The sequence below is a fragment of the Pelodiscus sinensis genome, chromosome 1, assembly GCF_052426305.1.
Source record: "Pelodiscus sinensis isolate ZL-2025 chromosome 1, ASM5242630v1, whole genome shotgun sequence".
NCBI lineage: Eukaryota > Metazoa > Chordata > Testudines > Trionychidae > Pelodiscus > Pelodiscus sinensis.
Genome location: NC_143052.1, coordinates 10659223 through 10803401, shown reverse-complemented (window position 1 = coordinate 10803401; position 144179 = coordinate 10659223). Strand labels below are relative to the sequence as shown.

General features: G+C 46.6%; 1 protein-coding gene across 2 annotated transcripts; it reads left to right on the top strand.

Annotated features, from left to right (window-relative positions):
* Window positions 1-33773: 33773 nt before the first annotated feature.
* Window positions 33774-126998, top strand: PRKCQ (protein kinase C theta). 2 transcript variants are annotated; one of them, XM_089778216.1, is made up of 21 exons: window positions 33774-33937; window positions 58474-58635; window positions 58740-58895; window positions 63432-63557; window positions 78584-78783; window positions 80410-80470; window positions 82051-82213; window positions 83634-83665; window positions 83757-83842; window positions 85370-85499; window positions 85754-85863; window positions 87069-87192; window positions 91903-92063; window positions 96066-96239; window positions 105894-105985; window positions 109702-109764; window positions 112981-113119; window positions 116813-117001; window positions 120783-120911; window positions 123340-125260; window positions 125684-126994. In XM_089778216.1, the coding sequence occupies exons 4-20, from the start codon at window positions 63440-63442 to the stop codon at window positions 123493-123495; spliced, it is 2127 nt and encodes a 708-aa protein (XP_089634342.1). In that variant the 5' UTR covers window positions 33774-33937; window positions 58474-58635; window positions 58740-58895; window positions 63432-63439; the 3' UTR covers window positions 123496-125260; window positions 125684-126994. The 2 variants fall into 2 exon arrangements, with proteins under 2 accessions (XP_089634342.1, XP_089634343.1); XM_089778217.1 differs by lacking the exons at window positions 33774-33937; window positions 58474-58635; window positions 58740-58895; window positions 63432-63557 and having other exon boundaries at window positions 78645-78783; window positions 80414-80470; window positions 125684-126998.
* Window positions 126999-144179: the final 17181 nt, after the last annotated feature.

Below are 144179 nucleotides of genomic sequence, written 5' to 3'. Positions count from 1 at the left end.
AGCCTGCCCTTTCTGGCAGTACAGAGCCAGGCCTCCCTGCCTGGCCCAGGGGCCTGTCAAATTTGTCCTCCTGCCCCGTGCTTAGGTTGTGAGCCCATGGGGATGGGAACTGTCTTTTCGTTCTGTATTTGTACAGCACCTAGCATCTAGTGCTGGTCTATTATGGGGTCTCCTAGTAGCTACAGTAATATGAATAACAACACACACACACACCGGATCAGGGTACAGCATAACGTACAATCAGGGAGCTCCATCCTGCTCCTGTTGAAACCAGTTGTATCTCGTTATCTCCAGCAGAAAGAGGCGCAGGGCTATGGTTCATTCGTGTCAAGAGCTACGCCTGCTATTTAATGTGACGGTGATGAACTTCCGTTAACAGAGCGCTAAAGATTTTAGCTGGTTGCGTTAGACTAAAAGGGCAATGCCACAATAAATGTATTTCTGTGAAACTTGTGGGTTCTGGGAATGCAGACACACCAGCAGCGGGCCTTAAATGTCATTAATCAGCTGCAGAGACCCAATTTGGGGGCCTTCCAGGATCAGGCTTTCCTGCAGGACTGAGAGAAGGGAGCTCAGGAGTAAACAGTGTGCCCTTGTAGCCAAGAAGGCTAACAGCATATTGGGGTGCATTAGGAGGCACATTGCCTGTGGATCTAGGGAAGTGATTATTCCCCCTTTATTCTGCACTGGTGAGGCCACAGCTGGAGTACTGCATCCAGTTCTGGGGGCCCCATTACAGAAAGGATCTGGGTGCACTGGAGAAAGTCCAGCAGAGGGCAACAGACATTATTAGGGGGCTGGAGCACTTACGAGGAATGGCTGAGGGATTTGGGCTTGTTTAGTCTACAGAAGAGCAGAGTGAGGGGGGATTTGATAGCAGCCTGCAACTACCTGAAGGGGGGTTCCAAAGAGGATGGAGAGAGGCTGTTCTCATGGTGGCAGATGGCAGAGCAAGGAGCAATGGTCTTAAGTTACAGTGGGGGAGTTCTAGGTTGGATCTTAGGAAAAACTATTTCTCTAGGAGGGTGGGGAAGCACTGGAATGGGTTGCCTAGGGAGGGGGTGGAATATCCATCCCTAGAGGTTATTAAGTCCTGGCTTGACAAAGTCCTGGATGGGATATTTGTGTGGGATTGGTCCTGCTTTTACCAGGGGGTCAGACTCGATGACCTCGTGAGGCCTCTTCCGATGCTATGACTCTGTGATTCTATGCCAGGCTTGCTGGCGAGCAAGGAGAAAGCTTTGGAGGACCTAGATCTACTTGAATACAGCCAAGGCCCTTGGCCTCCCATGTTTATGTCGCTCTTGGGCTTGGCAGGATTCAATTGAAATCAGTCATCTGTAAACGTCAGTTTCACTCGACACACAGTCAGTGCTGTCTCCCTTGCACCACCCTCCCTTCCCTTTTTCCAGAAACAGCTGTCATGGCGCTGTTCACTCTGTCATCAGCCAGGCGTACAGAAATCATCCCAGGGATTTCTCCTCCTCTTGGGAGTCCTGGCTGGGGGTCACCGTTCTGCCCCTCCAGGACCACCAACAGCCTTCCCTGCCCCTTGATCTTGAAGTGATCCAGCAGGATCACTGCATAATTCCTGACGGATGCCCTCTCCCCTTTATTTCCTGAAGCTGTGCTTATTTAAACAGATACAAATAAAAAACGAAGTTAAAACCCTTCATTTCGCACACCCGCGAGCATTCAAATCAATAACACCTACAAACCTGCTGAAAAATAAAAACCACAGTTAACCATCAAACTAACAGCCAAATAAAAATTCCATCCTGCCGAGCTTAGTCATACACCTAGACCCCACAGCTGTGCAAGGACAAGCATCTGGAATCTGGTGGGTTAACCGGGATGGATATTGAGGAAACAACTTGCTTGGCGACAGCCTTCTGCATTTCCCCTCCACTTTTGAAACAGCTCCTGGGGAGCTAGGTGATTTATTCCACCTCACAAGCTTAGCAGAACTCAGAGAGTGGGGTGTTTTATTTTTAATTTGAACCAGAGAGAAAAAGAATCTGGGCTAGCAACCAGCATTAAACCTTTCCCAACACATCACGGCCTAATTTTAGCTCGTTAATTGGAAGCTGATACCCAACCCTGATGCTTAGGGTAGTTTTACTCATATTACAAGCAGCAGATGTCCAGGGCCTCTCCCTGTATCCAGAACAGCAATCAGAGCATGTAGACAAGCCAGCAAGTTCTGAAACACCCAGGGTTGTATTTACCACTAGCCAGGAGGACCCAGTCCTTCTATCGTCCAACATGATTTTCTCAATCAAAACAAAATGCCTAAACTGCAGTGACTGAATGATTTATGAAAGCTACCTAGGAGCAAACTCTACCCAAATCCTGTACGTTATGACTGAGGCCACAAGCCCTGAATAGGGGGCATTGGGGGGACAACATCACCACAGAGAAACACTGAACCTACCTGATGCATAATCTCCTCTTGCTCTGGGGAGGAGCACATTTCATATCAGCCTTTAGGCAGCCACAGAAGAGTCCCCGTCCCATAGGCTAAAGAAGGCTATGACCCCGCCTACTCCCCACCCCCTTTTCACTGTCCTGCCTCCCGGATGCTCCTCATAGAGCCTGCTACTGTGGGGAGCGCCCATGCAAAACGGATCGCCTTGTACGCCCCCACCTCCTCAGCTGCACTCGCTGGGGATTTTCCAACGTGCAAAAGGACTCACTGCTGCAGGAGTGGTCATGAGCACCACTGGATTTTCCCCTGTGCAGGCTGGTTGGCAGGGAGAGAACATCGTCAGCTGCAATAACAGTCTCTTGATTTCCTCCCTAGGGGGTTCATATTTTACAGCCAATTCCTAGGAGACCAGTGAATCTTTCGCAACACAAAGTGCCTCCTTCTCATTCATAAAGCCAGGCAGGGTTGAGAATCATGAGGCATGTGAAAGACAAAGGGAGGTGCCTGTAGGGAATCCTATATGTTTATGTTGCATTAAAATTCACTGGGTTATCTGCCCGGGTCCGCTGCTGCCGGGTCTACAGTTATATGCTGCACAGAACTTACAGCAGCGCAGGTAAGCAATGTGTCCTGCGTGTTGTCAAGGCAGGACACTTAGACACAGCTTTGTAATCTGGGGGTTATACAATAGTGCGCAAACCCAAACCAGATGGAGGATATAATAGGCTAAATCAAGGATGCATTATTCAGATCCAGATCTGGAGGCGCGACAACTAGTGCTTGGGGCTGAGGTTTCAGGCTGACATCCGGGGTTCAGACAGAAAGGTGTCAAAATCTTTTCTTGTGTCAGAAAAAATGACTTGGTGAATTCCTTGGGCACCAAGCTACGTAATTAGCTAGCCTGAGAAATTAGGGGCCTATTGAAACAGGAGTGGGGTAAGGGTTCGAATATGAGCATCTATGAACCTGTAGGGGGAAACAGTTGGGTTCGCATCCCAGGCTCACAGTTCACCTGTGTGTTTTTAGTCCCATGTCATGGATTATTCCTTTGTTGTGGAATTCACCGTGAATTCTGTTCCTTGCTGCAAAACTGGGCTCCATGTTTGCTAAGGCCTGCCTGAAATGTTGATCAACCAAGCTCAGGCCAGCCTGAAATGTTGGTCAACCAAGCTACGCCACTGAGAGTTGTGAAAAATGTCATACTCTGTGCAAGCAGGTTGATGAACCTAACTCCCGCTCTAGATACAGCTAGGTTGACCTAGCTCTCAGGGTATGTCTACACTAGAAAGTTAGTTCGAACTAACGGACGTTAGTTCGAACTAACTTTCCTATGCGCTACACTAGCGCTCCGCTAGTTCGAATTTGAATCGAACTAGCGGAGCGCTTAGTTCGAACTAGGTAAACCTCATTTTACGAGGACTAACACCTAGTTCGAACTAGCTAGTTCGAACTAAGGGCAGTGTAGCCCTTTAGTTCGAACTAGTGGGAGGCTAGCCCTCCCCAGCCACTCTGGCCAACACCAGGGAAACTCTATGCCCCCTCCCGGCCCCGGACTCCTTAAAGGGGCACGGGCTGGCTACGGTGCCCGTGCCAGGTGCAAGCCTGCCAGCACCCAGCTAGCAGACCCTGCACCTGGCACGGCACAGAGCCACCCACCCGATGCCCCCCAGCCCACCCCCTCTTGCCGGGACCAGGCTGGCGGCTCCCGGGAGCTTGCCCTGGACCGCAAGAGGCGGGCACCTTCCTGGGCTAGTGCGGACATCGTGGACCTCGTCCACGATCTCCGCACTAGGCACAGGAAAGTGGCCGTCTAGGGCAGGAGAGCTGCCAGCCTGGCCACCCAGGACCAGGTGTGCATGAAAATCAAGGGGGTCCACTGAGACCCCCGACACTGAGCCCTGAGCTTACAATGGCCGTCCTGGGTCAGACCAAAGGTCCATCTAGCCCAGTAGCCTGTCTGCCCACAGCGGCCAACCCTAGGGACCCTGGAGGGGATGGACCGAAGACAATGACCAAGCCATTTGTCTCGTGCCATCCCTCTCCAGCCTTCCACAAACTTTGGGCAGGGACACCACTCCTACCCTCTGGCTAATAGGACTCCATGGACCCAACGTCCATGACTTGATCTCACTTCCCTTTCAACTCTGTTCTAGTTGTAGCCTTCACAGCCTCCTGCAGCAAGGAGTTCCACAGGTTAACTATTTGCTTTGTCAAGAACAACTTTCTCTTACTAGTTTCAAGCCTGCTACCCATTCCTTTCCTTTGGTGTCCTCTAGTCCTTCTTTATGGGAACTCATGAAGAACTTTTCTGAATGCACCCTCTCCACCCAACCCCTGCTTTTACAGACCTCTATCCTGTCCCCCCTCCGTCTCCTCTTTTCTAAGCTGAACAGTCCCAGTCTCTGTAGCCTCTCTTCATCTGGGACCTGTTCCCAACCCCTGATCATGTTAGTTGCCCTCCCCTCTCCCAGCCTTTCTCTTCCCCTCTCCCACCTCCTTTTCCCAGTCTCCCCCAGTTTTTTTCAATAAAGACAGAGTCAATGTTGGAAGAAACGTTATCTTTATTTTGTACATCAAGAAGAAGGGGGGCTAGGGAAGGGCAAGTGGAAGGAGGTGAGGGAGGAATGGGGTACGAGCCCCCGATGGGGAGGACTGGGCTGGCTCTGCGGGCTTCTGGGGGTGGAAGCTCTCCTGCAGCCCCCCAATTACTCCCTCTCCCATTACCTGGCAGCCTGCGGCAAGTGCAGCCGGGCTGATGGCCGAGTGGTGTGATGTGCCCAGTGTGGGCACTCAGGGCACTCCAAGCCAGAACTTCTTTGCAAGCGGGGCACCCCTTAGAACTGTGTGTCCGGGGTGGGGGTCGGGACCCTTTAAGCGCAGCCCTCGGCTAGCCTGAGACAGTATCTCCATGCTCTAAGTCCTCCTTTTATGCCCTGCCGGCACTGCTTCCGGCCATCCTTAAGCCCTGTTCAGAGTCCACTCAATGTGGACTTACTAGTTCCAACTAGCAAAACGCTAGTTCGAACTAGTTTTTAGTTCTAGATGCGTTAGTTCGAACTAGCTTAGTTCGAATTAACTAATTCGAACTAAGTTAGTTCGAACTAGCGCTGTAGTGTAGACGTACCCTCAGAGAGGTGGATTTACTGCAGTGATGGAAAAACTCCTTCTGTTGCTATAGAGCAGGGGTGGGGAACCTAAGGGCCAGAGGGTAGATGCAGCCCCCGGCTTGCCTGGATCTGGCCCCCGAGGCTCAGGCCCCCTCCCCCTCAGCATTGGGGAGATTGCTCTGGCACTCCAGCCCCCCTGCCACTCCTCCATATGGCTGGAGCACACCATCTTCTGGCTACCCCACCCCGCACCAGGCTCTGGTGTATGAAGGGTGTGGGGAGTGTCTTTCTGTTTCTCAGTCAGGGGCCATGTCAGTGAAGGTTTGTTTTCTTTGTTTGTTTTGCTTCTCACTTGAGTGCAGCCCCTGACTGATTTTTCTGTGGGTCAGCAGCCTCTGACCCAAAAAAGGTTCCCCACCTCTGCTGTAGGGTGCGGCTGCAGCACTGTACCTGTGGGGATTGTAGTGTAGATAAACCCTAAGACTCTTCTCAAGGATAGAGCATTGAGCAGGGAGTCAGGCGACCTGAGAGGAGGGAGGGAGCCTGTTCTTGGCTCTGCCACTGACTGACTATGTAGCCTCTGGCAAATCATTGAACTCTGTTTCCCTCTCGTATTTTGTTTTCCTTGTTTGTCTGGAAGCTCTTCAGGGCTTGGATGGTCTTCCTATGCATTTGTACAACACCTAGCACAATAGTGGTTCCTGTCCCTAACGAGGCATTGAGGCCCCACTCTGGTAGCACAGATTGAAACTCTCTAATCTAGAACTCTCTCGTCCAGAAACATCCGTCGTCTGGCATGATTTTAGTTAGCCAGATATCCACTTTTCATGGGTGTGGCCTAGTTTCCCATGGTCCCATAAAGTTTGTTTACAGAAACCAGTCCTGGCTCGCAGTGTTCTGTGCTGTGATTTAGCTCTAATTTACCCCTAAATAACTTGTAAGAGCCCAGTAAGAACTGGAAGTGCTGCTAATGCTGCTAGACAATATTGGCCTCTTGTGGTCCAGAAAATTCTCCCATTAGGAACTGATCAGGTCCCAAGGGTGCCGGACTACAGAGGTTCAACCTGTAATAATACCTCTTAAAGCAAATCAGAGTAGCTCCATTCTCTCTAATGTAGCTATGTTGATCCATACCAGTGGAAGGTTTGTCCTATAAGGGATATTTACACAACAGGCAAAATCTGTGCTAGTGCATCTCAAACCCCAGGTCAGCTGACTCTGGGCTTGAGACAGAAGTTTGACTATAGCAGTGTAGATTTTTGGGCTGGAATGGAGCTTGCACTCTGAAGTCCAGCAAATAGGGAATGTCTTGTTGGCGCTGCTATTTTTAGCCCCACACTGCAAACAGGACAAGCTTGAATCAGCTGACCAGGACTTTGAAAGTCCCTTCTATCTGTTTTTGGTTTTTTCGGGGTTTTGGGGGGTGTTTTTTGGTTTTGGTTGGTTGGTTTGGTTTGGTTTTTTTGCTGTGCGGCTGTATCCATAGACATGTGCAAAACTGATTCAGGATTTATACAGACTATTACTAAACTTCCATCCATGCTATCTAATTATTACTAGCATAAAAGATAATGATTAGGATGAACAATTTTTACTAATTTTTGCATATATGAACGTCTCCAGTTATTAAGAAGTCCCTTGGTACTAAAATAACTATGCAGGAAAAATAGCTGACATTAATTGTCCATCATCAGTGTTCATACTAGATGGACTACTAAAACAAAATTAATTAAATTTCAAATTAAATACCTTTCATTTCTGTATTTACCTTTGGTACCTTCGTCTGCTCCATTAGTAGGGTTTCATGGGAACATTAATTTAGTGTAAAAATAAGTAATGAAGGATTCAGATTGAATCCAGTGTGGTCATGCGCATTAACACCGTGGCTTCATGGTCTCTTACTACTACTTGATCATGGAATTCTTCTGGAAAATTGACTGTTACATGACTGTAATAGAACAGATTGGATATATGCTCTCTAATTAGTTCCCCCTATTCTACTCAGGTGCTTATCCTGAGCCCATCACTGTGGTATCTGACTGCCTTATGATAGTACATTAAGTGATGTGACTGCTCTCTGTCGTGTGATTGAAAATAATCCATGCTCCGCCATAATTGGCGTATATTGGCAGCCTTTTATTAATTGCAGGTTGAACCTCTCTTGTCTGGGACTCTCTGGTCTGCCAGACCACAGATATTTCTGGGCCAGAGAACCAGGCGGTCATGGAGCTGGCTGCTGTAGCCCAGGGACAGCAGAGTTCCGGTGGTCTTGGGACAATGGAGCCATGGCAGCCCCAGTATCCCAGGAAGCAGAACCGAGCAGCCCCGAGGGCCCTGGGGCAGCAAAGCAGTGGTGGCCAAGATTAGCTGACAGAGCCAGGATTAGCTGACAGTGCTGGGTCTGCTGACGGACCCTAGGAGAGCCTGGAGCCATAAGAACATAAGAACGGCCATACTGGGTCAGACCAAAGGTCCATCTAGCCCAATAGCCTGTCTGCCAACAGTGGCCAATGCCAGATGCCCCAGAGGAAGGGAACACAACAGGGAATCATTATGTGATCCTTCTCCTGTCATCCATTTCCAGACTAACAGAGGCTAGGGACACCATTTCTACCCATCCTGGCTAATAGCCATTGATGGACCTAACCTCCATGAATATATTTCTCTTTTTTGAACCCTGTTAAAGTCCTAGTCTTTACCACATCCTCTGGCAAGGAGTTCCACAGGTTGACTGTGCTGCATGAAGAAAAACTTCCTTCTGTTTGTTTTAAACCTGCTGCCTATTAATTTTATTTGGTGACCCCTAGTTCTTATATTGTGGGAATAAGTAAATAACTTTTCCAAACCAGTCGTGATTTTATAGACCTCTATCATTTCTCCCCCCAGTCTTCTCTTTTCTAAGTTGAAAAGTCCAAATCTTTTTAATCTCTCTTCATATGGGACTCGTTCCCAAACCCCTAATCATTTTTGTTGCCCTTTTCTGACGCCAATATATCTTTTTTGAGATGAGGCGAACACATCTGTACACAGTATTCAGGATGTGGGTATGCCATGGATTCATACAGAGGCAATAAGATATTCCCTGACTTTTCCTCTATCCCTTTTTTAATGATTCCTAATATTCAATTTGCTTTTTTGACTGCCACTGCACACTGAGGGGATGTTTTCAGATAATTATCCACAATGACTCCAAGATCTCTTTCTTGAGTATTTGTAGCTAAATCAGCCCCCAACATATTGTATATATAGTTGGGATTATTTTTTCCAATGTGCATTACTTTACATTTATCAACATTAAATTTCATTTGCCATTTTGTTGCCCCATCACTTAATTTGGTGAGATCTTTTTGAAGCTCTTCACGGTCTACTTTGGTCTTAACTATCTTGAGCTGTTTAGTATCATCTGCAAATTATGCCACCTTACTATTTACCCCTTTCTCCAGATCGTTTATAAATAAGTTGAATAGGATGGGTCCCAGTACAGACCCTTGGGGGATCCCACTATCAATCTATGAGTCCATCAGAAAAAGGTTTGAATTGATCTGCCTTGGTCCAACAAACTCCCTCATTCGGGACCTTAGTCGTGTGCAAGGTACAATCACCTCAGCATTTCAGCTGAAAGACAGAGAGCTCGTCATATGTTATTTTCCTAGGGTGCGTCTACACTGCACTGTTATTTCGAGATAACTAGCATCATTTAAAAATAACAATGCGATTGTTATTTTGAAATACACAGCCATTCCATTATTCTGAAATAATTTCAAAATTACGGACAGCTTATTCCGAACTCTGTAAACTTCATTCTACGAGGAATAACGTCTATTCCGAAATAGCTATTTCGAAATAAGATACCTGTCGACGCTCCACTGATGCTATTACGAAATAGCCCCTCACCAGGGCCATTCTAAATTATTCCTTCCCAGTGCTATAAATCAAGATAGCATGTCCACATTAGAGAAGCCTGCTTTAGCTGATTTTGAGGCTTCCCTGCAGTGCAGACGTGCTATTTCAAAATAAGCTATTTCAGAATAACTATTCTGTGAGGGTACGTCTACACTTTCTCCCTAGTTCGAGCTAGGGATGCAAATGTAGGTGACTGAAATTGCTAATGAAGCGGGGATTTAAATATCCCACGCTTCATTAGCATAATCTCGCCCGCGCATTACTCTGCTGAACAGCTGATTCAAACCAGGAAGTGCGCTCCGGGATGCGTTAGTTTGAACCAAACTCCTTGGTTCGAACTAATGTTACACCTCATTTTTTGAACTAACACATCCTGGAACACACTTCCCGGTTCTAATCAGCTGTTCAGTGGACTAATGCGCAGGCGAGATTATGCTAATGAAGCGTGGGATATTTAAATCCCCACTTCATTAGCAATTTTGGTCGCCTACATTTGCATCCCTAGCTCGAACCAGGGAACAAGTGTAGACATACCCTTAGGGTGCATCTACACAGCACCCTAAACTTGAAATAAGATACGCAATTTGCACTATGCAAATTGCATATCTTATTTCGAAACTGTTTCGAAGTAACTTATTTTGAAATTTGGCACATCTACACAGCTCCCAATTTCAAAATAATGCGCTATTGGGAGCCATCCTTTATCCCTCCTGCAACGAGGTTTACCAGGACGGCGAAATAGCGCACCTGTTATTTCGAAAAGTATTTTGAAATAACAGGCAGCTTCTGTAGACACAGGGTATCTATTTTGGGATATCTCCAGTATCCCAAAATAGCCGTGCAGTGTAGATGTACCCATGGGCTACGTCAAGACTGGCATGATTTTCCGCAAATGCTTTTAACGGAAAAGTTTTCCGTTAAAAGCATTTGTGGAAAAGAGCATCTAGATTGGCATGGATGCTTTTCCGCAAAAGCACTTTTTGCGGAAAAGCGTCTGTGCCAATCTAGACGCGCTTTTGTGCAAAAAAGCCCCGATCGCCATTTTCGCAATCGGGGCTTTTTTGCGCAAAACAAATCTGAGCTGTCTACACTGGCCCTTTTACTCAAAAGCTTTTGCGCAAAAGGGCTTTGCCCGAACAGGAGCAGCATAGTATTTCTGCAAGAAGCACTGATTTCTTACATGAGATCGTCAGTGTTCTTGCGGAAATTCAAGCGGCCAGTGTATACAGCTGGCAAGTTTTTCCGCAAAAGCAGCTGCTTTTGTAGACACAGCCTTAGTGTCCACATTTCACATGCGTATAGCGAGATGTTGAAGACAAGAGACTGAAGCAATTTCATTTACAGTACATAGTAATACCTCCAGATGTGGCTGAGTGTTGCAAGTCCAAATCAGAATCTCTAAGGGCTATTATAGCCACAGTGGGATGGGGACAAGCTCCCTTCTCCTATGAAAAGGCCCCAAGAAGCAAGTGCTTCTGATAGTCAGTCATGTTCCCCGTTGCTTGCCTTTATGTGGCAGGAGTGTTCTGCCGAATGTGGAGGTGTAAAAGGCAAGTGTCTGATAGAACCTGCACGGGAGCTGGTAACCCATGAGTCCAACACGGTCTGCTGCCATAATAGCAGCTGTTGTACTTTGGTGTTTTTGTGCCTCGGTACCTTTGGTGGTCTGGACTGTCAGTGTCAGCGTCGTCTGGTCAGGGTCATCCTGGCATGCTCCTGACAGAACCTCTACTCCATTGGTGGTGATAAACTTTCGGCTGCGTGCGTAGCAATCGGTACTCCCTTTATCTAGAACATTAGACCCCGTGCACTTGGGTCAACACAAGAGATCTCTGAGAGGCCCCGGAAACGACAGATGCAGGCAAGGTTTGAAATCAATCGAGCAGGTTTATTGTCAAATGCGAAGCTCTACCAGTTGGTAACAGAGATCAGTACAATGTTACACCACTGGGCACTATGGCCCGCGTTGACAAGGTGCCAACACCGGGCAGGCCTATTGCCATATATCAGATATTAACAGCAGTTAGTCCAAGTTAAGCTACTGTGCATTCTGTAAGTTCAGGCAATGACACCTGCCGTTCAGGCACCTAGTGCGCCCCCCACAAGGTCGGCAGGAGAGCACCCTCTGCGGTGTCCTTTTATAGACAGGTATAAACAACTTACATCATTTCTTTACGTACCAGGTTACCACCCTCTGTTGCCTAGTTACCACCCCTCACCTTATGGAAGGGGGGCTTACTTACTATCCTTCATGCTGTCAATTCCGACCTGGTCCTGAACCTAGGTCGGTATGTGCATTAGTTTTTAGGGAGTCTTTGTACCAAGACATTTCTTATTAAGATGTTCCATTACTCCTCTTTGGCTTACAGTCTGTACCCAGTGCCTCCCTGTGTCCTGCCATGCTCGACCTAACTTACACAATTACACAGTTATCAGTAGGGCCTTTTTCTTGGCTCCTGTGTTACTGAACCAAAGTCTTGTTCACTAGATTGCAGGCCTGTTGCTGTTTTCTATTTAGGCCTGCTGATTCCATGTTACTGACCCTCAACTTACTACAGTAGCAACAGGTAAAATATACTTTCTTGCAGGCAGGATTGGGTGAGCTCAAAAACCGGACTGAAGTAAAGTGTGGAAAACCACTAAATCTCTCATCAGTCTGTGACACATGACATTTCAGCCATGAAAAGCAAGTTTAAAAAAAACCCTAAAGGTTTTAATACTTAAATCTTGTGTCAAACAAATACATATATTAGTCATCAAATCTCTTTCTGTCCCTTGTTTAAATTTGTTTCATTCTTTTAGTGGTAAAAATATGTTTAAATTCCATAGATTAGATTAGATTAGATTAGATTAGATTAGATTAGATTAGATTAGATAGACTATAGTGACTGTCAAGAACTGTCTAGTTATATTATTGACTAATGAGATATAAGTAAATACATACAAATACAATAAATATTTACCTTTAATATTGCAGGTTTGCATATCAAAACTCTAACCGATCCAGCATGGCTTTGTTAGCTATTTATAAGGAATAGCTCTAATTACCATTAATATTAAGGTCCCAGCAGGGTAGCGAGGTTAGTCTATAAAAAGGGTGCATCTAGACTCTAGACAGCACCCTTATCTCTAAATAAGCTATGCAATTTGCTCTACGCTTGTGCTAATCGCGTAGGTTATTTCTAGTGTATTTCAAAATAGCTTATTTCGAAATTTGGCACTGTCTACACAGCGCCAAATTTCAAAATAACTCACTATTTCAAGATGTCCTTTAACCTTCATGGAATGAGGGTTACAGGAATGCTGAAATAGCGCACCCGTTATTTTGAAATCCATTTCGAAATAACAAGCGCATGTAAAAGACGCAGAATAGAGGTACCCTAACTGAAAAAAACTTAAAAAAAAACAAAAGATATCCTGCAGCACCTTAGAGACTAACAAAAAATGGAGATAGTATCATGAGCTTTTGTGGGCACAACCCACTTCATCTTTTCACCTGAAGAAGAGGGTTATGCCCACAAAAGTTCATGATACTATTTATATATTTTTGTTAGTCTGTAAGGGGGCGTCTACACTGCATGTTTAGCTTGAAAGAAGATACACAATTTGCGCTACGCCAATCACGTATCTTATTTCAATTCTTTTTTTAAATAGACTATTTTGAAATTTGGCGCATCTACACAGCACCAAATTTTGAAATAACACACTATTTCGAGACATCCCTTATCCCTCATGGAACGAGGTTTATAAGAATGCCGAAATAGCGGGTCTGCTATATTTCGCAATAGTGGATGTGTTCAAAAGACTTGGGGTTGCTATTTTGGGATACCTCTGGTATCCCGAAATAACCTTGCGGTGTAGATGTATCATAAGATGCTACTGGACCATTAAGGGTTTTTTTTTTAACCATTTATATACTTTTTTAGGTTGAATTTGGGTCATTTTGCCTGTTGATTGCTTACCCTTTCTGGCACAGTGTCACAACAGCATATACAGTATTATCTAGTGACTTTTACAATTATTTAACCGTCGTATAGCAATTGCATCTTGATGGCACCTCAGCTGGAGCCACATTTTGCAGGGTGCTGTGTAAATCTACAGAAAATGAGAGCTCCTGCCCCTAAAAGTATATGCTCTCTCTCATGGAAATGGGAAGGAGGCCAGTTAATATAAGGAAATTTCAAAATCAGCTACCAGTCTTCCTCAGTAATAAGTGTATTGACATTATAAAAATCTGTGCACTGTGCCTTGTGCAAGCCGCCAGTTGCCATGTGGAGCGTGCACATAGCATGACTATAGAAATAACATACAGCGAGAGTTTGTGCATTGACTTTTAAGGAAAATACACACTGACGATCACCTACACCCCTCGTGTTCCTAGGGCTCCACTATAGGCAGTGACCTTTTACAGTCTTTTTTTGCACTCCATGCTTCCTGGGTTATTTTAGCTCCCCTCTCTCTGAGACTTCCTGGGAACTTAAGACTTTTCATTCCAATTCGTTGGCTGATGACAAAGGGTGCCCCAGGGTTCTCTCCTGGTCTGGAAAGGGACTGGGACTACAGTGCAGGGAACTGTGTTCAGCCATTGTAAAGGGACAATTGTCAGTGTATCTGCTGTAGGCCTGGATTCAAACAGTGTTTTTCAAACTAAGGGTGGCAACCCAGGACTGGGTCGTGGAATGTCAGGCACTGAGTTGCCTGGCTGTAGGGTGACCAGGTGACTAACAAGAGTGCTACCGCAGGCTTCCTCCCTGTCCTGGCACTGCAGAACCTACTATGACCCAGAAGCAGCTGGCAGCTGGTCCAGCTCCTAGGCGGGGCTGGATGGGGCTCCTTGCACTGCTTCCATCCTGGGCATCAGGTCTGGGAACCGGTGTCTATGGGTGAAAGCAGCACGCAAAGCCACTTGTATACCTCTGCCTATGAACCAGACCTGCTGCTGGCCACTTCCTGGGCACAGTGCAGTCGCCAGTGCCAGGACCAGCAGGAAGCTGCCTCAGCACCCCTGCCTCACTGCTAACTGGGAGCTGCAGAGGAAAGTCCAGGCCCAAACCCTGTGCACCAACCCCGAGCTTCTCCAAATCCCAAACCCCCTCTTACACTCCAAACACCTCATCTCCATCCCACCCCAGGGCCTGCACCACCCTGAAACCCACCCCCACCACAGCCCAGAGCTTCCTCTCACACCCCAAACCCCTCTGCCCTGCCCCGCCAGCCTGGAACCCCTTATTATACTCCAAAACCCTCATCCTATCCCACCCATGTCTTGGTGGCTTAAACAATCCTGCACATCCTTATTTAAAAAAAAACATGAGGTCTTGTCATTACTTAAGCCTTCAAAAGAGTAGGAGTAAAATGTGAGCTAGCCCTGCTGTACAGAGATCTATTACAATGTGTTGATTTATTTTCAGATTATGGTCAGGCATTTTTTGTATAACCTAAGGAAACTTCCAGTTTGGACCAGGCCACAGGCAACTGATTTCTAGTGTGTCCTTTGGACGAGAAGACAATACCGAACAGGCTTCTGGTAAATCTGGCCCTTTACAAACATTTTCTGTCAGAACCTGTAGCCTACTAACCAATATCTGCTTTCTCTTGGCCTACTAAAATGGTATTTGCTTTGTTTTTGCTAACTGAAAGCTGTTTTATTTGATTTTGTTTTTCCTTTATATAGATTTGAATAGGCTGGTAACGCAAGGTGCCTGCAGAATTAATTTTCTGTGAGATGGCTTATAGCAGTAGGTGGTTAGTTAATACTTGTTTTTCTTTGTGATTTTCCACAAAAGGGGCAAAGCAAGAGTTTGTGGTTGGCGCAAGAGTCTATTTTTTAAATTCTGCCCGGAATTTGCACAGAAAATCTGCTAACAGGGTGATAATTGCCATTTCAAATCTCCTGCGCAATCAGTCCAGATATTAAGTTCTAAAACCGCAATCTCCCGCGTTGTCCAAGTGATTTTGGGAGGTCATCCAAGAAAACATCAGTCAATCTTTTGTCCAATGAGAGAAGGCACCCTCAGAAATCTTAGGGTGCTAGACCCAACTATGGACAAAGGGTTGAACTTCTGGAATATTTTGGTGCCAAAAGGGGTATTTAGGCCTAAGAATTGGGAGATCAGGGCTGTTGTCCCAGTTGTTGCTGACACAGTCCACTCCGGAGAGTTTGATCCTTTCAGGTCAGAAACTAAATATTTATCTCTCTTATTTCTACACTGCTTTCTTGCTTCCTTAATTTTGCTTGAGTTTGTTTTTAGGAATCTCAATACCACTTGCTCCCAGGTCTTCCAGGAGAAGGGAAACCACTCCTCTCCGCCTAACATTGGGGTCCTTGTGTGTATTAATACTCTTTGTATACTTAAGTTTTAATTTGATTGTGTTGACGACATCTTGGGAAAAATGTCAAGTGATTTGTGTTCTTGCCGCTTTTTTTGACTGTGGTGGTTATCATAGTCATCCCTTTAGCAATAAAATTGTTTTCTATTTCATTTCCTGAGTTAAAGCGTGGTTTCTGTCAGTCACCTGCTGGCCCTCAAGAGGGGGAATTTTATGGTTCCACTGAACGGTAACCTGGGATAGAGGATGAACCTAGACTTTCTGGTCAGATCGGCAAGCCTAACCCATCCAAATTTTACAAAAAAACCTCCTTCCAAGGCTACAAATTGAACCCGAGAAAGGACTTGTGTGTTTAGCACCATCTGAGAAGCAGAATGCTCAAACCACTGACAGGCAACAGGTTTAAAACAAACAAAAGGAAGTTTGTCTTCATGCAGCACACAGCCAACCTGTGGAACTCCTTGCCAGAGGAATTGTGAAAGCCAAACACTTTCACAGAGTCCAAAAAAGAACTAGATACATTCATGGAGGATAGGTCCATCCATGACTGTTAGCCTGTTTGCCAGAAGCTGGGAATGGACAATGGGGTGGCACCTGGTATAGGCTACTGCCAGAAGACAGGATACTGGGCTAGATGGACCTTTGGTCTGACCCAATATGGCCGTTCTTATGTTCACTAACACCAGACTCAAGAGCCTGAATTTCAGTGACCATTTATTACTAAGTGAGAATTCAGCATGGCTTTGGTGAAGGCACCAGAGTTGAGGTCCATGCTGTGCAGAAAACACAGAACTCACCATTTAGGGGCAAAGGGGAGCTGTGGTGGCTTTAAGACACTTTTTCACTCTTCCAGTTCTGGACTCCTCTGTGTTTAAGTCAGGGCCGGACTAAGGAATGGGTGAGCCGGGCAGCTGCCCGGGGCGCCAACTGATGGGGGGCGCCTGATGGCAGCTGTAAGGGGTGCACGGTGCCCCTTATAGCTGCCATAAGGTGCCACGCACCCAGCTCCCAGCAGGCTGTAGTGGATGCCCGGGGCGGGGGCTGTGTTAACCCCCACAGTGCCCTTCCCTCCACAGCTGTGGGGCCCTGCAGGATCAGGCGTGGCCCCCCCGGGCAGCCCTGGGCTGCATGCCAGCGGAGGTGGCCAGGCAGCGCATGCGGCGGGGGCGGGCTCACTCATGTGCCATGCACCTGCCCGCACACTCCGGGGGCAGGCTCGCGCATGCGCCGTGCTCTGAGGCAGGTCTCGGGGCAGGCTCTCGCATGCGTTGTGCACTCTAGGGGCGGGCCGACGCACTCTAGGGGCGGGCCCACGCATGCACCATGCGCCCGGGACGGCACCACCCAGGGCTCTGGGTGCCAAAATGGCTCAGGCCGGCCCTGGTTTAAGTTACAGCATCTGCCCCAGTCTGTCCTATGGACTGCTGCGCTGCCCACCATCTCTGGAGGCTGCATCCTACCTCCAGCAGGTCCCTCCCATATCTGTTGAGGAGGAAGATTGGAAGGCAGCCCACAGCTGTGTTCCCTGCTTCCTTTTCCCCCGATGACTCGAGCCCCTTTGCCCTGCCCCCGCTCAGTGCAGGGTAAGACTCTCGTCCAGTGTTATTATTAACCTCGCAAGCATTCATCTCAGACGGAGTCTGCTCAGCCTTCTGGAAACACCTTGGTCACACTAAGCAATCGCTGTGGCTTACCAGAGTCATTAGCTTAATTTCTGCTGCAAAGCTACCTGTATCATCTTCTTGGCTTATTCACTCCCTTCCAGGCAACTAGGACAGTCATTGTCATACATGGTCTCGGAGTTTGAGTGTCAAAACGTTGACCTGGAGACCTCTCCTCACCTCGTGAATATGAGAAAAGGCAACATCAGGAGAGTCCTCATCTCGAGACAGTTGTGGCTGTTGTGGAAAGGACGTGACATCTGTTCTCTTTACCACAGCTTGACATGTTTCCATCGGTTAGAAGTGACGGTAAACACACAGAGAGAAATGCACTCTTCACAAACAACTGCAGAGCATCGAAAAAAGCCTTTGACCTTGCACCTGTCCTCCAAAAGAAATTAAGCCGGCAAGCCTGCCTCTTGTCCCCTCATCAATCAAGACGGTCAGGTCTCAAACCGCCGCACCCAGGCACCCTGTTATTCTCCCAGGGGCTGCCATGGATTGCAATTAAACAACAACGTCGAGGTGGCAAAGTCCATGAACTTTGCTGCGGCACACGCCACATTCTGCTCACAGTCATCCAAGTACTCCGCAGATCTCAGCACGCCGGCCGTTTTCATCCGGTGAGAGAATACCAACTCCTGCCACTCTGGGTTCCCTGCAATCAAGCCACCAGTGGAAGGGAAAATTTCAGGACGTATTACACGATTCTACGCCACCCGTAAACCTATCACCCTGCCAGGCTCATCCATAGTCAGGAAGAAGTTACCGTGTTAACGCAGAGAGTTAAACCGATGGGAAGAGACATTCAAGCAAGCATTGTCTTGTTGGCCCAGACGGGCTTAGTTGTGCCTTTGCCACAGGGACAGCGAAAGGGGGATCAATATGACCTAGCACCAGAAGACACCAGCTGCGCCTCTACTGCAAGACAGAGCAGCCTGAGCCTGTATATCAATCCTAGGCGCTGACAGACTTGCCGGGCCCCTGAGCAATGACAAGGGGGAAGCTGGCTCCCAGAAGGGGTGGGGCCTTAGGTGGAAGGGGCGGGGCGGGGCAGCTGACCCTCAGCACCACCCAGGATGCACCGTTCCCTCACCCCCAACAAACCCTGAGAGCCATCCTGTAGTGAACCGCCTGATGCTCTAGCGGCGATTTAAAGGACCCACGGCTCTGGCCACTGCTGCAATTGCCAGACAGTCGCCCCCTTTAGACATGCACCCCTGTCAGTGGGCCTGATATCAATCACCTGAGAAATGGGAGATTCTTGTTCAAATGCTTGCTGTCCCCTCCAGTGGGTGGGGGGGGGGGGAAGGGAAGGGGGAGCAATTGAATCTGGGTTACCTGCATCCTAGGTGTGTGCACAAACCACTGGTCTAGAGGGTATAGAGTAGGCCCCATTGCCTCCTCTGGCTGGATTTTGCATGGGACCACGCCCAGCAAGCGTGCTCAGAGGCTGCCTGCTGCCGAGGCTGTGAACCTGCCCCACCAGCTGCAGCTCCAGTTCAGAGCTGTGTCCGTGGAGGTGGAAGAGTGAGCCCAGCTGATGGCTGCTTGGGGGTTGCTTTGGGGGATCCCAGCCCTGGCCATAGGGGAGAAGCTGCCCCCATCCCCTGGTCTGGAGGTCCGTCATCCGCTGTGGGCCCCAGCTGTGAGACAGGCAGCCAAATGGCCTGTCTTCCCCAGTTTGTGCATCACTCTGGGGCTCAGGCGGACGATGGACCTCCAGACACCCAGAGGGAAGCAGCACTGCACATGCGCAGCACCTGAAACATAGACGCCTAGGAAACGTACACCCTAATGGAGGTGTGGCCAACCTGAGCCTGAGAAGGAGCCACAGTTTACCAGTGTCCATTGCCAAAGAGCTACAGTAATTTGTGAGCAGTCCCCACGAGGTGCCTACTTTCCCGTCTCCAGTATCTTTTGCTCATTAGCAGCCCCACCAATCAGTGCCTCCTCTTCCTTCCCTGCGCCTCTTGCCCTCTGCTATCAGCTGTTTCCTGGCACTCAGGAGGCTCTGAGGGGGAGGAAAGGAGAGAGGGTGCAATACGCTTGGAGGAGGAGGTGGAGCCAGGAGTTGAGCACTGGAAACTTGGCACCTGTCACTGCGGCCCCAGAGTCAGCACCTGAGCAAGGAGCCACATATTAACTTCAGAAGAGCCACAAGTGGTTCTAGAGCCACAGGTTGGCCACACCTGCCCTACCACATAGACACCTAGGAAACTTGCACCCCAGCCTCGTGGACTTGCCTGGATCTGGCCCCCAAGCCTCTGGGCTCTCCCCCAGCCTTGGGGAGCCCGTGCTGGTGTTCCAGTCCCCCCACCCCATCATCTCTCCCCAGCGCTGGAGCACACAAAGTCAACTAACCTGGGCAACCAGGTGTGCGAGGGGAATGTGAGAGTTGGGTTTTTTTTCTTGCTTCTCACTTGTGTGCGGCCCCCGACTGATTTTTCTGTGGGTCAGTGGCTCCCAGCCCAAAAAAGGTTCCCCACCCCTGCCCTAAAAGCTTAGGCACTGAGTGTCTGCATCTAGACTGGCATGATTTCGCGCAAATACTTTTAACGGAAAAGTTTTTCTGTTAAAAGTATTTGCGCAAGAGAGTGTCTACACTGGCATGGATGCTTTTGCGCGAAAGACATCTTTTGCGCAAAAGCACCCATGCCAGTGTAGACGCTCTCTTGCACAAGAAAGGTCCGATGGCCATTTTAGCCATCAGGCTTTCTTGTGCAATAAATTAACTTGCCTGTCTACACTGGCCCTCTTGCACCAGAATACTTGCGCAAGAGGGCTTATCCCTGAACGGGAGCGTCAAAGTATTTGCGCAAGAACCGCTGATTTTGTACAGTACAAAGTCAGTGTTCTTGCACAAATACTCGTGGCCAGTGTAGACAGGCGGCAAGATCTTGCCAGTCTAGACACACCCAGTGAGTTTAGGAGCCCATAGGGTTTGGCACCAGTTTTGTGGATCTCGGTTGCAGGTCTGCACTGCAAAAAACAAAAAAACCCCCGAAAAAGCCAGCCCTGGAGCAGTGAATCTCAGAGCCTGGGTCAGCTGCCTAGGGCTGGTGGGGCTCATTCTATGGGAGTAGATACCCCCCTCCATGCCAGATTTGAGAGCCCACGATGGACCACCTAACTTGCCATTTTAATCACCCTGGCACAAGCCCTCCAAGCCCAAATCAATGGACAGTTCTCTGCCATGGGGGGTTATTAGCAGTGTAGCTGTACCGTAGAGGCCAACATCTGGGGTTTAGCAACCAAAAGTACCTTCGCGGATCTACGCCTCTGGCTGTTTCCCAAAGGGAAGATTAGCACTGTCCAGCCTCCTCGGGGTGTGTGAAGCTACATATGCTAAAGAGTGGGTTACTACATATGCTGCAGAGTAGGAAGCTACTCAGCTGCTATGCTAATGATCTTCCCAAGAGAGGCTGTCTCAGCTCTAGATAACTGAACCAGCTGTCTGGTCACTGTTTAACCAGTCAGGGATCCAGGAAGGGCGTGATTAAGGAGAAGAGTCCCTGATGATCCAATCGGGTTGTAGCTACTGAGCTAATTAGCCCATTCACAAGGTGACTCGATAAAAGAACACAGGAAAGAAATGCAACAGAAAGGGGCGGAAGAGAGAGAATGGCCAGTCAGGCCTGACAAAAGGGAGCTGTCAGGGAAGAGACTTTTTTTTCCTCAACCTTTGGTGAAGGGGTAGCAAAACTTGAGGACACGGTAAAAGCAGGGACCACATTACTATGGAGAAGGCGGTGGAATTAAGCACTGTAATTTGCACCATGAGAATGACACAAGACGAGGTCTCTGAGCAGTCTGTGCAAAGCAAAGTGTGACAGTCTGTCTTATTCACCACTTTCACAGCATTATGATGTCTTTGGGGTATAATTTGAAAACTCATAATCTGCTGAAGGTTATTGTCCTGGTACAGCGTGTGTAAAACACTGTATGTAAAGTTATAAGATTTTACTGTACAATATTGTGGTAACATTTTCCCAAGTTAGAAAAGCAGACAAAGTAGTTTTTCACATTGGCACCCTGGGCATGTATCAACAAAGTTAAGTGAGCTATCACACTGTTAAGTGACCATTCTCTGGCAGGAGGAAGGCATGAGCAAGAAATTTGCATTTCACATCTCACATCTGAAAGTGACTGTCATCAAGACTCAGCAAGGATGTTTCTAGCACAAGAAATGGAAATATAAAGAGGTGAGAAAAACACTTGACTTCACTTTCCTCCTTCATCTCTGGCCATGCCATGAACGATGCTTAAAGATGAAATTTGGGGATGGGGAGAGAGTCCTGATTGGGAGATTGTTCAGTACAGATTGCTGTAAGCTAATGGTGAGAAAAACATTTTGCTTTTAAGTTCGCTTAGCTTGTTAAATGAGGCATTTAGCTTTTCATTTTATTTATTTTTATTTCTTTTATAACCAATACTGACGTCTATGCCTCATTCCCTGTAGTCATGTAAAATCTTTCTTTGCTTTCTGTAGTTAATAAACTTGTTTCCTTGCTTTATCCAATCAGTGTTTGGATGGAAGTATGTGAGGAAACTTGATTGGGGATAATAAGGTGGGTGCATATAATCTTCCACAGGTGAAAGGATGGACTTTGTTTTAGCCAGTAGTGGGTGGGGCATACATTTCTGAGGAAAAGTCTGTGACTAAAGAATGTGTTGGTGTTCTTCTGCAGCATAATTCATGAGGGGCTAGCTTGTAGTAGCTCTAGAGTACAGCAGCTGAGAGCAGTTTACATCCTGAAAGCTGTGTTCTCTGGCCAGGAGAGGCTATTCACAAGGAAAGCAGCATAAAAGGCAGCCTATACTGAAGAAAGTGATCAGGAATAGTCAACATGGATTCACTAAGGGCAAGTCATGCCTGACCAATCTGATTAGCTTTATGATGAGGTAACTGGCTCTGTGGACATGGGGAAGTCACTGGATGTAATATACCTTGACTTTAGCAAAGCTTTTGATACGCTCTCCCACAATATTCTTGCCAGCAAGTTAAGAAAGTATGGATTGGGTAAATGGACTGTAAGGTGGATAGAAAGCTGGCTAGATTGTTGGGCCCAATGGTTAGTGATCAATGGCTTGACGTCTGGTTGGCAGTCGGTTTCTAGCGGAGTGCCTCAAGGATCGGTTCTAGGGCCAGTTTTGTTCAACATCTTTATTAATGACCTGGATGAGGGGAAGTCTGCAGATGACACTAAGTCAGGGGGAGAGGTAGATACATTGGAGGGTAGGGATAGGGTCCAGAGTGACCTAGACAAATTGGAGGATTGGGCCAAAAGAAAACTGATGAGGTTCAACAACAACAAGTGTAGAGTCCTGCCCTTGGGACGGAAGAATCCCAAGCATTGCTACAGGCTGGGGACCGACTGGCTAAGTAGCAGTTCAGCAGAAAAGGACCTGGGAATTCCAGTGGATGAGAAGCTGGATATGAGTCTACAGTGTGCCCTTGTAGCCAAGAAGTCTGATGGCATATTGGGAGGCATTAGGAGGAGCATTGCCAGCAGATCTAGAGAAGTTATTATTCCCCTTTATTCAGCACTGGGAAGGCCACATCTGGAGTATTGCATCCAGTTCTGGGGCCCCCCACTACAAAAAGAATGTGGATGCATTGGAGAGGGTCCAGCAGAAGGCAACCAAACTGATTAGGGGTCTGGAGCACATGACCTATGAGGAGAAGCTGAGTGATTTGGGCTTATTTAGTTTGCAGAAGAGAAGAGTGAGGGGGGATTTGATAGCAGCCTTCAACTTCCTGAAGGGAGGTTCCAAAGAGGATGGAGAGAGGCTGTTCTCAGTTGTGACGGATGACAGAACAAGAAGCAGTGGTCTCAAGCAGCAGTGGGTGAGGTCTAGGTTGGATATTGGGAAAAACTATTTCACTAGGAAGTGGGGAAGCCCTGGGATGGGTTCCCTAGGAAGGGGGTGGAATCTCCATCCCTAGATGTTTTTAAGTCCTGGCTTGACAAAGCCCTGGCTGGGTTGATTTAGTTGGGGTTGGTCCTGCGTTGGGCAGGGGGCTGGACTTGATGACCTCCTGAGGTCTCTTCCAGCCCTGGGATTCTATGATTCTAAGAACTGAGGAGACATCTCTTCAGCGGTCTGGAATGTACCCTGGGGAATGACACACAAAGAGGACGAGAGCAGGTGGCGTCCTGCCAGGGTGGGCTTGGTTCACACCTCACACACTGAGGCCATCTTGGTGGGGACCCCTCTGCACTATTGTAGTACAAGTGGCAAAGCCATGTTAAGTCACTTTGGGATTAAAACTGACCTGAGATTGGAGCCCAGACCCAAATGTCTCCCACTGATGGATAGCTGCTGAAATGAGTCCACAGTCCCTGCCCAGATTCCAAGAGACAGCACAAAACCCCAGCCACATTTGGCCTTACACAGCATCATTGTGTGCAGCCTTAATGAGTACAAAGGACAAGTTAGCCTCTCCCACCTAGAGGCAGCTCTTTCAGGGTAAGCCCCTCAACTCTTCTTTACCACAAAGACAACACTTGTTTGGGACACAAATTTGCCTTTCCCGTGGTGTTTTCTTACTACTTTTTCTTGTCCATTGTTTTAGTTTGAAAGTATTAAATCTAGCACATGAGGCTATAGGAATTGCAAAGGTGATGCAACTCTCCTGGCTGAGCTGCTGGGAACAGAGATCTAACCCAGAAGAAACCTGAGGTCTCTGTATTGAAAACCATGAGTCGCTTCTGCAGGAGCTAAAAGACTCTTACAGGTCTTTCTTTTAAAGCTGTAGAGCTCTACAACTCCATGTGAGCTAGCCACTAGAAGGGGACAAAGCGCGACATGGTATAAGTCGGAGTTTGACACTTCCCCTGCAAGGGAAGGTCATTCCAATCTTCTGAGTTCTGAGTTCAAATCCTGGTACACGCCATTACTTTCATAACACAATACTTGTAGGTGGGTTGTCAGCAGTAGAGCTCAAACCTATGCCTTCTGAATCTACAATCTAATAACCTTTATCCATTCATCAAATAAAACAGCTCCATTAGCACAAAGGCAATAGCAAACTCATAAACATTTATGCAGTCCTGTCACTAGGAGGAGACAGAGAGACATGTTATACAAGCCTGGGTTATAAAAAAAAGAAAAACAAATGAACATTAAAAACCCAATAATTTCTGGTGGCAGTGAGTTCCACAGGCTAATTTTGTGGTTCATTAGAAATGTATACTAAACCTTATTGAATTGGGTCAATGATAGATATGGACTTAACATAACATAAAAGAACGCAATATTATTTGTGTTTTGTTGTTGCATACTTCCCTTGGGGCATACGTCATATATGTAAAAGGGACTGAGGCATGCTGGCAGGGTAGCATGTGTATGCCGTTCTATGTATTAACTGTAGGTGTTATTCTCTTGTACTTTAGGATCTTCCATTAGCACTACATTCATTTTCCAACACTTTCAACTATATATTTAAAAACACACCAGCCCAGCCAGATTAAGCATGCTCTAAATTTCTCATTTTTTTAATGGATTGAATGGGTTTTTCTAAGCACAATTGGCCTGTGGAACTCATTGCCACAATGCATCCCTGAGGCCAAGAGCTTAGCCAGATTTGTAAAAAGTACAGAACACTTAATGAAAATTATTTGTTAAGCTCTCTAGGGCAGGAACAAATTTTTGCTTTGTTTTTAGGATACTGATTCATGATGGGAGCTCTTAGTTGTTATTGTAATAATTAATAATGATAGTAACCACATCTATACTTCTAGAATTTCTGTTGTTATTGTAATAATTAACAATGATAGTAACCACATCTATACTTCTAGAATTTCTGTTGTTATTGTAATAATTAACAATGATAGTAACCACATCTATACTTCTAGAATTTCTGTTTAAAGTTTGGAGGAGATATAAATCCACATGTTTCAAGTTATAATCCATCCTGTAATTTATGGAGGACAGGAAGGAACTTTCTTTGTGGCGTGGTTATTCCATAATTGCCCACTATGGGGTTTTTCCCCAATTCATTGTTGCATCTGTTACTGGACATTGTTACAGCTAGAAGGGCAAATGGTACAGGCTAGTATTGCATCTCTGATGTTCCTGCTATAAGCACTGAAAAGTACATAAGAACAGCCATACTGGGTCAGACCAAAGGTCCATCCAGCCCAGTATCCTGTCTGCCGACAGTGGCCAATACCAGATGCCCCAGAGGGAACACAATCTTCACCCACCTCCAGATGTACCCACAGTAATGACTTGTATTTCACTTGTATTTTTTTTTATGGCAAGTGCTTTGACTACTTATTGCTTAACTGCAACTCACTTAAAGCAGAAAGGGAGAGCATTTTTTAGCTTTCTTCCATGGCATCTACTGGATTTGGGTCTTCTGGCCATTTTATATCCCCTTCTGGATATTTACAGTCACTTATTAGCCTGTTATTAAAAGAGAAAAACAACACTGACAAATATTTTGAGGAGAGAGACTGCAAAAAAGCCGCTCGCCTGGGCAAAAATGCTTCATCAGTTGCATTTTTAACTAAAAAATGTGGGTGGTTTTCAAATACAGGAAAGAAAACACAACGGCTTGTGGTGATATTTTCCATTAGAAAGATGCAGCTTTCAGGGCTTTTGGTTTCCAAATGCCTACACCCACTTTGAAGGGCCTCATGTGCTGTAGAAGGCAATGTCCAATGAGCTGTGCAGGTAGAATGAAATGGAAGTAATAAGACACATCAGTCACGTGTTGCAATGGAAGCTTTCTGTCAGCTGGCTGATTAGAGTGGCAGCTGCCACTGAAGCCTCAGCATCATGCAGCCCAATATGATCTGCACTGATGGGAAACATTGCAAGGTGCGTTCTTCCTCCACTTCACAGACACAGAACCCACAAGTTCTTTCTGTCTAACACCCACCCTGATCTTGGTCAGGGACTGAGCCTGGACCCTCTCTAGCTAAAAACAGGAGTAGCTACCAAGTGGGCTGGAGAAGGACAGTCTGCACCTGGAAGCAGGAGTAGACTCACAGCCTTAGTGAGTTAGGCACAAAGAGGGATTTGTCACAGGGCAAATACTCATTAGCGCGGCGCCTCCTGCTGGCCACTCTTGGAATTAGCTCAATTCAACCCTGGAGCACCCTCTTCCGGCTGGTGTCGCACCTGCTGTTACCTGTTTATGGGTTGGTGGCTCTGCCACCTTGTATAGGACCTGCATCCCTCTCAGGCAGCAATACCCTCCCCTGTGGGTACTGCCCTGCCTCAGTACCTCCACGTTCTAGGTTTCCTCCTATCCACCTTCCCTCAGAAGCTCTACTGCCAGTCATCATCTAGTCCCAGGCTCAGGGCAGACTGCAGCTGGAAATAGCCACTCATCATTGGCAAGGGGAGTGGACCTGCTCCCTTCTGTGCCCTGGCTGCCTCCCTGCAGCCCTGGTACCCTCAGGCCTTGCCTCAGGTCCTGCAGCCTGGGAGTTTGCCTGGCCAGAGCTCCCCAGCACCGCTCTGTCTCAGGAAGCCTCTAGCTTCCCTGGTAACCAAGTTCCCTCCTGCTCCCCAGCTGAAGAAAGAGTATCTGTTCTCCTTCCTGCCAGGAGCCTTTATTTATACAGCTATATATGGGCCCTAGTTGGCTGTATCTGCCTCAGCTGTGGGCTCCACCATCTCAGCCCTCAACCAGGGCTCGATTTTAACCCTTACACAGCCAGTGTGGAGTACACCCCCCCTCACAGGACCCACCACACACACTGACAAGTAAGACTTGTGCATCGATATATCCCATTGACCCCATTGTGAGTTTTGCCCTGACCTCAAATGTAACTATAGGCCTGAGGAACTTTGTGGCCGGCCCTCACCTCCACACCAGCACCTGCTGGTTTAAGGTGAGTTAGGGTCTTTCCTTAAGGCGCCACGATACTTTCCAGTCTCAGATCAGACATGATCTGCAGGTTTATAAGGCTGCGCCTCCTGGATTATCCTGTGTGTGGTGCCAGGGCCGATCAGTGACCGTGTGGGTGCTATTAACAAGAAAAAATAAAATGCTAGTAACAATATCAACTGCTGCTTAGAGTGGAAACTCTTCAGGGCAGGGACTTGTTACCCACACAAATTTCCTTATCCCTTCCTCACTTTAGGGACACCCACCTTTACTCAATTCCTAGGCTCTGGGCGTAACTTCCTGTGGGTCTGCAGGATCTTTTGCCACTGAAAGAGCCTTACACAGTAATATTTTTATTTTCTACTTATTGACAATTCCCAAGCAATCAGAATATACATGCTAAGAATATGGTGTCATGCTCACCAATCCTGAAAAAGCAGGCAAACTTCCTGTTGGCCAGGCAAGGTAAGTCTCTCTGGATCCTAGCTGCTGCAAGTCACAGTCCTGCAAGGAGACCTGGCAGCTCTGGTCTTACGCTGTGTCATGGAAATGAGTTTTTCTTCCAGGTCGTCCCTCCTTTTCCTTCTTGCTGTTCCTTTCTTCCTTCTTTATTTCCTTTTTTCTCTCCTGGTCTCCTTCTTGGGCCCCAGTTTATATAGTGAAACTTGAATCCTGCCTAGCTATACTTTAACCAATTATTTTAGCATCATTTCACAAACCAATCATAACACACTGTAACAGAATTACCTAACCAGTCATACCCCACCACTTAGTTGATTTACACCTAGCAAAATTAACTATACGGCCGACAGAAACAATTAAAAACCAGGCAGAGAACACACAGGCTATGTCTACACTACAGAGTTTTTCTGAAAAAAACTCGTGAAGCGTCCACACCTCAAGCGCGTTTTTGCGCAAAAAAAAGAAAGAACAGACAGGTTTTTCCAGCATAGGTATTCCTCATTCTCAGGGCTTGACAAACCCCGGCGAGAGCTACTCACCAACCCCGCACCGCACATGCACTGGTGAATGAGGCACACGGAGCGACCGGCTGAAATCTACTCACCATGAGCGAGTAGATTCAGCGGTTTGTCTAGCCCTCCTCATTCTAGAGGAAAAACGCCTTTTTGCAAAAGAGCTCTTTCACAAAATGGTGTGTATGGACGGGGAAGAGGGGTTTTTTGCACAAAAAGAGTAAAGAGGAAAAAGCACAGGTGCCCTGGTGGCCATTCTGTGCATAGCAATCAGAGCTTACTTTCAAGAGAGCGTCCCTGCAGTCTGGACGCTCTCTTTCGCAAAAGTGCATCACTTTTTTGATGCGCTTTTGCAGTGTGGATGCGCTCTTGTGCAAGAAGTTTTTGCAGAAGATTTTTCCGATAAAAGCTTCTTACGCAAGAAGCCTGCAGTCTAGACTTAGCCACAAACAATAGGAAAGTGGGGATAATAATCAGAGAATAAGGATTCCACAACCTCAACTATTGATAAACAGTTTCTTGCCAGATGAAATACTGTTAAGCTAAGTTTTCCCTACCCATCTTGAGATCTATTTCTTTATCTGGTGACAGTGGGTGCCATTAGGACAGGGTCTCCTTCTTAACAGCCTGGTGTGACACTGTTTTCATGCAATTTAGATTGAATATTGGTATATGACTTCAAGCTTTATTGGTATATGACTTCAGTCTGTCTGCAGAGGAAGGCTTTAGGCCTTCCATTATGGTTACATGTCTTCCAATATGGATATAGAAAAACCATATTGTTACAGACTGTGTAAGAAGTCACAGGCACCTGTCCAGTGCTATATAAAACACATGATTTAGTTTTTGACAGCTCTCCTTTTGTTTGGGATGCCAAGGAAGCCTTTGGGTGCTGACTTGCTTAGGACACGACAAGCAAATATAACACACACTGATGTTAACAAGATGAGTTATATAATTTACTGAGTCATGAGTAAAGCTAAAATGCGAGATTGTCTGTCTCGTGAAATGCTCGTTGCTGTCCCAGAGTTGCTCTCTGTTCCAATAGTAAGGAAATGCATTGTACTCATTAAAATTAGTCTAGTGAGAACTGGAGTACAGTCAATAGGTTGTTCATTTACTCCCCTTTTTCCAAAAGCCACATCATTTTTTTTCTTTTCCTTGAGATCCCTCTTGTGCTTGCAGCAATATTTTCGGAAACACCCATTAGGGCGATACCAGAGCCTTCTGCTTTGCTGCAGCAGCATTCAACCCATCATCCTGGGGTGCTGTAAGCTTAGCACTAAAGCTGCTAAGTGATTCATTTTGAAAATGCTGAAGAGCACTTTGCCCCTTCTAAGGCCGGAATTGGGAGATCTGACAGACAGAAAGCTCCGCTGGTCACATGTCAGCGATTCGCCCCAGCCACCGTGCAAAGGGCTAGATCCCCAGTGGGATTTAGACCTTGCAACACTTCATCCTTAGACACCTGGTCAGCTAGTAGAATCCTCAGGCCCAAAGTCGGTTCCTAGACTCCCAGTATCAGAAGAGATAGATGCCTTAGGAAGGTGTTCTCAGAAGCCACTAAACTAGGGCTTGGCAACCTTTTCAAACCAAAGAGCCAAACTACATCAGAATTCAGAACAAACCATCAACAAAGAGTCGTATAAGAATGCCCATTTGCATGACTGAAAATATACAACTTAATATTATTGATAATTGACATGATTAATAATAGCATAAATGAACCATTGTCTTCACAGACTTTATTTAATGGGACTTCTGCTGCTGCAACTTTTTGCACACTTTTTGAAGTTGACATCATAGCTGGTCAAATTCAGGTTCATGCATGCATTCAAGCTACCTGAGTAATTATACATTTTTAAATTTGTTAATTAATTTTCCATTTTAATTTTAAAAGTTGCGTTTTTGAGAATGACAAAAGAGCCATATTTGGTTCCATACTGAGCCATAGGTTGTAGACCCCTGCACTATACTGAGTGAAGAACAGCCCAAACTACCCCACATCTTACCAAGCCGCCCGTTATTTCAAAATCTTTTTTGAAATAACAGGTGTGCTATTTTGCCATCCCAGTAAACTTTGTTGCATAAGGGATAAGGGATGGCTCGAAATAGTGCATTATTTGGAAATTTGGCACTGTGTAGACACGCAAATGGTGTATCTTATTTCAAGCTTAGGGTGCTGTGTAGACACACCTTGACACGCAGAGAAAAGGGGCAGGATCTAACCTCCCCCCCCCCCCCGACAATGATAGGCACCCAACTCCCATTAATCTAGGGCTCCAAGCATCTGATGGATGGGCTAGAGGGATGCACCTCCATGTGTTTGGGATTCTCAGCTGTGAGGCTTTTCCAGGAGTTAGGCACTTAAGCAGGTCAGCCACTTTGGTAGTCCATGCTCTAGCAGCTGCACCCAAACCTTTGTGGCAAAAAAATATAGAACCAAAAAGAAGCCTTAAAAATCAGTAAAAAAGGTTCCATTTTACTGGCATTACTCTCCCTCTCCCACTTATCAGCTCCAGGTGTGCCAGCCACTGATCCCTTACCTTCCCGTCACTGAATTCTGACTTATGGCTTGGACAGAACATGCATGTTAGTTTCACACTTGTCCCCAGAGGCAGATCGTGCTCAGAAATCATCTCTGATCCACAGAAGATTCTACTCCTTGGCAGATGAGCTCACTGGGAGAAATGTTCCTGGCATTTCCTGTGAAGCTTCCTCAAAGCTCTCTCAGGCTCTGTCCTGTGGAATCTCTTCCTTAAGCATTGCGCTTCAATTCCCAGCTGATCCTTCTGACTTGCTCCTCTCTTCATTAGCTCTGACAGCTTTCCTGGGGTTTGTGTCTGTTTGTTAATGTCCAAAAAGCATTCTCGGTTCCAAGAAAACTCCTCCCGTCCAGACTGCACCTTCAGAGCCTCACTGCTCAATGCTTCTTGTGCAGCCTGAGCACATAGGTGACTACATATCTATCATGTGTGGTTTGTTCGCTCATCCATACACACACACTCACACAAGGGAGAACCATGCACAGCATCCTGTTTCGGTGGTGGTGTTTTTGTGTTGTTTTGTTTATGTTTTATTTAGTACACCTGTTGTGCTGTGTTCATATTAGAAAAGACAAGGTAGAGGGAATGCACTTTGCTCCTAGAATGGAAAGTAGCAAGGTGAGAAATAGTCCTTTGTTTCGGAGGAAGCTCATTCCACAAGGTCAGACCAACCACAGAGAGAATTCTGTCTCCTGCACACAGGAACTTCAGTCTCAGTGTGAAGAGCTCCACTGGGCCAGAGGCCATGATGTTGACTTCAATCTTTGTCCCAGACTTTTACATGGTCTTTTAGGTATCTGGGGCCCAGATCATGGAGCACTTAGAAGAAAAAGACTAAGATGAGGACCTCACTGGACTGTTAATGCTGGTTTTCAATAAGTCTTGGAATATAGGGGAAGTTCCAGAAAACAGAAAGAATATTAATAATATGGTAGTAATATTAATAGGACAACAGGATGACCCAGGTAGTTATAGGCCTGTGAGTCTGACATCAGACAAGATAGTGGAGCAGCTGGTAAGGGACAATAAAGAATTGTGGAAAGATAATATAATGAATGTCAATCAACATGGGCCTATGAAAATAGATCTTGGCAAACTAATTTGATAATTTTATGAGATTATACATTTAGTTGTCTAAGTAATAGTGTTGATGTAATATACTTAGACTTCTGTAAGGCATTTGACTCGGCACTGCATGACATTTTGATTAGTAAACCAGAAAGATATAAAATTAGCATGGCATACACTAAATGGATTAACAGCTGGCTAATTGATTGGCCTCAACATATATTTGGAAACGGAATAACCATCAAATGATTGTGTTATTATAAGGAGTGAGAAAAAATATTCTCCTTAACCTCTGAAGACAGGACAAGAAGCAATGGGCTTAAATTGCAGCAAAGAAGGTTTAGGTTGGACATTAGGAAAAACTTCCTGTTAGGGTGGTTAAGAACTGGAATAAATTGCGTAAGGATGTTGTGGAATCTCTTTATTTATTTTGTTTAATGATCTGGAAGGAAACCTAAAATCATTTCTCATAAAGTTTGCAGATGACACAAACATTCTGGGAATGGCGATTAATGAGGAGGAGTGCTCCTTCAAATTGAGGGTTATGGATCACTTGGTAAACTGGGTGCAAGCAAATCATATGCTATTTCATACAGTTAATGTAAATGTATTCACACAAAAATACAGGTCAGACAAGATGCAGGACTTTATCTTTGGAAGCAACAACTGAAAAAGATTTAGGGATGGGAGTGGATAATTGGCTGAAAGTGAGCACCCAAATACAATGCTGTATCCAAAGGGTAAATGTGATCCTGGATGCATAAACAGGGGAATCTCCAGTAGAAATGAAGAGGTCATTTTACCTGAGTCTTTAGGACGGTTGTGAACACTGTGCAGTTCAGGTCCTCAATTCAAGGACGATGTTGATAGATGTTGATAAATTTGAGCGGGCTCAGAGAAGTCATGAGACTGATTAAAAGATTTTTAAAAATGCCCCATAGTGAAGAAGCCAAGAAGCTTGATCTATTTAAATGAACCTAGGGACAGTAATGGGATGACTTGATTAAAATCTGTAAATATCTGCCTAGGGAAGGAATATTTAATCATTGGCTCTTCAGTCCAGCCCAGAAAGGGAGATCATAGCATCAGAAAATACTAGAACAGGAAGGGACCTCCAGGGGTCATCAAATCCGTTCTTCCAACCACCGTCATGATCCAAGTATCAGAGGTAGAGATGCAGCCCTGTTAGTCTGGTGTAGCTGAAACAAAAGACAGAACTATGTAGCACTTTAAAGACTAACAAGATGGTTTATTACGAAAGCTCACCACCTAATAAACCACCTTGTTAGTCTTTAAAGTGCTACATAGTTCTGTCTTTTGTTCCAAGTATCACAGGGGTAGCCCTGTTAGTCTGAATCTGCAAAAGCAGCCAGGAGACCTGTGGCACCTTATGCCCCAACACTTCGGTTAGTCTATAAGGTGCCACAGGACTCCTCGCCATCATGATCCAGAGGCTGGAAGCTGAAGCCAAGTTCAGACGGATGCTAAAGCGTACATTTGTGAAGGGTGAGGGTAGTGAAGCACAGGGACAATTTGCCCAGCCGGATGGAGTCCGGCGAGGTCCTCATCTTAGTCTTTTTCTTCTAAGCACTTGATGCTTTTTAACCGAGGGCGGGCTGGAAGATCCGCTAGAAAAGCTGTTCTAGGAACTCCCGCGGGGAAGTTGTCTGACCTGTGTGACACGCGGTCAGACGAGACCATCGCAGCCGCCCCTGTAGCCGGGGGAGCAGTGACTCTCTAGTCACACCCTTGGCGCATGATGCTGCCCAGGCGCAGGAACTCCCCAGGAGGCGGCGTAGAAGGGCTCTGTCCCGGCGCTGGGAGACTATGGAGGGGTAGGGGTGGGGCGGGGGATGCCTGGCCCGGGGGGGGAGGGGTCTTGGAGCGGGGCGTGGAGGCGAAGGGAGCCCCGGAGTGGCAGCCAGCCAGGCTGAGCGCCCCACTCACTTCCCCTCGGCAGCGGAGGCGGCGGGTGGATGCAGCAGCCGGCGCTGCGCGGAGCAGCAGGCGCACGGAGCAGAGCTCGGACAGGGCAGCCGCTGGAGCGCTCAGCCGGCCGGCCGGGAGCAGGTGGGGGCCGCGGGGTCCCGGCCGGGGGTCGGGTGCGCAGCGCGGAGACAGATGCGGGGTTGGGGCTAGCGCTGAGCGGGCTCCGGGTGTGTATGGTGAGACACACGCAGGGAGGGGTGTGTGTGATTGTGTGACACACACACAAGGGGTGTGTAATGGTGAGTTTACAAACGTGTGTCTGTGTAGTGGTGAGAGACGGGCAGAGAACTCTGCGCGCATGATGGTGAAACAGACACATGGAGGGTGAATCATTGTGAGTTTACACACGTATGTCTGTGTAGTAGTGAGAGAGGCGCAGAGAATTGTGTGTGATGGTGAGAGAGACCCACAAGGGGTGTGTAATTGTGAGTTTACACACGTGTCAACAAGAGACAGCACACAGTGTGTAATTGTGAGTTACAAATGTGTTCATGTGCAACCGTGGGAGACAGCAGAGAGGTGTGTGTGATAGTGAGAGACATATGGGGCTGTAACTATGATAAACATGGAGATGTGTAATTGTGAGTTACACATGTGTCTGCAATGGTCAGAAATACACATGGGCACACAAGGTGTGACTAGAAGACACACAGGGGTGTGTATACCTAATATTCAGAGAGATATATGGGCAGGGTGCCTGTTTGAGAGGGATACACACAGGTGTGAGTAATTGTGAGAGACACATACAGTTGTGTGTGTGTGTAATGGTGAGAGCTTTGGAGGGGAGTGCATGAGAGAGACTCACAGGGGGATGTGTGTGTGTATGGTCAAAGATATACATGAGGGTTTTGTGTGTGTTATGGTGAGAGATCCACCCACACAAAGTTGGAGAGTGTGTAGACGTGGGTGAGTAATTGTGTGTGGGGGGGTCTCAGTGTGTTATTGTGAGAGAGGCACAAAGGTGTGTGGTGAAAGAAAGAAAAAGAAAGAGGATGTGTGTGATTGTGAAAGATGGCTGAAGGTGTGAGTGCGACGTAAGAGGTGGGTCTGACAGGAAGACATGGATGTGTAAAAGCGTGAGGGATTGTATCCACAAGTAATGTTATGTTGGAGGGAGAATATGTCAGAGAACACATTTGTGTTTGAGGGAGCGTCATGTATGTGTGCAACTGAGAGCTCAGCATTTGAGAATGGATATCCATGTACGTGTTGGCATGTTGAAGGGTGATGGTGTGTTCGGATGTGCAAGTGTGCAGATGTGTGTTTAAGTGCCAGAGAGTGTGTGTGTGCAATAGTGTATAGGTTTGTAAAATGTGCATGAGGTTCCAAGAAATGTAGGTCTAACATTCCAGGAAATTTAAGGTTTGAATAAGCAGGAACTAAAAACCAGAAAGTGTTGTGAATGTCTGGATATTTCTGTTGTCATTTTGTTAAACATGGGTGACATTAAGCATGCCGTTTCTACTTTAATTTCTCATGCATTTTGTTCTCACTTTAAAGCGCCCTCCTCAAGCTGAAACCTAGTCATTTTTAAGAGTTTAAATTAGTTTCAGGTCCTACATCTGAGGCTCCCCACAAGTTTCTGTGGTTTCACAATCACATTTTCCTGTCTTTAAAAATTGTTTTTCTCTCCCCTGTTGCTGTATGCAATACATATACTGGGGGGAAATGACTGACGGTGTAGAGAAAATGGCTGTAAACACAGTGCTATGGAATACCATCGTAAACAAACTGGGAAAAATAGAGCACACTGTCCACCTTCTAATCTCTTTGGTATCTAGTCATTTGAGGTGTCTCTTTGGAACAATGACAGGCAACAGGCTTTCAGGCGGAAGTGGGGTTTTGAAGTTGACAGTGTATCTCTAACTCTGTAAATCTTTCTGACATCCAGCACATGAACTATATATGTCAGGGATGGTCTAGATGATGCTTGATTCTGCCATGAGGGCAGGGGACTGGACTTGATGACCTTTCAAGATCCCTTCCAGGACTAGTATTCTATGATATAATGAGAGGAGCTACGAAATAATATTGAGACATATTTGAAAGTGTATTGGAGAGGCCTGGAGAAACACACCGATTCCACCTGCATGTTTAGTGTAGCAAGCTGCATTTTTTCTCTAGAGGGGATTTGAAAAAAAAAATCAGCCCCATGCCAATCATGAGACCTTGGTAATATTGTTACCTTCCAGTGCAAAATGCTAAGGTACAGCTAGACTCCTGGGCAGAGTCAGATCCATCATGTCATTGCTTTTGATTGGTGGAAACAATGCCTCTAATTTTTTAGTGATATTTTCCTTCATTACAGAATCCACCAACATGCTTTGCAGGGAAAGGTTACGTTCTTTTTCCACCAGTGAAAAGCTCATTGCAGTGAAAATAACTTGACCAGCTGATAGCAACCCAACTGAGTCATGCTAATAAAAGAATAGTTAGTAAGTTTACTAGGGCAGGAAGAGATAAAGTTTCACTGTACTGCTATTTTTAACATGAGGAATAGCAATGTTTGCTGCTCGGATCTGGGGTTGTATTTTTTCTTGTATATTGTTGAATTGCCAACTTGGGTTCCTGGACTAGCATCATGATATTTCTTATTTCAGACAAATCTAAGTCTCCACAAACACAATGGTATAGTTTGTGCAAGTACTCTTAATGTGCCCTGTGATACCAATCAAGAGACCAACCAAGATCAATTGCTCAATGGAATTGAACATCTAATCTGATAAATGTGGAGCAGACTTGTTACTCACTTCATATGAGCTCTTAAAACTAATAATCTCTCCTATAGGGTTAACGCTATTTCCTATCCTCATGTGCACTTCCTTTCAAGGAAAGTCACCTGTTCCCAAAGTTCTCTAGGGTCCACACAAATGTAGTGTCCTCTACAATTCTATGATTCTATGCTGGTGTTGTTGAGAATATATGAATCAGAAATAGAGAGCCACAAAACTGCATTATGGAAAAAGTTAAAAACACTAAAGAAAAGATTCACCAGCATTTTAACTTCCCAGTGTGAAACATTTCCAGTTTTCCTTATGTTGGGTCGTTGTCACATATCACGGTTGCATGTTGGCAGGTTAAGAAAGATGTTTTCCATATGTCCCTATGTGATGAAAGTAGGTTTATGTATTTGATGATTGCTTTTTAATTTCTTCTCTTGTTGGTTGAGTTTTGGTCATAAAAAGCTCTATTCCTGGCCGAGCAGTATATGATGTAGCATGTTGTATTAACTATCCCCCATAGTTTTCTCAGTTTTTATTGTAGTTGTTTTTGCTGTGGGCTTTTTGTGTTAATTTTAATGGGTTTGCGTTGTATCCATTTAAAAGCTCTGCTATCAATTGTGCTGCTGTTTACATTTCTGCAAACCTGTCAAAGCAAGAATTTGGGAATGCAGAGTGTAGTTCTTTGTGCAGGCTTTGAAGATTACTTTTTTAATGCTTTTGAAAATCAAACACATTTCTATGAACATCTAAGAACTACACATGTGAATGTACCAAGCTATAGTAACAAGGACCTTAATGCTACACTCACACACAAGTAACTTTCTGCTTGTGACTAGAATCATTGAACACGAGGGACTTCTGATTGCCTTGAAGTTTCTCATGTACGTAAGTGTTTGCAGGATCGGGTCCTTGATCCTAATTATGAAGTAGCCTGAGTTAAGCAGAAATCATAACCACTTATTTCAATTCTAGTGTATTGTTCTCTAGTGGCCAATGCTTACATCCTGAGCAGAATGTCTGATTTCCAGGGCTTTTTGGAAAGATAATACTAGCAGGATAAATGCAGATTCTTACCGGTTGCTGATTTCAAGTGATTATTCCTCAGGCCAGTTGAGATTAGACACAGACCATGCTGCATCTAGCAGCAGAGAAAAAGTTTAATTTTTTGGTACATTTAGAATTAGACCACGTTACGCTGGAAATGACATGCAGCTGGCCTAGCAATGGATAAACTCTCCCGTTTTTGTGTTGTCAGACATTAGAGCGATTGTTTTCAAGCAGCTGGTTACAACAGAATTATGCTGTCATATAACTCAACTCTTTTGGTGTCATACAGTGGCGGCTCGTCAATACAGGTGACCTAGGTGGTCACTTAGGGTGCCAAGATAAACTGCCGTTGAAGGCTTTGGAGGCGGGGGCGCCGATTGCGCGTTTCGCCTAGGGTGCCAGTTGCCGGCAGCTTGTCTAGGGCTGCTCCTGGTGTCATATATATTAAAACACACTAATACAGACATGCATTTTGTCCTGTACCCAGCAGTTTTCCCACATCAGGTCTGAAAGGCTGCATACAGGAAGTGTTAAGAGTATGGAGAACCTGTTCAGAGTCCATGGGAAGGGAGTACCCATGCATGCCATGAAGCTGCTGCTGTTCTCTAGGGTACATAGCCAGGGCTTGTCTACACTTACTGGGGAATCAGTGGGTCCATCCATCCATGGTGGTTGATTTAATGGATCTAGAGAAGACCCACTAAGTCAACCACCAATTGCTCTCTCATTGACTTGAGTTCTCCACCTGAAGAGGAAGCATAAGGGAAGTTGATGGGAGAGTTTCTCCTGTTGCCACCACCAGTGGACACTCTGGGGTTACTCAACCTAAGGTACATCAACTCCCACAACTCACTTAGCTGGAGTTGTGTAAATTAGGTTGACTTTTTCCCATAGTGTAGACCTGCCCTCAGTGTAGTCCAGTGGGCAATACAGTGGGCTAGAACTCAGGAGATCTGACTTCTCATTCCAGCTCTGTTACAAATCTGCTGAGCTACCTTAGGCAAATGGCTTCTTTTCTCAGTGTCCCTGTCTGTAAATTGAAATTGCTGATAACTTCTTTGTAAAGTGCTTTGAGTCCAAACATGAAAAGAGCTAGGTAGTGTTTTTATTATTTTCAGGAAAGACTATTTGTCAGTCACATTGCAACTCCTTTTTGACCGTACTAGTGATCAGATAAATAAATTCATGATTTATTTTATTTTACTTTATTTTGCAATGGGAAAAGTCTATCCCACCCTCCCACCTGGTCTGCCATTAAGAGCAACTGACACCTTTTATCATCAAGCCTTCAAAACAAATCTACCATTGGTGAAAGCCCAAGCATGGAACATTTTAGCACAAGAGATGAAAGTTTCCAAAAATTAAGAGCAAATGATGAGGGGGTAAGAGTGGAAATCATTATGAATCCTTAATCATAGCTGTCTGTTGCTCCCTCTGTAATTAGCAAGGCAGCTAACTCAGAATCAGGCCTAATAAGGTACCTTCACACCACTCAAGCAGTGTAGTAGAGGGAGGGGAAGAAGCCTTAACATTTCCACCCCGTTTAAGACAACTTAACACTGCCAAAGCAGAGAGGAAGGATGAGGCTCTAGATTGGTGGGTAACACATTGGCATTAGGGTGAGGAATAGTGGGTTGAATTTCCCTTTCAGTTCCAGACTTACTGTGTGGTCTTTAGCAAGTCATCCCCTAGCTGTAAAATGGAGATCGTATTTCCTTAGCTCACACCAAAGCTATGAATGTTGGTGAGGTGCGTGGATATCATGGGGAATGAATGAAGGCCAAATGAGCCATCTGGTTTAACAGAGCCTTAGGAAACCTGAGAATCCAGTCTGCCACTTGTACGAAGGAATCTCAACAGGACTGCCCACCCTGTGGAGGATTAGAATCATAGGGTTGGAAGAGACTTCAGGAGTCATCGAATCCAACACCCTGCTAAAAGCAGGACCAATCCCAAATAAATCCCCCCAGTCAGGGCTTTATTAAGCCGGCACTTAAAAACCTCTAGGGATGGATATTCCACCACCTCCCTAAGGGACCCATTCCAGTGCTTCACCTAGGGAAATAGTTTTCCCTAATATCTGCAACTTGAGGCCATTGCTCCTCGTTCTACCATCTGCCGCCACTGAGAACCTTGCATGTTCCTTGCATGATTGAGCCCTTATGTCAGGAGAGATGGAGAGCAAGGGGGGAAAGAGACAGTTAATGAAAACACTGGCTCATATAATTGTTAACATGCTCTTCTGTGGCTAGACCACATCCCTAAAGTTATTTAAGATCCTGCTTGTAAAAGACCAGTGCCCTGTTCTGCCACAGATTATTTTCTCCTAAAGGGAACACTTATAAAAGGAGTAAGCTTATTAATGATTAATGCAAAATACATTAATTTGCCCATAACTTACTGGCCCTTAATGTTCATGCCACCAAAATGGCAATAAACACAACTCGACCTGACTTAACTTGTAAATTGGCTGTAAAAAGCTGTTTACAATCTGGAAAAAGATGATGATGATGATGATAATGATGATGATGATGATGATGATTCCAGCCTCCTTTTTAGGATTAGAGGGAGATTTGGCATTGTACAACTATGCAATAAAAGACACTCCCTGGTCCCAAAAGCTTACGGTGTAAAGGGTTGCAAAGCAGCTCAGAGGGGTGAAGACTATAAAAGGGATGGAATGGGGAAAGAAGAAAGAAGAGGATGATATCAATAGGAATGCAAGGCTGGATATATGTTTAGTAAAGGTCATGATCCTGCAGCTCCTTGTGCATGGGCAGGCAGGCTCAGGCTGTGAGCATGGTCAGGGCCTACACGTACCAGTGTTATTTGTTTTTGACAAGATGACTGGATAAGAAACACTAAGTAATAGAGTGTGATGAAAAGGGGGATTTTCAGTATGGACATTTTTGACTTGTTGGCAAAAAAAATAATTGAAAACTGAAATATTTTCCCCAAACCCTGAAATATTTTGATTCTGAAGTGCTGCCTCATGGGAATTATAGTCGGGGGCTTCATGCTACCATTCATCTCTATAGTCAGGCTTCCTAAGTGAGGGGAGGCAGGTACATCATGAGAGTCCTAGGCTGTAATGCATCATGGGAGATATAGTCAATGGTGAGAGTCCCTGCGTTGCTGATTGTACTCCCTTGCCAGTGGGCATTAAGAGGTTCTTCGGTCATAGCTGGTCTCACTGCCGTGAGATTAGAAACTGGATAAATATAATGTGAGTGGCTGTTATGGCATTGGGAACCATCTAAGTATCTACATAGAGGGTCTATCTCCTTTGTGCTGAAAGGCCACTTATGGCCTAGATATTCCATTCCAGAGTAAACAATCACAGACGTGGCACAGAACGTGCTTTTTCAGGAGGTGAAGTTCAGTTCTTTCCATGTTTGTACTATAGCACCATATTCTATAGCACATTTGTATAAATAAACCTAGTCTAGTCAACAGATGCATCTCAGCCAATAAGGGCAAGGCCTATCTGGCTTTGATTATTTTGATCATTTCTGCAACATTATTAGCACGCACGTGGGTTCAGAGCACGTATGTTGTGCTTCTTCATCCTCGGGAGCCAGGCAGTTTGTGCATATACAGATCATGAACGCCTTCACTGAATTGCTGAAGCCTGCTAAGTAGGCCTGGATTTTTAAGGGTCAGGTGATAACGTATTCTGATGATTTATGGGGTCCTAAAAACTAGCAAAGAAACTTGCCCAAAGCTTAGGCCAGCTCCTAAGATTCTTCCTCAGATTTTTCTCAATATTTACTGATTCCAGCAAACTTCTCGGGGTTTCCTTCCTGAATAATGATCACAGGATAGAGTCCCTTATAAATTATAACCACTACCTATCCACGGGGCCGCTCTTTCTAATGTCAGTGGGCCAAATCATGTTCTCATAGACTCAGACTCATAGGATATGTCTACACTACCACCCTAGTTCGAACTAGCGTGGTAGTGATGTAGGCAACTGGAGTTGCAAATGAAGCCCGGGATTTGAATTTCCCGGGCTTCATTTGCATAAAGCCGGGCGCCGCCATTTTTAAATGTCCGCTAGTGCGGACTCCGTGCCGCGCGGCTACACGCGGTACGGACTAGGTAGTTCGGACTAGGCTTCCTAGTCCGAACTACGGTTACTCCTCGTTACTCCTCGTTCCGCGGGGCACGGAGTCCGCACTAGCGGACATTTAAAAATGGTGGCACCCGGCTTATGCAAATGAAGCCCAGGAAATTCAAATCCCGGGCTTCATTTGCAACTCCGGTTGCCTACATTACCACCCTAGTTCGAACTAGGGTGGTAGTGTAGACATACCCATAGACTTTAAGGTCAGAAGGGACCATTATGATCCTCTAGTCTGACCCCCTGCACAGTGCAGGCCACAGAATCTCACCCACCCCTGTGTTCCCCTGAAGTCTCACTGCTTTGCCAAGCAGTGATGAGCACACTGTAAAAACCTAGGAAGAACAGAATAGAATATTAAAACTCCCACAGACTCAGTGGGAGACCAAGCTTTGGCTCATTGAGAACTGCACATATGGGTGGATCGTGTAACTCAGAGTGCATGTAGATTTAAGGCCTGATTCTGGTCTCAGAATGACTCATTGGCTTCAATGGAGGTTGCTCCAAGCTTTCACTGAGGTAAAAATGATCACAGTCAAGCCTCCCGTGAAGTGTGGCTTTTGTCCTAATCCAAACATAGGATCAATTCTGCTGTCAGATGAACCCACATCACTACCATCGAGCTCCATGGGAGTTGTGTGTCTGTAGCTATGAAGCCAAATTTGGCTTTTAGACTGGGCCTTAGCATGCCCAGCAAGATGTTTGTAACATTTAACGTATTAAAATATAAATGGTACCAGAGCAAATTTTGCTAGCAGCTTCCCTGGTGTGTAAATCTGTAGGGACTCTGCTGAAAGCAGCAGGCTTGCTCTGTATGTATACAGTTGTGACAGAACTCAGAAGATGGTCCCTTCCTTTCAAGAGAGTTATGTGATTATGTGAACCAACCAATAGCAATCAAGGATGAAATCTGTTCAAGTCTATGGCAAAACTCCCAAGATTTTAAGATCCAGGTTCTGTGGCATTGTGGGTTTTTTTCACATGCTTCATTAGCATGATGTCACTTTGAATCTCCTGTGTAGCAATGGGCCTGATTCTTCTCTGATCACAGGGTGTAAATTAGAGGAGAATCAGGCTCATTTATACCAGCATAAATCAGGAAGAAGCCTGTTGAAGCCAGGGAAGGAGAATTGAAACCATTCACAGGTGAGTCAGGTATGGTATTTTTAGTGCACAAGGAGGAGGTTGAGGTTGTGTTGGTGTGTGAATGGAATTTAGGCCAGACCATACCCTAGCTGCCTGTCAAAATCAAATAAAGGCCCAAGCTCTGTTATGAGAAAGCCACTTATTTGCCCAGAAGGGTTAAAAAGAGGCATAGCTGGAATTTATCCGGGCCTAGGGTTTCCCTTTCCTTCCCCTTCTGCTCTACAGCAGTAATGAGTAATAAATGTTTCTATTTAGATCTATCACATCATTAAATTAGTGAACAACCACCCTCCTGGTTCCTATTTTAGCCACTTCCATCCAACCACCGCCCTCATTTTTCCCCTGTATTTAAAAATAAAGAAAAGGAAAGAGAAAAAAAGTGCTTGTCATAGTATTGAAAACTGTAACAATTACTAATGACACCACCTGACCATGTCTACACTAAATGGAAAATCACTGCTGCTGTGATCGATCTTCCAGAGTTCAATTTAGTGAGTCTAGTGAAGACTCACTAAATCAAACTCAGAGAGCACCTCTGCTGGCTGCCAGTACTCCTGTTTGTGTGAGGAGTAAGGAAAGCTGATGGGAGTGTTCGCTCCCGTTGGCCTTCTGCTGAGGGGACTACGGGGAAACATAAAACAAGCTACCTCCACTCCAGCTACGTAGTTGCATATCTTCATTCAACATTCCCTATGAGTGTAGACTAGGGGAATTCTTAAAGTCAGAGGTGAAAAAGCCCTGTTTGCTGATTTACTCCTACCCTGGCCTCTGGAGATTTGTTCTCTATAATGTATTTTCTAGTTTTAATGTGTTGTCCCATCTGGATATAAATGTGTTGGTGCTTCCATCATCTAATAGATCCAAATGCCAGAAAATTCCTGCTTAGAACCAGCCTGAATTTTCTGTTTCCCAGTTATAAGCTCAGATGTTTTTTCTCCGGTATTTATGAATCTGATCCAACTAAAAGAAATAGTTGTGTTTCCACTGTCTTCACTGGGCTTTAGATCAGCCTCTGTTGCCTCTCAAAATCTGTAGATGCTTATATCCTCATTTTATTCACCCCCCCTTACCAAGCAGTGAATTTGTTTAGGCCCTGATACAGGAAAACACTCAGGCATATGCTTAAGTTATCCAGCGCTGGCTGGGTGCATTGCAAAACCTGGCCCTACCTCTGTATTTTTGACATGCCCATCTCAAAAATGATCATTTTTAGGGGGGGGGGTTTCATAGTCACATATGACCTCTGTCACCTACAGATTTTTTACAAGATGTGCCCACTGTTGTTTTTGTTTGGTTGGTTTTTGTTTTGGTCAAAACCAACAGTCAATATTAGCCCCCACGTGCAGCGTGGAGCCAGGAGAGAAGGCAGTGCAATTGAGAAGTGCGTCATGCTTTCTAGATTGCACAGGTGTATCACACTCACCTGTGCAATCATTGTCAGAGTTTCTAGGGTGTAAACAGAGATGCATTGGGTCAATTCATTCTACAGTAAGAATGGGGTCATTTATTGCATACTATACAAGTGAAATAAGTGTGTGCTGCTAAGGCCAAATTCACCCCCTGAGGAATCCTGAAGATTGTGGGAAAGACCCTTCATGTCAGGAAAGTCCTGAGATATGCTGTGAAAGGGGAAGACCAGAAGAGAAGCCATGGCAGACGTGTAGGCATGGACCCAGTGCCTCCAAGGAACATATCAGGGCAGTGGAAGCTCTATTAGGCCATGGATTGAAATAACAGTGCAGTGACCTCCCTGTAAGTTGGCAACAGGTTATAGCTGCTTGCCCACTGCTTAGTTCCTCACACAGGAGAAAATTCGCTGGCTGAAAGCTCACACTTTTAGGAGGGAATGGGACCAGCTACCCAAATTCTCACCATCCTGGACTGAATTGAAAACCCTAAAATTGAATTTGCTGTTGCATCCTTTCAGCCAGTCTGTATCCCACCGTACTCTGTGGAGATAGGCAGTTCAGAGCACTCCTGTAAATTATGGCAGAAGGAGGGTGCGTCTACACAGCAGCGTTATTTCGGAATAACGGCCGTTGTTCCAAAACAACAATGTGAGCGTTTACACAGCAATTCTGTTATTTTGAAATAATATCGAAATAACGGATGGCTTATTCCGACTTCTGTGAACCTCATTCCACAAGGAATAACGCCTCTTTTGAAATAGCGGTAGTGTGGACGCTCCATTGTTGCTGTTTCGAAATAGCCCCTCCCCAGCGCCTTTCAAAGTAATTACTCCCTAGTGCTTACCGGGGTCTCTAAATAGAGGAAGCATATCCACATTAGGGGAGTCTGCCTGCGACTAATTTTGAGGCTTCCTGGTAGTGTAGACGTGCTATTTCGAAATAAGCTATTTTGGAGTGTTTCTTCTGGAATAGCTTATTCCAAAATAAGTGTGCAGTGTAGACGTATCCTCCGGAGAGAGAGATTTATGGGTATGGCTAAAGGAATAGAGATATCTCTTCCGCTGAGATGAGCTGGAGACTTGGCAAAGCAGAGAGATACAGCCCTAGAGGCTGTGCAGAAGGATTTTCCATGATCAGATGTGAGGCTGTGCGAGGGGAAAGGGAGGAGGCCAGTGTTCACTAGGCAGGGGGCTGTGAATCAGGCTACATAAGGGTTTTCTAAGCAATAAGTCCCATTTTTAACCGGAGCCTGGGATGAGTGGGGGACTGGTGGAGCTGTTAGCGGATGGGATTGATGTGTTAGGAAAGCAAGAAAGCAGGCAGAATTCTAGAGGCTTGGGAGCTGGAAAGCCAGAGAGCAGGGAGCTGTGATAGCGACGACAGGAGCAGATGCAGATACGGGTGAGGAACTCAGCAGGACCTCAGCATATTGCAGCCAGGAAACTTTGTGGGGATGATTTGTCGATACAGGGGGTGAGTTCAGTGTCAACGCTCTGGGCCCCAGAGATCTATGGGTGACCTTTGTGGAGGAAAGAGACAGAGGGTGTGGAGTTGTGTGAAAAGATGCTCCTCTTACCCAAGATAAATGCTTCTGCCTTTAAGATAATTAGCTGAAGGGAGTAGAGATGAAACCACAAGTACGTGGACACAGTGAAAGTGGACAGGAATGAATGATTAAGGTACCAAATGACAGTATCACTGAGTATCATCAAGTGTTCAGCAATACTAGGCCAGATGCTCAACTGGTTTCAAGGATGCAGAGTTCTTGGAAGGCCTGGGGTGGGGAGAGGGTAGAACATGACAATCCCAGGAGATGTTTGTAAGGCACCTATGTTCTGTCAGTCTGCTTTATCTGCTAACTGCTCAGCAGCACCTTGAGTTCTCCACTTTGCAGGGGCATTACAAGAACTGGGAGAAAGGCCCTGAAAACAGGGACATTCCCAGACTAAAAGAGGACCTACAATTAGGCTCCTTAATCCCTGTTTAGGAACCTAAATAAGCAAATTTTAGTACCAAAAGAAGGATTTCAGCTCCTGCATGTGGTCACCCAAAGCAGGCCCATGTCTAACTACAGAGCCTGATTTGCAGAAGAGACCAGGTCATTAGAAGTCCACATTTCAGTCCAGAATTAAGTGTGGGTTCAAACCTGGGTCTGTAAAATGAAGCACATTTTAAACATCAAGGCTATGTTATTTTTTGCCCTCTTGCATTTTCTTCTTCTTTTGATTGAGAGTGAAAAAAAATACAGAAGCCAGTGTGGGCAGGAAGTGCTATAAAATAGATGCCACTCTGACTTAAGGTGGTTAGATATTGGCTGAGGCAAATCTCCAGCTGTGTCACTTTTTTAAAAGAAAACACAGCAGGAAGTCTGCTAATCGGTACCAAAATCTTACCGAAATACAGGAACCCCCAAGCTAACGGACAAGACAAATAAGAGGCAAAAGATACCACAGTTATATCTCAGTGTAAGAGATTTCCCTCATTACTGTATGAAATGCAATTGCTGTTAAAAAGCCTTTTATGTGCCTTATAAAAAGATACGTCATCAGGTCAAATTTCATTAGAGGAAAACTAAAACTATAAGTAATATTTCCATGAAATAAAAAAATCCAATGGAAATAGTTGTTTTTAAACAGCTAGACGTTCCCTTGTGCTTTTTGCCATCCAGAAATTGTAGAGTGAGGCTAACACGGGACGTGAAATGAACTAGAAATAAAAGCAAAATTAACCAGTGTTTCTAGTTTGCCTCTCTTTGGTGTCTGCAGAAGTAGCAGAGGATTCAAACCAACCCATAAAAATTACTGATTTCCAAGGGTATGTCTACACAGCAGGGCTAAAGTCAAATAAAGCTGCGCAACTTCAGCTACGTCAATTGTGTAGTTTCAGTCAAAACAGCTTAATTGGGCTTTTGGCACTGTCTATCCAGCAGGGAGTTGAAGGAGGAACACTCCTCCTTTGACTTCCCTTACTGCTTGTGAAATGAGAGTTACCGTGAGTCGGGGTAAGAAGTCCTCCAGCTCGACATTATTTTGAAATAAAGGCTTGGAGTGTAGATGCGCTCTTTGTTATTTTGGAATAATGCTAGTTATTCCGAAATAATGCTGCTGTGTAGACGTAACCCAAAGAGGATTAATGGATAGAAACGTTCCTCTTGCCTATTAGGGGACAAGGCAAGTACCCAGCATCTGAGACAGATTCCCTTTTTGATGGGATGATCCGTATCTTGCTAGAAGTTCATCTCTCAAGGATGAAGAGATCAGTCCTGCCTTTAACATGTCAGTGTCTCTTTAAGGCTCCCAAACACACTTAGGCATGTCTCCAGCGGTCCATTTTCCAATCCCTGAGATCTCCCTTCTTCGCCAGTCGTGTGGACATCAGCGGACTGAAGCCACAAGTCAAAGCCTCAGCTGCAGTGTAGCTGCTTGGTTACTGGACCTACTGGGCTTTTGGCTGAGCAGAGGCGCTTGTGTCTTTTCTTTGCACCACAAACGTAATAGGAATGTCAGACGGAATGTCACCCTGGGTGATCTAACGAACCCTTCTGGCCTTCAACTCTGTGGCAAGGGTGGCCAAACTGTGGTTTGTGAGCCACATGCAGCTTTCAAAGTTAAAGTGCAGCTCCTGGAGCCCTCCCCCGGAAGAACAGCCATACTGAGTCAGACCGAAGGTCTATCTAGCCCAGTGTCCTGTCTGCCAACAGTGACCAGTGCCGGGTGCCCCAGAGGGAAGGATCACAACTGGGAAACCTCACGTGATCCCTCCCCTGTCATCCATTTCCAGACAAGCAGAGGCTAGGGACACCATTCCTACCCATCCTGGTTAATATCCATTGATGGACCTAACCTCCATGACTCTATCCAGCTCTTTTTTGAACCCTGTTAAAATCCTGGTCTTCACAACATCTGCTCCTTCCTATTCTCTGCCTACAAGACTAGAGGGAGCTCAGGGTTTCTGCCTTGTGGTGGGGCTAGGGGATTCTGCCAGAGAAAAGAGATGCCTGCTGAGAGTGGGGGGCACAATGTAAAGGTTCAACCCCTCTACCAGCTGAAATCACACAGCTCCTCTTTCCCTCTGTAGCCCCTCCCTGCTGCTCCCAGGTGTTAGCTCCAGGCAGCGGCAAACAGCTGGGAGCTGCAGAGAGGGGCTGTTATTTAGCTCTTTGGGGAGAGGCAGCAGCAAAAGCAGTGGCTCTCCCTACAGCTCCAGCTTCCAGCAGGCTGGCTCCAGCAGCTGCCGTGCAGGGAGGGGGCCTGGTGGCACGGATCAGGGTCAGCAAACCCTAGCAAGAATCTGGGGTGGGGCACATGACAGCGTCCCCTTCACACATTCCCTCTGACTTCTGCCCAGTGGGGAGGGGGCACCTCAGGGTTTCAACCCCATGGGGGGCATCTGCCAGGGTTCATCCCCACAAGATGCACATGCTAGGGCTAAAGGCAGGAGCAGGGCTGAAATCTCAAGGCTGGGCAGGTGCTTCCCATGTGGCTGAAGCCAGGAGACCACCCCCAGCCAACAAAACTGAAGCCTTAAGGCCTGGCAGATGCCTCTCATGAGGACTGAAGCTCTGAGCCCCAGCAGGCATGCCCTGGCTCTCGCATTTCTGAAGATGATCCTGTCTGGCTCAGAGGGCCAAGCATGTTTGGCCACCCCTGCCCTATGGCATTGCATGATCACAAAAGGAATCCAAATAACCCTGAAGACTAGCCTTATACAGCATGCCAGGCCTAGCCACGTTGCACTCCGCTGCTCTGGCAGGTCTCTAAACATAGGATCAGAGAACACTAGAGCTGGAAGGGACCTCGAGAGGTCATCGAGTCCAGTCCCCAGCCCTCATGGCAGGACCAAGCACCATCTAGACCATCCCTGACAGATGTCTATCTAACCTGCTCTTAAATATCTCCAGTGATGCAGATTCCACAACCTCCCTAGGCAACTTATTCCAGTGTTCAACCACCCTGACAGGAAGTTTTTCCTAGGCTGTGTCCAGACTCCATGCCTCCGTCGACGGAGGCATGTAGATTAGCCAGATCGGAAGAGGGAAATGAAGCCGCGATTAAAATAATCGCGGCTTCATTTAAATTTAAATGGCTGCCCCGATCTGCCGATCAGCTGTTTGTCGGCAGATCGGGAGAGTCTGGACGCGATGCCCCGACAAAGAAGCCTTTCTTCATCGACACAGGTAAGCCTCGTGAAACCAGGTTTACCTGTGTCGATGAAGAAAGGCTTCTTTGTCGGGGCATCGCGTCCAGACTCTCCCGATCTGCCGACAAACAGCTGATCGGCAGATCGGAACAGCCATTTAAATTTAAATGAAGCCGCGATTATTTTAATCGCGGCTTCATTTCCCTCTTCCGATCTGGCTAATCTACATGCCTCCGTCGACGGAGGCATGGAGTCTGGACACAGCCCCTATGTCCAACCTAAGCCTCCCTCGCTGCAGTTTAAGCCCACTGCTTCTTGCCCTATTATCAGAGGTCAAGGAGAACATTTTTTCTCCCTCCTCCTTGTAACACCCTTTTAGGTAAGGGCACCATTTCGGGCGTATGGGGGGGGGCAGCAGCCATGCACTCTGGGATGTGGCTTGCTTTTCATCCTGTTCCCTGGATGCTAAGGGAGTGAGGCGAAAGTGCTTGCATCCCGTGCATTCCTCTTACACCTGGCTGGTGAGCTCCCTTCATCAGTCAGGTGTGAGAGGCATGCATGGAATGCAAGCACTTTCCCCTCACTCCCTTAGCATCTGGGGAACGAAATGAAAAGCAAGCTGTGTCTCGGAGCGCACAGCTGGCCCCCGCCACGCCCAAAATGGCACCCTTGCTTGTAGGTACTTGAAAAGAACACAGAGACCCTCACCAGATGCTCCATAAACTATTTAAAGGGAAAATACTCATCTCTATTCTACAGTGGGCTAAAACACCTTTTCCATGTGGCAGAAGCATTCAATGCCATTTCTGGCTGAACTAGATACAGGCCAGTGGGGTGTTTGCCTGGTGCTGGGTTAGGAATCCCCTACATGCGTCAATCAAATTTGATGGTAAACGTCTTTGAGGTCTTCACCACATGGAGTCTCATTTGGTAACGTTTCCCATCCAGGACAGCCAGTTCCCCTCCATGCCCTTTCACTGCGCCTTCACCTCCCTCTAAACTGCAAATTCTGTGGCTGGCAGTGGAGATCCAGGGAATTAAAGAGCGATTCCAGTTCCCTTTCCATCCCCCCTCCCCCCACTCCAGGCAGTCTGAAAAAGGGAATGTCCCACCCAAAAGGCTTTTCAATTTTCTTCTTTTTGAAAATGGTTTAGCTCTTTTGCAATACCAGTCAATATAGACACCCAAAATGAAAATGACCAAAGAGAATTATTTATACGTGTCCCAGCACATACTCTATTGAATTTCTGCACAGGGAAAGAGACATTTTGGCCCTGATCCTCCAAGGACTAACACACATGCTCTTCTTTATTCATGGCAACTAATCCCATTGAATTTAGCTTGGGAGTTCTGACACTATGGGGCGTAAAGTTATACACGTATGGGGCCTGTAGGTCCAGCTGGGAGGCTTCTCTTTGGACACTACATTCTGTACCTACAATTCAGCTCCTGCCACAGACCAACCTACAAGCTCCTCTCCCTATTTGTGTAACACACACACCTCCTGGGCGTAGTACTGTCATGATCATGAGGGTTAGCCAGCATCCTGGGGACTACGGGGTTAACTATTTTCCTTACCTAAACCAGGTGGCAGACAGCCAATAGAAATGTAAGTAGGAATTTCAAACTGGGACAAAGGAATTTTTAGTTTTTCCCTCTTTTGTCCTGGGCAGTTTTCTCTCCAGCTGTTGAAGGGGACAGGATGTCTCCCTCTAAGAAAATACTCTTCACAGTTTGTAAGTAGGATAAAGTTTAGATAAATCCATTAGGTTTTATTGTTTTATGGTTTGGGAAATGGGATCTGATGTCTGTGTATTTAAAAATGGGTTTTGCTCTCCTTTGTAACTAAGCTTCCGACCCATGGTAGATTTCTCCTCCATGAGTATATTATTTTGTTACTGTTCCATGTAGTCATTATGCTTGCGACAGGAATGTTGTGGTGATAATAAAAGTTCTCTTTTCTTTTTATTAACCTGGTATTGGTTAATGGTTGTGTCCTGGTTTGTACTTTAGGGATGAGATTTCCCAAGTGATCTTTCCTCTGATTTCTGTATCAATACTTGGGTGGTGGCAGCAGAGATTTTATTCCCAAAATCTAGGTTAAGATTCTGGGGAAAAGTTTTATACCAAAACCCAGTAGATAAGGTTTTGGGGTACTTTTGCTGGCCCCCACTTCTGCGTTTATTGTGCCAGAGTGGGGACGGAGCCATGACAGGTACGCTGTCCTGTCTGGTGGCACTGTGATCACTCAGAGAGAGAATAATGCTCTATAGCCTTAGCAAACTGCCGGCTGGCTTTTAGCTCATACCTAGAGGCTCAGGCCCTAAGCTCTAGAGGGCCCAAGTTCAATTCCACCCTCAGATAGCTGGGGTTTGTTGGCCTTACAAGTAGGAGCTCATCCAGGCTTTAAACTGGGGAGGTGCCTGAAGCTAGGGATGTGTTTTCACAATAGGGGAAGTATGTAACCCCCACATCTGCTGGGTGTAGTGTCCTGTTCCAGATAGTGACACGGAGATCACTTAGGGCATGACTACTCTAGGAAACTATTTTGAAATAATTAAATTAAACTTAATAACTCCTGATTTTCCAAAATCAAACTAGTGAGTCCACACTACGGGGAAGCCTTGAAATTAGTCCGAGGCAGGCTCCCTTAATGCGGATGTGCTACCTCTACTTAGAACCCCAGGAAGCCCTGGGGTGGTAATTAGTTCGAATTACTCTGGGCTGTGTCTAGACTGCAGGGTATTTTCAAAAAAAGTAGCCTTTTTTTGAAAAAACTTCACCTGCGTCTAGACTACAGCTGCATTCTTTCGAAATTAAATCGAAAGAACGCAGCTTTTCTTTCGACGGCGGTACTCCTCATTTCACGAGGAAGAACGCCTTTTTTCGAAAGTGCTCTTTTGAAAAAAGGCATTCTTGAATGCAAACAGGGCTTTTTCAAAAGAGAACATCCAGACTGCCTGGGTGCTCTCTTTCGAAAAAGCGGCTTGCTTTTTCGAAAGTACTGCTTGCAGTCTAGACATTCGTTTTTGAAAGAGGCTTTTTCGAAAGTATCTTTCAAAAAAGCCTCTTTCGAAAGAGGCTTGCAGTCTAGACGTATCCCTGGGGAGTAGTTATTTCAAAATAGCAGCACCAGAGCATACATACTACTGTTATTTCGAAATAACTATTTTGAAATTAGCATTATTCCTCGAGGAAAGCAGGAGTACAGATTTCAAAATAAGCGTCCTGTTATTTCGAAATAATGGGCTTGGTAATGTGGAGACTCCACTTATTAATTTGACCTAAGAGGGGTTATTTCGAAATAAAGTCCTAGTATAGACCAGGAACTACAGATGGAATAACAAGTCTGCTCTACAGGCAGCTGCCTTGCAGCTGTATGATAGATTCTTGTGTACTAAGCTTTAGATGTCCAAAGTTTGATTCCACCCGCAGATGACCAGAGTCTCTCCATGTTGCATTTGCAGACACAGATAGGAAAGCTAAAGGCACTAATGCTTGGATTTGTGCCCTCCTCTAACTTTGCAGCTGTCATTTTGCTAGCAACATTGAGAGAATTCATGTCATATCAATATTGCTGGAAATGTATCCCATCCTCTCTACAAACTGTGAGCTAAAATTTTATAAAATCTCACCTTGGTTACACCTTGATTCAGCAAAACACTTCAGCCCACGCTTAAGCAACACTGAAGTCAACAAAGCATGAGATTGTGTGCTTTGCTGAACAAGGGCCATAGTCTGTACATCCTGCACTGGTCACATTTATTTGCTTAAGATCATGAACTTCATTGCCTTCTAGTATAGTCGAGAAAGAGTTTTCCCACCTGTCTTCCTGGGTCTGAGGATTTCATTGCATTTGTGGCTGGAGACCAGGGCCAAACCATCTTCAAAAAATGTAGCTGCCGAGTAAGTTTATGCAGTCATCAGGGTAGGTGGCATTTTAGGGGGGTTTGTGGATCACAGGGGGGCCTAAAACTGGGACATAGATGCCTACGTCCCTTTTGTGGATCTGCGCCTAAATCTCTCTGGGCATGTCTACACTAGGAAACTATTTTGAAATAACCAAAATTGATTTAATAACTCCCAAAATAACAAAATCGAAATAGTGTGTCCTCACTACAGGGAAGCCTCGGAATTAGTCCGAGGCAGACTCCGTTAATGTGGATGCACTTCCTCGACTTAGAGCCCCAGGAAGCACTGGGGAGTAATTAGTTTGAATAACTCTGGGGAGTAGTTATTTCAAAATAGCAGCAGTGGAGCATCCACACTTCCGCGATTTCAAAATAACTATTTTGAAATTAGCGTTATTCCCTGAGGAAAGCAGGAGTACAGATTTTGAAATAAGCGGCCCATTACCTCAAAATAACAGGCTTGGTAGTGTGGACGCTCCACTTATTAATTCAACCTACGGGGGATTATTTCAAAATAAAGCCCTGGTGTAGACCAGGGCTCTGTGCCTCAATCCCCTTCTGTAAAATGGGGATAATAACACTGCTGTAGTTCATTGGGATGCAGCAAGGCTAAATGTATTACAGACTGTGATCTACTCAGATGGCATGTTGATGGGAGCCATATAAACACCTTAGATCCATAGTTCTGTCTGTGAAATCTGGATTTAAGTTCCCAGCTCCTCCACAGACTTCCTGTGTAACATTGGGAAGTCAGCAAATCCATTTGTGCTTAATTCCCTATCTGTGAAATTGAGAATTCCCCTGTCCCCATCTTCCTCATTAGCATGGAGGATAAGTTCTTCAGGGGCAGAAGTTGCATCTTAACATTGCAATGGGAGCCATATGGTGTAGCTGTCATCTGCCACCGTTACAGCTCTCCTGGACCATGCCATGATATCTGCCAGAGGCCCAACCCTGTCCTGCCCCAAGCTTTCCAAGTAGTTAATAAAGTAGTGTTTTTGCATAGGCATTTAGCTACAGAAAATAGGAGGATGCTAGAAGTTGGATCTGGAGCAAAGGATTAGATCATCCAACTTTCCCCTGTGCTAAGACTGGGCATATACCATACGCCCGCTGCTTTCATGAAGTAATCAGTGCCTGCTCTTTGTCTGCCCTCCAGGGGCTTTTGTGGAGACGTCACACATTTCTGTGAGTCTTACCGGGGGAGAAAGGGTGTGTCTCTAGTTCTTGTTTGTTGTAAAGAAATGGAATTGAAGGCTAGTGTGGGCAACACAAAAGACTCGTGCAGATCCCTGGTGAAAGGTGCCCTAGACACAATGTTTCCTTCAGCTGCAGAAGGCCCCCACAAGCATGTAAAATAGCCTCTTTCATTGGCTCATGATTGCATGGATTGCCCATGGCATTTCAATGTCTAGAACCTCTGGGTGATCAATTGGGCTTAGAGAAAGTTTCCTGCATATCCCCAAACCAGGGCTCCAGGGTTTTATAACTAATAAATGTAAGTGTCTCTAAAATTGATTTTCTATGCTGACAAGATGTGGAAGTCACTTACTGTGCAGCCACTCAAAGCTACAACAAATGTGATGTTCCACTGGGACAGAGGGTTTCCGACTCTCCAATAGAATACAGATCTTGTTCCTAAAACTGATGATGTGAGAGGTGTGGGCCCTATGTCTGGTACTGATTTGAAATCTTATCCCTCTTCAAAAAAAATTTTTTAATTGATCTTTAGCAATAAATATGGTCCATCATGCTGACAGTAAAGTAACTGCATCACGGCAGGGAAATTACACTAGTGATGAATTTAGCCAAAATACTTTTCACCTACGTGAAGTTTTTCTAATTATTTGACAAATATGAGTTAGCTACCTTTGAGGGATTTCTATGCCAAGAAGATCTAGATCAGTATTTAGTTTGCTTCGCTGATTTTCATGCTCAAAGATTCCCAAAGTACTGTATTATATTTTTTAGTCATGCAGTGACTGTAAGCTGGTGGTGCTCAGCGTGTGGGCAGTGGACCACTAATAGTGATTACAGCCTTTCTTGGTAGCCCATAGTGGATTGTTTTGAGAACTAAGCGGCTGGGAATTAAGTGTTGGAATGTGTATCCTCTAAGGCATGGGTTCCCAAACTGGAGGGCGTGAAGAAATTCTGTGGGGGGGGCTCGAGGCAACCCAACCCTCCCGCCTCCATCAAGTTTTGCTGCCCCAGTCAGTTCCTTTTTTTTTTGCTCAATAAGTTTTGCTGCTATTTTGGGGGGGGAAGGCATGAGGGTTTTTCAAAAATCAAAAAGGGGGCGTGATGCCGAAAAGTTTGGGAACCACTGCTCTAAGGCATCTTTCTCTTGCCCATCATTAGCAGGCTGAAAAAAAATGGAGAACTGCCGGTGTCAACAAATGCAAAGTGGAAACAAACTCTACTGTGCTGTTTATACAACAGATTCATCCCCTCTCTCCCATTGGGCAGGGCCAACTTCTAAGGAGGTGGATTTCTACCGACTTCATATTTGCACAGGCATGAGCAGAAGATTTCAGACATTCTGACTGCCAGCCCCAGGCTGTGTTAAGGCTCCTGTTAGCTTCTCCTCAAGCACATTGCTTTGCGCAGGTGTTTTTAGTTAAATCTTGCTGCCAGAATTCCTCAGGGTAGTTTTTTCCTCTCTCCATTTAGCAAGGCTTCATATTTCAGGGGTGTAGGAAAGGTGTGACTAATTGAAGACAAAGAGAGGAGAACAATGCCTTTGTTCCTTAGGGTGAGGTGACGGTCTATTTGGATGGGGTTTCTCCACCAATCAAGACTAAGTCACTTCTCTTCCTGGGGACCCCATCTTCTTTCATATCCTGGATCTCACTCCTAATAAGTAACATTGGAGGAGGTTATCTAGTGGACTTTTGGTGCTGCCCGGTAGCTGTTCTCTTCAGCTGTGTCTAGACTGGCCAGTTTTTCCGGAAAATCAGCCGCTTTTCCGGAAAAACTTGCCAGCTATCTACACTGGCCACTTGAATTTCCGCAAAAGCACTGACTTCCTACTGTAAGAAATCAGTGCTTTTTGCGGAAATACTATGCTGCTCCCGTTCGGGCAAAAGTCCGTTTTTGCGCAAAACTTTTGCGCTAAAGGACCAGTGTAGACAGCTGAGATTTGTTTTGCACAAAAAAGCCCCGATCGTGAAAATGGCGATCAGGGCTTTTTTGCGCAAAAGCGCATTTAGATTGGCCACGGATGCTTTTCCGCAAAAAGTGCTTTTGTGGAAAAGCGTTCATGCCAATCTAGACGCTCTTTTCCGAAAGTGCTTTTAATGGAAAACTTTTCCGTTAAAAGCATTTCCGGAAAATCATGCCAGTCTAGACGTAGCCTTCCTGTTTGTTGCCATGCAAACCTATCCAAGTCTGAGTTAGTAATGAGTGTCCCTCAAGGACTTTCTAATGCAAAAGTCTCCCCAAGCGGTTGGTGCCAAGACCTGAGGTGGATGGTGCTAAATCCCTGAATTATCCTGCAGAACAGAAACTAAATGACAATATTTCAGACACTTCAACCTGTGATTTACCCTCCCCAGTACTTCCTGCTAAATCTACAAATCACCGGTGCTTTGGGAAATGCTTTCTCCCACTCGAGGGCTACATCGCACACCGAGATCTTTTAGAGGAGCCTGTGGATGGTCTTTCCAAGTCCGACCATCGTCTGTGCATTGCCGGCTCTTTCTTTCTCCTAGGCATAAGGCCCCTCTTATGATATCGGAAGGACTTTCCACTTTATAGGATGTAGTACCCAAGTGCCTGTGTGATGCCTCACAGAGTTCAGTCTATGACTTAGCCCAGTGGTTCTCAAAGTGTGGTCCATGGATCACTAGTGGTCCATGACTATTTTGCAGTTGGGCCACAGGCTCGGGGCTCACCCCTCTGCAGCAGAGAGCCTGCGCTCATGCTCCAGCCCTGCACCTCTCCCCACCGAGAGGTGGGAGCACCAGCTCCCTGCTGTGGGGTGGGGGGATGAGCCTCGCTGGCCGGATCTGGCTTGTGGGGAAGGGAAGCGGCTCCACACACTGCCATCCCTTCCCCCCCAGCTGGGGGAATAGCAGCACAGGAAACCACTTGCCTGGAGGCTTTTGCCATTGCTCTCATTGGCCAGAAATGCAGCCAATGGAAGCAATGGGGAGGCGCTGCCTGGGGGTGATGGAAGGCATGGAGCCAGGTAAGCGCCCCCATTCCCATCGTGCTAAAATCCCACACCCCATCCCCCTCACACCTCTCCTACCAAGACCCCACACCCTCCCCTCACTCCTGCACTTGCCTCCTGCCCATAGTCCCACCCTCACGCCGTTCCTGCACCATCCCTCCCACCCAGTCCCCCCCCGCTTTGGCCTGCTCCTGTACCTTACCTCTCACCCATTACTCCCCACCCTCAGCCTGCTCCTGCACCTGCCTCCCTCCAAGACCCCTGAACCACGATTCCACTCCTGCACCCTACCTCCCAGCCAGACTCCCATTACCAGCCCACTACTGCACATTACTTTCTGGCCAGACCCACACCTCCACCCGCTCCTGCATCCATTTTGTCATCATGGGTGGTTGGCTGGTGGTCCATGGAAAGGTCTGCATTGAGCAGGGTGGAACGCAGGCCAAAAGTTTGAGAACCCCGACATAGCCAGATGAGCAGCGACACAAGCCAAAGGTCACAGTGCACTTTAGCTAAAATTGGGAGCAGAACTTTCGCAATAAGGTCAGGCTTGGTAAGACTCATTTGAGGAATCCCTTAATGAACCCCTTACAGGGGCGGCCCATCTATATAGGCAAACTAGGCGGTCGCCTAGGGCTCCAACTTAAATGGGGCGCCAAATGGTGATGCAATATCGAGGGGTTTGGAGGCGGGGGCACCAATTGCATGGTTTGCCTATGGTGCCAGTTGCAGGTAGCTAGTCTAGGGCCACACCTGATCCCTTATATATCTAGCAGCAAACAATCACGTTCTGTTACCCAGGCAAGAAAAAAAAGCATGTCCCAGTCCTCCAAGATGCTGAGATGTGAGTCTTTGGTGCCTTTGAAAAAGCAGACCAGAAGCACTAGCCTCAAAGCATGTTTCAATCCCCTAATTGCAGATGTTTGCCTTCATTTTCCAAACCAGGAAGAAGAGGGTCTTACCATAGTTAGATGACAAGAGGATCTGCCTGAAGCTGGGGTTCAGGGCATGGTCATGCTCTTACAGAGACTCCTTCTGAGGGCTGCAGTCACCCAGGACTTCTGCACAGCGTGGGGGGGATGAAATCTCATCTCTCCAAATTGCCTGGTAAGACGATAGCCATGCTAGCAAATGGTTTTGACCGGATTTGGCTTCAACTCCCCACGTTAGCCTATGTCATTCATTCTCCTCTCTCCCCCCTCCTTCCACAGAGAGTTAAAGGCAGCCCGGTCACAGGGACAGTGACAATGGTTCTTTCACATGAGACACAACAGTGACATTGCTCCGTGTTTACTACTGATGCGATGAAAAGGAAAACCCCTCCCGGTAGCGACTGACCTTTTTTTTCAGTGAAATTCCATTTACAGGTAAGAAAAATGTCTCTGTTTACCCTATTCCCTTCCATGACCTTTGAGGTCCACTGGGTTGTTTTTGCTGTCAATCCATAGGGGCCCTGGAGGCCGAATGATATCAGCTGTCAGCTCTGGACTCTGAGATTTATTTCATGGAGGCTCCGGTTTGGCCATCTGAGCACAGTGCAAGGGGTTTCCTTCTATCCAGCCTGATGATTGGTGCTGCCACTGAGCAGTTCAAAAGGCAGCAAGAAGTTACAGGCAGGGATTTGTGGACCATGTGTATGTGTGAATTCTCTTCATATTAGGCTTTTGTGCTGCTGCCCATGACCATACCTGGGCACTTTTTATGCCAAAATTGATCAGCAATATCAAAGCCCCTAGTGAACTTTATATGGCCTCTGGCACGTCTTACTTTTCAGCTTATAAAAAGCTCTGCTTGGGAGAAGGCATTTGTGTGTATAAGTGAGATGTGGTGGAAGTTCTTCTGAATGTTGTTCTGGTCAGGGTGGAAACATTTTATGCCGTAGGAAAGTTTTTCAGTGTTTTCTAAAATTGGTCAGATTCTGGATTCAGCCAATCTTGTCTGGAAATTCATTCCACAGTCAGATCTCTTAAACTGTGGAGACTTGGCCTCCAGTGCTCACACACTTAGTTCTGGGCATTATGATTTTCATTATCCGAGAAAAGCACAATGGTTTAGGTGGTTCACAGATGGAAATGCATTCTGATATATCAGGAGGACCTAGTCCGTTACTGGCTCTGGTAACTAGACAAAAACATTAATGGGCAGCTGAAATGTATTGGGAGACATTGGGAAAGCCCAGACCAGTATGCTGAGTTTCCACACTTTGTACAGGACCTAGATACTACATTGATGGCCAGCAATAACCCTGTAAATAGTTTTTCGATGGACGTGTTTAGCACTTTGCTATATCTTTACAATGCAAGCCATAGTATAGCTACAGTAGGAGAACAAATACATTTCTTTTGGGCTTTGTGGTATTTCATGGTGGCATAATGAATTTTAGGCCATGGCTACACTACAAAATTAAGATGACTTAACTTACATCAGCGTACAGCTGCTGCAGTAATTACATTGCTTGTGCATGTCTACACTTGGCACCTTGTGTTGGAGGTTCATGTCCTCAACCAGGAGAACTTGTATCAATGTACTGTCAATGTGGGGCATTGTGGGACAGTAAGGGCGTGTCTACACAGCAAGACTAAAGCCAAAATAAGCTACGCAACTTGAGCTATATCAATTGCGTAGCTGAAGTCAAAATAGTTTATTTTGGCTTTTGACACTGTCGACACAGCAGGAATCCAAGTTAGAGCACTCTTCCTCTGATTTCCCTTACTCTTCGTAAAATGAGGGTTACAGGAGTCAGAGTAAGAAGTCTTCCAGCTTGACATTGTTTCAACATTATGTCAAAATAACTGCTTGCTTTGTAGATGTGCACTGTGTTATTTCAGAATAACTTCAGTTACTCTGAAATAATGCTGTGTAGACACAGCCTAAGAGTTGACATAAACAGCACAGTGCCCATGCTGACATTGTGTCAACCTAACTACATTGACTTTGACTCTACATCACTCATGAAGGTGGAGTTATTACATTGGCATAGCAGAGCAGTAAAATCGCATTGGTGGGGATAATATTTAAATGGAGATACTTCTATAGTTAGGTTGACATGAGCTGCCTTGTGTCAACCTAACTCCTTAGCGTCGCCCAGGCCTTAGATGTCTATAGACAAATTCAAGGAATGTGGGGAATCAACAGGAAAAATTGGAAGCATTATACATAAGATAAACTATGGCTCACTTGATGTCACATTAAAACTTGGTCAGCTAAATCTCATGACTGAAATATGGTATAGACGGGTGTAGCTAATTCAGGAAGACCATAGTCAAAGAATGCATGAATCCATGGCTTGCTGTCAAACTGAGAGGACATATCTAGGGGAGTTCTGCAAGGGTCTGTCAGTTTTTGACATTGACATTAATTATTTTAAAATGATTGCTTGCATATCACCAACAGACCCTAGTAGTCTGTGGGCGGAACCGAACCTAGAACCTCTGTAGCTTAGACCACGAGCCCCTACCACATGAGCTAAAAAAAACAGATCATTATTTCCCCTGCCATGGTTTTGGTGCCACTAGATAGGACAGTGCACCACACACAGGAGGTGTGCAGGTTACACTTGGATGGCATCAAATTGGGAGGTGCTGTTACTGCTTTGTAGCCTAGGAATAAAAATCAAAAGCTTTGACAAGTTGTAGAAAATTGTTCTGGAATCAAAAAAACTAAATTCAGTAAAAGACAAGTGCAAACTATTACACTTAAGGAGGCAAAATCACATGCATAGCAACATAATGGTGAGTAGCTGGTTAGAACTTCTGAAAAGGCTCTGGGGCTATACAGGTAGTCCCCGAGTTACGCGGATCTGACTTACGTCGGATCCGCAGTTACGAACGGGGATTTTCTCACCCCGGAGGACTCGAGCGGCGGGACGTCTGGTCCCGCCGCCCGCCTCCTCCGGGGCGAGAAAAGCTGCTCCCCGTCTCCCTGGTCTGCTGCGGGAGCCAGCAGACCAGGGAGACGGGGAGCAAAGCGGCGCAGGACCCGGGACCGGACCCGCGGCCGCTTCCAGATCAGCTGGAAGCACCGCGGGTCCGGCCCCGTGTCCTGCGCCGCTTTGCTCAGCGTCTCCCTGGTCTGCAGACCAGGGAGACGCTGAGCAAAGCCGTGGAGGACCCGGCCCGACCCGCGGGGCTTCCAGATCAGCTGGAAGCACCGCGGGTCCGGCCCGGGTCCTGCGCCGCTTTGCTCAGCGTCTCCCTGGTCTGCTGGGGGGGGACGCAGCTAGTGCCCCCCCCAGCAGACCAGGGAGATGTGGAGCAAAGCCCCCGGGTAGAGCAGGTGGGGCGCTGTGGTAGAGCAGGTGGGGCGCTGCCGGTTGGTCCCGCAGCACCGCTCCTTGGTGCTACTGGACCAACCCAGCAGCACCCAAGCTGCTCTACCCCAGGCGTCCCCAAGTTAGCCGCTGCTGAAACTGACCAGCGGCTGGCTACAGGAAGCCCGAGGCAGAGTTGCTCTGCCCCAGGCTTCCTGGAATCAGCTGCTGATCAGTTTCAGCAGCAGCTGACTTGGGGGCGCCTGGGGTTCTTAAGTTGAATCTGTATGTAAGTCAGAACTGGTGTCCAGATTCAGCGGCTGAATCTGGATGCCAGTTCCGACTTACATACAGATTCAACTTAAGAACAAACCTACAGTCCCTATCTTGTACGTAACCCGGGGACTGCCTGTAGTTGATCACAATTTCAATGAGTCACCAGTATGAGGTAGTAGCAAAAAAAAGGCTAATATTTTTAGATGTATTAAGAGGAGTTAATAAGACATAGGAGGTTAATTGTTCCACCTCTACTTGGCACTGATGAGGTCTCACCTGTAATATTGTGTTTGAGCACCACACATGAGGAAAGACAAATAGGAGAGAATCTAGAGAGTAATAAGCAGGATAATACGTCTAGAAAATCTACCATATAAGGAAAGGTTTAAAACCTGGGCATGTTTAGACTTGAGAAAAGAAGACCAAGAGGGCACTTGATAACAATCTTCTAATATATGTTCAGATCTGTCTTGAAGAGGATGTGATCCATTGTTCTCCATGTCCACTGAAAATAGGACAAGAACTCCTGGCTTGATGTTCAGCAAGGGAGATTTAGGTTAGATATTAGGAACATCTTTCTGACTATAAGGATAATTAAGCCCTGGAATGGAGTCTGTGGGATTCCCATCAATGGAGGACGAGAGAGACTAACACCTGTCAGAGATGGTCTAAGTTTGTTTGGTACTGTCTCGGTGCGGCGAGGTGGCTTAGATGACCTCTTGAGGTTCCTTCCAGCCCTACATTTCTATGAATCCATAAGTGTTCTCCTCCTTCGCCTCCCACAAGTGCTGGATCCAGTGAGCAGAATTTTCTCTTCAAAGGTTTGCCAGCCAGTCAGAGCCAGTTACCCAGTGTTCTGAATGCCTGGCACCATTTCCACGTGGCATATAAATAGTGCGTTAATGTTTCACAGTGTCACGTGTATCTGGCAGGTTTCCAATAGATGGTTGCTCCCAAAACTCAGGATTGTCTCACAATGTTTTTGTTTTGTGAGAGTGTGACTGCCCATAAACTACAGGACAGGCAGAAATATGCCTTGGTTTCACTATTTCTGTACTTCCAAGGTCTGGTTACGTGTGAGATGATGTTGAGGCTCCTCTGAAGCCAGCTGAGTGCATTTCCAGCAAGTGTCTTGTGACCAGTTAAGTCATGCATTGAAATCAACACGTCCAGTGACATTGCTTCATTGATGCATAGCCTCGTGGCCAGCTTGTGCTAGTCCAGCCTATTGCTAGGCAGAAGAGGAAATCATAAACCCCCTGTTTGGATGGATAACTAGCTGCTAGATTAGCCCCCAGTTACCAGTGGTAAATTGCTAGTTAAAACAGTGGGAATTTTTAGACTCCCCCAAATATCATTTCTCTTTTCCTTGACACAGGACCTGTCATGTCACCCTTTCTTCGGATTGGTTTATCAAACTATGACAGCGGCCCCTATCTGCCATCACAAGGGGAAGTGATTAATCCTTACTGTGCCGTGGTAGTCAAAGAAGCCGAGGAATCAGGTAAGCATGTACATGCTAAGACATATATGTTATATGGCTGTTATAGCTGCTTGCCTCTCTGCATTTCTGCTTGTATGCACGGCATGTTTTGAGATCCATATATGGATTCCTAGATTACAAAAACAATCGTATTCTGTAGAATTATTCCCCCATGGTGCACAGGGGCTTTCAAGAAGGGATGTTAAAATGCATTTATTTATGTAAACGTGTAGCTGCTGAAAATTGCAGTCCAGAAAAGTCCTCATCGCTACTATGCGTTCATAGATGCTACAAGAACAGATCCCAGCATGCATTGCTCCAGAATTAGCTAACCTGAGTCACATGCTTTCATTTGTATTCAGATTAGGTGCAGATTAACAATAGACCCCCTGTGTGTCTCTGAGATACACCAGGATCACTTAAAATGGTCGTTTCCTTTTTAGAGATACAGCCTGGTGCTGCCATGTCTCTGTTTGAAAAAGCCTGGGAAATATCTCTCAACCCGGCTGAATCGTTCAAAACTGAATATAGAATCATAGAACACTAGGTCTCCATTTTCAGGTGAGGATCTCCCTGGCTTCCTGTTAGAAGTGCTTTAGAATCAATGGTGCAACATGGCCTATGGTGAGGCATTGTTCAGGATAGGCCAGGAGAGCACAGCTGTGAGTAGCTCTGTCTTTGTCATGGAGATCATTGAATCATAGAACACTGGAACTGGAAGGGACCTCATGAGGTCATCAAGTCCAATCTCTTGCCCTCATGGCAGGACCAAGCATCATCTAGATCATCCCTGATAAATGTCTATCCAACCTGCTCTTAAATATCTCCAGTGATGGAGATTCCACAACCTCCCTGGGCAATTTATTCCAGTATTTAACTACCCTGACAATTAGGAAGCTTTTCCTAATGTCCAACCTAAACCTCCCTTGATGCAGTGTAAGCTCATTGCTTCTTGTTCTATCCTCAGAGACCAATAAGAACAATTTTTCTCCCTCCTTCCTGTATCACTCTTTTAAAATACTAGAAAACCGCTATCGTTCCCTCTCCGTCACCTCTTTTCTAAACTAAACAAGCCCAAGTCTTCCCTCATTGTTCGTGTTTTCTAGACGTTGAACCATTTTTGTTGCTCTTCTCTGAATCTTCTCCAATTTCTCCACATCTTTCTTGAAATATGGTGCTCAGAACTGGACACAGTACTCCTAAATGAATGAACTACTCAGGGTGACAACTCCCCAGTATATGATATATATTTTGGGGGAGAAGGAGTTATCCTGAGGGATGAAGAGCAAAACTATATAGTAGCCAGTTTTCCAGCTCCAAATGCACACTTGTTACAGTTTTGATAGTGGAATGACTTAGAGATGCCCTAGTCCTGGAACCATGTTCATACATGTCTTTAAGTATGAGAACAATCCGAATGAGCTTAGTCACATTTGTGAAGTTACTCTCACCCATAAGTATCTGCAAAATTGGGTCATAATTATTGTCAAAGTCCTTGTATTTACTGTTGTGTTTGACCATTTCTTAATCATTAGACCAATTACTGACCACTGCCTACCAGTGTTCCCTCTAATTTTTTCCACCCATGTGCAGAATAAACATTGTAATGTGCACTGAGGCATGTGTGAATGTTCACCACCAGTAGAAACACATGCTGCTGGTTGTTGCCAGGTGTGGGTGCACTGCTAATCAGCTGAGTGGCATTTGAATCTCTTCTGGGTGGTGGACCAAGTGCTCAGCTTGCAGAGAAAACCGATGCCAACCTTGCTGAAGTATCATTCCCCTCTTTTATTCCCCCACCTGCCTGTATCTAACTATTATCTCTTTCTAGTTATGCCCCTTCTCAATTTTCTTTTCGAGGCTAAACAAAGCCATTTCTTTCAAGCTTACCTCATAGCTCATGTTTTCTAAACCCTTCATCATTTTTGTTGCTTTTCTCTGGACCCATCCAGTTTCTCCACATCTTTCTTGAAATGTGGTGCCCAGAACTGGACACAATACTCTGACTGAGGCCTAATCAGTGCATAGTAGAGCAAAAGAATTACTTCTCATGTCTTGCTCACAACACTCCTGTTAATGCATCCAGAATCATGTTTGCTTTTTTTGTTAATGCATCAAGAATCATGTTTGCAACACTGTCGACTCATATTTAGCTTGTGGTCCACTATGAACTCCAGTTCCTTTTCTGCAGTTCTCCTTCCCAGACAGTCATTTCCCATTTTGTATGTGTGAAACCGATTGATCCTCCCTAAGTGGAGGACTTTGCATTTGTCCTTATTGAACTTCATCATGTTTACATCAGACCATTTCTCCAGTTCGTCCAGACATTTTGATGATCTGGACAAAACCTCTCCTCCAAAGCACTTGCAACCAATGTTCCCTCTAAGCTGCAGGGCAGCACAGCTTCATAGGTGATTAATCAGCTGATTAATCATCTGTGAAGCTGTGCTGCCATGCAGCTTAGAGGGAACACTGCTTCCAAACCTCCCAGCTTGGTATCATCTGCAGACTCTATAAGTATATTCTCTATACCATTATTTAAATCACTGATGAAGACATTGAACAAAACCAGTCCCAAAATGGATCCCTTCATAATCCCATTTTATGCTCCTCCAGCATGACTGTGAACCACTGATAACTACTCTCTAGGAATGGTTATCCAACCATTTATGCATCCACCTTATAGTAGCCTCATCTAGGTTGTATTTCCCTAGTTTATTACTGAGAAGGTCATGCAAATTATATTAAATGCTTTACTAAAGTCCAGGTATACCACATCTACCACTTCCCCGTTATTCACAAGGCTTGTTGTCCTATAAAAGAAAGCCATCAGGTTGGTTTGTTCTTTACAAATCCATGCTGTTATTTATCACCTTATTATTTTCTAGTTGTTTGCAGATGAATTACTTAATTATTTGCTACATTATCTTTCCTGGCACAGAAGTTGAACTGACTGCTCAGTAGTTTCCTGGGTTGTCCTTATTTCCCTTTTTATAGATGGGCACCATATTTGCCCTCTTCCATTCTTCTGGAATGTCATTCATCTTCCATGACTTTTCAAAGATAATAGTTAAAGGCTTAGATATCTCCTCAATCAGCTCCTTGAGTATTCTGGTATACATTCCATCAGGCCACGGTGACTTGAAGACATGTGTCTAATTTTTAACTTGTTCTTTTCCTATTTTAACTTCTGAACCTACCTTATGTTCACCAGCATTCATATGTTAGGTGTTCAACCACTGCCAACCTTTTTGGTGAAAGCCAAAACAAATAAGTCATTAAGTACCTCTCCTTTTCCACGTTTTCTGTGATTGTTTTTCCCTCTTCGTTGAGTAGCAGTCCTTCCCTGTCCTTGGGCCTCCTTTTGCTTTTAATATATTTGTAGAATGTTTTCTTGTTATCCTTTGTGTCTCTAGGTAGTTTGAATTAGTTTTATGCCTTTGCATTTCTAATTTTCTCTCTGCATACTTTTTTTTATTTATATTCATCCTTAGTAACTTAGCTTCAACACTTTTTGTAGGACTCCTTTTTGTATTTTAGATCATTCAAGATCTCCCAGTTAAGCCAGGGTAGTCTCTTGTCATACTTTGTCTTTCCTGCATAGGGGAATAGTTTGCTCTTGTACCTTTAATAATGCCTCTTTGAAAAACTGCCAACTGCCTTCAATTGTTTTTCCTTAGACTTGCTTCCCATGGGACCTTACCTACAAACTTCCTGAGTTTTCTAAGTCTGCCTTCTTGATATCCATTGTCTTTATTTTGCTGTTCTTCCTCCTACCGTTCCTTAAAATCATGCACTCTATCATTTCATGATCACTTTCACCCAAGCTGCCTTCCACTTCCAAATTCTCAACCAGTTCCTTCCCATTTGTTAAAATCATATCTAGAACAACCCCCCCCCCCTTAGCTTTTTCCACCTTCTGAAATGAAAAAAAAAAATGTTTCCAATATATTTCAATAACTTTTTGGATAATCTGTGCCTTGCTATGTTATTTTCCCAAGAGATGTCTGGATAGTTGAAGTCCCCCATCACCACCAATTCCTGTGCTTTGAATGATTTTGTTAGTTCTTCAAAAAAAGCTTCATCCTCTTCTTCCTGGTTAGGCAGTTTGTAATAGACTCTACCATGACATCACCCTTTTTTTTTACCTCTTTTAACCATACCCAGAGACTCTCAACAAGTCTATCTCCTATGTCCATCTCAATTTCAGTCTAAGTGGATACATTTTTAATACATAAAGCAACATCTCCCTTTTTCCCTTCCTGTCCTTCCTGAGCAAGCTGTACCCTTCTAAACCAATATGTGCATTATTGTTCATCATAGTGTGGCATGTGAAGTTTTGACCAACAGCCAGTATAATCATTGCAGAATGTATGCACGGATAATGTTGAAGATGTGTATCTACATTGAAAATTATATTCTGAAGATTTGCAAGTTGGGACAGGTCACCAGGAGACAACAAACGTGGGACATGTTCCTTTCAGGCCAGCAGTAACAAACACTCAGCTCTGTCTGGCCATATTTTGTCTGTCTTTTCATGGATGTCTGCTTGCACACAAGTCAGATACCAGTGGAAAGATGGTGAAATCTACAGGAAAAAAAAATATGGAAAAAACAGCAAGTTGTGTCCTATTTCCGACTAATGAAAAAGGGCTGTTAGGATAGATCTAGGGGTACAAGGAAGCACACAGGGTTGTTCATGGAAGAGGCAAGATGACAGCACATGTGTGCATGAAAGTGGGATCAGTCTCGGGGGACTCAGGAGGAGCATCGCTAGAATGCATGGCGGCTAGAATGTTCTAGAATGCACGTTTTACGTAACCATTTGTGTCCACTACCGCGGTTCCTTGAGTCTTGATGCTTTGTTAAATAAACGTACCCTTAATTTCACTACAAACCTATCTAAGTGCTGTGTATTAAGCGGCATGGAAATCTGAGGTGGGACTGGTAAGCTGGTACAGATTGTTTCTTTGGAAGCAGAGAATCTGTGAACATTACAGGCATCCTGCAGAATAGGGGGGATGCTTGGAGGACTCCAAGACTGGACTGTGCCCTTTGCTAGCCTGCAGAGTGACAGCAGGACCTATGTAGACCAAGAAGGGAGTGTTTGTGTTGCCCGTCCAGCCCTGCCGATAGGGGAGCAGAAAGGGGATGACTGCCTGGGACCCAGCGATTCTAAAAGGCCTGGAGATCTGGCTGCCGCTACTGCGACTGAGGCAGCCGCAGTGCCCAGAATCCCGGGTTCTTTAAATTGCCATCAGAGCGCCATGCAGCACGTTTTGGGTGGCTCTAAGAACTGGGGGAGGTGGCATGGTGCACTCCAGACTGCGCTGAGAGCAAGCTGCCCTAGTCCTGCCCCTTCCACCCAAGGCCCCATCCCTTACAGGATCTCTTATGGCACCAGGCCGCCTCCTCTGTCTTGCCACAGGACCAACATGGCTGTCAGCTTCCCTGTGCCCATGAGGTTCAGGAGCTGACCCCCAGCAAGCACAAACCAGACTTCCTCACACTAAGAAGTAGAAGCCTCACAGCCGTGATTACCCCGAGAAGTATTACACAGACCCTGCCCAGAAGAGCCTGTAATCTAAAATAAGCAGACATAAGGCAACAGGCATTCAGAGACTTGATGGAAAATGTTTATTTAATGGAGATAGACACCTGGACTCAGATCCCTAAATATATTTATGCAATTAACTCCCACTAATTTCAATGGGAATTAAACATCTCGGTATCTTTGAATTTCAGGGGAACTAGGGCACAAAACTCCCTTAGGGCTGTTTGAAAATCTCAGTGTATCTCTGCAATAGAACCGCTCTTCCAAACTGTTAGGGCATCTGTTAGTTGTCTAGTGTCCCTGATTCTTACCGAGGAGAGAAATGCAGAAGACGACAGTGGGGTCTGATGCCATGTGATCCAGCACCTTGGAAGAAGGAATGAATCCAGGAGTAGGAGAAGGAAATAAAGGAGCGTAGACAACAGACAGCCCCACTGGCAGAGCAAAGGAGGTGGGAGGAAACATGATAAGAGACAAGATCTGAGATGTAGGCAGGAGGGAAGCTGTGCAGACCTTTTCAAAGCATGTTGGAATGGAAACTATCTTAGATCCCCACTTCCTTGACTTAGTAGATTTCTGAGCCTTGGGTCCCTTCTGACACAATTTACACTCAATTCCCTCCTGAAGGTTTCATGCAGCAGCTGCTGCTGCTGCACAGTATCTCTGAAGATCAGGCTGTTTTTATTAGGTGCCCAAATGTGGTATCCAAGCATGAAAATGTTGGTCTCGGCGAAATGCTCAAGGAGATTCAATTAATCAGTTGGTAACAGAATGCAGAAATCCTGGCCCTGTGGCCTTACACTCTGACCATGCTGCCTCCAATAATTTTATGGGGGTGAAGATGCTAAATTGCCACTGCATGACAGAGAATGCTCAGTGAACTTTCTGCTATTTTTGGTTTATTTTGAAAATGTAACATTTAAAAATATTTGTTTTTGTTGGTTGGGCCCAGTGATGTGTCAGTGTGGACTGAGCTTGTGAAGTATCAGAGGGGTAGCCATGTTAGAAACCAACAGAACACCACCGGCCATCAACTACAGTCCTCAGCTAAAACCTCTCCAATGCAGCATCCGTGATCTACACCCCATCCTGGACAATGATCCCTCACTTTCACAGACCTTGGGAGGCAGGCCAGTCCTCGCCCACAGACAACATAAGAGCATAAGAATGGCTATACTGGGTCAGACCAAAGGTCCATCCAGCCCAGTATCCTGTCTGCCGACAGTGGTCAATACCAAGTGCCCCAGAGGGAGTGAACTGAACAGGTACTGATCAAGCCATCTCTCTCCTGCCATCCATCTTCACCCTCTGACAAACAGAGGCTGCGGATACCATTCCTTACCCACACTGGCTAATAGCCATTAATGGACTTAAGCTCCGTTGGACAACCTGCCAACCTGAAGCAAATTCTCAGCAGCAACTATACACCACACCGCTGTAACTCTAACTCAGGAACCAATCCCTGAAACAAACCTCAGTGCCAACTCTGCCCACATATCTACACCAGCGACACCATCACAGGACCTAACCAGATCATCCAAACCATCATGGGCTCATTCACCTGCACATCTACCAATGTAATATACGCCATCATGTGCCAGCAATGCCCCTCAGCTATATACATCGGCCAAACTGGACAGTCTCTATGTAAAAGAATAAACAGACACAAATCAGATATCACGAATGGTAATATACAAAAACCTGTAGGAGAACACTTCAGTCTCCCTGGTCACACAGTAGCAGATCTAAAGGTAGTCATCCTGCAACAAAAAAACTTCTAGAGCAGACTTCAAAGAGAAACTGCTGAGCTACAGTTCATCTGCAAATTTGGCACCATCAGTTTAGGATTAAACAAAGACCGTGAATGGCTAGCCAAGTACAAAAGCAGTTTCTCCTCTCTTGGTGTTCGCACCTCCACATCAGCTGCTAGAAGTGGTCCTCATCCTCCCTGACTGAATTGACCTCGTTATCTCTAGCCTTACTCTTGATTTGTACTCTTTTCATATGCCTGAATATTTATACGTGCCTCTGGAATTTCTACTACATGCATCTGAAGTGGTCTTTGCCCACAAAAGTTTATGCTCCAATAAATATGTTAGTCTATATGGTGCCACAGAACTCCTCGTCGCTTGAGCTTGTGAAAGAACTCGCCTCTGTGTTCACACCCTGCATGTTACTGAAATACTCTTTGTACCCGATATGCCTTTGGAGGTATCAACTGAAAACTCATAACTTGCTGATCAGTAATATCATGGTAAAGTGCATATAGCAACAATAGCAACATTGTATGTAGAGTTTTGAACATGGAGGCTGGGTCCATCAATGGCTATTAGCCAGGATGGGTAGGAATGGTGTCCCCAGCCTCTGTTTCTCTGGAAGTGGGTGACAGGAGAGGGATCGCATGAAGATTACCTGTTATGATCCCACCCTCTGGGACATCTGGTATTAGCCACTGTTGGCAAACAGGATACTGGGCTAGATGGACCTTTGGTCTGACCCAATATGGCCATTCTTATGTTCTTAAGCTGAAATCAGGATTGAAATATATTTCCCAGATAAGTCTAAAGAGTGATTAAACCAGTATCTCAAAGACAAAGAGCAAGACGATGCCCCAGGCAGGTATCAGCAATGCTGATGAGCCGTTACTTACTAAGAAATCATTCTTTGGCAAGAAAGGGGACAGGAACAAAGAGATCTATGTCTTAGGGGAAAAAACCCAGCATGGAGTCTCCTTCCAGTAGACTTCCTGTTTCCTAGTTCTCAGATGGAAATGCTTTTCAAAAACGGACCACAAAACTATAAAAAGAGGGCGAAATACCCCAAGAAACTGCTGTCTCTCCTTGTCTCTCTCTGGCATCATACCTAAGACGACAAAGGAAAACAGCTGTTGGACTTTGGGGAAGCCATCTGACCGGAAGAGTTAGGCCAGTAACCAGCTGGAAGCATGGGATGAGAAACTTTGCTTGAATCTGATATCGTTTGTGAAGTTGGGCACTTAAAAAGTATTTTATCTTTATTTTTCTTCGATTGAGAGCGTCTAGACTGCACGTTGAACTTTCGAAAAAGCGGCTTGCTTTTTCGAAAGAAAGCATCCAGTGAGTCTGGATGCTGTCTTTTGAAGAAGCCCTATTTACATTGAAGAACGCCTTCTTTCGAAAGAGGAACTTTCGAAAGAAGGCGTTCTTCCTCGTGAAATGAGGTTTACCGCCATCGAAAGAAAAGCCGCGTTCTTTCGATTTAATTTCGAAAGAACGCAGCTTGAGTCTGGACGCAGGGGAAGTTTTTTCGGAAAAAGGCTACTTTTCCCGAAAAAACCCCTGGCTACGTCTACACTGGCCCCTTTTCCGGAAGGGGCATGTAAACTTCACTAGTCGTCGTAGGGAAATCCGCGGGGGATTTAAATATCCCCCGCGGTATTTAAATAAAAATGTCCGCCGCTTTTTTCCGGCTTTTAAAAAAGCCGGAAAAGAGCGTCTACACTGGCCCCGATCCTCCGGAAAAAGTGCCCTTTTCCGGAGGCTCTTATTCCTACTTCAAAGTAGGACTAGTGAAGTTTACATGCCCCTTCCGGAAAAGGGGCCAGTGCAGACGTAGCCCCAGAGTCTGGACACAGCCTCTATGCTGGAGCCATTTTGGTAGGAGATTTTACTGAATACTTTGCATCATTTGGTGTTGTCTTTCGCTGTTGGGTCTGTCGAATGCGCGGGGTTTTTTCCCTGCACTTTATAACTTGAGGCAAGGTCTTGGGGTTGTTAGTTTTAAACAAAGAAATCACAGTATTTAATCAAAGGCCGTGGCCATTCTTAAAAATAAAAATAAAACGGCTGGAAGTGCTATTGCAGTCTGCTGCAGAAGAGAAATTACATCACAGGAGCCTTTGAGGTATAAAAAACTCTGCCCTTTAAAAACTGCTCTGGACCTACTGGGCCACCTGGATCCATGCCCTTTTAGCACCTGTCTTGGTGACATTTGCCTCATGAGAGATTCTGCACTGTGTTTGAACTTAGTACGCAGGCTCACTGATCAAGAGCTGTCAGCCAAGGAAAAAGCCTCCTGCTACAGGAAAAACAGATGTTGTTTCATCTTCCAAGAGAGTGGGGGTAAATTAATCCTGATATAACTGTATTGACTTCACTGGAGGTATGGCAGAGAAAATTTTGCCTTTATGCATTGGCCAATTCATTTCCATCCCAGTGTTTGTTTATTTTAGCCGTATATTTTCCAGGGCATTAAGACTGAGCTATTTATTTTGCAAATGACTGTGTCTTTTGAATAAATTGATTTCTCTATGTCGGGTGACTTGATAGCTGATGCAGTGAGGGAGTGATGGCTCTTCCTGTTAATATTTTTGTTCACAGTGATATCTGGAAGTTTATGTTGCAATTGGCTGATTTTCTTTTTGTGCAACTTTTATCAAAAAGATACTGAATGCATATTTATGAGCTTGTGCCTTGAAGCAAGCCTCTGTTATTTGGTAGATGAAGACAGAGTCACCCCTGGTGAAACCCCGTCAAAGACAGTTGACGAATTAAGCCAACAATTATTGTATGTATATTAATTGTAACAATCTGTATACATACAGGCTACGTCTACACTGGCATGATTTTCCGGAAATGCTTTTAATGGAAAAGTTTTCCGTTAAAAGCATTTTCGGAAAATCGCATCTAGATTGGCAGGACGCTTTTCCGCAAAAGCACTTTTTGCAGAAAAGCGTCCGTGGCCAATCTAGACATGGTTTTGCGCAAAAAAGCCCCGATCGCCATTTTAGCCATGAGGGCTTTTTTGCGCAAAACAGTACTGTGCTGTTTACACTGGCCCTCTTGCTCAAATGATTTGCGCAAGAGGGCTTTTGCCCGAACGGGAGCAGCACAGTATTTCCGCATGAACACTGATGATCTTACATGAGATCGTCAGTTTTCTCGCGGAAATTCAAGCAGCCAGTGTAGACAGCTGGCAAGTTTTTCCTCAAAATCAGATGATTTTGTGAAAAAACTTGCCAGTCTAGACATAGCCACAGTGTTCAAGCGTGAGTAAAAGGTGCCCAACCACAGATCCAAATTTCTTGTGCTGGAGAAGTCCAAATACAGATTAACTTTGGGCTGAGTGGTGCAGCCTCTACTCTTATTGGGAGACACTGATACAAGAAGTCCCAGTTCATCTGAGGAAATGCTGTGTTATTAGTTTTGGAATGCAGATACTTTTTCCAGAAACTGTGGCAAGCAGTAAGAAGTTTCTTCTCTGACTTCATTTCTCTAATGTCTTAGTGCAAAATTGCTCCGGGGAAGAAAATACCAGAGTTTGGGCTGAGATTTTAGAAAGCAGGGTTTGGCCTCTTGCCATTTGTGACCACCTCTGTTCAAGGACTGGTATATATAGGGTAAATAAACCAGTGAGAGTAAAGAGTTCACGATCTGGTCATTACCATATAAAACCACAACACACACAGGGATCTGGAACTGGATCCTTGATACTTCCTTCAAGACAGTCTATTTCTTTTCTCAGTCCTTGTCTCTACTTCTTTAGTGAAGGCAGGGATGCGGAGGGGGGGACATTGCTGTGGTGATATGCAAACAGAATAGACCCAGGGAGCTGAGAGGTAGCATCCTAGCAGAAGTCACACTGGAACGCAGACCAGGTGCAGTAAGTAACATCTCTTCCATGCTTTTTCCTCCAATGGTGCAGGTGCTAGACGGGGTGGTGGGAGGGTGTGGATTTTTAAGGGTGGGAGTGGGGGAGATCAAAAGGAGCAGTGAAGGAAACTTTCTGGTGTCACTGAGTAAGCCAGACAGGGAATGGAGATTAAAAGCTGCCCATCTGCTCCCCTTTCTCTATTTCCTCCCTTCTGGTGTAACCCGGGGTTCTTTCAACCCAAACCTCTCAGTAACTTTTACTCTCTGCGAGGTGGTGTCAGGAAATAATTCAGGAAGACATGGTTGTCCGACTCATAGATGGATGGTACAAACAGGACAACACAAGAGTGATTTCACTTAGAGCTAAACTTTACTTAGTCTCAAGCACTTACACACGTCTGCAACAGGTTAGTAAAACACCCCACCCTCGATAATTACTGAGGTTGAGGGTGGCTCTTGAGTGACACCGAGCAGGCTTCTGATGGCCAGTCTTCCGTCTGCCAATGGGGACGAAGATGTGTCCAGATGAGAAGAGTGCTCAAGGAATCCCTGAGGCGTCCCTTCAAGTGTTCCCAAAATTGTCCCCCCTAACTCAAACTTCCCTTCCCTATTTATCCATTAGTATTTTTTCTTTTTCAAAGACTCTATGCTCGGGGGCCCTGACAGATATATGTCTTAGGGCATTTAGACAGACTTCCTGTTTTTCTTAATGTATAGCTCAGCGATTTCACTAGAGATTTGGGCCTCAGGAAGGATGCGGAGCCAACCTGCCCTCTCTGTGGCACCCAAACTCTCCCTTCTTCCCCCTCCCTGACTTGGTCATGCTGTCTAGGCCTATTTTGGGCCTGTTAGCTTGGTTGCTAAAGTTCAAGCAGTAAGCAATAGTGGTTCAGGCACATTACTGGATTTAACGAAATCTCCCCGTACACTGGTTCTTACTCCTTCCTCTTAGCCGCAGCAGGTGGCTCATAGCTGATTCTCCTCCAAAAAACCCCAATCAACAATAGGTCTCTGTCTCTTTTCTTTGGCTCTACCCACTCTGAACCCTTAAAGAAAAGACAGGAAAGGGGGATTTCTTTCATCTGGAAGCATGGGCTCCCTTAAAATCCAGCTCCTTCAAGAACTGGTCTGAAATCAGAACTTGCAGTGGTTTACCTTAAATCAGTTTGCAAACTGATTTGGTTAAAATAGTGTAAATCTGCATGAAGATGCACTTAATTTAGGTTTAAGGTGGTTCACTTAATCCATTTTTTTAAATTGGATTAAGAGAAGTCAGAATGAACACCTGGTATGCCAAAATAAGAGTGCCTAAAATGAAACTCAGACAAATGTCACCATAAAACCACCTTTAGTTAAACTGCTTCCAATTGGTTGTATGCACCTAAATATTTGAAGGTGAAATAAAGATGGAGAAAGATAATGGTGATTATAATAATACTAATTAATTATACCGAGCTCTTACATAACAGTTTTCTTCAGTAAATCTCAAACACTTTACAATGGAGGTCAGTATCATTATCCCCATTTCACAGATGGGAAAACTGAGGCATAGAGCACGGACGTGACTTATCTAAGATCACCTGGAAGGCTAGAGGCTAACTCAGGAACAGAACCCAGATCTCCTAAATCCCAGTCTAGTGCTGAAGTTTCTATTGCTTCTGCAGGATGTAAAAAGGAGTCCTGAAAGTATTTTTATCAATATTTGTGAAGTTTTTGTAGATCATCAGAAGTAAGCGGCTATGGAAATATTACTGCTGTATGTAAAGTATTATTGTTGCTATGACGAAAGCCACCAGACAGCACCATTACACATAGAATGCAAGCAGTGCACAGTCAGAAGACATGCGGTATTATTGTTAGGTCATTTACATAGCTTCTTTTAAGGGAGGCTGTTGCAGACAGCAAGGGAAATACTTCCCTCTCTTTATTTCTCTAACTCCAATCAATTCTTGGTGCAGAGTGACTTCCTGGGAACCCAGTATTGGTTTTTGGATGGAGAGTTCAGAAAGGGTTGCTTTTTCTGCATGCCGTTCGTGACCAGATCCGTTCATGGATTTGTGTATATAGTGTAAATAATCCAGCTACAGTATGGACACACCCTCTGCCTTTGCATCGTTGATTTTTGCTTCCACAGGAAACCAACCTGGAGCCTGAAGAGTCCTGACATTGGCTAACTGCAGAAGAGCGATATTATTATCCCTCAATGCACTTAAACATGCTTTATATTTTAATTTTCATATTCCAATCAATTAACATGTTATAAGATGAAGAGTTCTGGGTAGTTATTATTAAACAGAACACACCCTGAGTAAAGAGTCCAAGCCCTTGATATGATGATCTATTCTAGACCATGCTTGGTCCTGCCGTGAGGGTAGGGGACTGGACTTGATCTCTCGAGGTCTCTTCCAGTTCTAGCGTTCTATGATTCTATGATAAACTGACAGTATAATACTGAGAAAGACGGATGAGGTTCTTTTCATTTGTATGGTCACAACAGGGATAAAAAAAGTTCTTCTTTCCCCATGATGGCTTCTCCCAGCAGCTCTGAGTCTGTGTGGATTTGGGCACCAGAACTGAAGACAGAAAGCCTTTCTCCTGTGTTCTTAGTTACTCTTCTGCTGGCATCCAGGCAACACTCAGGAGGAAAATGTCCGATTCAAATGTGGAGAGGGCAAAAGCCAGACCGAAGGAAATGAGCAGATTGGGACAAGAGTCTGGTGACACTCTGACTTACAAGTGGAGGGAAGTATAACTGGGACAGGCGAGGCAGTTTTATGGTAGGCCTCAAAGATATACCACATCCTATTAAGCTTAGGGTTGCCAGGTGTCCGGTATTTGCAGTCCAGTATTTTTGCTTCTGGCTGGTAAAAAATTCAAAGAATACTGGACACTTGAGATATCCAGTATTTTCTGATTTTTTTCCCCAGCCAGGAGGCGAAACTGCCAGGCACCTGGCAACCCTACAAACATTCAGAGCCTGGCCTCTCCCCCTTCCCTCCCCCCCCCCCCCCGAGCTCCCTTCTGGCCCCCAAAACTCCCAGCCCCATGACCCCAGCCCCCATGCTTACCTGCTTCTGCAAGGCTGCTGGCACAAAATGGCTGCTGACCAAGGGGAAGCAATACTTCCCCTGGGTGTTAGTGCTCAACCACTCCTCTGTTCCTATCCCTGCACTCACTCTTAAAGGGGACATGCTTTTTTAATGCTTCTTTTTTTTTTTTCCTTCAACAGAATTTTTCCCGGTGTTTTTTTTGGGGGTGTAGGTATTTTTTGGGGGGGTGTTCGGTATTTTTGTTTCAACCATCCGGCAACCCTAACTAAGCTGTGTCTCCTATGTCAGATTATGCTGCTTTTCTTCAGTGGTTCTGTCCTTAACGGAGTAATTGTGAGGGAAACGACTGATTATCCTCTCACGGAAGTCTAGGTTCTCTGACTCCAGTCCCATTTCCTTCACAGAAATGATCTCGCTGCCTGCTTGCTTGTGTGGGTTCAGACTGTCTAACTGTTGAATTGTGTTTTTGTTTTGATTTCCTCGTGGAAGTCAAACAATTTGAGAGGTGGGAATGCTGGAAAAATAATTTTGACCGAGGCAAAATTTTGTCCTGATTCATAACTGCATGACTTCAGATTAACACCAGTGTAGCTCCGTTGATTTTTCATGGACTTGGTTCTTATTTACACTGTCATTTTATACCACATCTGTGACAGAATAAAGAGGCCTAAAGTGGGCACAAATTACATTAAATCTAGTCCAAGGCCCCTTCTCACTATCAGAGTGGCTTTGACCTAACTGAGAATCACCCACATTGGGTCACGTTCTCTCAGGTGGACATCCCAATAACTCTAAATCCCTTTCTATTAACAGAGAATGGGCAAGTGTACGTCCAAAAGAAGCCCACCATGTACCCACCTTGGAACAGCACCTTCGATGCCCATATCAACAAGGGCAGGCTCATGCACATTGTTGTGAAGGACAAAAGTGCAGAAATGGTTTCAGAAACCACTGTCGAACTCAATGTACTGGCAGACAAGTGCAAGAAGAGTAATGGGAAGACGGAAATATGGGTAAGTGCTTTGGGGCCTGAACGCCCAGATATCTCATGAGAGGTAACTATTATAGAATGAGGGGAAGCACTGTGTGCATACCAGATTACAAACCTAAATGATATGCCAAGAAAAATTGTCTGCCAACAAGGAACGCATGCTGAGTCATTTTGGGTATTGCTTTACGGAAAGCCGTCCATGAACATCAAAAAGAGCAACACATGCTTTATATTAGCAAGCATTCTGGTTCCTATGAGTCATGTAGACATCATAACTTTGCTTAGAAAGTCCTTTGGGGACCCACAGTATTGTGAGTGACTACAGGTGAATTATCTTAATAGTGACATGACATTTGGAGACGTTACGTTACTTGAATTGCAGGATATTTTTCCTCTCCGTTTTCAGGCTAAATTTTATGATTTAGTCATTGGGTGAAATTTTCACAAGCACCTAACTCCTATTTTAAAAAGCAGTTTGGGTACTTAAAAGTCTATGGGTTTACAGAGTCTACAAGTATGTCTACACAGCAAAAAAAAAAAAGTTGCAACTGGTCTGTGCCAGCTCTCTTGTGCTCATGAGACTCAGTTAGGGCTCTTTTATTTCTATGTAGACTTCCAGCTCAGGAGGGCGCCCAACCTCTGGAATCCTGGCTATGTAGATATAGCCAAAGTTGCATTTTGCTTCACAGGGACGGATTTACAAAGGTGTTTAGGGACCTAAGGATCCAGTGAGATTTGCAGAAGAGCCTAAAGAGCAAAATTATTCATCCAAAACTCTTTTTGGCTGAAAAGTACAGGTTTGGGTCAACCAAAACATTTTGTGACTTTGTGTTGAGTTCACCAAATTGTGTTGGTTGAAAAATAAAACCTAACAAAATCCAAAACCATCTAAACGCTTTGTTTTCCCATTTTCCAGATGAAATATTTCAATGTTTTTATTCAACCTGACTTTTCGTTTTGAATGCTGTCTCAAGACAAATTTTTTTGACGTAAAAAGCCTTCAAACACAATAGGAAATGTGTGTTGGGTCAAATCAAACTTTTATTGAATATTTTCTACCCTTTTCTAAGTGCCAGAAGTGTTCATTTGGGTCAACCTGAAACTTTTTTTTTTTTTAATTAAAGAAAAACATTTTGGTCCAGCCAGCAAATGAAAAACACTGATAAGCAATAAGCACCCGATTCCCATTAACGGGAGTTAGGTGCCTGTGGCCAAATTTACAAAAGTCCTTAGCATGCAGTAGTGGTCTCTGGGAATGATATGTTCTCTTGATGGAAGCTGCTGAATACTGAACTCTGCTGGAAAATCTGAGCCTTATTTCATTATCTGATCCATTTTTGTCTATGTTCTAGCATGTTGTTCACAAGCCTCTGTTGTGAATCCACATAATCTTATCCCCGTATTGTTAGTTGTTCCTCCCACAACCCTTCTGTCTACTTTGTTCTCCAGTGGTTACCATGCCTGAAAATGAACCAACCAAGCCCACACTCTTATTGTCATTTACTGCTCTCCATCTGGAAATTAACTTTATTCTTGCCAGCTGAGATTGTCACTAGATTTTAGCTTTGAGTTTGCACAAGTGACTGTTAGGAAGTAGTACTGCTGTCTAACATCTACATTTTTTTTCCTTTCTCCTTGTGTCAACCAGCTAGACTTGAAACCTCAAGGGAGAATGCTAATGAGTGCAAGATACTTCCTGGAAATGAGTGGCAAGTTACACTATTTATTGATTAACAGATTTTAGTTCTGGTTATGTGGGACGGGCAAATCATCTCCATATAATCGCCTAGCATTTAAAATAATGCTCACGTCAATATTGATGATTCATCTGTAAACATGAGAGCATTGCAATGGGTTGAATGCAGTTCCACAATGACAAGCAATTCCGATGGCATGGCGAGGTTCCACATTTGCTGTCTCCCCGTTATTTGCCTTCAAATTTGCTAGCTTTGCCAGTATGAAGTGGATTCTTAAACAGCCAGCCCTATATATGCCTTCCCAATGAGGGGGAAAAAAATGATTTACTCCTAGAACCAGCCCCCATCCAGGAGAGTGGAGAGACTCCCGTTGATTTCCAAAGGACTAGACTAGCTCCATGGAGAGCTGCTAGCTGAAAAATGTATAGGTTAAGAATATATTGGTCTGGAACAATCTCAACATAGAGGGATGGCAAGATATGCAAATGGCTGTGTTAAACCCATTTTCACCTTGATAACAAAACTCCCATTGACTTTGATGGGTGCACGATGGAGGACTACATGGGGAAGTAACCACCTGAACTTAGAAAGATCTTCCACTATGACAAAGAAAATCATTCACACTGGTGCTATTCCTTGTCAACTCCTCCCATCACACTGGCTCAGCATTGAAAGAGGAATCTTAACACATCATAAACTATGTCTATACAGCGGGTGTTTTGAGGAAGAGGAAATGCAAATAGAGTGCTCATTTGCATATCTTGTGCTCTCATTTGCATATCTTCTTCCAATCCTTTTTACGGAAGAGTTTTTTGTGATAAAATGCCGTGTGTAGATGGGGCAATTTGTTGGAAAAAAAACCCTTTTGTGCAAGAGCATGTAAACCTCATTTTTTGAGGAATAGGGGCTCTTGTGCAAAAGGGTTTTTTTCCAACCAATGGCCCCATCTACACAGGGCTTTTTAATCACAAAAACCTCTTCCGCAAAAAGGATCGGAAGACGATATGCAAATGAGAGCCTGAGATATGCAAATGAACACTCCATTTGCATTTCCTCTTCCGCAAAACACCCGAAGCGTAGACGTAGCCATAGTGGCTAACCATTAGGGAATGAAAGAACAGGTGTGGAAACATCTACCTGCTCATTTCTAACCAGTGGATTCTCTTTTTTAAATTTGATACTAAGTCTATATGTTGGGTTAGTTTGGTCTCACATACATTGCTTCCATCAGCGTAATTACAGAAAGGAGGCTGGAGCATAGGGCTGGGACTTAGAACTCCTGGAGTCTATTCTCAACTATCCAGCTTCCGTCCTTATACAAGTCATTTAACCTCGCTACCTTCCCCATCTGTCAAATGAGTATACCACCTGCCTCGCAAGGGTGCCATGTGGCTTCGTTTATTAATGCTTGTAACGCATTCTGAGAGTCTCCCCTAAAAGACAGGGCAGAACACAGAGTAGAAATACAGTATAAGGGTGGTGAAAGAATGCACACACTGTGCTTACACTGTATACACTTAACACTGTATCTATCCCCACACGTAGACATAACTGTATTTCATTGTGAACTCTTGTGTCTCCTTTCTCCGCAGATGCTAAAGAGCTGATTGATTGCGAGACAGAGGGGTTTTTCTCCCTGCACCAGCGCCGAGGAGCTATCAAGCAAGCCAAAATTCACAACGTCAAATGTCACGAGTTCACCGCCACCTTTTTCCCGCAGCCCACGTTCTGCTCCGTCTGCCATGAGTTTGTCTGGTAGGTGCAACAATTCGGTGCCTGCTCCCCTACTCATTCCGAAGCCCATTGTACCTCGTGCTCTCCAGCTGCCCTTCTGTGAGCACGCTGTAGTTACTAATGAATGAGAATCGGGGCAAGTGCTTTCAGGTATTCCCTGGATCCTAGCACGGTGCATTTCAGTATGTATGTGTGTATGCAGATAGCCCTAGGATCTCCTGGTACACACTGTAGGATCCAGAGTCACATATCTTAGTCATTGAGCATCATTGCAGGACATCCTCCAGACATCAGTAAAGAAATGTTATTATTGCTTACCACTAAGTGACCTGACCCTACAACTCCCCCTTGTATACTTGACTCCAATGAGCCTTTTCAGAGTGGGTTTGCCTGAGCAGGGCCTCAGTCCAGCTCCTAGTTAAATCGGTCAAGCACAAATCCTCCAAGGTATTTAGCCACTAAACTTCCTTTGAAATCAGTGGGAGTCACCTGCCAAAAATATCTTTGAAGTTTTGGGCCTGGGAATCTGTCCATTGACTTTAATGGGAGTGTGATCAGGTCCTTGGGACTAGGAACTGAGAAAAGGTGGCAGAATTTGGGCCAGTGGAACAGTTTGAAGGAGTAAGGACTACTTGTGTGAGCTACGGTACATCTATACTGCAAGCTTATTTTGGAAAAAGCTATTCCAGAAGATATAACTTATTTTGAAATAGAGCGTCCACACTACAGGGCAGCCTCAAAATTAGTCCGAGGCAGGCTCCCCTAATGTGGATGTGCTATCTTGATTTAGAACCCAGGAGGCACTGGGGAGGAATAACTTAGAATGGCCCTGGTAAGGCACTATTTAGACGTAGCAGGAGTGGGGCGTCCACACACACCCCCTTCCGAAAGAGCTTTTTTGGAAGAGGCGTTATTCCTCATGGAATGAGGTTTACAAATATTAGAAAAAGCCCTCTATTATTTCGATTTTCTTTTGAAATAATTCAATTGCTGTGTGGATGCTAGTATTGTTTTTCCAGAATAACGGCCAATATTCCGGAATAACGGTGCAATGTAGACACACCCTAAGCATCCAGATGTCAGGCCCTTCACCAATATTACATATAGGGGTTACTGTTTCATTTCAAGGATATGACACAATTGTCATGATTCTAATTGCATTTGCTGTAGGATGAAAATTCGCTCAGTGACTAAAACACACGTAAATTTCTAACAAACGGTTTGCCATTAACTGATGCAAAATGAAAAGTTACGAAGTGCACAAAAAAAAAGGCTGTGAGGGCCACCTGTAGTCTTTCAAACTACTAGCTGAATTGAATAAAGATACTTATGCTAAAAAAGCCTAGCAGGAGCTAATAAAAATCAATGTTGTTTTATGAAAAATTCATATTGCTGACATTAACTCTGAAAATTCAGTTAACCAGTTTTTTGTTTATTCTAGGGGTCTTAACAAACAAGGCTACCAGTGCAGACGTAAGAAGCTTTATTATATTACTATAATTGTTTATTCAGTCATTTTTAAATAGCATTTGTTCCTAATGTTGTGACTTCTCTGTTTTTTCAGAGTGCAATGCGGCCATTCATAAGAAGTGTATTGATAAAGTAATAGCTAAGTGCACAGGGTCAGCAATCAATAGCAGAGAAACTATGGTATGTGTCACATTTCAGCATGGGCTTTCATTCTGTTCTCTTTCATCCTGCGGTCAATCCGGAGTAACAGGAGTGAAGCCACTAAAGTTACTGGTGTGGAATGGGTAGAACAGATCATATTTGTATCTGCTTGCACCTCCCTAGTCAGTCACACAATCCTTTATTTGGGATGCACTCCAATTTAACAACTGAATTTGCAATATTTAAGTCAAGACTGGATGTGCTCCTAAAAGAGCTACTGTATCTGAAATAGAAGTTATGGGCACTAGGGAGAAAGATATTATTGGGTGAAGTTTTACCATTTTCAGTGTGTATATTTTATCCAAACTTAGCCAGCTGTTAATGGGAGATCTGCATTTTGACAAGTTCCCCTTTATTATGCTTTTATCTTGCTTTTTCATATTACTGCTCCAGGAAGCATTCCTCTCTCCTGTGCAGAAATGAGAGTAAGCTGCCATTCCCCCTTGATATTAAGACTACATTTTTCTTAGTTAATTTAATTCCACATCTCCTATTTATACCTACATAAGAACAGCCATACTGGGTAAGACCATAGATCCATCTAGCCCAGTGTCTCATCTGCTGACAGTGGCCAATGCCAGATGCCCTAGAGAGAGTGAACACAACAGGTAATCCTCACATGATCCCTCTCCTATCATCCATTTCCAGACAAACAGAGGCTAGGGACACCATTCCTATCTAACCCAGCTAATAGCTACTGATGGACCTAACCTCCATGAATGTATCTAGCTCTTTTTTGAACCCTGTTAAAGTCCTGGTCTTCACAACATCCTCTGGCAAGGAGTTCCACAGGTTGACTGTGTGCTGTGTGAAGACAAACTTTCTTTTGTTAGTTTTAGACCTGCTACCTATTAATTTCATTTGGCGACCCCTAGTTCTTATGTTATGGGAACAAATAAATAACTTTTCCTTATTCTCTTTTTCTATACCAGTCATGATTTTATAGACTTCTATCATATCCCCCCTTAGTCTCCTCTTTTCTAAGATGAAAAGTCCAAGTCATTTTAATCTCTCTTTATATGGGACCCGTTCCAAACCCCTAATTATTTTTGTTACCCTTTTCTGAACATTTTGGTATTTCCTGAATCACATGGCATTTCCCTAATCAATTCTGATCCCTCTATAGTATTTACACCCTTCAAACACTTTTGGCTGTTACTCTCAGAACTAACTAGTGGGTTTCGTCACACAGTTCTTGTTGGCAAAGATGGGAGTTATATGGCCAAACTCCCTAGCTGGCTTTGAAAATCTATAGACAATTTCCTTTTTTTGTTCAAACCCAATAACAAAAGTCCTGTCACTTGTTTCCCACCCTATTTTCTATGTATGATATATTGCTTATTCCTAAGGATTTTTTCCCCCCATTCATGGTAAAAACCCTGATAACTAAGACTCTCAAAGACCACAGTGATGGGCAGCAGTATAATACCCCTGATCAATAATATTTTTAATTCAGCACCTCTATGGAGTGGGTGATATTCTCACTGATGTCTTTTCTTCCTGCAGTTCCACAAGGAGAGGTTTAAGATAGACATGCCTCACCGGTTTAAGGTTTACAACTACAAGAGCCCGACGTTCTGCGAGCACTGTGGCACGCTTCTTTGGGGCCTGGCGAGGCAAGGGTTAAAGTGTGACGGTGAGTCCGCAGTCCATGGGTTCTTGTTGTGCTCTACAAGTGTAGATGCATGGTATGTTCACCAGGGTTGCTCTCCTGAGGACTATGACACCAGTTGGGTTGGTTACCTAGGTCTTGAGCTACGTAGGGCAGCACAGAGGTGGATTTCACCCTCAGCCACTGGCTTGGGCCAATAGAAGTGCTCTGCCTCCAGTAAACCAAAGACTGTTGATCATGCAAACCTCTCCGTGCTCTGATCACCTCTTTCCTTTCAGCATGTGGCATGAACGTCCATCATAAGTGCCAGACGAAAGTGGCCAACCTTTGTGGAGTGAACCAGAAACTCATGGCCGAAGCGCTGGCATTGATAGAGAGCACCCAGCAGGTAGGACGGTGGGTGGGCTGGAACAGTGTGGGTTAGCGAACAGGGGGCTCTAGAGGGACATTTAAGAGACCTGCCAACGGCCGTTCTGGGCCCCAGGAGAGAACAGCCAACAGGCCTTCACACACACACACACACACGTCATTCCTGCGTGGAACCAGTCCGCCTGACATCTGGGCGGGGCTGAGCCTGCACGGTGTCCAGCGAGGAGCCAGCTGCACTGCTGGGCATGCTCTTCCAACACAGACAGTGCTTCCACATGCCCACCCAGCTGCCTTTGCCTCTACCAATCCACATGGGTCTAGGAGTTCTGTGCCCTACCCAGGCAATACAAAAGGACCCAGAACTCTCAGCCACTCCTGCCATTGAAAGGGGGGCAGATCCTTCTAAAGTGCCTGGGTAATTGTCCTCTTTGCCCCCCCTCATTGGCAGGCCTGCCTGGGTGGTAGTCTATTCACCCACTGTGTGAGCTAGGACACATTTCACCCTCTATTCCCCTTCCACTCTGTCTTGTCTATTAGGGTACGTCTAGACTACCGCGTTTTGTCGACGGAAGTTTTGTCGACAGATACTGTCGACAAAACTTCCGTCGACAAAGAGCGTCCAGACACATTGAGTTCTGTCGACAAAGCAAGCTGCTTTGTCGACAGAACTCCGTAATCTGGACGCAATGTTACAGGCAATAACACCTTCTGTCGACAGAGTTCTGTCGACAGAAGGTATTATGCCTCGGAAAATGAGGTATACCAGCGTCGACAAAACTGCTGAGTTCTGTCGACGTTATGTTGACAGAACTCAGCGGTAGTGTAGACGCTGGTATAGTTTTGTCGACAAAAGTCCACTTTTGTCGACAAAACTAGGTAGTCTAGACACACCCTTAGATTGTCACTCTCCTGGGCAAAGCCTGTCTCTGACCATGGGTGTGGTACTGTACCCAGTACAATGGGACCCAGAGCTTGTCTGGGGCTCCTAGCCATTACTGTAGTATATATATAACCACACAACAATTCCAGCTCTTCCACCAAGGATTGCTTTAAAGAAACAAAGATTCCAAAAGCATGACCCGCAACTAACTCAGTGGCTTGAGTCAGTCGCCACCTCCTTGTCTTTCTACAATCCTGCTTGTGTGGGCGAAGCAGGGGTCACGCGACACCGGTGCTTGTGGGCATTTGCAGCCAAAACCTCACTCTTTTTCGCTTGTGTCCCAGGCTCGCTGTTTGCGTGATACGGAACAGATCTTCAGAGAAGGACCTATTGAAATTGGCCTCCCGGTTCCTATGAAAGAAGTAACTCTGCTTCAGGCTGTGCCAGTACCTGCAACTGGAAAGAGAGGTAGATTTCCAATGATGTGCGTGGACAGTGTCGATTATCTGAGCTCTTACCGGGTGATAGTGATAAGGAACTTAGTCCATCCATAGTACAGGGAAACAAATACCCTCTCTGTTACTTACATAAGGCATGTTGACTCTGTGGGTTGCTCTGTCTCCCTCTGGGGATGGCTTACAACTCCCCCGACCAGACTTCTGAAGTCTTAAAGACTTCCCAGATTGATTCCATGTATAGGCCACCACTTGTAATGCTGATGCCCCTGGGTGGGTTGTTGACAGCAGGGATTAAATATGGGATAGCCATAAATGAGCCTCTGTTACTGCGGTGAGCAACCTGCGGCCCATCGGGGTTCTGTGTGGCCCATTAGACATTTCGTTTACCGATGCCCACACACAGGGGTTGCCAGAGTCCGCTGGTTTCCATCTGCATAGGTTTTTTCTGCTACCTAGTAAAGTGACACACATACACAACAAGCCAAGGCACGTGAAGCAAGGTAGGTGCTGATTGCACATAACGTTGCACTCTCTCTGCATCCAAAGTGCTGCTCCAGTTCAACCTGCACATCCCACAAATATTAGATAGGCAAACACAGTGAGCAAAACTACCCCATTCCAGGACATCGTCTTGGTTACGACAACCTTGTGGCTCACTGAGATGAAGGAGGGTCACTTGTGTGGCCAGTCGTGTTGCCCATCACTGCTCTGTTACCTGAGCTGAAAGACTCACTTCTCTTAGCCAAAACCTAGGTGCCACCAGTGGGAGACAGAGTCATACTGAATGGGCATGGCTGACCCTTACAAGTGGTTCCTTCATGTGATGTCATGATTCCGACATAGTGTCTCAGATATGATTTATGGTTTAGACCGAGTCAGCAGCAATTACAGTGAATGCTGCAAATAGTGTAGCATCCACAAAACAATTCACTCTGGGTGATGTGTTCATTAGTCAATACAAAGCGACATCCATCATTTTTAGAGTCATGCCTCTAGCAAAACATATCCTTCTCATCCACGCTCTGTTATACCTGTCCTCAGATTATTCCTAGCCACTCCACACTGGGGCAGCTAATCCCCCTTGTTCCAGGGCAATTCCCTTGCACTCCCCATAGACATATGCCCTAACCAATTGTGTCCTCCAGTGACAAGAGCCACAAAGCCCCACTCGCACACTAGAATGGGAACTATTTTAATAGTGACGGTGCTGAAAGCAAGCCCTCTTACCCCATCCACCCCCTCCCAGATGTGGGCAGGCATAAGGCCAGGAGTGAGGCTGGCAGCTGGAATCCCGGGTGTGGCTGACATCGCCTGGGCCCTGGTCTTAAGGACGGAAGCCAGGCCCCAGGTGTGGGGCCAGCAGTCAGAAATCAGGCTGGTAGCAGAGACCCAGCTAAAACGGGGGGATGCTGTAGTAACCCCCACATTCCTAGTTCCTATGCCACAGCTGACAAAATCTTCCCCAAATCCTCCTCTAGGTCAGGTACCCCAACACACCACTTCCCCTCCACACAACCCATATTCATCAGAAACTCAAGACGTAACATCACCCACTCTGTCGTTTGAACTATTGGTTCACCTCTGAAAAATCATATCCCAGTTTTATTATTTTCTCCATGCTGCGGCTTCTGGCTGAGGAAAGAGCAATGCTCTTGATAGTTAGCAGCTTTATTATTAAATGTATTTATTGTTTTGGAACTGTGGGCATGTTGTTATATTGTTCACTAATTATGCTGATTACAGAAAGGTTGATCTCTTGTAAGTGTTTACCTGTGTAACCTATCAAGTTGTTGGCAAGCTACACTGCTGTTTTCAATTGTGTTTACAAAGCTTGTTTCACTTTATTCTCTCCTCTTTTGAATTGTATTGGTACTTACCCTTTGTCAACCTCCCTGCAAGTAATGACAATTGATGCTATATATATTCTTTTTTAGTTTGGCCCATCTTAATAGGATGGCCAAATAACACATTTAATAAAATCTGTACGCCCTATATTTAAAAATGACCATTTTGGGGAAACTATTTCAAAGACACAAATGGTGATTAGGTACCCACAAGTTTGTCTATATTGGGACACTCAGGAAGGTGAATCCAAATTAATTTTTAAAGTGTGTGAATTGAACCATATTAAATCCTTTTGTTGTCAGTATTATTCAGAATTAAAGGGGCCTTAATTCAGTGTGCCTTAATTAATTTCCAAAATGCACTTCAAATTCACACCTTTAGTTAATTTGGATTATATTTTCCTGGATGTTCCCAATGTAGACATGCCATCATTCCCTTTGAAAGTTATTGGACAATCTCCACCTTACTTACCCAAGAGCTAACATCAGCATGTGGGTTTAAAATGGGATCTTTCAGCTACAGTGTTTGAAAACTACCTTACCCTATGAACCACAATATCTTATATTCCTTTCTGGATTAGCAGTGAAGATTTAAAATTCAAAAGAAGTCAGAACACATTGGTCCAGATTCCACATTGGTCCAGATTTAAACTGTAACACCATTGAAGTGAACAGAGTGACTCTGATTTAAATCAGATGAGGATCTATTAATAAAATGGTTTGGTAGCACTGAAGATTTGCAAACCACAGTATATGTCATGCATGCCAAATTTGGGTGCCATTGGGATGGGATAATTGAGATCAGTGCACATACATAATCACCACAGGGCAGATTTGAACCTGGGGCCTCTAGAGCTTAATAGAGAAGCTGCTACAGCTTGAGCTATAAAGCCAACTAGCACGCAGCTTAGGCTGTAGAGCTCCCTTGTTCCTATCTCTTGCTGTAAGTGGTCTAAGTGCCACTACATGGGACAATGAACCGCACCCAGTAGGCATGTGGGTTACACCTACATGCTAATCTGCAGTGCTAATGTGCACCTTGACATGAAAGAGTTGCAGCTGGAAATGGCCAGTGGCCGCCCGCACACCGAGGATCCCCTTATCCTTCCTGCTATGAAGCAGTGTTCCATGGCACCATGCTCTGTGCCACCAGAGAAAATTTAGGCAAGAGAGGGTACCGGGGAGGACAAATGGGTCTGTGGACTTGGATTCTGTTCTGCTCCCCAGTTAACCAATGTGAAGGACCCTTGCACTTCACTTTCTACTCTTTGAGCTGTGAATTTGCCCAATGGGAGTTGCACATATGTCCCAATGACTTCCATTGCACTCCTAATTTACATTGACCCATCAGAAAATTCCATCTTTGGTCCATAGTGCCTATTATTGCCTTGTATCCAAGGAACACAACATTCAAAATAGAGCTTGTAGAATAGGTGCACAGAAACCATGGTTCCTGCAAGCTTTAAAATACATGTGTTGGGAACAAAAGCAAAACTAAACCAAAGCTCAAGCCCCTTCAAGGCCACACTGTTGAGCTGCCAACTTGGATCCAGTGGAACAGTGAGAAGAGCACAACCTGTCCTTGCCTTTCCAACCTTTGTCACCTCCAGACCACCGGGGAAATGGAAGCTCATACAGAATGCTACAAGCCCACTTATAAAAAGAGAGGTGCCCTTCAGAGGCATGTTATACCAATGCTGTGAAGTCTTCGTTATGACTGCCATTTGTTAGGTCTGTCATTCTGGAAGCATGAATCTCTGCAGCTTGAGTAATAAGTACAGTGATCATTTCTTCTCCATGTCTGCAAAGAGTTGATCAAGTAGTAACTGGCTTAGTTAGCAGCAAGGGAAATTTAGGTTCCATTTTAGGAAAGACACTAACTTTAAGGACAGTTGTACTGGAAGAGGTTCCCAATGGAGGTTGTGGAATGGCTGTCATTGCAGGCTTTTAAGAACATGCTTGTCCAGGATGGCCTAGGCGTATTTAGTCCTGCCTCAGCACAGGAAACTGGGCATGGGGACCTCTCAAAGTCTCATTCATCCCAACATTTCTGTGACTCTGTAGAGCCAAAGTTGCATGCTTTGTGAATTGGCCTCAGAGGAGGATGTCTAACATATGTTGATCAGTGGAGTACATCTGCAGTGGCTTGCAGTATGTTTCTAGGTGAAGTTCATAGTGCTTGTGTTAACCTCTAAAGTTTTAAATGATTTGGGTTACTTAAGAGACCCTCTCTCCCCAGTGGCTATTCATTTTATCTGTCAGGGTGTGCTCAGCAATCCTCTCTATGGTATCATATATTTGAGTTTATGGGCTAGGTTCAAGTATGGAATAGGTCCCAAATCTAAATAAATAGAATGCCAAGAAATCTCTTGAAAGTTCCACTGCAGGAACTGACAGCAAAGGCAGCCATCCGGATCTAATCTGCTGGGATAGTTTAAACAGTGTTGCATGTGTTTCACACAGCAGCTTCGGCAAGGGAGTGAAAAGAGGCCCCAGGGCAAGATGTCATGGTATGGTGTGACAGCCAGCAAGAAGGGCTGTCAACTAAAAGCAGCACAGAATTGGAGGGTTTGGTCCTATTCTTTGGCTTTGAAAGCAACCTTACAGTTAAAGAGTGTCATTCTCTTCTCATTTACACCCATGTAAATTGGGAATCACTACTTAGGCCAGTGAAGTTACACCATTGCAAAAACTGATGTAACTAGAAGAAGATTAAGGTGCAGTGCCTAAGGTTTTCAAACCCACCTACTGATTGTGGACAACTGATTGCCATTCATTTCATTTGGAACTAATAGTCTTTGAAAAATGTACAATTTTTCCGTTTCGGGGGGGTGTTTTGTTTCTGGGTGTTTACTTTGCTTTGGGCTTCGTATCAGAGCCGCAGGGAATTTCCTGGGAGACCCCAGTGGAAGACGTGACAAGCCCCGAGTCTATGATAGAATCAGAACCAGGGAAGGACCAGCCGTCTGAGCAGCTGAAATTAACAATCGATGATTTCGTCTTACACAAAATGCTGGGAAAGGGCAGCTTTGGCAAGGTATGTGAGATGGAGCTGAACTGTGCTACAAAATAAAGCCATGCAGTGCACTGCTGGAGAACATAAACAGCTTTTCGATGCAGGGTTGCATTGCCAGGGTCAGAGGGCCGGATTGTGTTTTCAAACCTCAGCAGAAACGTGCTTAATAATACATAAGATTCAAACATCACCATGGGGAACCCAACTGTTGCATTGCATAGAAACCAAATTCCCCCGTCTCCACCTCTGCTTAATATAAAGGCCCTTGTACTCCTCTGCACCAGCTACCCACATCCCCAGAGACCATGTGGGGGGAAACAGTGGCCAAGCTGCTACTTCCCCTTTTACACTTGTGGGTGGGGAGCAGACAGGCAGGAGAATGGATGGGGTGGAGTCCCAGCTCTGCCATCAGCCAGCACAGCTGAGCTAGTTCAGAGGAGGAAGCTGCACCTGAAAAAAGACTGGAGTAGAATTCCCCCTCCAGAGCAGAGGAAGCAGGGTGCATATAGTGAAGGTCCCTGTTCTTGGGCGAGGGCGGCTATGTCCTGCCCCTGACTCAGGTTGGACTTAGCTCCATACCTTAGATGTTCAATTTGCATCACTCCGCTGAGTCAGTGGAGCGCCACCCATTTCAGCCAGCTGGGGATCTGCACCTTGGACCTGAAACATGAATCTTTTGCCGGTTGGACCTGCCTGGTCCAGCCCCCTCGGGACCTGACTAGTCCTGAATGAGAGAATTTGCTGGACCAGAGGAGGCCGCCTACCACCAGCCCCCAAGCTCCCACCTTCTGCTGGTAGGCTGCCCCAGCAGGCACCCTGCCTCCCCCCACGCACCGCTAGCCCAACCAGGCTGCTTGCCCACCTGCCGCCAGCTCCCCAGCTGGCCAGGCTGCCAGGAGGCTCTGGCTCTCAGCCCACTTGCTGCGGCTTGCCACAGGAGTCCAGCCCTGCTTGCTGGGAGCTACTGGGGATTGCCATAGGACTCTGTCTCCGGTCTCACACTGCCGGGGACTGATGTGGGGTTCCAGCTTTGCGCTGCTCTGCCAGACCTGCTGCCCCCAGCCCTGACCTCAGCTGGCCCTCCTGCTATTAGGCTTCCATGCTCTCTGGTTCAGAGTGTGCCAGTCTTTGGAGGTGCAACCTGTACTTTTAGTGTCTTCATTCATCTCCCTTTCCCTGGAATGGCTGATCATTAGTAATTTGTAGGAGCCCCCTCTATAATAATGTCCTCTGTGATGAGTTCGTCTGGAGCTAATGCAGTTCTGGGAACCACTGCGGAAGCTACTCTTCATTGCAATTTAGAATCAACTAATGAACGTGCCCTTATTAGAAAAGATGTTGCCCAAAGACATCCGAACTAGAACCAGTCCTTTGATGTCTGGATGATTTTTGCATATTTTATGTGCCGGAGCAATTAAATCATTAAGGAAATGTGATTTATTTGTTTCCATTTTGCTTTCCGTAACTGAACAAGTTTAGTACAGAAGGGCCAAATCCTGCCCTGCTACAAAAAACCCGGTAGGAGCAGAAAATACTATAGGTTGAACCTCTCTGGTCTGGCACCCTCAGGACCTGAGCAGTTCTGAACCAGAGATTTTTCCAGATCGGGGAGGTCAGTATTGTCTAGCAGCATTACTAATACTTCCACTGCATACTAGGCTGTTCGAGGACATTGAGGGCATGCCTACACCAGGAAATTATTTTGAAATATTTCAAAATTATTATTTTGGGAGTTATTTTGAAAAAAAGATAAGAGTTATTCCTCATGGAAAGCTGGAGTCATTATTTCAAAATAACTAGCCCATTATTTTGAAATAACAGGCTTGGTAGTTTGGATGTTCCACTTGTTATTTTGAAGGTATAGACCAGGGCTCAGGGGTAAATTAGAACTAAATAGCAGCACAGAACACTGAGGGTATGTCTAGACTACATGCCTCTGTAGCCAGAGGCATGTAAATTAGATGACCCGACATAGTCATTGAAGCCGGGATTTAAATATCCCCGGCTTCATTAAAATAAAAATGGCCGCCATGCTGTGCCAGCTCAGCTGATCGTCGGCACAGCGCACGAGTCAAGACATGGATCGGTCGACAAGGGAAGCCTTTGTCAACCGCTCCTGTAAACCTCATTTCACGAGGCATAAGGAAGCCGTCAATGAAGGCTTCCCTTGTTGACCGATCCACGTCTTGACTCGCATGCTGTGCCAACGATCAGTTGAGCTGGCACAGCGTGGCGGCCATTTTTATTTTAATGAAGCCAGAGATATTTAAATCCTGGTTTCATTGACTATGTCGGGTAGTCTAATTTACATGCCTCTGGCAACAGAGGCAAGTAGTCTAGACATACCCTGAGAGCTAGCACTGGTGGCTGTAAACAAACTTTATGGGACTGTGGAAAACTTAGCCATACCCATGAAAAATGGACATCCAGCTAACTAAAATCATTCCGGACCACAGATGTTGCCGGACCAGAGAGTTCTGGACTAGAGAGGTTCAATCTGTACAAGCTTCCTTTACAGAATCCTTTCCAAAATTCTTCCATTGGTTGGGGTGAGGTTTGTCCTCCTTTGGAGAAGATGCAGGATGTTCAGCCTTTATACCCTGCCAATCTCCATTGATCTGGAGGGGCTTCAATGGTACTGGGCCATCTATATAGAAGCCCTACTGTCTGTTCCCCTCTCTAGCCTCCCGATCAATACAGTTCCACTCTGTTTCCAATCCCTCGAGCCCCTCGCTTACAGAATATTCCATAGGATGGAGAATCACTGGGAAAGAATTGTTATAGCTGCAGCAGTCATATAAATACCCAAAGGAGTACACAAAACACGCAAAAGGGGCTGCCAATTCCTTGTGCTTTTCCACATCAGTAAACAGTACTGAGGAGGTGTCATTGATTATTCTTGGATGATTGCTAACCCAGGCAAATGTCAATCATAACCTCTCTCTCATATGGTGCTTTTTTATCCATCAATCCCCAAGCATTCTATAAAGGATTTCAGTATCTCCATGGTACAAATGAGGAAACTGAAGCACACAGAGGGAAGTGACTGGCTCAAAATTACCTCAAAAATTTATTAGACTCAGGAAGTGAGTGAGGCCAGGTACTTAGAGGCCCAGTACATGGCTCTCTTCACTAAACTACATGGTTACCTATAATTAGCCATGGGCCTAGAAGTCAGTCTACTTCCCACACTGCTCCTGGCTCATTCGGTGAGCACTGGCAAGTCATTGGCCACTATGTGCCTCAGTTTCCCCATCTGGAAGCTTGCCTAGTTCTCAGACTCAGTTCATTAGTATTTGCCGAGGGCTTTAAGGTACTCAAGCGAGAGACGCTGGAGAAATGCAATCTATCTATTCATATTGCACTCTCACCTCGCATTCAGAGCCAGAGTCTCACCTAGTGTAAATCAATCAAACTCCTTGGAGATCAGTGATATTCATGTTGCTTGACTGATTTACACTAGGTGATATCAGGTATAAATCAGTGTAGCTCAGCCACTGTGGATCTGATCCAAAACGTCCAAGTTGTATATATTACTGACAAATTTTCCCACACCATGTGTTTTAAAATATTGTAGTGGTTAGTGGAGCTGGCCAGAAAATGGGGAAAATATAAATATTATTTATGAAAATGGGCATAAAACTGGTTTCCATCCACAACTGTTTCATGTGTCTGAAGCGTTCAATTGACTTACATGGTCCCCATCACTGTAGTAACCAAGCCCCTCATAGTCATAAGTGGATTTATCCCCACAGCACCCCCATGTATGTTCTCCATATTTTACAAATGGAAGTGAAGGCCTGGGGTTGATCAAAGGACTTTCCCAAAGCCTCATAGGTTTGTGGCAGAACCAAGATCTGAATTCATGCTCCCTGCAGCCTAGTCAAGTGACTTAGCCACCAGATCCTCCTTCCACACCAAGATGGCCAATCCATCCTGGTGTTGAGCCAGTTAGCCTCAGTTTGCCCCTTTGTGTGGATTGTGAGAATGCATGGCTTACACGAGGTGGACTTCCCATTCTAGGTCTTCCTTGCTGAGTTGAAGAATGCAGGTCAGTTTTTCGCTGTGAAGGCTCTGAAGAAGGATGTGGTGTTGATGGATGACGATGTTGAATGCACCATGGTGGAAAAGAGAGTCCTCTCCTTGGCTTGGGAACACCCGTTTCTAACCCATGTATATTGTACGTTCCAAACCAAGGTAATACCTGCTTCCCATTTAGCTCTGTACATGCCAAAGCTACTTTGCCTTGCTACTCTTACAGGGTGAAGCCTGGGCTTAAATGTGCTGAGGAAAGTTCTTTGGAACAAAATAGGGCTAAGGGAAGGAATCTTCTGTCTCAGCATGTGCCTCAGAAACTTTGACTTCATCCCCAGCTCTCATCCAGTGAGTGCAGGGTGTAGGGTGGGTAGGACACTTGCTCAGCTGATCCATTCTTGGGAGGATGTTTGAGCTTTGGCCTCTGTAGATTGATGCTTCTTTCTCCCATTAAGACTGGCAGTGCGGGGAACTATTGTGGTGTACCGGGGGCTGCAGTGTGTACTGAGGGTGAAAGTCAGTCCTGTGCAGGGGGACAGCACAAGACCTATCACTCTTTCAGCTCTTAAACAAGGCTGAAATGGGATGTAAATAGCACATCAGCCTCGTGCAAAAAAGAATTCTGAAGTAGTTTTTTTCTGTGTCCCTGACCAGGCAAATAAAAGTACTAATTTTGTTTTCTCCCCTCTGTGTCAGTAGTTCCCAAACTTTTCAGGGTCATGGCTCCCCTTCTTCCTGCTTGCATTCCCTCTGGGAGCCGGCGTAGGAGCAGAGCTGTGGCACCCGGGGTGGGGCGTGCAGACAGGAGTAAGGGGGCCAAATGTAGAGCCACAGCTGGAGGCGGATCTGGGGCCAGGAATGGAGCTGCCACCAGGAGCTGAGGCTGGGAGCAGAGCTATGGTTGAGGCCAGGAGTGGAGCTGGAGGTGGATCTGAGGGCTGAGTGGTGCTCTCTGCTTCCCTTAGGGGCTGGCCTGGGTCTTGCTCCCTAGTGTTCCTCCCCAGTGCACTATGGGCACGCCCCACAATTTGGGACCACTCCTCTATACAGTAACATTTTAAACTGGCATTAAGACAAATAAAACATCCCAGTTACTACTCCGCTCACTCAGGCAGCTCTGGAAGGTCTGAATTAATCTCAGGAGGCTTCCGTGCTCATTTGTACACCGTGATTTAGTGACGCTCGATGTTCACAACTGCTTAGCAAGGCAGAGCGGCCAGGGCCAGAGGAAACCAATAGTGCCTCTGCTGAATATACAGTTCGCTTTCCACACGACACCTGTTTAAAGAGAGCAGATGACATTTACTGTAGAAAAGTTTGTGAATGCCTGTGACTGTGGCTCATGGACTTTTCAACCCCGGCATCTATTTTTCTCCCTTTAGGAAGATGAGTCAGTAAGATGTACATCTGGGAAAGGAACACCCATAAAATAAAGGGAAGAGATTATTTAGTTTCAGCTGAGGGTAGAGAAAAGATCAATGACCTGAAACTAAGGAAGGAAAACAGACTAGCTAATAGGATAAATATTTTTAACAAAAATTACACCTGGGAAGCGGAATCTACTCCCAGTGGGGGTGGCTGAGACATCAAAACTGCAGGTATTAAAATACCCCCACTACAGAAAGGATGTGGACAAATTGGAGAGAGTCCAGCAGAGGGCAACAAAAATGATTAGGGGGCTGGAGTACAGGATTCATGAGGAGAGGCTGAGGGGCTAGGCTTATTTATTCTACAGAAGAGAAAAATGGGGAGAGGAGGATTTGATAGCAGCCTTCAACTCCCTGGAGTGGAGTTCAAAAAGGATAGAGCCAGGCTGTTCTCATTAGTGACAGATGACAGAATGAGGAGCAATGGTCTCAAGTTGGAGTGGGGGAGGTCTAGTTTGGATTTTAGAGAAAGCTATTTTCCTAGGAGGGTGGTGAAGCAATGGAGTGGGTTACCTAGGGAGCTGGTGGAATCTCCATCCTTAGAGTTTTTTCGGGCGAGGCTTGACCAAGCCCTGGCTGGGATGATTGAGAGGGGTTGGTCCTGCTTTGAGTAGGGGGTTGAACTAGATGGCCTCCTGAGGTCTCATCTAACCCCATGGTTCTATGATTCAATGATTCTTCTATGATTGTCCTAGGCCCCTAGAGTCAGAGGAAGATCAATGATCTGTCTAGTGAATAGTCCTGGAAAATACAAGGAGGTCAAATGAGTGATTACTTTTGGCCCCATTCTCTGTTGCATGATGTCATATTACCCTCTTGTTGTATGATAAACATCTCCTTCGGTCTTACCCAAGTCAACTTTTCAACATTTTAAAGAAGTTTGGCCTCTTCATTTCACACTCTAGTTTGATGCAGTAGGACTTAGCGTATGTCTTTTTCATCCAAATCGCCCATAGACTTGTGATTGATTTCTGACTTACGTTTTTCTCCTCTGACCTTTCCAAGCCAAGCCATGATCACTCTGCTCATGAAAGTCGTTCTGAATGAGAGAGCTGTAACAAGCCGCAGACATTCTTTTCACCACTCAGTGGAGGCATGTTTTAATCATAATAGCCTCAGAGTAAGTATTTGATAGCAGATGCACTGGGGTGTAGGAACCAGGCCTCAGAGTTATTATTGGAATCTCTTTTTGAAGGCTTCACTGGAATGGCTTTCCATAAGTGGTTTGGAACAGAAAAGCATGAGTCAGAAACCATTCTCAAATATTGATTACTTGGCAGTGCAAAGTTTCTGAGTTTATTTACTGAATGCCTCTACAAAGGATAGTAGAAACAGGAATAAAGGCATCTCTAATAAGTACTCCAGAAAAAAACAGTAATTCCTTTAGTTCAGTATCTTCCACATATCTTCAGAGGAATAATGTCTTCCTAACCCACCAAGTTGGCCAGTATTCTCTTTTATGGGGGTAGTTTCTGCCTGACCTCTGCCAGAAATTATGAATGTGTGGCATGAGGACTGATAGTACTTTGGCCTGAATTTCAAAGATCCCAAATACTTACCACTCCTCGGCTATGTCTACACAATAGGGCTAAAGTCGAATTAAGCTCCGTAACTTGAGCTATGTCAATTGCATAGCTGAAGTCGAAATAGCTTAATTTGGGTTTTGGCGCTGTCTACACAGCAGGAAGTCGAAGGAAGAAAACTCTTCCTTCGACTTCCCTTACATTTCGTGAAATGAGGGTTACAGGAGTCAGAGAAAGAAGCCCTCCTGCTCGACATTGTTTCGAAATAATGGCTTGTAGTGTAGGCGTGCTGTTATTTCAGAATAACGTCGATTATTCTGAAATAGCGCTGCAGTGTAAACACAGCTTTGCTGATTTCTGTGGAAGATGCAGTTGTTCAGGACTCATGAAAATCAGACCACTTGATTTTTTTAGCCTTCTCAGAATAAATGAAAATGCTCTTTTTTCAGATGTTTTTGGTATTTATTTATTTTTTAAATTAGGATTGTTTTCTTCAGCAGTGAGTTCAACAAGCTAATTATATGATGTGTTAAAAAAAATTATTGTATGTGATTTAAAGGGATGTATTAATCCTGAAATTATTTAATCTGATAGAGTTATTCTCTGAATTAACTCTTCACCATTTATACTACTTTTTTTTTGCATTTCACTGATCTTGAACAATAAAATTAGACTTTCTATTTTTGAAAAAGCCAGTTTCATTTTGTATACAGCGTTTTTCACTTCATACACCACATTCTTATTTACACTTAAAGTCCCTCTAGCAGTAAACTAGAAACCATATTTATAGTCGTTTAAAAATGTTACTAAAACACTTCTATGATATATTTCAGTGTCCCCCTCCTTTCCCGCCCCCCACACACATTCTTTCTTATGTGCAACATAAATTCCCCTCTGACTAAGCTGTGTGGTGTAAAGGACACACATGATTGCAGGTGCATTGTGGGAGATGTACTCCAGCGAGAGACCCTAGCCCTAATGGGACCTCCCAAGCTAAAACTCCCATGGGGCTCTGTGTCATCATAAAGCAATGGAGTTTAATTTTGAACTTACTCTAAAGAAAATATTTTGGGTCAGTTCAACAAAGCAAAGTAAAACATTCCAATGTGTGCACGTGGAATTAATTTCATTGTAATCAGCAACAATGAAAAGAAAAATGTATCCATTTCTGAATCAACATTTTCCAGAATATTTTGATCCATCAAAAGTGTCAGTTATCCAACTTTTCATACAGATTCGGTAAAAAAAAAAAATTGAATGATCAGGATTTTTCTTGAGTTGGAAATTCCTTGTTTTAGCTCTACCACCAGCAGATGCCAGGTTTTTTGGGCCCTGTCACTGTGCTGCTGGTTCAGCATTATACAGATTAGGCCAGGGAAGTTCAAGAGATTAGCTTTCAAAGAAATTGAAAAAATGCAATTATTGTCCTCATTCAAGTTCACAATGGACCATTATAACATCAAAAATACAAAGTTTGTATTGAAAAGATGTTACTCAGATTATATCAGTACATGAGGGCAGAACTGTTCTGCCCTTTGCACAATGGGTAGTCAAGGAAAGAAGGAAAGCAGATGTCAGGGGTTATTAAAGTGACAAAGAGTAATCGTCTCTGCTTGTGTAAGTCTTCATAGCACCATTCACTATCCATTGCCAGGCTCTACTGATAAACAGCTCTGTTTAGACCAGCCAAACATTTGGTCTCCAGGTCAGGAGTTTTGAAAAGAACTGGTCAGAATTTTTTTTTTCCCCACTGCAAAGAAAATTTGACTTTGTCAAAAATGTAAAACAAAATGCTTATGGCCAAAACCGTTTCAGTACCTGGCTGAAAGCTAGAGAATTTTTAAGTTTTCCAACAAAAGATGGAAACGTTTTTGAGCACAAATCAATTTTTATTTAGGCCAGGTCTAAACTAAAAGGGAAGGTCAAATCAAGATACGCAACTTCAGCTACGCTAATTACATAGCTGGAGTTGAGAAACCTTGTTTCAAGCTTCCCTGCCATCTCCACAGCAGGAGACCAATGGGAGCAAGAGTAGCAGCCACTGGCAGGGACACCCTCTGAGTTTGATTTAGCAAGTCTTAACTAGACTCACTAAATCTAACTCCTGAAGATCAATCACAGCAATCTAAGGTATGTCAACTCCAGACACATAATTAATGTAGCTGGAGTTGCCTATCTTGATTCAACTTTCCCTTTTAGTGTACACCTGTCTTTAGTCAGAAACACAATTTTCATCCCAAAAGAATTTTAGAATATTTTCAACCAGTCCTAAAACCAGCAATAGAGGCAGCTGGTCTCCTAAAAGAGCTACTGCACCTAAGGGCCACAGAAAACCCTGTTTTGAAGTCCTAAAAGAGACTTAAGCAGTGCAGTTAGCCTTTTGTTAAACTTTACTAAATTATACCAGGAGGCCTTCAGTATGTGCCCATCTGCACATGTGTCTTTATATACATACTCAGATGTGAATACTGCTTTAAACTGAGCAGCTGGACTTGCAAATATGCATTCTGAATCAGGTTGTTTAACGTGCAGTAAAAGATGCTGCAAGTGCAAGAACTGGAAAAGAAAGCTCATTGTGCAAGATGAGAACTGAATTGAACTGGCTGGCAGCTGTAGGAAATGCTGCCATCTCTAGCGAATAGGCTGATATGACACAAGAGGAATTATTCTTTAGCATTGAAGAACAAAATTAAACTCTCAGTTATTTTGTCTGCTAATTTTGAATGCTAATTGCTAGGCCATGCGTGGGGAATCTCAGGGTACATCGACACTGCAGGGCTTAACTTGAAATAAGCTAGTCAAATTGAGCTATGTCAATTGCGTATCTTATTTCAAAATAGGGAGCCTAACACAGCACTTATTTCAAAATGGAGCACTCTTCCTCCGACCTCCCTTATTCCTTGTACAATGGGGGTTACAGGAGTCAGAGTAAGAAGTCCTCCAGCTTGACAATATTTTGACACTATTTCAAAATAACTGCCTGCTGTGTAGACACGGACTAAGGCTACGTCTAGACTGCAAGCCTCTTTCGAAAAAGCCTCTTTCAAAAAAGAGCATCTAGACTGTAACCAGTACTTTCGAAAAAGCAAGCCACTTTTTCAAAAGAGAGCACCCAGGCAGTCTGGATGCTCTCTTTCGAAAAAGCACAGTTTGCATGACATAGCGCCTTTTTTTGAAAGAGCGCTTTCGAAAAAAGGCGTTATTCCTTGTGAAATGAGGAGTACCACCATCGAAAGAAAAGCCACGTTCTTTCGATTTAATTTCGAAAGAACGCGGCTGTAATCTAGATGCAGGTGAAGTTTTTTCGAAAAAAGGCTACTTTTTTCCAAAAAACCCTGCAGTCTAGACACAGCTTAAGTTATTTTGGAATAGCGCTAGTTATTTCAAAATAGTGTTGCTGTGTAGATATACCCTCAAGCCAGGGGCCGGATGTGGGCCCTAGCTTGCCTGGATCCAGCCCCAGAGGCTCAAGCCCCACCACCCTCAGCATGAGGGTGCCCACACTTGCACTCCAGCCTGCCGGCTGCCCCATCATGGGACTAGAGAACACCAGATCTACTAGGCTGAACCCTCCTAGGCTCTGGAATGGGAGGGGAACGTGAGGTGCGTCTTTCATCTTCTCAGTCGGAGGCCACATCAGTGAGGGGTTTTTGTTGTGGTGGTTTTTTTTAAACTGCTCATTTGTGTGTGGACTGCAACTGATTTTTCTGTGGGCCAGCAGACCCTGACCCAAAAACAGGTTCCCCACCCCTGCACTAGGCTTTGATTGCCCCCAAAAGCTTCCCTTGCAAATGCTTCTTCTGTACTTCCAATAATCACACATGGACAGAGACAGGATCCTGCACAAGCCATTCATCACACAAACAGTCCCATCAAAATCATTGAGACTTAAGCCTTATGCCATGCTGAAGACCAATCTTCTGGCGTGTGATTTAGCAGGTCTAGGAAAGACCAGCTAAATAGAATGCTGAGGGTGACTCCGGTGGGCGCCACTACTCCTGACATTCACAAGGAGTAAGGAAAGCTGACTGGAGTGTTTGCTTCCGTCAGCCTCCCGCTGCGAATACAGTGCCAAGCTTGGCTTAAGGTAAGCCAACTCCAGATACATGTTTTACGTAGCTGGAGTTGTGTACCTTAACCCAGTCTTCTAGGTCTAGTGTAGACCTTCCCTAAGGAAGTGTAGGCTCAGCCCTGTGAGCTTTTCTATAAGGCCTATACCACCTGATATAGGTGAACTTGAAGATGTAAATTGATCTGTTTCCCATTGACATCACTGGAGTTATACGTTAATTTGCACCATCTGAGGATTTGGCTCTAGAATGGCAATCATTTGCTGGACAAACAAAGGAAACCAATATCAGGTCTATGTAGCATGTATGCCTACCACATTAAGGGGTCAAATATTTGTGTACGCTAAAGCAATGGGAAGATATTTCTTCCTCTCACAAGGGTAGTCGTGTTTGTCTGTATCTGCAAAAACAATGAGGAGTCTTATGGCATCTTAAAGACTATGGCTACGTCTAGACTGGCATGATTTTCCACAAATGCTTTTAACTAAAAAGTTTTTCCGTTAAAAGCATTTGCGGAAAAGAGCGTCTAGATTGGTACTGACGCTTTTCCGCAAAAGCACTTTTTGCAGAAAAGTGTCCGTGTCAATCTAGATGTGGTTTTGCGCAAGAAAGCCCCAATCGCCATTTTTGCCATCGGGGCTTTTTTGCGGAAAACAGTTTTTAGCTGTCTACACTGGCCCTCTTGCGCAAAAACATTTCCAGAGAAGGGCTTTTGCCCAAACAGGAACATCAAAGCATTTGCGCAAGAAGCACTGATTTCGGACAGTAGAACGTCAGTGCTTTTGTGCAAAATCAAGCGGCCAGTGTAGATAGCTGGCAAGTTTTTGCAGAAAAGTGGCCACTTTTGTGGAAAAACTTGCCAGTCTAGATGCAGCCTAACAGAATTATTAGGGCATAAGCTCTGATGGGTAAAAACTATGAAAGCTGATGCCCAAATCAATCTGTTAAGTCTTTAAGGTGCCACAGGACTCCTTGCTGGTTTTGGACTGACAGTAGTCATAAGTGTGCAGCACTTAAAAAATAAACAGAGCCCATGAAAAGGGCTGTGGAGAGATCCCAGCTGACCACAGGATTAGACCGAACCTTCCAAAGATTAATTTACATGCTGACTGGTTTCATACTTGCTGTTTATAAAGGCAGAACCACCTCTGCCAGCAGTTAGTCACGTTCACAGCGGTTGCATGGAAGGCTGATTTAACGCCATGCGTGCCGCGCCCTGTGAAGGTGGGCAATGGGCTAAGTGATACAAGTGCTACGTATTTACGTGTGTGTTGCATTCCTCACCGCTCTAAGGGGCTTGAGCATGTAACTCACCGCCCTCTGAAATCAACCCGCAGCTTACCAGTGGGCTCAGCACCTTGGAGAGGGGACATAGACTAGAAAGGTGCTTTCCCATTGCAAAGCGTCTTATGTGCAGGGCCCTGCATAACCACGGATCGCCACTTCACATCCACAGATAGTGGAATGGATACCCGTACAGAGCTCTCCCTTCCCCCTCCACCTGGACACCTGGTGGGGAAGGGGCCCCAGGGTAGGCCCCTGCACTGCCGGCAGGGAAAGGACACAAGAAGCTCCATCCTAAATCTCCCTGCAGGAGGGGCTGAGTGCTCTCTCCCCCTCACTTCCACCTGGTGAGCACTGACCGATGGAACCCCATCCCTGGGTCCCTACTGTCCCTTACCTCCCAGTCCATGTTGCCCTTTCACCCAGTCCCTGCTTTTGTGCTGCTTGATTCTTCCCTGCACAACTCTTCCCCCACTTTGCTCATTGTGCTCCCTCGGCCTGTCCCCCTCCCCCCGATGGTTTTCTGTACTGATGCAGATAAACTCTGGATTGCAGATTGCAGCTCAGAGGATGAGTTGATAGCCTGGTGGATGCAGTTCGGATGCGGATCCACATTTTTGTATCCGCGCAGGGCTCTACTGATGTATTTGTCTTTTCAACTACCCATTCTTCAAGGTAGAGCAGGCTTTTAATGATGTGTATTGCCCAGCATGGAGCTGCGTGATTCATTAATAGGAGTGTTGTGAGCAAGACATGAAAAGTCATTCTTCCGTTCTACTCTGTGCTGATTAGGCCTCAGTTGGAGTAGTGTGTCCAGTTCTGGGCACCACATTTCAAGAAAGATGGAGAAATTGGAGAGGGTCCAGAGAAGAGCAACAAAAATTATTAAAGATTTAGAAAACATGACTTATGAGGGAAAACTGAAAGAACTGGGCTTGTTTAATTTGGAAAAGAGGCATAAGGATGTTGTGCAAAAAAGGGGTTTTGTCTACACTGCTTGTTTTTGTGCAAAAATCCCTTGTGCAAAACTGGCTTGAATAGATTATGAAAATGAAGCGTGACAAAATGCTAATCAGCACTTCATTTGCATACTCTCTGCCAGCAAAAGCCGGCAATCTAGACATAGCCCCGGACTCTATTCGCAGCTCTGTCTCTCTGCTGGCTGGACATGGGCAAAGTGCGTGGCTGCTCTTTGCCTCAGTTTCCCCATTGTTGGATGGGAGATAATGATGCTGACCTCCTTTGTAATGTGCTTTGAGATCTGCTGATGAAAGATGCTATGTGTGAGTTAAGGACTGAGTATTATTATGTTTTTAGCAATGTTTATACAAATCAGGGCAGTGGGAGCTAAGTAGGGGCTCAAGGAAGAGAAAGGGGAAAAGAAATACTAATGAAATAAATTGCTTGCTTCAGGAATCCCACTTTGTATTGTATCCTTCTGATGTTCCCTTACCTCTAACAATGGCATTTTTCTTTTCAGTATCTAATGCTAGCCTTTTATTATTTTTCTAGGAAAACCTCTTTTTTGTAATGGAATATCTAAATGGAGGAGACCTCATGTTTCATATCCAAAGCTGTCACAAGTTTGAAACCGCCAGAGCAACGTAAGATGGTCAAAAAGGCCTTTTACTTTACAGGTCACACATTTAGTGTAATAGAAAGGCACCGTGAATAAAGCACAGGGGCTCAGCAGATGCAGGTTTGGTGTCTGGCTCTGCCAGTGGCCTGCTGTGTGATTTTGGGCAAGCTGCTTCTCCATGCCTCAGTTTCCCCACCTGAAAAATAGGGGCTATGACACTGGTACTTCTCTTGTAAAGCACTTTGGGACCTACAGGTGAAAATTAGTAGATATGGGGTTGGTATTATTATAATCTGGCCTCAGTCATGTCACGTCTTCCCTCAGTGCCTCATTTTTTCAGGAAGAACAGCTCTTGCGCAAGAGGGTTTTTTGCGCAAAAACGGACCCTAATTAATTATGCAAATGAAGTGCAGCAATATGCTAATCATACTTCATTTGCATAGGCTTTTCCACATGAGGGATGCAGTGTAGACATAGCCCAAGGAACCCTGCTCATCACAACTTCATGAGGAGCTTGCTCAAGCAGGAGCTACCAGGAGTTGGAATAAAAATCCAATGGACATAAGTCTCTGTGGGTTCAGTCCCAACACCTTCACCACTCAGCCATCCTGGTGCTTATTTGCCCTCACTTTCCAAATTGTACCCAACCTTGATTTTCTGATCAGGGCCTTAGTTCTCTCACTGCCACTGATGGAAATCAGGAATAGAACCCCGAAAGTTTCAGCAAAGTAAAACTGGAGTAAAGGAGAGGCTAATCAGGCCCTTGATGCTCAGGCAGGCAATCTGCTGCAGCTACTCTACTAGTTCACTAGATTATGGTCTAGTTCAGTCAAAGCTAGCATGTGTATGTCACTCTGGGCAGGGAATTATATCTCTCCCGGTTGAACTTCTCTCGTCCAGCACCCTCGAGACCTGACCGATGCGCAACCAGAGAATTTGCTGGACCAGGGGAGGTCAATATTGTCTAGCAGCAACACCAACACTTCTCCTGTTCACTGGGCTCTGAGAGGATATTTAGGGATAAATTAGAGCTAAATAACAGCACAGGACACTGAGAGCCAGGACTGGTGGCTGTAAATGAACTTTATGGGACTGTGGGAAACTTGGCCACACCCATGATAAGTGGGCATCCGGCTAACTAAAATCATGCCAGATTATGGATGTTGCCAGACCAGAGAGGGTCAATCTGTAGCTGCAGGATAGAAAAAGCCACTGAGCAAAAGGGCCACAAAAGAATTCCATGGCGGACACCTCAGCCATTCCCAGAAATTGAAGCTCTTCAGCTTTAGCCCTGTAAGCCACATGCCCATTTATAGGACCTCTTTATGGAATCCTGGGACCACCTACTTTGGACAAAAATAGCATTTTACAAAGAAAAGGGAGTCTCTTGTTTTCGTCACCGAGCAGCAAAAAAAGGTGGATTGGTAACATGACTCCTGTTGTATCTGATGTTAGAAAGGTACATTTATTTAAGAAGTACAATATACCAAGGGGGAATTAAAAATGTATTTAGCCACGATTAAAACAGAGGAATTGAAATAAATAAAAGGGGTTTTTTTAAGTCCTTGTGCCAACAAAAGATATGGTAAAGTCAATATTGGAACATCTTAGAAATTAATTTTTATTTAAATAACAGAGCCTAATTTAAATAAAAGTTTAATTTGTTGGGGGGTGGTAATTGAATACTGAGGACTGTGCCCCCAGCCTATGACAGTCATGAGAAGATGGAGCAGCATCCAGTGGAAGTATGGTCGTAGGGTTACATTCACCTCTGGGCACAGGAGTCCTATTTTGAGGGCTGTAGTGGAACTTAAGTGGCTTATTGGCCCTCCCCTAGTCCTGTGGATGAGGGTGAAGTTTCACCCCAATGCAGAAATCTGCCGTGGACCAGGATCTAAAGAACCTTAAATAAAAGGGTTCTGGGGAAAGACACGAGTAGCCAGATCGGCAGCCAGTGTACACTCATGTGGGGGTACAATTTCCAAAAGCATCTAAATCAGGGGCAGGGAACCTCTTTGGGGTCGTGCGCCGCTGACCCATCGAAAAATCAGTCAGGAGCTGAACACAAGTGAGAAGCAAAAAAATAAAAGAAAACTCCAAACCCTCACTGACATGGCCCCCGACTGAGAAGGAGAAAGACACTCCCCACGTTCCCCTCGCACACCAGAGTCTAGGCTAGTAGATTTGTGTGCCCCAGCCACGAGGTGGACAGCTGGGGGGGACTGGAGCACCACCACGGACTCCCTAATACTGGAGGAAGCCCTGAACCTCAGGGGCTGGATCTAGGCAAGCCAGGGGCCACCCACGGGCCTGAGGTTCCTTACCCCGATCTAAGTGGCTTGGGAGCCTAAGTTCCATTTCCAAAAGGGACTTAGGGAGCAAATTTTCAAAGGTGCCTAAAGATGCACTGGGCACCTAAGGAGATTTTCCGAAGTGTGTAAGCAGGTTAGCTGCAGGGCAGCACAGTCTCACAGGGGATTAATCAGCCCTGCCCAGTCAGTCAGCGCCCTGCACAGAGCCCTGAGCCTCTGACTGGGACCGGCTGATTAATCCCCTGTAAAGCTGTGCAGCTTAGCAGGAACACTGGAGCCAACTCTTATTGATTGCCTGAGTCATTTCAATGGCAGGTACAGGTTTGACCTCCCCGGGCCAGCACCCTCTGGACCTGGCTGGTCCCAGATGAGGGATTTGGGGAGCCAGGGGAAGTTGTTTCTGGCCCCCCTGCCACTGCCCCCCTATCCCTGGCCCAGCCACCGGCCTCCTGGCCAGCTACCCCGTCTGGCCTGCTGACCTCAATTGCCCTGCTGGGCAGCCATGTGGGGCTCCTGGCCCCGCTGGCAGCTCGGTGATGGGAGGCCCCGGACCTGCTGGCCCTCAGGGCTCCCTCCACCAGCCCTCCACCAGGACTCTCTGGTCCTGGAACATCCGTGGTCTGGCAGATTAGAGAGTCCCAGTTTAGAAAGGTTCAACCTGTAGAACCAAACCTGCTTAGATCCTTTACTTAGTCACCTAAAACACTGTTGGGTTCCCAGTGGGCTATTCTAATCTGGCCCTTAGAAGCCTATGCCTCATCAAAAGACAGCGGGACTTGGGCTTTTAGGCTGTGTCTAGACTACATGACTCCATTGACGGAGCCATATAGATTAGGGTTGTAGGCAAAGGGAAATGAAGCGGCGATTTAAATAGTCACCGCTTCATTTAAATGGCTGCCGCGCTGAGCTGACAAACAGCTGATCAGCTGTTTGTCAGCTCAGCATGCTAGTCTGGACGCTCCGCTGTCGACATCAAAGCCCTTTGTCGACCACCCCGCTATTCCTCGTGGGATGAGGTTTACCGGGGCTGTCAACAAAGGGCTTTGATGTTGACCGCGGAGCGTCCAGACTAGCATGCTGAGTCGACAAACAGCTGATCAGCTGTTTGTCGGCTCAGCGCGGCAGCCATTTAAACTTAAATGAAGCGGCGATTATTTAAATCGCCTCTTCATTTCCTTTTGCCCAATAAACAAATCTACATGGCTCCGTCGACGGAGCCATGTAGTGTAGACATACCCTTAAGTGTCCAAGTCATGTTTGAAAAAGCGAGTCAGGGTCCTAAAATCAAGTGGCTGCTTTTGAAGATGTTGCCTGTGCGCCTTTCACTTCATTGTAGTGTTGTCAGTTTGTACCAGCTGTGGATCTGGCCCTAAGCAGAGAATTTCTAGGGGGAGACATCAGTTCTGATGCATGTTCTTTTTTTCCCCAGGTTCTATGCTGCTGAAATCATTTGTGGTCTACAATTTCTTCATTCAAAGGGAATAATCTACAGGTAGTTGTACATTTTGTGATCTAATACCCAGCACAGTTAGCTTTTATCTTCAACATATTGATTGTACCTGCCAGTGTGTAGTTTGTTATTCTTACTCCGATGGAATATATAAAACACTTTATTTTTCAACCCATTCATCATTATATTTTGAGACAGATAGCCTGGAAAAGTCTCAGTCATATGCACACTTTTTGGGATCCCATCCTACTCCAGTTGAAGTCGTTGCCCATTGTGTAGTCCCAAACCAGTTTGAGATGTTCTTGACATTTACATAGTGTCTTGCATGCAAAGATCCCAAAGACATGAGTACAAACCATGAGGCCAGACCTACCCCTACATGCCCATTCAGCACAGCCCACTAACTTCATTAGAAGTTTTGAGTGCCCCAGGGAAGCATACTTAGAGCTCATATGTAGAAGGATTGCTTTGCCCGGTCATTTCAATGCCGCCACATCTAGACCATAAGGCAGCAGCTTGTATTAAAAGAAAAAAAAATAAAGTACAGGGAGGAAGTGCTCAAATAGAAGTGCAAACAGGTTTTAGATAGGTAAAACGTTCTTACCCAATAGGAATTTATCCAGGTCACCAGTGTGAATTATGATCCTAGTTGTCCGGAAAAGATATGGGATCTTTATTGATCCAGAGTAGCTCAATCCAATGTGCCTTCTCTAAGCACAGGTGTAAAGCCTAGACAAGGCATATGGAACCATGCTGCCAATTGTGTGCATATATAACAATCAGGGATTATGTTTAATTCCTTAATAGAGGGTACAGAGACAGTGGGGTATGAAAAGGGCTATTAAAATCAGTCCTGTGGCTCACATTCCCAAGGACAAAAATAGCAGGTGTTCAAAGTAATGATTGAATGTGTGGAAAGTCCTAATTCTTTACAGGACAATTTATCATCCAGTATTAAGGTAAAAATTAGTTGTTAAATTATCACCTTATAAAATGAGCACACACACAGTTCACTGAAAGAAAATTAGAAAATTCTCAGAAGTAGCACTGCTTCCTGAAACCCAAATCAATTTATTTCCAGGTTAGTCATGAAGTTTAAACATGACAACAGAAGTTACAATGGAGTGATTTGATTACAAACAATTTACCCTTTGAAACAAAAACTTTGAATGATCTAATTCTTTTAACTCATATGAAATAATAATAATAATAATAAAAATAATGTTCAATATGAGAGTCATATCATTGATATTAAACTAAGAATTGATATTAAACTAAGACGATGCTATCTGGCGTCTGGTTTGGGTACACATCCCATTGTCTTAATCCCAAGAGTTCTTGAACATTTACAACTCTCATTGATTTCAAAGAGAGTTTAACGAGTGATTAGCGCTTTTCAGGAAGTATCCAATAGAGTTAGCGAGAGACCAATGCTCAACATCTCTGAAAATCAGTTTATTTAGGTCCCTAGTATGAATCAGGGCAACTAACCTCTCACACCCACTTTCAAAAATGTTGACCTAAATTTTAATAAACAGCCCGGCGTTTAGTTTGCATGTTCATAGTCTGTTGCTTGAGCCAGTAAAACTGTGGCCGATCACTAATGGAGGTGATTGTTTGTTTCAATCTGTCAGAAGAAAATCAGCAGTAGCAGCCTTTTGTGTGAGAGGAAAAAAAGTCAGTGAAACTGGAAATGACAACATGAAAATATGTTGCCTGGAAAATAAATGCAACTGTTGCCTCTATATTTCTCATTGATCAATAATTCAGCTTTTATCATAGCAGTAATCTAGCAGCAGGAGACTGTTGTCCCGTGACAATGTTTTCGTCCGCTGGTATTATTTATGATCCCTGTTTTTAAACATCGGTGTTTTGTCTGGGATTTTCAATAGCACCTCGGGGAGTTAAGCATCTCAGTTGAGTGGGATTTCTCATTTCCAGGGTCATTTCTGTGTGGGCACCTCTTTGTTCTGTGGGAATGTGCAGGATTCGTTGGCTTGCTTTGCTTTTTATTTCCCCCATACGCGTTGATTCTCTCCAACCTCCCTGCTTCACACAGCAGCCTTCAGCATGTACAGCCTCAGAGGAGGACTTTGCAGTAGTGTGTGAAGGACATATGTAAATACAGCTAGCAATGCCCTGGGAGGGAAAAGGTGATGGATGTTCTGCTTATCTTCTGGGGCGCTCCCAGCCATTGCAAGTCAGCTGGCTGCGGCTTCTGTGTGATTGGTTTTTTGAACTAGCTAGATCAAAGCTAGCTCCGCTGGATCGCCATGTGCTGCTATGCACGTGCGCCTCTAGTGGCATTCTAAATGCACCCATTGTGGCATTCCATTTTGGAGGCGGGGCTTGTGTGGAAGTATATTTGGGCCTTTGTCTCAATTTCCAGGAATTCCTAACATCCCTCCCCGCCCTCAGAAGCAGAGCTGCTCATGTTGCTATTTCCTGTGGGTTGCTGCAGGGCTGCCAAATGAGAAAGAGGAAGCAAAAAGCTTCCTTCTTTGGGCACCCTGACTCAGCAGTGAGGTAAAAACCACAGCCCATGTTTCCCTGAGTGCAAGATGGGCATCTTCCTTGTGTGCCCTGGGGTTCAAGGCAGCTCAAAGGAGTTGGAGGCAGGGGAGAAGACCATTCTTGCCCCTCCTACACAGGATATTTTCTCTTGGAGCTCCCGGGAAGTCAATACAGCTCTATGCTGCTCTCCATTAATCTTCACAATGCCCTCCTGGAGCATGGTAGCTACAGTAACTATTAATCAGCTCATAGGACAGGTGAGAAAATGGGAATGGACAGTGTTAACTCACTGAGTTGGCCACAGAAGCTATGTCTACACAGCAGCGTTATTTCGAAATAACAGTGCGCATCTACACTACAAGCCATTATTCCGAAATAATGTCGAGCTAAAGGACTTCTTACCCTGACTCCTGTAACCCTCATTTCACGAGGAGTAAGGGAAGTTGAGGGAAAATTCAACTTCTTGCTGTGTAGACAGGGCCAAAAGCCGAATTAAGCTATTTCGACTTCAGCTGTGCAATTGATGTAGCTGAAGTTGTGTAGCTTAATTCGACTTTAGCCCTGCTGTGTAGACATACCCAGAGATTTCTGGGGTCAGGATGGACACCTTGACCTCTCTGTTTGTGGTCTCAAATTACCAAATCTTGTCTGTCTCCCACTGCAATAATATAATATATTATATTAGTGCTTGTGCTTCTGGATAACATTTCCACAGGAGATGTTCACTTTGCTTTTCTCTTGCAGAGATTTGAAGCTAGATAATGTTTTGTTAGACAAGGACGGGCATATCAAAATCGCTGACTTTGGGATGTGTAAGGAGAACATGTTTGAAGATGCAAAGACGAGCACTTTCTGCGGAACCCCAGATTACATTGCTCCCGAGGTAGGTATGACCTGTATTTAGGGCAAATCTGTGCTCAGTCCTATCTGCACAAAGCCCACTAACGTTCAATGAGGTTGCACGGTTGTTACTGAAGGTATAATGTAGTCCTGTGGTTGCTTCATTTTCTTTGAGGAAACACAATGATTAATCACTTGAAGAGCGGGGTTAAAAGCACACCCTGTTCTTTGCAAATGGTTTCCCTAGTTAGAAGTTGGATTTCAGTTTGGATTGTTGGTCGCCTTTATTGCTGTCTGTGAACACAGGTGCTGTCTCCAGGGCCACAGCTGTTCGACTGCACCACCAAACAGCTATTTGGTGTCTCAGGGAGGAACTTGAGGGAACACAGAGAGTAGGGCGCAGCAGGCGGATAGGGACCTCAGGAAATGAGTGATGCAGGGGTGGGAAGAGGCAGAGCCTTGGTGTGAAGGGGCAGAGCAGGGGCAGGAAGAGGTAAAATGAGGATAGGCTTTGGGGAAGGGTGGAGTGAGGATAGGGCCTTTGGGCAAAGCAGGGGTGGAACAACCCAAGGAAAATGAGAAGTCAGTGCCTAAGCCTGTGAACATTCCTACAGCTGAAATGTTGATCAGGCAACGGTTTGTGGACCACAGACTTTGCAGCCTAAGAGGTTGAATCAAGAAATGAAATTTGATCTGTGATTATAATCAGCTCCCGCCTGAAATGAATTTCACTTAAAGGTAGCTCATCCAATCAGGGGACAGAAATACCATGAGATCAAATATCAGAGGGGTAGCCATGTTAGTCTGAATCTGCAAAAGCGGCGAAGAGCGGCAAGGAGTCCTATGGCACCTCATAGACTAACTGAAGTGTAGGAGCATAAGCTTTCATGGGCAAAGATGCATCTGACGAAGTGGGTCTTTGCCCATGAAAGCTTATGCTCCTACACTTCAGTTAGTCTATAAGGTGCCACAGGACTCCTCGACGCTTCATTAGTCTATAAGGTGCCACAGGACTCCTCACCGCTTCATGAGATCAAAGTGACCAGTCGTGAAACTCAATAGAAAATCTGGAATGATCAACTGAATCCTCCCTGAGTTCAATTGGATGTAGGCATGGATCAAAAGGGTTTTTTGTAAAAGGGATGGATGAGTGCCTGCATTAGTGCTCCCTGAACTAGGGCATCTAGGGTGCATCTAGACAGCTCCCCCGCACAACTTTTGCTAGAATCCAGGAGCTTCTCTCTCCTCCTCCCCTGGTTCCTGCCAGGGGTGCCTTCCTATTCCCCCTCTTCCCCAGTCTGTTGTTCCTGCTGGGGGTCTGGGGCTTCCTTCCTTCCCTCCCTCCCGCACACCTGGCTCCTATTGGGAGCCTGGGGCTCTCTCGTTTGCTTCCCTGCCTGCCAGCTGCATGGTTCCTGCTGTGGGCCTGGGGATTCACTCAGGCATTCCAGTACACATGGCTGAGTAGGGGCACCCAAAAAATTTGGTGCCCACAATTTTCGAGTGCTCTATGCAGCCACGTATTTTGCGTATGCCTCAAAACCGCCATGGCCCACCCCCCAACATTCATCTTCCCCCTGGCCTCACCCTGTTCTGGCGCTCCTGCCTTTGTGGTTGATCTGGCTGTGTGTTCACTCCAGCTGCAAGCACACAGAGATCTTACTGTGGAGAGACTTCGACTAATTTGTCAGCAAGCCACAGGTTTCTCAGGAAGGAAGAGACCCCAAGAAAGAGCCTTCAAAGCATCATGCATGGCATTTGCTCTGTAATCCATTTCTTTGTCTTTCAACCCTCCATTCCCTGAGTTTAGTGTTGTCATGATAGATACTGGTGCTTGCCAGACAGCTTTTAAACACTTTGTTTTCCCCCCACCTTGTATTTTGTCAATCTTTTACTGCACTCCGGGGGCCTGATTCTGATCTCAGCTGTAGCAGTGCAATTCAAGAGCAGCTCTGTCAGAGTCATTGGAACGACAGCGGCTTGACGCTGGTGGCCACGAGATCACAATCAAGTTGCCAGAGGCTTTTATTCAGCTTCAGCATTCATTTAAAGAAACCTTTTTTGTGATCCAATACCAGAGTCAGTGCCTCCAAGAGAATCCATTCCCTGCAGTGACACAGTTATTTGTTATTATTATTATTATTTGTATTGAGATAGCGTCTTGAATTCCTCACTGAGACTGGGGCTCCACTCTACCATGTGCTAGACTTGCATAGTCCTATGGAGCTTACAAGCTAACTAGATAAGGCAGATGGAGGGTGGGAAGGGAAATGGACACAGTGGTAAATTGACTCACCCAAGGTGACACAGTAGGTCAGTAGCAGAGCCAGGAATGGCCTGCAGGTATTCTGACTCCCACACCAGTGCTCTGTTCTCCAGACCACACTGCTTCACACACACACACAGTGGCTGGATTTGCACTCGTAGGCACAGGGGAGGAGCATAATGAACTTCCCCTCCATTTCTTAATATGGACAACTCACAGTGGGCAGAAGCTGAATGAAAAAGGGTGGGAAAGGGAGGGATGAGGGTTGGGTATGGCTGGCATAACCCCTACAACAGGGGTGGGGAAACTTTTTTGAGTCAGGGGCCACTGACTCTCAGAAAAATCAGTCGACGGCCACAAGTGAGAAGCCAAAAAAACAACAACAACAACAACAACAAAAACCACACCTCACTGATGTGGTCCTTAACTGAGAAGACGACACTCCCCACGATCACCTTAAAAACCAGAGCTTAGTGGGGCCCAGGCTAGTAGATTTTGTTGCTCCAGTCCCACAGCAAACAGGGTCCCCAGTGCTGGGGGGATTAGCATTGCACCTCGGGGGCTGGATATAGGCAAGCCAGGCACTGCATCCTGCCCCTGGGCCTGAGGTCCCCACTCCTGCCCTAGAGCGAACCATGTCAGAGCTGAGGCAGCTTTCTCAGAACCCCCAGGAAGAATTCTGCCCGATGCTCCCATAGTTCCATGGGTTCAGCTCCAGGATGGCCAGAGTGGACAGAAAGTATCCAATGTTATCTACTTGCATTTGGGGCCCAACCAGCAATCTGCCTTTGCTAAAACACCATTGACTTACCAGGCCTCGATCCCACATCTGGCACTGAAACACTGTCATGTTGCCCTATCTCACTGGCCTCGGTGGGAGATATCCCTTCCCATTCAAACAGTGGCTGCCAGCAAACCCACACCTGTATCTTTTGCCACCTGCCAGATGGCTCACACACACCATTCAGTGTGGACGCTATCTCGCATGTAAGCTGTGATTACTATGGACAGAGTGGCCACCAGGGCACCTGTGCTTTTTCCTCTTCTTTCAAAAGAACTCCCTCTTTCCCATCCACACACACCTTTTTTCCAAAAGAGCTCTCTCTCATAGAAAGAGGATTACCTATGCCGAAAACCCGCCTCTGTTCTTTCAATTTACTTTCAGAAGAAGCGATTTCAGTGTGGATGTAACTCATGTTGTGTCAGGAAAATGGCCGTTTTTCTGACAAAACTCTGTAGTGTAGACACACCCTGTGAGAAGAGTGTGCCGGTGAGTCTATGCCAACCAGAGGCTGCTGTGGGAAATCATCCTGTTGCCGGTTAGAATAGCATTGCGCCTGTTCTTCTCAGTCCACGCAGCTGTAGAGAGGTCCAAGTCCGGCCGCTCATTGGACACCATCTAATAGACTATTGATGTCACATGTTTTGTCTCTGCCTTTCCCACTCCCTGCCAACCTCCCTCTGCCATAGATTTTGCTGGGGCAGAAATACAACACTGCGGTTGACTGGTGGTCGTTTGGCGTCCTTCTGTATGAGATGCTGATTGGCCAGTCTCCTTTCCATGGTCAAGATGAAGAGGAGCTTTTCCAGTCCATCCGCATGGATAATCCATTCTACCCTCGCTGGCTCAACAAGGATGCAAAAGACATCCTAGTGAAGGTAAGACAGCACAGCCCTCCCACTGTTACAGGTCAACTACTTTTTGCCAGAATGCTAACCTCTTGCCTTGATTTTTGCATTTCCTCACTGGCGTGCAGTGAGTACAGTGGTGAGAAATAATTTTGATTATATAAAGTGGGGCTTTTTTTCAAGACTCTCAGAGCACAATGGGTCTGAGCTAAAGCCCTCTCGGTCCTAAGCTTACATTGATCTCCATGTTGTCTTCATTCCCCACCATGTTCTCTCATGTCTCATATTAGTCTGCTTGGTTTGGACTTGAAGGAAGGACCATGTTATTTATATGTCAGTAAAGTCACATGGTAATGGATCACACTCGATCAATAATAATCATAGAGAAAGAGAATTCTCTGTTCTATGTATGTATAGCACCTAGCGCAGTAAGACTCAAGCCTGTAGGAACCCCTATAATAAGAATAATAAACATTAATGAAGTACACACAGTCTTGCTTAAACAATGCACAGTGTGAAAGTAGAGATCACGAAGACCTGAGTAGGCATCTGTTTTATGTGCATGATGCCCTCTTTCTGCACAAGCAGACTGAGCCTTTGTTCGCTTTATTTAATGTAGTCTCAGGAACGGAACTTATCCTTGTTGCTCATCATCAAACTCCCTTGATGATCAGTTCCCATTATCACTGAATGTGTATAATTCAACATGTTATTTAGCTCCGTTAGAAAAAGCACATCATTTTAGCTGAGCGGACTCTGCATACCTGACTTACAGCTGTGCAATCAATGTCCTTTGGTCTATTTCAGCTCTGCGGCCAGGTTAGGATTTGCTGCTGCAAATGAGAGTAGCTGGGATTGTCTCCCTTGGGCCCTAGACCTTATTGCTGTTTATTATTTGTTGAGCAGCAGCTGTGTGTTCGCTAAGGAGCATGCACATTAAAGACATGGTCCTGCCCCAAAGGACAGGCATCCTGTTTCAGATAAAAGGCCCATTCTTCAAAAGACCTCACGACTGGGGCCAAAGAGTTTACCACTCAATTTCTTGTGCTGAGATCTATGGGAGATGTTTGGTCCTAAGCATTTTGGAAAATCTGGCCACTAGAGGTGGGTGGGAATTTTTTTTTTTTCTGTCCTGCAAAAGTTTCCAATATTTTTTTAAAATTGTCCTGTTCTCTAAGGGGACGACAACAGAGGCCTTTCAAATATGTTTATGAAAGCACAGTAAGAGAGACCTGTAGCCACTAGCCTGGTCTGAGAGAGATGGAACTTGAACTTAGAATCTGCTGAGATGTGGCTGCCCTCACTGGACCTTTTGGATGTCAAGAGGGAAGTGTCTGTCTTGCTCTAAGCAGAAATTCCATCCTGGACATAAGAAACCTCTCTCAATGAAAGTTTCATCACCCCGGATATGTCTTGGTCTCTCTAATGGTGACCTTTGGGCCGCCACACAGAGTCTCATTTTTGTCAAATTGGCATTGTCTAGTGAAAACGCATTTTCTCTGCACAGTCCTGACCAATTCTCCTCCCATTAAGGTGCCCGCAGGAGAAAAACTGTATCATAGGCGTTCCGTCCTTTTCTAGGACCTGGACTGTGGCCACACACCCTGTGCCACCTCTTCTCCCGAGGCCCCTGCTCGTCTTTACAGCCAGTAAAAAATGGGAAAGCCCTGGTCCCTTGGGCCGCCCCTAGGCCATGGTGAAAGTGCTGTCAGAAGGAGAGACAACACACAGAGCTCAAGGGGTGGTTTCTCAGTAGTGTTGCCACAACTCAGCCGCCTTTCTAACTCAGAGAGCCCCACGACATGCAAGACCAGACGACTGGACTGCTTGGTTGCTAGGGCAACACCCGCCTTAGGATGGAGCCATCCTTCAAGGCCTAAGTTTTCCAATGCTGATTCCTCAGATTTATTTACAAAGTATTCTCTCTCACAGAGCACTGACAGACCCCAGTTACTGACTGGCGGGATTGAACCTGGGAGGTTGGCAGGGAGTGGGAAAGGCAGAGACAAAACATGTGACATCCCAGATGGGAAGCGACTGTCTAGGAAGGAGCATGGCGGAAAGGGATCTAGGGGTCATAGTGGACCACAAGTTGAATATGAGTCAACAGTGTGACGCTGTTGCAAAAAAAGCAAATATGATTCTAGGTTGTATCAACAGGTGTGTTGTAAGCAAAACTCGTGAAGTCATTCTGCCGCTCTACTCTGCACTAGTTAGGCCTCAGCTGGAGTACTGTGTCCAGGTCTGGGCGCCACATTTCAAGAAAGATGTGGAGAAATTGGAAAGGGTACAGAGAAGAGCGACAAGAATGATTAAAGGTCTAGAGAACATGACCTATGAAGCCAGGCTTCATGAACTGGGCTTGTTTAGTTTGGAAAAAAGAAGATTAAGGGAGGACATGATAGCGGTTTTCAAATATCTAAAAGGGTGTCACAAGGAGGAAGGAGAAAATTTGTTCCTCTTGGTTTCTGAGAACAGGACAAGGAGTAATGGGCTTAAAGTGCAGCAGGGGAGGTTTAGATTGGACATTAGGAAAAAATTCCTAACTGTCAGGGTGGTCAAATATTGGAATAAATTGCCAAGGGAGGTGGTGGAATCTCCCTCTCTGGAGATATTTAAGAACAGGTTAGATAGACATCTGTCAGGGATGGTGTAGACGGAGCTTGGTCCTGCCTTGTGGGCAGGGGGCTGGACTCGATGACCTCTTGAGGTCCCTTCCAGTCCTATGATTTTATGATTCTATGATCTCCAGAGCTTAGTGTATAAGCTTCTAGCATATGAGCTAACGCTGGGTGGCCCTGAGCTATGCTTGTAGAGCAGACTCAGTCTCTTTCTAAGTAGTCTTGGTGACACTAGATGGGACAGACCACCACACCCACAAACATGGGCAGCGAGTGAACCCCTGGTGCCAGGTGGCTGGCTCCTCCCCATCCCTGCCCCTTTTGCCTGAGGCCATGCCCCTTCTGTACTCTCTGAAGACCAGCCCCTATTGAAGCCATGGGCCCTTGCCCCAAGCTACCAACCCCAACTCCAGGGCAGTGCAGCCCCGGTCCCTCCTGGCTTGAGAGCACTAGAAAGTGAAACAACACAGCTCCATCCTCCCCTAGCCCTGGTGCTCTGGAGAGCCAGGCATTATGGCCCCAGCTGTCCCAGCCACCAGTATCTGTGCTGGGCAGGGGGGTGCAGTTGGAGTGGTGCCAGCCCCAGCGCAAGGCAGGGGGCAACGCGATGGGAGCAGCCCCAGCACCTGGAGGACAGATGGCATAGCACGGCCCCAGCAGCACACCATGGCCCCCCGCCTGCCTGCCTCAGCTTCTGGCATAGGAACCGCAAGCAAGAGGGGCCTGGAGCTGGAATATAGGCTGTTGGAAATGGGGGGCCTTCCCTTGCGTGGGATACCTCCCACCCATACCCACAAGGTGTGTGGGTTGCACTCACCCGGGTGATTGTGCACCTGTGTAATTGCACAAGCATTTGTGCGGGCAAACAAGCGCAGTAACTGTGCATCTCAGCACCTATTTTGTACATACCGTTGGCTTGGGCCCCTATACATTTTGAGGGCAGAACTTAGTGGCAGCCATTGAAAAATTGGCCTCCAACATCGGACAGAAATAATGAGGACAGGGCCAGAAGATGCACCTTCCCGCTTGACCAGTGGGGCTAGGAATCAGCACCACTTTGCCAACAAGAGTCACATTCTGACTGGGTAGAAGAGCTCCCATGGGTGAGAGCTACCGTGGCTACCTGTGTGCTGGTGCAGACGGCGCCGTCCGCTGTAGAATAAAGGCCTCGTCTCTCTGCTATCTTCCAGCTTTTCGTGAGAGAACCTGAGAGGAGGCTGGGAGCAAAGGGCAACATCCGCCAACACGCCTTTTTCCAGGAGATCAACTGGGAGGTTCTGGAACAGCGGGCAGTGGAGCCACCGTTCAAACCCAGAGTGGTAAGGACTAATCTCAGGGTTCGCCTCTCAAACGCTTTTCTTACCACGTTCTTTGCCCCAGCGTTCTCCCTACCGTATGGAAGCAGGTACAAGCTGCCACGGGCAGTGAGTAATCAAGGCAAAGGAAGGCATTGCCTTCGCAAGACACAGGTGGCCTCACCTAATATGCTCCTGCTGGCCGGAAAGGCTGGGGCCACGGGGTTGCCGGGCTTGGTCTGTGGTGTGGCTGCCCAGCTGCCCAGTGCTCCAACCAGTTATGCTGCTCAGCTGGCTAGGAGTGCTGGGGCTGTGGTGCAGCTGCCCCAGGGGTCATAGCTGGGGCTGAGGGTGGGGGAGCTGGAGCTGTGAAGCTGCCTGGCACTGGAGGCAGGGGGATGTGCTAGGTTTTGGGGGTGTCAGCAGCTATAATGGAGGGAATAGGGGGTGCAGGGCTGGGCTCCAGTGGACACAGAAGGGGCGGGGGCTTGGGAAGAAGGGGTGGGGCTTGGGCAGAAGGGGCGGGGCTGGGACTTGCCTTCCTAAGGCCTTTACCCACCACCCTTGCAAGCAGCCTATTAGAGCAGCCTGACAGGAAAGCATCAATGGGATTCTGACCAACACTTTCAAATTGTGGTCATCTCAAGTCAGACACCCTGGGCAACATTTTCACGCTTCAGGGTCTCACGTCAGGGAAATCAATCCACTTTTAGGCACTTGGGGCCTTATTTTCAGTTGTGCTGATTTCCCACTTGCAGCACCTACGGACTTCACCTGGAGGTGTGGGAACTCTTCCCTTCTCTTCCGCAAATCAGGCCCTGCGGTCTGAACGTGGATTGACTTTGCACATGCAGGATAGACAATACTGGCCTTTGGTTAAGTGCCTAAGTATACACTGAAGTGCCTACCCATAGACATCCAAATGGGAAAATGCTAAACCTCACTTCTGGTACCTCAGAATTTGTGCCAAGGCTGAGCCCCAACACCTGCAGGCTTGGCAGTTGGTAATCTCTGCACTTCTTGGCTTGCTGCATTCGTTATGAATGTAAACCAGTTGCTTGAATCCCGGCACCTCTTTCCAAAATTAAGCATTGGCCCCTTGGGATTCTGCTTCATTACGACACACAGAATTGAGGTTCAAAACCAAATCAAGCCATTAGCTTCTCTATGAAATCTGGAGAACATTGATGTTGCGGATAATAGCAATAGCATTTATATAGCGCTTACAATTCCGCTTTCATATAGATCCCTTTACCTTCAAAGTAATTTCCAAACACTAGCTAATTAGCCTGCAGAGACTGATACATAAGCATAATTATCCCTGTTTTACAGAAACTCATTTACTAATGTCCTACATGATAGAATTAATTGGGGTCACACATACACTGTTGCCCATAAAATCTCCCAATTACTTAGATACTATTGTCATAGGTACGTGATTGCCACCAAGCTGCTGGTTATTTTTATATCAAGCTAACCAATATCAGGATGATGGCTACCAAGGCCATGTCTTCACTCCATGGAAGACCGATGGTGCCACAGTCTAGTTAAGACTCGCTAAATCAAACTCAGAGGACACCCTTTCTGGTGGCCAGTACTCCTGCTGATGCATGGAGTAAGGGAAGTTGATGGGAGTGTTTGCTCCCATTGGCCTTGTACTGTAGGGACGCCACCAAGCTCAGCTTGAAGTAGGTTGAGTCCAGCTCCGTATTCGATGTAGCTGGAGTTGCATACTTTAAACTAAGCCTCCAGGTCTATTGTAGTCCTGGCCTTAGACTTGGTCCTCACTTAATAATTAGATTGAACTAGCTACATTGCTCAGGACTTTGAAAAATCTACACATCACATGGTGTAGATGTGGCTAGATCAATGGAAGGATTATTCTGCCATGCTGCCTAGTGGAGAAGGGGATTAACTATGTCAATCCCCAAATCATTTCCATCGATACAGGAACTGTCTATACTATCGTGCTACAGTAGCTCAGCTGCCTGAAGTAGCTGTGACACTGTAGTGTGGACATGCCCTTTGATACCAACGTTATGGGTTCCTTAAATCAGTGTTTCTCAACCAGTGGTACAAGTACCCTTAGGGGTACTTGAGTGAAGTCTGGGGGTATGTCAATACAACTGAAATTTGGAGAAAACTGAATTTTTGTTTTAAGTTTTACAGTGATTTATTATTTTTATACTTTTTACACCCAAAAATTTCACCACCTACGATTAAGTTGTTTAAACAAATATGTTGCAATGGTAGAAAAAAATTGTGCATCTGAAAACTGTAGGTACTGGGGATACTTATAATATATATTTTTAAAGGGGTACTTTATAAAAGGTTCAGAAACACTACCTGAAATATACCATTAGATTACATGAGATGAGATTAGATTAAAGGCAAATGCTTTGAAATGAAACATCTGATTTTTTTTTCATTCTTTTCTGCTTTCTTCTTGAAGAAATCCTCAAGTGACTGTAGCAACTTTGACAAGGAATTTCTCAATGAAAAACCTAGACTGTCTTGTGCAGACAGAGCGCTGATTAACAGCATGGACCAGAATATGTTCAGCAACTTTTCATTTGTGAACCCTAAAATGGAGAGGATGTTATCCTGAGATCTGCCCTCCCTGGCACCTTCTTTGTCAAGAGGAATTCTGTGAATTGATTTGAGTAACACTTCTATTAACTGAAAGCTAAGAATGGTTAACAAACAGAAGCACTCACCAGTGAAAGCTAAACCCGTATTGTGGATATCCACCTGGCTGCATCCTGTAGCAGATGTCAAAGTACTTCACTAATGACCAACTCTCTTTCTGGTCTCCTTGGATCTCTTTCTCTTTTCTGGATGCTCTTGAATTTGAAGGCAATAGAAAAGGAGCAGGTACAAAATCCTGTTCACCTTATTCATACATATAATCAGTGGGACACCTCATGTAAGACAACTACATTTCAGCCCTAGTGCTGCTGTTCAATTTGCTACTCCAGTATCTGACCCTGAAGTTCTTATTCAGGCAAAACTTCCATTGCCGGATGTGTGTTCAAGGATTAGGACCTCCTAGAAAGTTACCTTTCTAGGGAGGTCTCTTTGTACACTCCACCTGTGCACCGGCAAAATTGCATGCACATGTACAGGCATTTTGCAAAGACATAGACAGGCCTGCACACATTAAAACAGAGGTGGGGAAACTTTTTTGGATCAGGGGTCGCTGACCCACAGAAAAATCAGTCAGGAGCCACACAAAAGTGAGAAAAACAAAAAAACAAAAACCCTTCACCGACATGGCCCTTAACAGAAGGAGAAAGACACTTCCCACATTCCCCTTGCACACCAGGACCTAGGAGGCCCGAGGCTCATAAATTTGGTGTATTCCAGCCCTGCGGGAGGATGCTGGGGGGAAGGTTAGAGCACCAGCATTGGTACCCCAATGCTAGGGAGGAGCCCCAAGCCTCAGATGCCAGATCCAGGCAAGCCAGGGGCTGTATTCAGCCCTCAGGCCTTAGGTTCCCCACCCCTGCTTTAAAAAACCTTTTTCTATGCAAACGTTTGAATTTGTCCCCACAAAAAACCTTCATACATACAGCTTTTGCAGGTGCACATTCCAACACTTGCATGCACATAAATGTTAGATTTGCTTCGGTGTGCATGCAGGTATTGGCCCAGGCTGTTGTCATGTATGTGTTTTAAAAATCACGTAAACTAAAAATTGAGCTCCTCGGTCAATGCTCTGAGGCTCAATTAGGAGCTTTATTGAGCCTCTCAGCAGTGTCTATGCTTGCAGCTGGAGGTGTGGGTATCCACGCTAGCTCTGACTGAGCCACTGTGCTAAAATTAGAGTGTAGCTGTGGTTGTGTGAGCATCTGAAGGGCTGAGCTGCCCCAAGTACATGCCTGGCATCTCAGACATACTCAGGGAGGCAAGCCTCTTCCCCAGTCTCTTGTAGTGCTGCATCTGCACAGGGGTGCTGGAATGGGATGCCAGGAGATCATCTCTCCCCCCCGCCACACACCCACACACACAAACACACACTTTTCAAAGAGAGAGGACTGTGCCCTTCCATTTTTCACTGATCATAAGGGAGAGCAAGGAGGAGGGGAGAAGAGTGAGCAGCAATGCGGTCTTGGGGGAAGGGGAAGAGGTTGTTTGGGGGTGTGGCCTCAGGGGTAGGGGCGGTTCAAAGGTGTGGCCTCCGAGGGAAGGAGCAAGATGGGGGTAGAGCCATGGTTCTGGCACCACTGCCCATCTCCCACACATTTAGGGCACTTCCACCCTCCTGCATCTACACTCTGTTGTTAGTGTGCTAGCGCTATCAGAAGTAACATCAACCTATCTCCTCGAGCTGAGAATCACACCGTCAGTTCTAAGTGTAGATATACCCTAGGGCTACGTCTACACTGGCCCCTTTTCCGGAAGGGGCATGTTAATTTCAGAGATCGCAATAGGGAAATCTGCGGGGGATTTAAATATCCCCCGCGGCATTTAAATAAAAATGTCCGCCGCTTTTTTCCGGCTTGTAGAAAAGCCGGAAAAGAGCGTCTACACTGGCGTCTACACTGGCCCCGATCCTCCGGAAAAAAAGCCTTTTTCCGGAGGATCTTATTCCTACTTCAAAGGGCTTTTTTTCCGGAGGATCGGGGCCAGTGTAGACGCTCTTTTCCGGCTTTTCTACAAGCCGGAAAAAAGCAGCGGACATTTTTATTTAAATGCCGCGGGGGATATTTAAATCCCCCGCTGATTTCCCTATTACGACTCGTGAAATTAACATGCCCCTTCCGGAAAAGGGGCCAATGTAGACGAGCCCTGAGGGTATTCACACAAGACTCGGTAAACTCCTGTCCCAACATCCACCAGGTTCAGGGTAAAATCTGAGCTAGATTCTCTTTGGAAGAATCTGTTTTCCTTCCACATGGTCAGAAATCTAGAGAAACTCTCCCCAAAACATTATTTAGGGATTTTTAAGATGGGGCCTTCAGTTGTAGCACTGAAAAGGAGTAATTAGTACTCTCAAAGTCCAAACAACTCAACCCTGTCCTTCAGTACTCTGCAAGGACAAAATTGCACACAACACTCCAAAGATGAGACAATCCATTGCATGAGATGAGAATTATTTTCTCCTAACTGTTGACAAGTTGCTGACCTATGATGTTCTGTTTCAGCATTTGTAGGAATGTAGGTGGGCCAAAAAATATAGCAATAATGAGATTTTAGTGGAAATCCTTTATTTACAATAAATGTACACTGTCTTCTGAGATTTGTGAAACCTTTGTCCTATTTATTGAGATGCCGTTCTAGAGATAGAAATGGAAAGATGTAATGCCTCTAAGTTACTGCTTTTTATGATAGTCTAATGGAAATATTTAGTCTGGTTATCATGTCAAAGCAGAAATACAGAGCCAGATTCTCTGCTCTCTGTAGCTCTGTTGACTTCAGTGGAGTGATGTTGGAGTGATGTTTATTTCAGCTGGGAATCTGAGTGAATATTTAGGGGTTTCCAAGGGCAATGTAAACTTAGAGACTCATGACAGTTAAAACTGTCTTAGGCTTTCTATCTGTACAACCACGTTCTGGATACCTGTGTCAGTGACCACGGCCCCACATGAGGGAGTAGACACTCAGCATGCTACAGTGATGGGCAGCAGCATGAAAATCTAAGACAGATCTAACCACCTTTTTAAAAAAAAAAGAAATCCCAGTAATGTGAGTCAAATGCTTCTTGATAACTCATTGTTTGTGCTGTATATGTATTGTAGGGAAAAATTGTGCCTACTCTTTGCAGCTAGTCATCATGTTTAATTAGAATCGTTAATTTTTAAAATGTCAGTGCTGTTTGTACAGTTTAATAAAATGTTGTGTATGACTGGCAAATGTGTGCAAATGTGGTAAAAGAACAAAGAAAGGAGACGCTCTGAAAAGCCACTGAAACTGTGAGGTGCAAGCTGCGGAGTGTTGTTTAGGGGCATTTCTCCCAGGAAGTAAGGAATCAAAGTCCGGAAGCATTTGGATATTAAAAACGGTGCTGAACAAATGTCTCTTTCTGTGCAACAGCAGCTCTGAAACCAAATTGGACCTTTACGTGTGAGCATGCGCCTCCCACTGACGTCAATAGAGGGATTTGTTTGTGCGCCGTGGGGCCAGCTCCATGTCAGATTCACTCCATTGAAGTCGGTGGAGCTATGCCAGTTTATTCAAGCATCAGGTCCTTAATATAAGAAAGAAAAAGGGATCAAAGAAAAGAGTCTAATTCTCCTTATCGTCATGCAGGGCTTAATAATGGAGGGGTCGAATATCCACCCTGCTGTTCCAAGTATGCTTACAGAGGCCTAACATTAGTATGTTGTTTTATAAAGCTCTCAGCATTGGTTTAGTTCCCATTTAAGTCAATGGCTAAACTGCCAGTGCCCCCACAGAAGCAGAATTTGGCCAAATCCCACACTGAAAGTCTTAATGGGGCATGCAAAAGAGGATGGCTCAGTTCTCACTGGCACTTGCACTGAAGTCAATGGAAGCTGCAAGTTCTCAGAACTTCTAGGAAGAAGGAAACTTCCCATTAGGTTCCTCCAGGGGGAACCGATGTGCCCATTTTTAAGCATCTGATTTTGTATCTAAATCAAGAGTGTGGGGTGGGCATGTTAAAAAAAAAAAAACCCTGACATCAATAGCAATAAAATCATTTCCCTTCCTGCTTGTGGAATTCCAGCCCAGCCTATTCCATGTATAGCCATGTCCCCAAGATTGCAGCATTATCCCTTGTGAGTGCTAACCATGCTCTCCCGGCTCTTGGCTCTGGTTTGGCTGCCTAGTACCGAGGATTGGTATTGCAGAAGTGCAATTTTGGCCATTTCACTTGCCTCCCCCTAACATGAAAATACTGCCCAACAGATACGCCACCCAAGTGCCTCTTCAAAGCGTATCACATGTAATAGCTCCTTGACTCCGGCTTTGATTTGCATCTGAGTTTTGGCTCTGCGGTTTCTTCCAGTTACCTCATCCGGTTTGGTGCGCCACATGGAGGATCGAAGACAGAGGTGGGCAATAATTTTTGATGGGAGGCCACATCAAGATTTTGGAAAGTGGTTGAGGGCCTCACTCTTCCAGGATATTAATGGAAGAGCTGCGGGGTCTGGGATGGAGGTTGGGTGCAGAAGGAAGCTTGGGGTAATGGACTGGGGTGCAGGAAAGAGAGAGAGGAGTCTGGGAGGGAGTTTGGGCAAAGGAGGCGGTTGTGACCTAGGACAGGGGACTGGGGTGCAGGGGTTTGGAATGTGACCTAAGGTAGGAGGGGATTGGGATGGCAGATCTGGGAAGAGGTATGGGGCAGAAGATATGAGTATGTGGAGTGGGGTGGCAGGTGTCTGGGGAAGAGAGGGACTGGGTTGCCAGGTGCAGGCTCTGGCCAGGAGACTTACCAACCAGCAGCCAAACCAGCCTGCCGCGCTAAATGTTTGTAGAGCTTAAAATGTTTCCCAGCCAGCCTGCTTGCCAAGCCATGTGTTTGTGTGAATAACTGAACCGAAGGCATGATGCTTCTTGGCTTCCTGTTATTCAAACAGGAAGCTCCCATTGGCCAGTTTCTGTCCAGTAACTAACTGACGGGATTGTACTGGGGGCGGGGGCAGTGCCTGAAACCTTCCCCCTCCCCTCTGGGATCACAGTTTTGGAAAGAGAAACAGTCCCGCAGCTGCTTTTCTGAGCAGTGTGCAGGGCTGCAGGAGAACCTGCCTGAGGCTCCCTGCTGCATCCATGGGCTGGATACAGTGACTTGCCAGGCTGAATGCGGCCCGCGGGCCATATTTTGCCCAGACCTGATATAAGACAAGTTTCATTATTAACACTGTGATCAGTGTTAGACATGAACCCAAGCCAAAACCTCCTTTTCCCACGCCCCTCTCTCAGAGGGGGCTTGGGATGTAAATCTGTGGCCAGCCCCTACCACTCATGAACGAGATGAACAAAACCTTTGAGATCCAAGACTTTCAAGAAATTCAGATCTGGATTTGAGAAGGCTCATCGGAAGGGTACTGTTCCTAAAACTTCTAAACGGTTGCCTAGATGGTTCCCATTTCTCCTCCCCTCATCCCACACAATCCATTCCTAGATAGCCTGACTCACTCATCTCTCTCACCAATGGAAGAAGTAGGTTCAATAAAACACTTGACCTCACTCACCTTCTATCTCTAATATCCTGATTCAGTAACCATGCAAACTTCCCTTCCCCCTCTGCAACCCTATCTCCTGAAACGCTGAAGCTGCTTTAGCTGAATGCTGGAGATAGTATTGTATTTCCTTAGCTCTGGTCAAACCCCGACAATTATTACATAAAGAAGACAGAGGGTCTAGTGGTGATGCACCCCCATAGAACTTGGGAGACCTGGCTTCATATCCATGTTCCACCACTTGTTTCATGATTGACCTTAGACTAGTCTCTAAGGCTGTGTCCAGACTCAGGGGTTTTTTCGGGAAAAGTAGCCTTTTTCCGAAAAAACCTCACCTGCGTCCAGACTCAAGCCGCGTTCTTTCGAAATTAAATCGAAAGAACGCGGCTTTTCTTTCGATGGCGGTAAACCTCATTTCACGAGGAAGAACGCCTTCTTTCGAAAGTTCTTCTTTCGAAAGAAGGCGTTCTTCAATGTAAATAGGGCTTCTTCGAAAGAGAGCATCCAGACTCACTGGATGCTTTCTTTCGAAAAAGCAAGCCGCTTTTTCGAAAGTTCAACGTGCAGTCTAGACGCTCTCTTTCGAAAGAGGCTTGCAGTCTAGACATAGCCTTTGGGATAGATTTGTAAAGGGTTTAGGTCCCTAGAGCTAGAGTTTCACAGACATTCAGGCACCTAAGAGAGCAGATAGGCACCTACATGGATTTCAAAACATCCAGGCTGTGTCTACACTGGCACGATCTTGCGCCAAAGTGGCCGTGCTTGCACAAAAACTTGCTGCCTATCTACACTGGCCGTGTGTTCTTGCACAAGTAAACTTACGTTCTACTATATAAAATCAGGGCTTCTTGCACAAGAACTATGATGCTCCTGCTCAGGAATAAGCCCTCTTGTGCAACTGTTCTGGCGCAAGAGGCCAGTGTAGACAGGCAACATGAATTTCTTGTGCAAGAAAGCCCTATGGTTAAAATGGCCATCAGAGCTTTCTTGCACAAGAGAGCGTCTACACTGGCATGGATGCTCTTGCGCAAAAGTACATGCCAGTGTAGACGCTCTCTTGTGGAAGAGTTTTTGCATGAGAACGTGCCAGCGTAGATGTAGCCCCGGTTACCTAACTCCTAGAGCAGTTAGAGTCTAACCTGCCTAGGCACCTCTGGAAACCTAGCACTAGGTGCCTCTGAATGTTTACGGATTTAAATATCTTTTCAAATCTGGGCCCCCTTGCCTGAGTGCCTCGTGAAGGAGAAAAGGCCCAAAAAATTGTGGTACAGAATGTAAGGGATTCACATCGGCTCTGATTCCTGATCTGCACACCTAGGTAGGTTATATTAGTATACTTCTAGGGAAGCCAACCAAGAGAATGCAGGGTTTCCAAACACACGGAGGTGAAACTAGTTTCCTGCAGGCTCTTTGGCCCAGCTCGCCAATGGCATTGAGGTTCCTAACTCCCACTGACATTTCTGAGGCATTTGTTACAATGTTAGCCCATAACCAACAATGGCATTAATGGAACCAGGTCAGTGGTAAAAGGCGCCAGAAGCCAAAAACACACCTTGTCCTGAGAAACGAGCAAACTGCCAAAGATTTACCCTCATCCTGCTGACTGATCCAGTGGCTCCTTTTCCCTCTAATTTTTTCCATCCGTATGCAGATTAAATTTTGTTATACGCGCCGAGGCATGCGTGGATGTGTACTACTAGTAGGAACAGATGCTGCCGACTCTATGTAACTGGTAATCAGCTGGGTGGCATTTGCATGTCTCCTGCATGGCCGCCCAAGCACTCAACATGCCAGGAACTGCTCTGTTATTCATCTGAGGGAAAGATTCAAGAAATCACAGAGCTGGGCTCCTCCCTCGCTCACACCAGTGTAGCTGCCTTGATTCCAATGGTGTTTTCCCCTGTTTTACATGATCAGAATCAAGCCCATAGCTGATGCAAATTGAAAAGCTCTGATAGTTCACCCAGGCCGCTTCTGACCCTGCAACCCAGCCACTGATTCTTACCAAGGCCTGCAGGGATTATTTCAACTGTGATGCTGAGGTAATGCCTGGAGAAAGGCAATTCATGTAGTGCACATCGGCACATGCCTCGGTGCACATAACAAAATTTATTCCACACATGAGTGGAAAAAAAACCCCTCCACACCCTGGGGGAGAGGATCCTAGTTACTCAGGCTGAAGATTTCTCTGTAATTAATGCAGGCTAAATTAAGAGTCGGTTAACATCCCTCTGGGTCATCATCCCTACAAGGACATAAGGTTCATGTGTCACCCTCATGCAAACATAACCAAAGGGAGCAGCCTGATGAAGTGAGATACTTTGGGTTGTTGAATCACTCTCTGGTTTTGTGGCACAGGCTGTTAACACCTCCCTGGCCAGAACTGCTCCCAGGCGTAATCTCTCACAGCCCCGTGCAGCGGAAGCAGGGGACTGGCAATGGAACCACACTTGAACAACTGCCAAGAGACACCTTCCTCCACACTGTGCTTGTGACTCTGACCAGAAGCAAAAGGGGGGCTGCTTCTCACCCTCCACCCCCAGCATCAGCATTTTGAAAACCAAGCGATGACATCTCGCCGATGAAGGGGGCTGACATGCTGGGCTATCCGCTGCCACGCGGTGGCCATGGCGTGTGGAGAGTGACATGGGAAGCGACACATGCTTTCCTGTGATGAAAGCTGCTGTGAGAAAGGAGCCGACTTGGGCTGAGCTGACTGTCTGGAAGTGGACGAAAAGGCAGCCAATGTATTCAGCTAAACCTCGCTCCTCCGCAGCCGTTTGCAAAATCGTCTTCAGAGAGGGGCATGTTTTCTTGCACATATGGATCAGTCAGCTTCATCCAGGTCTTACCAGGACTTGATGTTCTTTCATTCTGAGCTGTTCCCGTCCTTGGCTTCCAGGTGACAGGAAAGGGATGTGTATACCCACAATGATGGCCTCCCAGGCTCTGGATGTAAACGTAAGCCATGTTTGTGCACCCACCGTTTAATTACAGTCTCAGCTCAGCTTGCGAGGCGGGAAGGAGCCCAGATCCACACCCACAATTGAACTGGCGCTAGATTCGATCACCCTTCCCCATGATGAGCGGTGCCAAAATGCGATCCCCACTCTGCTATTTACAGGAGCAGCCTCGTTCTTGTCAATGGTGCTACTCACGGGAGAAATTGCTCACCCACATGAGGAAGGACGTTTACAACTTTGCCCTGTGTCAGTGGTCTCATGGAGGTATGGTACTGAACAATGAGAGGAAGGGTGGTAGAGCCAGGATCAAAATCAATTGTCGATGTATTAATAACCAAAAAACGAGGGCAGCTCCTACACAAGTGCTTTGGTGAGGGGTTGCCCTGAATCCCCTCTAGCACAAGGAGAGTGGCTTAAATCTGTGATGTACATAATGTGATACAGTTGGATCAGTGGTCCCCAGCTATGGTCGGGGGCCGATATCTGCTGGAGATCTGTGGAGAACATCCTGGTTCTCTTGAATTCCAGCTTCTACATCACAGCAAAAGCCTCCAGGACATTAGATACTCTCCTGTTACTATTTCTAGAAGCCATTGGGATAGTAACCATAGGCAAGGTTCCCTCTAATCTTTTCCACCCACGTGCAGATTTTTCCATCCATGTGCAGAATAATTGTATGTGCACTGAGACATGTGCACTACCAACAGAAACCCAAAACCTAGCTGTGGGCACTTTGTTAATCAGTTGGGCAATATTCAAATCTCTCCTAAATGGCTGCACAAGCGCCCATCTTACAGGGAACACTGACCATAGCGATTTTGCATGATCAGTACCATAATTTAGTGAATATAACCCGCGGGTTATATTCGTTTTTACAAACCCCGCACCCCCCTCCCCTGCGTGGTATATTCGGGTGCGGGATATATAGGGGGTTTTTTACTCGTCAGCTGTTTTTTTTTTTACTCACCGGAGACTGGTGGTTCCTGCGGTTGCTCATGAACGGGGGAGGGGGGAGGCTGAGCGCTCCCATGCCTGGAGGATGATGGTTCCTGATCCCCTGCCCCTTCCTGCGGCTGCAGAGGAACCAGGGGGATAAGCGCTCCCCCGCCTGGAGGCTGGAGGCTGGCAGCTGCGCAGGAACTGGGGCGATGAGTGGCTGGCTAATTCCCCCCGCACTGTAAATTAGCAAATATACCCCCAGCACAGAAAAGTCTTGTATACCCTGCAGGTTATACTCATGCACGGGGTATACAAGATTTTTTTTTTTACTGAAATAGAAAAAAATGCAGGGTATATTTGGGTGCAGTGAATATTCACTAAATTACGGTAGTGCTGGCTGGAAAATAACTTTACATAACATATGAACAGCCAGACTGGGTCAGACCAAAGGTCCATCTAGCCCAGTGTCCTGCCTTCTGACATCAGCCAATGGTGAGGGGCTGGTGAGGGGACAGTTTGCTTTAACACACAAGGATGGGCTTTGCAGGATCAGTGGGCACATGTATAAAATGAGCGTGTGTAAAATCCCTGCAGACCAGTGGATGCTGAGAGTTGAATATAAAACATTCCGGGTATGTCTAGACTACAGGCTTCCGTCGACAGAAGTTGTGTCGACAGAGTCTGTCGACAAAACTTCTGTCGACAAAGAGCATCCAGACTACATTGCTTTGTCAATGAAGTGATCAGCTTTGTCGACAAAGCGCGTCCAGATTTCTGGATGCTCTGTCGACAAAAGAAGGCACCCGGAAGTGCTTCTGGGTGGTCACAGGGGCAGCCTTAAAGCCCAGGCACTGCTGCATGCTCTCTGCAGAGACGCGTGCTTAAAGGGATCCTCCTGGACAGCTGTTGCTCTACCCCTGCTTCTGGCTTGCCTACCTCCCAGAGGGAAAGCAAAGCTGCTGCAGTTTTTGCTTTGGTTGCTCTGCTTCCTCGGACACCACAGCAGTTTATTTTCTGGTTTGTTTTGGTTTGGTACCGTTCCGTTTGGTTCTGTTCGTTCGTTCGGGTTTTTTTCTTTTATTTGTTCGTTCTTTTGGTTGTTTGGTTGGTTGTTCGGTTGGTTGTTCGTTTGTTCTTTTGGTTGTTGGGGTTTTTTTTTGTTGTTCTTTTTTTTGTTTGTTTGGGTTTTTTTTTTTTTTTGGTCCATGGAGCCTGAGCTGCCCCTGGGCAGGCGATGGCCCCACACCGTGCTGCTGGAAGCTCTGCTGCATGCTCAGGAGAGCAGCATGATGCTTCTGACCAAGCTGGAATCTGAGCCCAGCTTTGAGCCCCACGCTCAGGCTGCAGCCCCGCTGCCCTTGCCCCCCAACTTAGTCACGGAGAGGCGAGCGTGGAGGCTGGACACCAGTTCGGACTGGTGGGACCGGCTAGTCATGCAGCAGTGGGGGGACGACCAGTGACTCCGGAACTTCCACATGCGGAAGGCCACCTTCCAGGAGCTCAGTGTCTGGCTCGCCCCTGCCCTGCAATGACAGGACACCCGCTTGTGGGCAGCCACCCCCCTGGAGAAGCGGCTCGCTATTGCCCTGTGGAAGCTGGCCACCCCCGACACCTACTGCTCCAGTATCAGTTCGGCACGGGGAAGTCTACCGTTGGGGCCGTCCTGATGGAGGTACGGCACTCTTGGGGGACAGTCCAGGGGGGCGGGGGCAGGCGGAGAAAGGGGATGGTCAGGACTGGGCACAGGGACCGGGGGTTGGGGTGGGAGTGGTGGAAGCCTGCTTGGCTTCACTCCATGGGAGTGCAGAAACCATGGGGGGGTTGCCCGAGGGGGTACTTTGGGAGGAGAGAAGTGGGGGGGCACCTCTCACCAGCCCATGCAACTCCTCCCATGTCCCCTTATGTGTGCTCATGGGTGTCCCTTTCTGCAGGTGGTGACGGCCATCAATGGCGAGCTGCTCTACAGGCCTGTCCATCTCAGAGACCTGTAGACCATCCTGGCCAAATTTGCAAGGCTGGGGTTCCCAAACTGCGGTGGAGCACTCAACGGGACCCACATCCCCATCCGCACACCATCCCATCGAGCAGCACAGTACATCAACAGGAAGGGCTACTTCTCCATCGTGCTGCAGGCTCTGGTAGACCACAGGGGACAGTTCACTGACGTTTGTGTCTGGTGGTCAAGCGGACACATGATGCCCGTGTGTTCAGGAACTCGAACCTGTACCGCAGGCTGCAGGCTGGGGCATTCTTCCCAGAGAGGAACCTGGCAGTCGGGGATGTGCAGATGCCTACGTGCGTCATGGCCGATGTGGCCTACCCTCTCATGCCCTGGCTCATGAAGCCCTACACCAGACACCTGGATGTGAGCAGGGAACTGTTCAACTCCCGCTTCAGTAGGGCTTGCTTCCAGGTGGAGTGCACCTTCGGCCATCTGAAGGGCAGGTTTAGGTGCCTGCTTGCGCAGCTGGACATTGGGGAACAACATCCCCGATGTGGTTGCAGCATGCTGTGTGCTGCACAACCTCGTGGAGAGGAAAGGGGAGGCCTTCCTCCCTGCGTGGGGGACACGGGCTGACATGGAGGGGAGGCACTTCGAGCAACCCCAGACAGCTGCCACCCGGCAAGCCCACCAGCTGGGCCTGCGTATTCGGGAAGCCCTGAGGGAGCAATTCACACAGGGAGGCCCCTGATTGTCCCCAGGGCCTTCCACATATGGGAGTGCCCCATCCCCCAGTGCCTTCCTCCCTGCAACCCCACCCGGCCCCACATTCATTCATTCGACCCATTCATCACACACTGAGAACGGAGATAGGAGTTGGTGAAAACATGTGGACAGTTTAATACACTGTCACTTTTTGAAAAACTACAAAAACTAAATCTAGCGCCTGCCTCTTCAGCAATGAATGTGTCAGTGCTCAGCTGAGACCTAACACCTTGGCAACAGCCTCTCAGACACATGTGTAAAGGCCACAATATAGTAGGAAAAAGAAATTGAAGACAAACTGCACCGGGGTACAGAAGAAAAGAGCAAAGGAAAGAAAGGAAGAGGAAGGGGATGCAGATTGTTATGATTCTGCAGCATGGTCTTTATACCTGGGATCTGAAAGTATAACAGCGCACATGGTCACAGGCAGGCTTCTGGAGCCTTTTAAGCTGGCTTCCACCACTCCACCACCCCACCCTGGTGTGAAATTTTCAGCCATTACACATTTACTTAATTAAATGCATTTTAACATCCCTACTTTATACCAGGGGTGGGGAACCTTTTTTGGGTCGGGGGCCACTGACCCACAGAAAAATCAGTCAGGGGCCGCACACAAGTGAGAAGCAAAAAACAAAACAAACCTTCACTGAGGTGGCCCCTGACTGAGAAGGAGAAAGACCCTCTCTACATTCCCCTCACACACCAGAGTCAGGGAGGGGGGCAGCCTAGTAGATTGTGTGCACCAGCCCTGAAAGGAGGTGGGGTGGGGGAGCTGGGCTCCTGAATGCCTCCCCTCCCCCGCCTCCCCGCCAAGGGGTTGAAGCACGTCCCGTGTGGTCCCCACCACAAAGCTCAGCACTATTCTCATGCATCCCTTGCTGTGGGTCTGAAGCCCTTTCGTCCCCCCTTGGGTTTAGCACCATTCCCAATTCTCCCCCTCCCTCCCCCCCAGTTAGTGCTCAGCCTGTGCTCAAGTGGCCTCCACCACTGGACTGAAGCCCACTCACCACCATGGGGTTGAGCTCTGCAGGTGGAGCAGTTGGGGCTGAGCCCTGTGTGGCAGGGCCGCCCAGCAATTGGACTGAGGTCCACGGGGTGGGGGACACCTGCGAATGGAGCTACGTCCAACAGTAGGAAAGGGCTTCAGCCCACTGGTTGTGTCACTCATCTGGCATTTTCTAGAAACTACTTGAGTCTTCCAGGGTGTTCTCAAGTGTTCTCTGCGACAGACGGCATGACAGTTGCCTCTTTTATAAGAGTCTAGATTATCATTGTGCACTGCATGTTGTGGCACTATTTGTTTTTATTTTAATAGCTAATGCTCAAAAACATTTAAGTACTTTGTAGTTACTGATTTTAGCAATTCCCTCTGTGTTTCCCTCTATGTGCGTTAACTTTTTTTTTATTTTATGTTTTTTTGTGTGTGTGTGACGGGGCAGGCGGACCACCCGCCCTACCCCACACTGGGATGGCCCCCGAGGAGGGGGGCAAAGGCCCGGAGGAGGAATTAAGCGGCTGGGGGCGCGCCACCGAGAGCCAAAAGGCGGTGCCGAGTGACGGCGCGGCCAATAGTCCACAGCCCGGTCCGGCACCTCTAGGTGACGTCAGCGGGGGCACTGGCCGGGACACCAAGGAGGGCGGGGGCCCGGGCGCAGACGTGACGTCAGTCCAAGGCGATGACGAGCAGGAAATTCAAAAGGGCCGCAGCCGCGGCCAGAGAGGGGAGAGTGTTCAGCCCTGGGAGGAACCCCAGGACCTGCCAAGGAGCCCAGACCCCGAGGAGTACAGGCGGCCAGGAAGTCCCCGAGGCGGGGGACGGAGGGTAAGCTTATCCCCATGCTGGGGGAACCAGTAAAAAGACCGACCGGGAAGAAGGGACCCAGGGCAGGGCCGCGAACCCCACGAGTGGAGGGTTTGGGGGATCTTGACCCCCTCCACTGACAGGGGATGCACGTCCCCTTCTTAGGACCCTGGGTCGGGGCTCGGAGAGAGGGAGGGCCCGAGCCCCCTTCCCGGTCCCCCTGGGATCTGCATAGGCTCAGATCGCGCCTAAGGTACGGGCGATACGCTAGGGCCAGGAGGCCAGCCGTGGAGCAAAGCTCCCACATAAGATGGTGGTCCACCCAAACTCGGGGTGGCCTTTAAGTGGATGATTACACGTGGTGGAGAATGTGGGTACAACCCTAGCCCCGGTTAGGGGGGCAAAGGCGGAATAGGGGAGGCCCCAAGTAAGGGGGGGAACCCCCTTCCCGACCCAATAAACTGCTAATTCCCTTTACGCAGAAATGGAGTTGAACAAGGTACTCGACTGGTTAGTAGAGAACCAAAAGCAATTGCAGCAGTAGCAAACCCAGGCTCTGCAACAAATCCTAGCTAAATTTCAGGAACAACAGGCCGGGGCCAACAGCGGGGTCACGCCAATGGGAGCCGAAGAGGATGTGGTGGGCCGGCAGCTCCCAATCCGATTGACGAAACTAGGGCCCGATGACGACCCAGAAGCCTTCCTCGTCACTTTCGAACGGGTAGCGACTGCTGCGAAATGGCCACAGGACCTGTGGGCTACCCTGTTGGCCCCTTACCTATCTGGAGCGGCGCAGCTCGCATACCGCGGGGTGTCAGCGCAAGAGATGCTGTGTTACTATAAAGTCAAAGAAATGATTCTAGACCAGCTAGGAGTCTCCCCCAAGTCACACCGCCAACAATTCCGGGAAAGCCCAATATCTATCAACTATAGATTTAACTAAGGGGTACTGGCAAATTCCTCTGTCCCCAGAGGCCCAAAGTAAAACAGCCTTCGCCACGCCATTTGGGCTATACCAGTTCATAAATATGCCCTTCGGCCTACACGGGGCAGCCGCCACTTTTCAGAGGCTGATGGATCACATATTGCGCAACCACCAAGAATACGTGGCTGCATATATAGACGATATTGTCATTTTTAGCAGATCCTGGGAGCAACACCTGGAACATATTGCAGCCGTGCTGGGAGCACTTAGATGGGCAAATTTGATGGCCAATCCAAAAAAGTGTCACTTTGGGGAAAGGAAGGTTTCCTACCTGGGGTACACCGTAGGACGAGGACAACTCAAATCTTTGCTTAGCAAAATTCAGGAGGTGCAGGACTACCCACCCCCAACTACGAAAAAACAGGTCCGCCAGTTTTTAGGACTCGCCGGCTATTACCGGTGATTTGTAGCCAACTTCGCAACGATAGCGGCACCCCTCACAGACCTCACGGGTAAGGAGCAAAGTCAGCGGGTAAAATGGACAGAACGATGCAACGACGCCTTTAGGAAGCTAAAACATGAGCTCACTCATGCACCAGTACTGATACAGCCCGATTTTACTAAACCATTTATCCTACAGACCGACGCCTCGGATTTACGGCTGGGGGCGGTACTGGCCTAGGAGGAGGAGGGGGTTGAACACCCTGTTTTATACTTAAGACGCAAGCTATTCTCCCGGGAAAAGGGCTACCCCACCATCGAAAAAGAAGCCCTGGCCCTCAAGTGGGCCATTGACTCTTTACGTTATTTTCTTTCAGGTGCAAAATTCACCCTGGTGACAGATCACGCCCCCCTCCAATGGATACAAGGAACGAAGGACACGAACTCCCGCATACTGCGCTGGTATTTAAGTTTACAACCGTTTAAGTTTGAAGTAAAACACAGATCGGGCACTGCAAATGCAAATGCTGATTGCCTCTCGCGAATACCGGAAGAGGGAGCCGGAAGGGAGGCCGGAATTGGGAGGTACTTAAGGGGAGAGGTGTGTGATGGGGCAGGCGGACCACCCGCCCTACCCCGCACTGGGATGGCCTCCGAGGAGGGGGGCGAAGGCCCGGAGGGGGAATTAAGCGGCTGGGGGCGCGCCGCCGAGAGCCAAAAGGCGGCGCCGAGCGATGGCGCGGCCAATAGTCCGCAGCCCGGTCTGGCGCCTCTGGGTGATGTCAGCGGGAGCGCTGGCCGGGACGCCAAGGAGGGCGGGGGCCCGGGTGCAGATGTGCCGTCAGTCCAAGGCAACAACGAGCGGGAAATTCAAAAGGGCCGCAGCCGCGGCCAGAGAGGGGAGAGTGTTCAGCCCTGGGAGGAACCCCAGGACCTGCCAAGGAGCCCAGACCCCGAGGAGTACAGGCGGCCAGGAAGTCCCCGAGGTGGGGGACGGAGGGTAAGCTTATCCCCACGCTGGGGGAACCAGTAAAAAGACCGACCAGGGCGGTGCCGCGAACCCTGCGAGTTGAGGGTTTGGGGGATCTTGACCCCCTCCACTGACAGGGGATGCACGTCCCCTTCTTAGGACCCTGGGTCGGGGCTCGGAGAGAGGGAGAGCCCGAGCCCCCTTCCCGGTCCCCCTGGGATCTGCATAGGCTCGGATCGCGCCTAAGGTACGGGCGATACGCTAGGGCCAGGAGGTCAGCCGTGGAGCAAAGCTCCCACATAAGACGGTGGTCCACCCGAACTCAGGGTGGCCTTTAAGGGGACGATTACAGTGTGTTTTTATGTAATACGGGGCTTCCGAAAGGGGGGGAGGTTCCGACATTTGGCCCAGTGTAGATGGGTCAAATGTCGGAAAAGCCTCTTTCAACAAAAGAATCAAAAAAAGCTATGCAAATTGTGGAGCGCATTTTGCGTAGCTGTTTTCGAACAGAGCGGCAGCGTAGACCGAGTCTGATCAAATTTTTAACATCCCCATTCCCCATAAGATTAACCCTTGTAAATGAGCATATCCCAGAGATCAGGGCAAACCTGTTTTAAAAAAAACCCAACCCTCCCCTGGTCTGACTAACTCTCTTTTCCAGGACCATGTCAAGGAGGTCAAAACTCTACTCACTTCTAGAATGGCATTTATGACTGTGATATCCGTGATCAGTGCTTTCTCTAATCTGACCGCCTGCACTGCAAGTTTCAGGTCCGCCTAGGACCTTTTAAGAGACAAGCATCAGTGTAACCCCCACACATGGTGTAGTTACTGAGCAATGCAAGTGGTACCTAGACCAGAGCAACAGTTAAGGTCAAGAGACCTCTACAGCATGAAACAAAAGATAGGACTATGCAGCACTTTAAAGTCCTGTCTTTTGTTTCAGCAAGACCAGACTAACACGGCTACATCTCTATTACTACTTGTAGCGGGGTTCCCACTCCACCACCGCGCCCTGCCGTCTGTTCGGGGAATTATATCTGCCGGCAGGTGGCGCGGTCTTTTCGGGACACTGCCCTCCGGCAATGTCCACAATAGCCTGAGCTTTTCCCCCCTTCCGGGGGACGGTTCGTTGTAGGTCAGCAGGCCTTTAGGAGGTGGATCCTACGCCCTGGTACAATGGATGGCTCGTCCGTCCTATGGCCCTACCGTGCCTTAAAATAGTCCGAGTCCTGGCCCTTTAAAAGGTCCGATCCCTCTCTCCCACCCCCTCCATTTCAGACACCCTCCTCCCTCGCCTGCTGTCTGGTGGGGAGGAGCGGTGAACCCTTGCTCCCCTTCCTGTTATCTGTGCCTCCTTCCTACCCCCCCCTTCCATGATGGAGGCAGTCCCTACCACGGCCCCCTCGCTACCACCAGGCCCGACAACCGCTGCGGCTGACCTCCCGACCCTAGGCCCGAGCTCCGCCGCTGCCACGGCCGCTGCTCCCTCAGACACGGGAGCAACCATCACCTCGGCCGGAAAAAAGGGCGGAGGGAAGAAAAAGGGCAAAAGCCCAGCCCCAAAGGCCAAATCCACCACGGCCAAAGCCGCCCCGCCCTCCACAGCCCCTCCTTCCCCTGCTGTCCCCTCCACCAGCTCTGGGGGTGACACAATCAAGACCCCCAGAGCGTACACCCAGGTGGCCGCTGCCGCCCCCCCACGTGCACCGTCATCAGCCCCGACTGCTGCCTCCAGCTCCATCCCTGGCGGCCGCGGCCCCTTTCCCACCATGACCAGGAGGCACGGCGTCCGCTGCCTCCTGGTTGCCGCCTCGCCCCACATGGAAACCTACGTGCGGGCGATGGCGAGGGTGGTGGGGGCCTCGGCCGTGGTGGCGGCCTCCAAGATGTACGGCAAGGCGGTGTTCTTCCTTGCCTCGGAGGCCGCCGCCCAGGAGGCGGTGGAGAGGGGCCTGGCGGTGGGAGGCGTGCACGTGCCCCTCGAACCTCTGGAGGACCTGGGCGTACGGGTGGTGCTCACCTCTGTCCCGCCCTTCCTCCCTAATGCCGCCCTGTTACCTTCCCTCTCCACCCTGGGGAAGCCCATCTCGACCATCAGCCCTCTCCCGCTGGGCTGTAAGGACCCCGCCCTCCGCCACGTCCTATCCTTCCGCCGGCAGGTATAGCTGCAGCTGCCGCCGGCGGCGCGTGGCGGGGAGGCGCTCGAGGGGTCCTTCCTGGTGCCCTACCAGGGGGCTCTCTACCGAGTCCACTACTCCTCGGGGGAGACCCGGTGCTTCCTCTGCCGGGCAATGGGGCACGTCCGGAGGGACTGTCCCATGGCCCGGGCGGGGGAGGCGTCCGGGACCTCCGGGGCCCGTGAGGACATTGGCCCCACCACCGCCAGCCCCCCTGGTAGTCTGGCCTCCGCGGCCGCCCCTCCTCCAACCGACGGCCCTGCTCGGGAGCCAGAGGCGTCCCCCCTGGCGTGCCCGAGCGGGCAGGCGGGCCCCACCTCTATTAGGTCAGTCACTGCGGGGCCCGAGGAGGAGAGGGTGGCGCGGCTGCCGCCGGGCAAGGGAGAGGGCCCTCCCCAGGTGGAGGTATCCCCCTCCTTCCCTCCTTTGCCACAACGCCCTCCCCGAAAATCAAACGTGCCCCCCGGCCTTGCCCCTGCTGACCAGCCCTCCACCTCCACCTTGGAGGACTGGACGCTCGTCCGGGGGAAGCGCAAAGCCCGCCGTTCGCGGGCTTCCTCTCCCCCCTCCGATGCGGAGGGCGGGAAGGCCCCCCGAAAGATCCCGAGGGGGGCCAGCGCTGTCATGATCCCCCCCGGCGAGCGTCAGCAGGAGGCGCCGGCCGAGGAAGCCGTGGCAGCGAGGGGGGACGATGGAGTCCCCCCTGAGGAGCCTATCCACGAGGAGGCCTCTGATGGAGCCCCCCCGGCCCTGGGTTCAACTGAGCCCCCCTCCGTCCCCGCCGAGGTAATTGGTGCCTTGGCGGCCGGAGGGGAAGGCTCCGGGGCCGAGGGGATGGAGCTTAGCTCCATCTTCGAGGAGATCGAGGCCCTAGGTCTGACCCCGCTCACCCAGGGGGAGGACGACCCTCCGCCAGCGGGCCTCGGTCTGGGCGGCGACTCTATGGCGCCGCCCCCTCCTCTCCCCGATCCCGTGTCCCAGGTGGCTGACCCCGTCCTCACGCTCGGGGCGCCCCTGATATTACCCACTGGCCCGGCCGACTCGAGCGCCAGAACGGATGCCGCCGAGCCCTCCGGGGCGACGGCTGGCGCCGAGCGGCCGCGTCCCGGGGTTGGGGGTGCCCCCTCTCCAGCTACCGAGGCGGGGCAGTCATCCCCCTTTCCCGTTGGGGGCCCAGCAGAAAATGCCATCCAGGCCGACGCCGAGGCATTAACACCTGCCTCTCCACTTGAGCCCGGCGTCGGCGCGGGCCCCCTTCCTGTTCCCGACCCCCAACTTCCCATTCGGGAGGCGCCGCAGCCCGGTGGGATTGCCACAGGGGACCCTTTCCCAGACCCCGTCCAGGATCCCAATTCCCTCCCACGTCCCGATCCTCCCCCTACTCCCGCTTCCGCCCTTTACGAACCCATCTCCAGCCCCGAGTCCTCCCCTGTTCCCGATCCCTTCCCTACCCCTACCTCTGCCCCATTCCCTGTCCCCGACCCACTGTCCGGCCCTGAACCTACTCCTCCCCCCGGCTCTGCCATGGAGGTAACCCCTCCCTTGCCGTCCCCCCCTTCTTTTCCCATCCTGGTCCCCGTCATGTTGCCCGATCCGTCCCTACCGCCCCCCCAAACATCCGCCAGTGCCACCCCCGCGAGGGCCGTCTCGTTCCCGCTAGCTGCGGGCGGCCCTTCGGGGGTCGTTTTTGTATCCCCGGTCCCCAACCCGTTGGGGGCTGCCTTGTTCCCTCCGCCGCCTCCTTCCCTGCCGGGGTCGGGGGCGGGCAGCGCGGCGCCAGCAGTAACGGCGCCGCGTCGGGGATCGGATCCCTGTTTGTCCGTCTCCGTGGCCCGTGAGCTTCATTCGGGGGCCCGGACGGAGGAGAATCCTGGTTCCCCCTCGGTGCTGAAGGGCGAGCTGCGCCAATTCCTCGCGGATAACCGCGGGGCGAAGGGAAAGGTGCAGCTCGCCCTCCAGCGCTGGGGGGACTTCCACTCCATCCTCCAGGCCACTAGAGCCTTGTTGCAGGAGGGGAGAGGGACCAGTAGGCAGGACGACGCGGCCCACCGTCAGACCCGCAGGTTTCGGGACGCTCTCCTGACCCTCGGGTCGGGGAGCGGTCTGCTGCGGGGCCTGCGTGAGGCCGCCGACTCGCCTGTCCGCGAGGATCTACCCCAGCCCTCACTATGAATTCTACCATCTTCGCAACATTGAATGCCCGGGGCTGTAGGGCGGGTCTC

Bases quoted from the DNA above. Each gene is read 5' to 3' on its own strand.
- PRKCQ (XM_089778216.1), top strand. From the start codon at position 63,440: ATGTCACCCTTTCTTCGGATTGGTTTATCAAACTATGACAGCGGCCCC. The intron at 80,471-82,050 runs GCAAGTTACACT...CTTTCTCCGCAG, and splicing joins ATACTTCCTGGAAATGAGTG to ATGCTAAAGAGCTGATTGAT. The intron at 92,064-96,065 runs GTATGTGAGATG...TTCCCATTCTAG, and splicing joins GAAAGGGCAGCTTTGGCAAG to GTCTTCCTTGCTGAGTTGAA.